The sequence below is a fragment of the Carassius auratus genome, unplaced genomic scaffold (genome assembly GCF_003368295.1).
Source record: "Carassius auratus strain Wakin unplaced genomic scaffold, ASM336829v1 scaf_tig00216571, whole genome shotgun sequence".
Taxonomy (NCBI): Eukaryota; Metazoa; Chordata; class Actinopteri; order Cypriniformes; family Cyprinidae; genus Carassius; species Carassius auratus.
Window position 1 is genome coordinate 225,310 of NW_020528639.1, and position 144,179 is coordinate 369,488.

The 144,179-nt window shown below is 37.3% G+C and overlaps 7 protein-coding genes and 1 non-coding gene across 11 annotated transcripts in view; 3 read left to right on the plus strand and 5 right to left on the minus strand.

Moving 5' to 3' along the window:
• The window catches only part of LOC113098514 (E3 ubiquitin-protein ligase HECW2-like), a 14,987-nt gene extending 3,689 nt beyond the window's left edge, over positions 1-11,298 (plus strand). The window contains exons 8-29 of the mRNA XM_026263638.1: positions 1-491; positions 1,336-1,654; positions 1,766-1,864; positions 2,052-2,202; positions 2,729-2,832; positions 2,986-3,110; positions 3,761-3,946; positions 4,254-4,388; positions 5,193-5,277; positions 5,356-5,452; positions 5,587-5,670; positions 6,333-6,421; positions 6,714-6,834; positions 7,209-7,322; positions 7,550-7,702; positions 7,778-7,876; positions 8,109-8,238; positions 9,445-9,591; positions 9,671-9,785; positions 9,888-9,973; positions 10,396-10,508; positions 10,645-11,298. The exon at positions 1-491 is cut by the window's left edge and continues 258 nt beyond it. Of these exons, the coding sequence (XP_026119423.1) occupies positions 1-491; positions 1,336-1,654; positions 1,766-1,864; positions 2,052-2,202; positions 2,729-2,832; positions 2,986-3,110; positions 3,761-3,946; positions 4,254-4,388; positions 5,193-5,277; positions 5,356-5,452; positions 5,587-5,670; positions 6,333-6,421; positions 6,714-6,834; positions 7,209-7,322; positions 7,550-7,702; positions 7,778-7,876; positions 8,109-8,238; positions 9,445-9,591; positions 9,671-9,785; positions 9,888-9,973; positions 10,396-10,508; positions 10,645-10,756 (3,155 nt within the window). The 3' untranslated portion in view covers positions 10,757-11,298. The remainder of the gene's footprint in view (positions 492-1,335; positions 1,655-1,765; positions 1,865-2,051; positions 2,203-2,728; positions 2,833-2,985; positions 3,111-3,760; positions 3,947-4,253; positions 4,389-5,192; positions 5,278-5,355; positions 5,453-5,586; positions 5,671-6,332; positions 6,422-6,713; positions 6,835-7,208; positions 7,323-7,549; positions 7,703-7,777; positions 7,877-8,108; positions 8,239-9,444; positions 9,592-9,670; positions 9,786-9,887; positions 9,974-10,395; positions 10,509-10,644) is intronic.
• Positions 11,299-13,997: 2,699 nt separating this feature from the next.
• Positions 13,998-20,364, plus strand: LOC113098499 (serine/threonine-protein kinase 17B-like). The gene is made up of 7 exons (XM_026263622.1): positions 13,998-14,788; positions 17,201-17,413; positions 17,502-17,640; positions 17,745-17,871; positions 17,998-18,046; positions 18,752-18,931; positions 19,507-20,364. Exons 1-7 carry the CDS (start codon positions 14,670-14,672, stop codon positions 19,742-19,744), a joined length of 1,065 nt encoding a protein of 354 aa, XP_026119407.1. The 5' UTR covers positions 13,998-14,669; the 3' UTR covers positions 19,745-20,364.
• Positions 20,365-22,122: 1,758 nt separating this feature from the next.
• LOC113098500 (UPF0565 protein C2orf69 homolog) lies at positions 22,123-25,249 on the minus strand. Its single transcript, XM_026263623.1, has 2 exons — positions 24,747-25,249; positions 22,123-23,736 (listed from the first exon to the last, which is right to left on the minus strand). Exons 1-2 carry the CDS (start codon positions 25,014-25,016, stop codon positions 23,020-23,022), a joined length of 987 nt encoding a protein of 328 aa, XP_026119408.1. The 5' UTR covers positions 25,017-25,249; the 3' UTR covers positions 22,123-23,019.
• Positions 25,250-25,795: 546 nt separating this feature from the next.
• On the plus strand, positions 25,796-29,430 carry LOC113098516 (glutamate formimidoyltransferase-like). 3 transcript variants are annotated; one of them, XM_026263640.1, is made up of 6 exons: positions 25,796-25,934; positions 26,319-26,435; positions 26,602-26,697; positions 26,811-26,966; positions 27,236-27,424; positions 27,898-29,430. In XM_026263640.1, the coding sequence occupies exons 2-6, from the start codon at positions 26,321-26,323 to the stop codon at positions 28,332-28,334; spliced, it is 993 nt and encodes a 330-aa protein (XP_026119425.1). In that variant the 5' UTR covers positions 25,796-25,934; positions 26,319-26,320; the 3' UTR covers positions 28,335-29,430. The 3 variants fall into 3 exon arrangements, with proteins under 3 accessions (XP_026119425.1, XP_026119426.1, XP_026119427.1); XM_026263641.1 differs by having other exon boundaries at positions 25,873-25,909; XM_026263642.1 differs by lacking the exon at positions 25,796-25,934 and adding an exon at positions 26,060-26,107.
• Positions 29,431-31,248: 1,818 nt separating this feature from the next.
• LOC113098502 (SOSS complex subunit B2) lies at positions 31,249-35,671 on the minus strand. Its single transcript, XM_026263625.1, has 6 exons — positions 34,690-35,671; positions 34,317-34,455; positions 34,020-34,091; positions 33,206-33,290; positions 32,825-32,885; positions 31,249-32,556 (listed from the first exon to the last, which is right to left on the minus strand). The coding sequence occupies exons 1-6, from the start codon at positions 34,781-34,783 to the stop codon at positions 32,354-32,356; spliced, it is 654 nt and encodes a 217-aa protein (XP_026119410.1). The 5' UTR covers positions 34,784-35,671; the 3' UTR covers positions 31,249-32,353.
• A 2,027-nt stretch (positions 35,672-37,698) lies between these two features.
• trnas-cga (transfer RNA serine (anticodon CGA)) lies at positions 37,699-37,780 on the minus strand. Its single transcript has one exon. It is a non-coding gene; the product is annotated as a tRNA-Ser (tRNA).
• Positions 37,781-45,392: 7,612 nt separating this feature from the next.
• Positions 45,393-57,121, minus strand: LOC113098503 (caveolae-associated protein 2-like). The gene is made up of 2 exons (XM_026263626.1): positions 56,504-57,121; positions 45,393-46,305 (listed from the first exon to the last, which is right to left on the minus strand). Exons 1-2 carry the CDS (start codon positions 57,038-57,040, stop codon positions 45,436-45,438), a joined length of 1,407 nt encoding a protein of 468 aa, XP_026119411.1. The 5' UTR covers positions 57,041-57,121; the 3' UTR covers positions 45,393-45,435.
• A 4,754-nt stretch (positions 57,122-61,875) lies between these two features.
• Positions 61,876-120,965, minus strand: LOC113098507 (tomoregulin-2). 2 transcript variants are annotated; one of them, XM_026263632.1, is made up of 10 exons: positions 120,583-120,965; positions 111,119-111,228; positions 94,806-94,935; positions 89,273-89,299; positions 74,414-74,510; positions 65,508-65,656; positions 65,134-65,193; positions 64,906-65,029; positions 63,828-63,986; positions 61,876-62,424 (listed from the first exon to the last, which is right to left on the minus strand). In XM_026263632.1, the coding sequence occupies exons 1-10, from the start codon at positions 120,860-120,862 to the stop codon at positions 62,328-62,330; spliced, it is 1,233 nt and encodes a 410-aa protein (XP_026119417.1). In that variant the 5' UTR covers positions 120,863-120,965; the 3' UTR covers positions 61,876-62,327. The 2 variants fall into 2 exon arrangements, with proteins under 2 accessions (XP_026119417.1, XP_026119416.1); XM_026263631.1 differs by having other exon boundaries at positions 61,878-62,424; positions 74,414-74,513.
• Positions 120,966-144,179: the final 23,214 nt, after the last annotated feature.

Sequence of the window (144,179 nt, forward strand, 5' to 3'; positions counted from 1 at the left end):
CCATTGATGCCCCTAAGGGCCCGGGAGATAGGCCTTTTGGGGCAGCTTCTCCCAAACTACGATCTAGCTTTCCCACACATACGCGCCTCAGCGCTATGTTGCATATTGACTCAGATGAAGATGAGGAAAGATCCGCTGCTACAGAGGCTACGCTACCTACATTTAGTAGCGCTTCAAGGACTCAAAACATCCCCACAAAACCACCAATAACAGAACCTGTGGTTGAAAGAACTGTAGAGGAACCTCCAGAAGAGGCAGAGCTGGAGTCTGAAATAGAGACTCTGAATATAGGACCAGAGGTGGCTCCTGAGCCAGAGGTTGTGCCGAGTTCAGTGGCCCCTGAGGTGGAAACCGCCAGTCTGATAGAGAGGCAAGAGGAAGAGGAAGAAGACGAGGAAGAGGGGCTGGCACCCAGTGAGGAGCTGGCAACTGAAGTTGATATCTCTTCAATGGCATCTGACTGCAGCCCAGGCCTTGTGTCTGCTTCTCAGGTCAGATGCAGGTTTACTGAAAGCAGACTTAATTAAAGTCTCTATAGACCTTTCTTAAGAGTGTCCACAATCTTTTAAAAGTGTCCAGTCCTTTCACAAATCTAGTTTAAAACAGCGTTGTAATTGTTAACTAAAACAAATAAAAATCATGAAAAAAACACTATAATCATATGAAAATGTATACTTTAAAAAATTCCACAAAATTAGAAATGTTTTGGAAATAAAAATGTTTAAGTACTTAAATTACTAAAACTAAAATCTTGATCAATTATACATTTAAACTTAGAAATTAAAAACTAAATGAAGTGAAGTGAGTGATATACACACACACACACACACACACACATATATATATATATATATATATATATATATATATATATATATATATATATATATATATATATATATACTACATACATACAGAACATTTAATTTAGATGTTCCACTTGCTTTGTCTTAAAAGGATCGGATTATCTGCATATTGACTTAATAATAATAAAGCATAATGCCAAATTTCTTAATAAAGTTTGCTTTTCAAGAATTTCATTCTTTTAATGCATATTTATTCTTCCATATCATACAATTTAATTTAATAGATTAATCCCCCCTTTTAAACGTATGGCCTAAAATATAAAAATTCTTAAATTAAAAATTAGATTAAAATACTTTTTATACATTTCAGTATGTATTAATAATGTACTTTTGATTGAATTAATAGGTAGAGCAAAATAATAAATGTAGGATCTTCTGACCCATGCACTTGACCTGAAATGTTTGATGCTAACAAACACAAAGAGAGGGGTAGGAATATAATCGTTCTCTATGAACTTGATCTTCATAGGAGGCAGAACAAGGGGCAGAGGCAGCCATTGACCCAGGGGGAGAAGATCTTTCAGATGACCCACCCACAACTTATGAGGTTGTTGAAGAAACCGTTCCAAAAAATGAGTTAGAGAGGCACGCCCCAAAACCAGAACCATCAGCCAACGAGGAAGAGGAATGTGAAGATGTGACTGAGGACACAATGTCCAGAAGATGGAGCCTGGAGGCGACAGCCGGTGTGTCACAGGAGGATGAAGAGGAAGAGGAGTTAATGCCTTCAGTAGATGGAGAATCTGTGGATTCTGAGACCTTCATTACTGAGACCGAATCAGAATTAGGTATTCCCAGAATCATTCAGCTGCCCTTCACTTGACAATTCATTTTAAGATGGAAAAGGAATCAAATATGAGTTTCGAATACATCCTGATTCTGTATGTAAAATATTGCAGGTGTCCCTCAGATCAACGGCGATCAGCGTGTTTGTTCTCTGCCGTCTGTAAGACAAGACATCCACCGATACCAGCGTGTGGACGAGCCCTTACCTCCTAGTGAGTGTGTGTATGTGTTTCTGTATGTCTGCATGTGCTTCCGTGGCTTTATGAGTGTGTAAATACATTGCTTATGTGTTTTTTGTTCATTTGTAAGGACACTTTCACCTAATTACTGAATGTCTGTTCGGCTTGACAGCATTATAAGGTACACTCCATTCTCATTTCCCACCGTTCTTTTCTTTAGACTGGGAGGCTCGTATTGACAGTCATGGCCGTATCTTCTTTGTGGATCATGTGAACCGCACCACCACATGGCAGAGACCCACTGGCCCACCTGCTCCCCAGGGTCTGACCCGCTCCAGCTCCATACTGCAGATGGAGCAACTCAACCGCAGGTTAGATAATTAACTTATATTTTTCACATGCCATATTACAAAGCTATTGAGAGGTCACCCAGCAAACAGAATATTCTTCTTAAGTTTTTGTGAATCATTTTAAAACATTCTAAGATCATTCTTCACAGGCTTACCATACATTCATCTTCTTATGAAGTTCTTGAAAGCAAAAATTGCTAGCTGTGCAGCAAAGGTGTGGTCACATTCACCACACAAGATCCAGTATTCAGTAGGAATCCTGATATTTCATGTGAAGCGATAGATTTCCCAGCTGTTTGTTGTAAAAAATACTTGCACACTGCAACAAAAAAAATAACTCGTTAAGCTGAAAATGGAAGTTTAATTGTTATAACCAGAAGCAGTAAATTAATTGAACTTTTTGTCCACTTAAAAATTGGTGAAACCCTGAAAATAAATTGTGACAAGATGAATGGAATGAAAAAATAATACTTTGATTTGATTTGATTTGTGCAAAGTAATGTAATACTTTTCTGAAAGTGTGATTTCTGTATTGTCTCTCTGGCAGGTATCAGAGTATTCGTCGAACAATGACCAATGAAAGGTCTGAGGAACAAAGAGTGGATGATCCTCCTTCTGAAGAGACAGAACTGCTGCCCCACTCCATCGGTGGTAAGCTGTCAATCAAAGTGAGATCTACAGATGATGCTGTTTGGGAAAGTAAATGATCACTATGCTGAGATCAATGCAAAATGGCATAGTCTGGGTAGAATAAGTGGATTTTTGGTTCAGTCTGTGCTTGTTGATGTGTCTATTCTCGTGTAGAATACCGAAGGGACGGGTTTATGGGTCAAGCCAGCTCACGTTCTCGTCTGGCTTTGCTGCTTCAGTCTCCTGGTGCAAAGTTCCTCTCCAGTCCAGACTTCTTCTCTGTTCTGCATTCTAATCCTGTGAGCTAAAGCACACGGAGACACAGATATCAGTGCTTTACACACACAGCTTAAACTGAGTCATTGATAATGTATAGACAGCATTATTATGAAGCTACAGAGCACCACACAGAACACTGGAGTGGAAAACAAAAGAACGTGCCACATATTAACAATGTGTGGGAACTAATACTTAATTTGTGGCCGCAATGTTTTTTTTTTTCTGCATGTCAAATACAAATAAATAAATAAAACCATACAAACAGTTTGTACATATATTATATTATATTATATTATATTATATTATATTATATTATATTATATTATATTATATTATATTATATTATAGCTAACATCATTAGCTACACTGTAAAATGTTTTCCTCTATTTTTCTGTGTCATTCAGGTCTTTGTGTCTCTTACATTGTTTTTCTGAGCTCCTCTCAGGTCATTTTTCCTGCATTCGGTAACTAACTGTTGTTGCAAAATGGTGCTAATTTGCTAAATGTAGAATAAATGAGAATTTTAGGAGTGGCATATTGCCACAGAAAACGGTCAACCATCCATGTCAGGCCATTATAACAAAATATTTAATTGCTCAGTGATTCGACTGGCCAGTCAGAATCAAGTATTTAAAGAGCTGTGCAATAATTTTCTGATTTGTTTTTTTAGGGTGCCTATCGCATGTTCACAAGTAATACGTGTCTGAAGCACATGATCAGTAAAGTTCGACGGGACGTCCAACACTTCGAGCGGTACCAGCACAACCGGGACCTTGTCAACTTCCTCAATCTGTTCTCCAACAAGCAGCTGGAGCTGCCACGGGGCTGGGAGATGAAACACGACCACACTGGGAAGGTGTGTGTTTGTGTTTTTTTCTCCTTTGGGAACTGTGCACCTGCTCTTTCTTAGTGGCCTCTAGGCCTGCACATGACTAATCTAATGGGACAAACTGTACAGACAGTAACTGAAAGCTGAGTTTAGGATGTTCATGTAAGCCCATCTGGTGGGCTTCCTAATGCCTTAATTAGGGTCTCTGACAGGAACAATGAACAGATGCTTGTCTCATTTATTCTAGTCAGCCTGTCCGCTCTGTAAACTTCTGCTGGTGTTTCACGGACAGTTCTTTGCTCACACTCTCTGTCTATGTGTTTATGTATCACAGCCCTTCTTTGTGGATCATAACTGTCGTGCCACAACATTTATTGACCCACGGCTGCCTTTACAGAACTCGCGGTCCAGCGGCCTGCTGGCGCACCGACAGCACCTGTCCCGCCAGCGCAGCCACAGTGCAGGAGAGGTGAGAACTCCAGTTCTGTATACAGTACAGATTTCAGTAATACACATTCATTGCCATAAGTTTATGAATGGATTTTTTCCTTTTGTCAGTTGTGGGTATCCCTGCCCAAAGTTAAATCTCATTTCAGCTGGAGTTTTTTTTTTTTTTTTTTTTTTTTGTCTAATTTACTAGTTTTTTTAATACTGAATTAATTGCTTGTATTTAAAAAAAACTTTAATGGGGCTTTGTCATACGCAGTGTTGGAGGTAACACATTTCAAGTAACGCGAGTTACATAATCAGATTACTTTAAGGAACTAGTAAAGTAACGCATTACTTTTTGAAATAACTAATGCTAGTTACTTTGTTTACCATCTTGACTGACCATGGTCCTTGCTACTGACCTTCGATGATCCAATTCAACCATAATACGCAAAAACTACACATTTGTGTTTCATTTTTGTTATTGCTGAATAGTATTTTCTTCATATTCTTTATGACCGCACACTCTACTGTACATACATGAATTTACATTTCCTTCAGCCTGAGGTGTATTTATTTCACTTTTGCTACGAAAAGGGCTTTAACATATGTAAAATAACTTTTTTATATTAAAAACAAGCAAGCAAACCCTGTCCAGATTTAAGAAGCAAGTCAAAAGTAATGTAACACATTACTTTTCGTAAAAAGTAACTAAGTAACATAATGAGTTACTTTTTTAGAGAGTAACTCAGCATTGTAATGCATTGCTTTTAAAAGTAACCTTCCCCAACACTGGTCACTGGGAATATACACTGAAAGCGTGAAGCCTCCTCTCATGTTTCAGGTAGCCGATGACTCTCGCTCTCCGAGTCCTCCTGTCCAGGGCCGGTCGCCAAGAAACCGTCAGTATCAGGACTTGGTGCCTGTAGGTGAGTGTGCAATCACGTTTACAAAGTGTGCACACACACTGACATAACATAACACATTACACATCTGTGTTTTTACAGCTTATAATGAGAAGATTGTCGCTTTTCTGAGACAACCCAACATTTTTGAGATTCTGCAAGAAAGACAGCCGGAGCTTGTGAGAAATCACTCCCTTAGGTACATTTTCCTACAGTTTTGTGTTTTAACAACAGATGTTGATAGAGTGCAGAATTTCGTACTGTAAATTTAAAAGACTGTGCTAAATGCTAAAATTTTCCATGTTGTTTATTTATTTATTTTATTTTTTTTAGAGAGAAGGTTCAGTTCATCCGCAATGAGGGCCCAACTGGGTTGGCCCGTCTGTCCAGTGATGCAGACCTAGTTATGTTGCTCAGGTTAGTGTGCACGACATTTGCATCATATTAATCACAGCTAATCATATGCCTGCCTGTTTCCCTTTGCTTGAGATACGCATGCATTAGTTGACTGTGTATGTTCTGTACACTACCGTTCAAATGTTTGGGGTCAGTAAGATTGTTTTGAAGTAAATACTTTTACTCAACAAGAACACATTAAATTCATCACCAGAAACAGTACATATGATTATAAAAACACAGAGATGAGTTTATAGTAAATATACGTAATTATGATTTCTATTTTAAATAAATGCTGTCTTTAAACATTCTTTTCATCAAAGAATCCTAATGAAATGTAATAAATTAAGTTGTAATAAATTTAATAAATGACATTTTTGAAAAATATTACAATTTTATTTAGTTATTAAAAATTGTAATAATATGGCACAATATTACTGCTGGTATTGTATTTTTGATCAAATAAATAAAGTCTTGATAAACAACAACAACAAAAAAGAAACATTAAAAATATTTTAAACTTAAATCAACCCAAAACTTTTGAATGGTAGTGTATACAGTACGTGAAAAAAAACAAAACAAAAAAAAAACAAGCTGTGTACATATTTTATGATGGCCTGACTTTGTACACCTAGCTCAGTTAAGAATACACACACCTGTTACCTGGCCCTCTCTCCTTGCAGCCTGTTTGAAGAGGAAGTGATGTCTTATGTGCCGCCCAATGCCTTACTGCTCTCCAGCTACTGTCATGCCTCCCCACAGAGCTCCCCTGGTGAGACGTCACATGACCCCGACTCACATTTTAACAAAAATAATTCCATGTTTCCCCCATTTTTCCTGCCTTGTATTCTCCATTACAAGACTAAATAGTGAAACTAAACAATGAAAGTGGAAGACCCTGTGGAATAATCTGTATGTTTACCTTATCATGCATGTGTTTAAAAAAGTTATCGTGATATATTTGCTTTTAATTGTTGGAAAAGCTTTGCATTGTGGATGGATTTCCCAAGGTAGGTTTCAACCCACTTTTCATTCCAGCTCTTCACATCTTCTTTTGCTCACAGGAACTCCACGAGCCAATGCTCGAGCCCCTGCACCCTACAAGCGGGATTTTGAGGCCAAACTAAGAAGCTTTTACCGCAAAATGGAAACCAAGGGCTACGGGCAGGGGCCAGGAAAAGTGAAGTGAGTTCAGTCTTCAAAAACATTTGAGAATTCAAAACATCAACAACAAGTATCTGATGTCCACCAGTTCGGTGGTTTGTTGAAAGAACTGGAATTCTGTCTAACAGTTGAATTAAGTCAGATATATTGATAAATTTCAATTTTGTTCAACTTTAGTTTGCATTTCTACCAAGAAAATAGCATTGCAAACATTAAATGACTTGGTTGTTTCTACAACTATACTTTGCTCTAGATCTTTAGACCTAAGAATATGGTGCATCGTGGTTAACTGTCAGCACCAAATAGGGAGCCACTTTGATATGCTTAAATGAATCTGTCCTTCTCTGGATTCTCTGGTTAATTGTGTCCTAATGAGATTTTACTTACCTTTCTAGGTTAATAATTAGAAGAGACCACCTTCTGGAGGATGCTTTCAACCAGATCATGTGCTATTCTCGCAAAGACCTACAGAGAAGCAGGCTTTACGTCAGCTTTGTTGGAGAAGAAGGGTTGGTATTATTGAGATCATTTAAGTGACGTTTCTACGTTACAACAGGTGTTTATCTCATACAGATGTCAAAGCTGACTCATAATTATAGCTGTAATTTAAATGAAGATGCCCCTTTAGTTAATTTTACATTTTGTAATTTAAACCACATTACAGTATTATTACATATATTTGTGCATTGATTGGAATTTGTCAGTGCATGATATATAGCCGTATGTTTTTCTTCAGGCTAGACTACAGTGGTCCATCCAGAGAGTTCTTCTTCCTGGTTTCCCGTGAGCTTTTTAACCCGTACTATGGACTATTTGAATACTCAGCTAATGACACTTACACTGTGCAGATCAGCCCCATGTCAGCCTTTGTGGACAACCATCATGAATGGTAATCGATCAATGGATGAATTTAATTTAATTTAAAGGGTATTTTTTTATTTTTTAATAATCTTGTTTTCTTTAGGTTCCGGTTCAGTGGACGCATCCTGGGGCTCGCTCTAATTCATCAGTACCTGTTGGATGCATTCTTCACCCGACCATTCTACAAAGGCCTTCTTCGCATGTGAGTCTTCACTTTTAAAGGGATAATCCACCCTAAAATGAAAATTTTGTCATTAATCACTTACCCCTGTGTCGTTCCAAACCCGTAAAAGCTTTGTTCGTCTTTGGAACACAATTTAGGATATTTTGGACATAACTACATGGCGGTAAGAGATTAATGACAAAATTGTCATTTTGGGGTGGAGTAACCCTTTAAGCACTTGAGGATGTAACATCGCTTTATCTTTCTGCAGTCCATGTGATTTGAGTGATCTAGAGTTTTTGGATGAGGAGTTCCATCAGAGTCTCCAGTGGATGAAGGACAATGACATTCAGGATATGCTAGACCTCACCTTTACTGTCAATGAGGAGGTGTTTGGACAGGTACTAATGGCTTATGGATATGTGTGTCTGTTGTGTGTGTTGGCTGATAGCATCAGTATATTTAGAGGACTAATCTGGGATTTAGTTGATCTCTCAATATTTGATGGTAAATATTTGAGCACTATTCTACATTTACATCTAGAAAAGCCCTAAACCCACACAAGAGTAACATATCTGAGAAAGTGTTATTTTAGTTTTATTTATAGACCATTAGTATTTATTATTTGTGAATAGTATGTTTTCATATTTTGAATTATTATTGTGCAATTAATATTAATATGACATTTTTTAAAATATATTTTCGGTTATCTTTTTTAATTCAAAGTAGTATTCAAAGTACTTTTATATGCTTTTCTCATTTTAGTGTCCATTTTGCACTAATTAGTTCAATATTTATATTTCATTTTGTTTCAGCATTATTTCAGTTACCTTAAAACCTTAAAACAAGTTGGTGCCGATATATACTGTAATGCTATTGTGTTATGGGCGTCCCGATTTCGAATCCTAGCTTGAGGATCTTTCCCGAACCCCCCCACCACACTTCACTTCCTATCTTCTCCACACTCATTTACATTTATTCATTTAGCAGACGCTTTTATCCAAAGTGCCTTACAGATGAAGACAGTGGAAGCAATCAAAAACAACAAAAAGAGCAATGATATATAAGTGCTATAACAAGTCTCAGTTAGGTTAACATAGTACACGTAGCATGGGATTTTAAATAATATAATACATTTAAAAAAAGACACTCTCCATCATAGTAAAGGAAAAATGGCAAAAAAATAAAACCATATAAACATACTTTTCATATTTTTTCAGTTTTTCTATATATTACTTTTCTAAATTAAATTATTTGCTTTTTCAGTGATATGATTGCAGTTTTCGCCAGGCATTTATAAAACAAAAAAAACGAAAAAAACAATTCCCGCAAATATGCAAACATCCTTGCCACAACTCAGACGACAGCCGAAAACTTCAATAGCAACACCCTAGTAACCAGCCAGACCACCTTAGCAACACTCTAAAAACCAATCATAACAATTTATCAATGGAATTAGCATGTGAAAAGATACAAACAAGATTATATCTGCAAATTTTGTACTGGCCAGTACAAGTTTCTTTAGAAATGTTAAATCTATTTTAGTTAGCCAAGGTTATTGTGAAGTGATGTAATATGAGAGTGAACTGGAGGTTTCTTTATGTCAGATTACAGAGCGTGAGCTGAAGCCAGGTGGGTCTGGAATCCCTGTGTCAGACAAGAACAAGAAAGAGTACATTGAACGCATGGTGAAGTGGCGGATTGAGAGAGGGGTGGCCCAGCAGACAGAGAGTCTCGTGAGAGGATTCTATGAGGTATGATGTCATCGGAGTCTGTGAATATTAATGACTCGCGATTGAACGCTGGTTGATCTGAGTCCATGTGACTGCACAGGTGGTGGACGTCCGACTCGTCTCCGTGTTTGATGCCCGAGAGCTGGAGCTGGTCATTGCTGGGACAGCGGAGATTGACCTAGCCGATTGGAGAAGCCATACAGAATACAGAGGAGGTATGTTGCTGGAAGAGATTCAGGTGTTGTTTTACACCAGGATATTATAATGTATATATTACAGCAGGATATCATAATGTGACTTTATCTCTGTCTTTAAAGGTTACCATGATAACCACATAGTGATTCGATGGTTCTGGGCTGCAGTGGAGCGTTTCAACAACGAACAAAGACTACGACTCCTTCAGGTACACCCAGATCCCACGAACAGAATGGATTTGATATACTACCATTCAAAAATAAAAAACATTATTTTGATTAGCAAAGATGCATTCAATTTACCAAAAGTGACAGTGGTGACATTTATAATGTTTTTAAAAGATAAATGCTGTTCTTTTGAAACTTCTACTAAGCAAACAATCCAGCAAAAAATTGTCACAGTTTCCTCAAAAATATGAAGCAGAAATTGTTTTCAGAATTGCTCATCATAAGATTAATTTTTTTCTCTCTCGACCCCAATACTTTCCTGTCATCTCTCCACTGTCCTCAAGCACAAAATGCCCATAAATATGACTTAAAAATAAATAAATAAATGCAGCCTTGGTGAGCATAAGAGACTAAGATCAGTGAAATTAGCCAAGTCGACATGTACTGTATTTTTTTCCCCCAGTTTGTTACAGGCACTTCTAGCATTCCCTATGAGGGGTTTGCCTCTCTGCGGGGCAGTAACGGTCCACGTCGATTCTGTGTGGAGAAATGGGGCAAAGTGACCTCCCTCCCACGGTATTTCTGAGCATTTTTTATGTCTCGTGTCTCACACAGTGATATTACAATAACTCACTGTAATTATCATTGTGTTAACCCACTGTGATTATCATTCAGCAAAAATGCCACATTGTCTCTTTATATGTTTGTGTAGGGCTCACACCTGCTTTAACCGCCTGGATCTCCCTCCCTACCCCTCCTTCTCCATGCTCTACGAGAAGATGCTCACTGCTGTGGAGGAGACCAGCACCTTTGGTCTGGAGTGAGCTCCCTTCACAGGAAAAGTGCCATTTGATTTTTTTTTTTTTTTTTTTTTAGTTCTCCACAACCTGGCTTACCATGCAGGCTTCATTCTCAACCCTCACTCTTGGCTATGACCTTGGTAACTGGACACTTAGGTGTTTTGTCAAATCTACGGAACTGGAATATATCATCAAATGACTCACTGGGCATGTGCCAACTCCTGCTCTATACTGTATGGAATCAAACTCCTGTGGTAACTGCATTTAATTCCTCACACAAAAAGAGACTTACACATCCACAGAAATCAGAGCTGGAGTCTTGATCACCTGGTTTTGGTTCTCCTGTCTGGACCAGTACATTTTGATCTACGCTGTAGGGTTTTGCCTTTTGTTCTTGAATGAGCTACTTTTTCCAAAGATGTTTCATTACAGTAATGTAGTCACTTTATTTAATATTTGTAGGGTCTGAAGGAATAAACCTGTGATAGTTTTTTTGCTGCAGGGCTTTGTCATGAGCCCCTTTCACACTGCGATTCCGGCAAATACACGGGTAAAGTGTTCCGGCATTTGTTCCCGGGTCGCTAGATTTAGCACTTTCACACTGCCAGTGATGACCCTGTATATGTGCGTGCTTTCACACACAACCAGTAAAGATCCCGTAACGACATGTGACATCGGCGCGTGACGTGTAATGCACAAGTCGAAAACGTTAGGCACATTATACTTTCACTGAAGCAAGCGAATGATCTCGACGTAAGCGCGGAAAGTGAGGAACGTTGATCTTTCTTCAAAACACCCGTCAAAAGAGTCGCGCCATAACGCGCATCATCACTTCGACACGGCATTAGATCTGGCTTTTGTTCACACAGCGCTCGTCCCGGGTCGAACCCGGCAATGTTACTAGGTCCCCGTCCCGGGTTCATTTCCGGAATCAATCCCGGGACGTGGTTGCTTTCACACAGAAGGCGACCTGGCAATGTTCCGGCAATATGCCGGGTCGGACGTGCAGTGTGAAAGGGGCTATGGAGATACAGTGTGATGTCAGTTAAGACCAACTTTTTTGGTTTCAGAGGTTTCACTTCAGCGGTCTTGGTTTTGAGAGGTCTGATTGTGGACCTAAATGATATTGATCTTGGCTGCAGCTCTGAAAACACAACTCATTATTTTTTTCCATCTTTTAAGAGAATGAAAACACACAAAACAGCATGCACACTCTCTTATAGAGATTCTTGCACCAAATGTAGTGGTTGTAGAATAGCAACCTGGCAAACTGAACATCCTAGGTTCAAACCGTGAGCTAGAAATTTCCACTATCACCTCTTGTGCACTTGAGCAAGGCATTTATCAGCGGACTGTTCCAGGGGACTGTAAATGTAGTCATCCACTTTGGTTGGTCGACACTGATTAACTAACAAACACCAACACTTAGTACTTTGTTACATGCACACATTTTTTAATTCACTTCAACCTTTTATGCAACCCACAAATGCTACTAAAAACTATGAATGTATAAACACTGATCACCATGTGCAATATGTGCAGCAGATTTTTGTGTATCAGGAAAGGTGGATTTTCTCTTAGAGACCATCATAAGGAGACCTATTGCTCTAAACTGTGGAGACAGACACAAACAGTGGCCTTGAAATAATCTTTATTAAAATGTATTGTTGGGTATAGTTAGTAACATGGTGATGTGTGCAGTCCACTGGAGTAACTTAAAACCAGTGCTGCAGTAGTTAAAACCAGTAAAAAAGGTGAACAAGCTTATTCAGGAAAATGAAAGAAAAAAACAAAACAAAGAAAAAAGTTATATTTATTGTGTAGGGAGCAGCAATCCAAACTGAAGCACCCTTGCTAGGTGGTATGAAGTGTTTTCGAAATAGAACATAATAATGGAATAATCTCTGAGCAGGATTTTCAATTTAATGAATCACAGATAGAAGTTCAACACAAAAATAAAGGATGAAAAGGTCCTCATTTTTTGGGTGACAAGTTGTTTACAGACATGTAATTTTTTTCTGTGGTCCCTTTCCTAAGCCCACACACACAAACACACACACACATTCAGCAATACAAGGAAATCACTTATTCACATCATACAAATGCTGATCTGGCCAAAGCACGATTCCTAGGATATGGATTTGTCTTAAAACAGCTCCTTTCTCTATGTAATTGATATTTGGATAAAATACTGCATGCAGGGTCAAAGAAGCAGTACCTGAGTTTGACCCTTAGATGGCGTTGTGTCATAGCTTGATATATTGCATGCTGGAATTAGTGAAACAACACGAGTCCAGATTAGTTTAATTTGCATGAGAAGTTGCTGTTAATCAGGGGTGGGATGGGATTGGGGACATAAGTAAATAAATAAATAAATAAATAAATAATCCATTCTTTTCATACTTCATCTGCACTGCTATTTATGGGTTACAGATTGTGTAAAATGATGCTGATGAAAGAGCCATCACTTGAAAACTGTTGGTGAAAATGTGAACCTGCATGCTTTCCATGATGTGTCCATATTTGTATATAGCTGTAATATATGTATGTCAGTCTTGTCCTGTGTTTAAATTATATTTTGCACTGAATGTACCAGAGATTTGAGTCCTAGTCTGGTCTCTTTTGGTGTTTGTCTTTATGATTTGTGACTCTGCTTTCATTTGTTTGGCTAATACTGGTAATCTTCCCCCTGACACAGTGCTGGCAGATTTAAAAAGTGTTGTTAGAGCCATGACTTACATTGTATCTTTCTGCTAGGCCAATCAAACTGCACATGTCAGCTTACTCAGTTTGTCTTTACATGTTCCAAAGTCCAGCACTTCAGCTGACAACTGAATGGACAAGAAATCCCAAAGATTCAGACCTACAAAGTTCCAGTTCCTCAGCATCTGACAGTATTGCAACGTGCAAAACAGATAAGCAGGAGCTGAACACTCAAACTCAAACCTAAATAATTACTGTTCACCAAATGCATGAGTAGTAAGCCTTTGTTTATTATGAATCATGAGTGACCCTGAACCACAAAACCAGTTGCACGGGTATATTTGTAGCAATATCCAAAAATACATTGCATGAAAATTACAAATCAAAATGACTGATTTTTCTTTTATTAAGTAAAAACCATATTCCATGAAGATATTTTGTACATTTCCTTCCTACCTATATGCATTGCTAAGAAGTTCATTTGGACTATCTATCTATCTATCTATCTATCTATCTATCTATCTATCTATCGTACAATGGGAGAACTTCTAACGATCCTCAGATGACGACGGTGGTGACGTAGCGCTGGCATCAGAGCAGAATTTGAAACGGTGGAGCCGGTGGACAAGAGACGAATCTACGAATCGAAACATGTTTACCTCGGCATGGACTAGTTAGCAAGACAAGTATTTACTCTGCGTTCAGCTTTTTTCAGAGTTTATAAGACAGTTTGTCCGCTGTTGTCCCCGTGAGAAGAGGAAGAGAGGGTCCGTTCTAAACTTTAGTAACTTAGAGTGATTTTGTCTTGCGTTAAACACAGTGCTGTCTGTCGGTCGGTGTGTATTTTTAACAAAATGAGGCGTATCTCTTTGTACGTTCGTCTAATTAAAGGACAGAGTTTAATTTGAGAGTTTTAATGGTATTTTTTTAAGCGCTAACTTAAATGAGCTAATCTGCGCTAGCTGGAAGCTCTTAGCATCGGTTATCGTGTCCAAACTCAACTAAACTCACTCCACTAAAGCGACTTCATTTATTGTCAGCTCTTTCTGAGAAACCTCGAACTAAACTCTTTTACTAAAGCATTTTCGCAGTTGACTGCGAGAACAACCGTGAAGAGGCCGGAGACAGTGGGTGTTTTTTTTTTTTTTCCCTGGTAGCGAGTCTTAACATGAGCAGAGTGCTGGTTAAGTTCGAGTAAGCGGTCTGCAGATTGACTGGACACTCGCTGGAGGTGATGGCTCGGAGGAGACTGGACAGTCGCAGTGGATCCTCGGCTCTGCTGTCAGAGATCCACACTCACATCCACACGGATCCTCTGGACACCGTGTTTGACATGAGCCACGTACTGGGCAGGTGTGTAAAATACTCCTCATGACCGAAAAGATGTCTTCTTTTAAGTGTTTCCATGTTTTCTTTAATGTTGTCATAAAGTGTTTATGTATGTTGATGAAGATTGGCTTGACTGCTCACATGATGTTAATGTGTGTCTGTAAATATGTATATGAATGGGATTCTGTTCGGTCGTATCTTGACATTCTTATACTAAAGTACTGTCATGTTTAATGAAATAAAGTATCCGTCATTAGTAGTTTTAGGGAACTATAGCATGTTTTTGCAGTCTCAATTTATTGCTCTACACATCATTTAATGTCTTTGAGTAACTTGTGTTTATAGTTTGAATATGTATTATTCCAGTTTAGTATCAAATGATTCTTAAGATATCATTCTGCAGTAGTCAACATATGAAGTTAATTTAAAAAAGTTTATCAAAGTTGTCCTAAGACAAGAACACATTTTGTTTTTTTAGGACAACGTTGATGAAAGGTTTTGATCCACTTAAAATGTTGACTAGTGGAATATGTCAGGTGCCCAAGAAACGTTTCCTATTATTATCAATGTTGAGCACTGTTGTGCTGCCTAATGTTTTTGTGGAAACTGTAATTTAATTTTTTTTTCAAGACTTACTAATGAATGGAATATTTAATATACACATCTTAATTGTCACTTTTAATCAACTTAATACATCATTGCTTTATAAAATGTAGTTATTTCGTCTCATTGGGTATGTGCAATGCATGCAGTTGTAATATTTACAGCATCATTACCAATAAGGGAAGATTTGTGGTCCCAAATCATAAGGCAACATATGAACGGTAGGAAAGATGTGTTCCTGGTTTATTTTGATTATTTTTTCACAGAGTGAGTAGGACTGAAGGTTGTCTGGAGTATGGAGTCTGTCCTGCTCCGCTATTCAGGATGGGAAAGGCCTTGCTCACTGAACTGTGACTAATATGTGTGTGTGTGTGTGTGTGTTTCTGCTAAACCACTACAGCATGGCTTTGGATTTTGCAGGAAGGAAACCCATGTGGGAACCAGACCCAGTTTTGTACTGTGCTGTAGATTGTACTGTGAATACTGAGAAAGAGGAAGTGACATTGGTCTCTTCCTCTTTCTCTCACACCATTTGCATACAACCATATTCAGATTGTTTTTATGCTGCTGGCTGTGTTTTTTAACAGGAAACTATTGCACAGTTCACTTACAGTTTTTATTCAGTTCGGTGTGAAGATGTTGTGTTGTTTGTTTCTGTGGAAACAAAGTAGTAAATATGAGAGTGAATACGTTAATTGTTAATTGGTTTTTATGAGATGACAACACGCAAAGTTGTTCAAATAGAGCAGTTTCGTTTTGAGACCATAAGAATGGGGTTTGTTGGTGTTTATTTGCATTGGAAAATACCTTGAAATGTCAGGGATTTTTCCCTGGTCTGGGAGAGTCACAGAAATTATTAAATGCAAAGAAGTAATGGAAAATCAGTATTGATTCTATTCATATGCAGGGTTTTCATTATCATATTGATATACGTAATTCAAAAAATTTGTGGTCTTGGTTTTTTTAATGAAATACATAGCTACTTCTAGCAAAAGTGACGGTAAATACATTTAAATGTTACAAAGGATTTCAAATAAATGCAGTTTTTCTGATCTTTCTAATCATAAAAGAATCCTGAAAAAAGTGTCATGGTTTCCACAAAACATTAATAATTAGAAGAAATGTTGCTCAAATCAGCATATTAAAATTATTTTGAAAGGATATGATACTAAAGATTGGGGTAATGGTTGTAATATATATTACAATTGACTGAAATAGAAAACAGTTGTGATATTAATACAATATTACAGTTTTTAGAGGTATTTTTTTTTATAGCTTGGTTAGTACATAAGTCGCCCAAACCTTTGATAGGTAGAATATACTTTTGTTACAGTTTTGATTTTGACTTTGATTCGGATCCAATATCTACATGGACACAGGTTGTGTGGTATATAGCACAGTATGATACATAATGTATTATAACAAAATCTGTTTACAGTCTGGTCCAAAGAATTGTGGCATTGATTTGATTATATGCTTTATATCCTGATGTCTCACCTGTTCATGTTGTGACAGTAATTGCAGTTTTTAGAGTAAAGACTGGACCACATCAGTCATCTAACCTGATATTAAGCTGTGAGAACATCTAATAGAGGGTTTGAATCATTTAATAACTATCTGTGTCAGTAAGAGCTTTAGTGTGAATGAGAGAACTGCTTTAGGTGTGACTGATTGGATGCAAACGGTGACATCTTTAAAGTGCATCATAAAAAATAAAGAGTAGAAAAAAAAGTAGAACTTGAGGTACTTTATTTGTAACTTAAAAAATGTCCTCCATTATACTAATTTTATTCTATCTCTATATTTTTTTCTGTTTCTGTTTGTCTCCCTCAGGGGGAAGTTTGCAGTGGTGAAGAGGTGTGAGGAAAAGGCCACGGGGAAAGTCTTCGCTGCAAAGTTCATCAAGAAGCGGCGACGAGGTCGCGACTGCAGAGCGGAGGTGATTCACGAGATCGCTGTTTTAGAGGCGGCAAAGAACAACCCTCGTGTGGTGAACCTGCACTCGGTGTATGAGACCGATCATGACCTGGTTCTAATGCTGGAATAGTGAGTGCCACATAATCTGTACGCCCAGTATACAGAACAATTGTTGAGCTCAGTACTAAGAATAACTGTGATTGTGTTTGTGCACCAGTGCGGCGGGTGGCGAGATATTTGACCACTGTGTGTCAGAGGAGCTGCTGCCCGAAGATCAGATCATCCGTCTGATCCGACAGATGCTTGAGGGAGTTCACCTGCTGCACCATAGCAGCGTGGTCCACCTGGACTTAAAGGTCAGATGCACGGCTGCCTTCAACACCTAACACCAACAATCTATATTTCTTCTAAAATACATTAGTTTTATTTATTATTGAGTCAATGTTTTTCTTTCATTCAGCCCCAGAATATTCTCCTGACGAGTCTGAGCCCATTGGGGGATATAAAGATAGTGGATTTTGGCTTGGCCCGCAGGCTGGGCTCTTCTGGGGAGCTCAGAGAGATTCTGGGAACCCCTGAGTATGTAGGTAAGGTTTATTCAGTGCCATTCATCTTCAGATTCACACACATCTCTGTATTCATGGGCTCATCACAACAGAAGAGTTCATGCTCGGTGAACATTTTTGTTTATTTTGTTTTAATGCTATATCCAGCCCCTGAGATCTTGAACTATGAACCGATCACCACAGCAACAGACCTCTGGTGAGTCTTAATCTTTTTCATCAGGTGTTTCAATAGACAGGGTTCCCACAGGGTCATATCCAGACCTGGAAAAGTCATGGGACATTAATACAGTTGTAGAAGGTCATGGAAATTCCACTGGTCATAAGACAGTTTTCTGTTCATAATGATAGTTCATGGAAAACTCTGGATGTAGTGAAAAGTCTGGCCATCACATGCTCTGTTCTGCAAAGTAAAGGAACAATATATACTACTGTTCAAAAGTTTGTGTCAGTAAAATATTTATAAATGCAGGAAGGATCCATGGCTGTATTTAAAAATAAAGTAAAACCATTATTATTGTGAAATATTATTGCAATTTTTAAAAGATTTTTTAAAATGTAATTTATTCCTGTGATGGTAAATCTGAATTGTCAGCATCATTACTCCAGTCTTCAGTGTCACAAAATCCTTCAGAAGTCATTCTACATGCTGCTTTGGTGCTCAAAAACATTTCTTATTAACATCAATGTTGCTTAATTTTATTAATATGAGCTAGAATGCGGTAAGCTAAAATGTGCTTTGAAACCATCTAAGACCAGCATGATCAAAAGCAGCTGAGGCAGCAGCAAGATGGTCTGATACTAGAGGCAAAACACTTTGTGCTAACAAGAGATATTTCATGCTTGGTGTCATATGTTGTTGTTTAAGCTGGTTTTTAACTGATTGTGTGTCTGTTGAAATCAGGAGTGTGGGCGTGATCGCCTATATGCTGGTGACAGGAGAGTCTCCATTCGCTGGCGAGGATAAACAGGAGACCTTCCTCAATGTATCCCAGGTGAACGTGGACTACAGCAGAGAGGCTTTCTCAAGAGTTTCTGAACTGGCTGTCGACTTCATCCGGAATCTGCTGGTCAAAGCACCAGAGTGAGTCTGATTTTAGACAGTTAGAGGAAGTGAAGCTTGTTTGCCAAGCACAGTGCTGCGCAATATAATGTACGCTACTGCTTCTAGATGAAGAGTCATATGATAAGTGCTATTGGAAACTCCTTCAGAGCGGTTATTATTCAGTGCCATTCCATTTTATTATGCATAACACAGTTTCAGAAATGAAGTCATTTCAATAGGCTTACAAATTAACTCTTATATGGCTCAAAGTACTTCCTGGATATTGACTTTCCCCATTGCCTTAGATTGTATAGCTATTGGTTATCACAAAGTATAAAGTCCAGGTTTCATTTTCTTTTCATTTGTCTTCAGACATTCACACATTTGCAGAAAACATTTAAGCCTGTAAGCAACTGAGATTAAATGAGGTCAGACTGTTAAGCAAAATTGGCAGGAAAAAGTTTGGTATAATAGATTTCCACTTGCTGTTATCAACTAATTAATGTACTTTGATGTTATTATTACTCTTTACTGTTTCAGCATAATAGTATCAGAATGTTTTCCATTCAGCCACATCTCAAAGTCCTTTTGTGAATTCTCCTCTGCTTTATCAGGGATCGTCCCAGTGCAGCCGATTGTATGACCCATCCCTGGCTGTGGCTCCATTATCCAGGTTCTGATCCGATCCCCGTGACCCCACGCACTCCCCGGGAAAGGAGTTACGGTGGGAAGTGGTCCGCGCCACCCGAGGATCCCGAAGACAAAGAGAACATTCTGGACTCGCCGCACACCAAGAGGTTTCGTTTTGAGGAGGACATGTCAGCCACCGGCGACGGTGACCACTTGTGCTGATCCAAAAGGGAAACACACTTACACTCAATAGCATTTTGTTCCTTGTTGTTGGCCCCCACACAGCACCAGCAAACACGCTTCTGTCCTAATGCTGTTTTCAACATCCTCTGGCCAACCAAAAGGGCCAAATCTAGTGTAACGTTAAAGAGTGAGAATCTAAATATCTATGTTGCTGTCCTGTCTCAAGATGCCTTTTCCTGCCATCTTCGGGTTTTAAATGATTCATTTAAATATTTTAATTGCCATTCAGTATCGATTGAATTTTCTGCTGATCTCAGCCCATGTTAATCTCAACACTATTTCCATTACTGCACTTAAGGGATTTTCAACAATAAGGGATTTGAAAAAGACCGTTTTCTGCTTTGCGTCTCAACATCAGAAAGAGTTTGTATGATTAGACTCTGTTAATTGCGATGGTCTCTGTTAAAAAGGTTCAGTGCAGGAATGCTCTCGGTGTATTGGTGCGTGTTTTGTCTTGCATCCTCAACTTCTCGTGGCATTGACACATTCGTGGGCTCCATAAAAATGTGACTCAACTCAAACACGCACAACACACCCTCTGGATTACACAAATATGTGTTTGTATTGGTCACAGAACTTCCTCCCTGATAATGACTAAAGAAATGCAGGAAAGCACTTAAACCCGCTATTGTATGCGTTTGTGTCACTAAAATAAGAGAAAATATTTGTAACCGCTTTAAATTGAGTAAATCATCTGTATCTGTTTTAAAATGATTTTTGTTTTAAATATTTCCTTTTTTATTGCCAATTTATTGTATAATAAACTATTATTAAGCAAGATTCTAGCATTTCCCCATGGCAGGCGCCTAATATCTCAGTGCCTGTGATGGTTTATGGTTTATACATGATCTTGAAATGACAGTTTTCTATGCACCGATTTGAGGTAACTCAGGGTTTTTGTTGCCTTGTTTTGTACAGGAGTTTCTAAACTAATGCTATTAACTGATGGAGGGTTCAGCCTTGTTCTCAGGGTTAGCTGTAACTGCACAGTTTACCAGTGTATATTTCTCCAGTGCCTTTGTGTGCATTTTTTTTCTATGCTTGAACCGAGCAACCCGACTTGATCTTCTGTAATACTGGCGCAGCACATTAATGTGGATGTATTCTTGTTAATGTTTATCCTGTTTTAATTGACATACTGGGACACCCTTTAGACTGATGGCCTGTTGTGTTTTAAAGTAAATTATTTCTATGTGCTTTTGGTTATGGAGATGTATATGTATTCAGTGGGATTTAGGCTATATTTATGGTCTTGGATTAGGTAGGGCATGAAAGGATGGGTTATCAAAGTTGGCTGTTATTGTCGAAATGATATGCTTATGTTCGGATAGTGAAGCATGTTTGGTTGTGATGAAAGTACATGGTGTGAATTCTGGAAGGAAGGCAATGAATGTTAGAATATTGTGGTGGAAAGGCTTCTGCACATCAGAAAGTGTGTAGTAATGAAACAAATACAACTAGATCAGCTTAAGGTGTATTGGTGTAATATTTAGTTGAGTGGCTGTTAGAACTGGAAATGTAAGTATTGCAGAATTCTTAAGGTCGAGCCCTTTGGTTATTGTTCTCCGTTTAAAGAGGTGTGAAGAGCTCATGTGTGTTTGCGTGCTCAGGGCCTTACGCTTTCCCAGAGATGTCACCAGTCTGCAATCATAATAGAGCTATTGTCTCCTAAGATGAGAGGCTCTTGTCACGGTCGTGTGCTTGCTGTGTGACATCATCTTAAAGAAAAACTTGAATCTATTCCTTGCCTGGGAAACAGCCTCAATAATGTTTAAGGGCCATGAGGTATTTGATGCTGGAACTCAATAGAGAATAGACCGGGCTTTGGAGAGCATTTCTGAGCAGTCACTGTGGTATTTGCAGAAAGCTTGTGACGAACTTTCTCGATTTTCTTTCTATCTGAGGCAGGATTAGTTAAAACTGATAGATATTTCATTTCATCATGAAAACTGTGTATTTTGAGTTCTGTGTACCAGAATAAATGATGCTCAAATGATTTACACAAATTATAATAAAGCCATTGACAGTCGAGTGTTGTAAAGGATGTACCCTTAAAATAGACTTTGTATGTTGTTGATTAATGACTCATAACATTTTCAATTTTTTTTGTAAAATGAGACATCCCTCATACAACACCATTGATTTATTTAAAATTTCCTAGCTCTGGCATGCGTCATCTGGCCATTTTTCCCCTCATATTTTCCATGAGAATAATACAAATGTATATGTATGTACTGTATGTGCATTTGATGTTGTAACTTTTCCTCAAACTCATTTTATGTCAACTTGAGACGCAATATTTAAATTAGTACTTAAAAATATATATAATTATTATTTCTAAATAAACAGATCACTCAAACATTTCAACATTTTTATTGAGTCACATCAGCCTGGAATGACTATGAAGCAGGAAGTACATTCATCGCATTACATTGAGGATATTGCAAAAAACCACGTTCATACAAGAGAACGAGCCAAATAAAGTGCGCCACCTACAGTCTTCTGAGATTCAATACTGGAATCGTTTAAAATGCTAACCATCAAGCAGTCTATTAAACATTTCACTAACGTCAGTAAATAAAATATTTTAAATTATTTTTTTTTAATTTTTTTTACATCTAACCAAAAATATATTCTGTACATTTGATTCTAATGGAAGATCCTTGGATTTTTGTATTTGATAAATAAAATTTAACACCAAATATTAAACATGAACGTGTGATAAATCCACTGATGTAAGACTATAAGCATAAGCAGGCTGCTTAAGGAAATACTTTTTTTTCTTTTCATTCAAAAGTATCCATACTTAATAATGGATACATACTTGAATAAAAATCCATGCTTTTTAATTTAACAACATAAATGTATTAATAAGCATTTTCAGATTTCTCTTGAGGTTTTTTTTCTATGCTGTGGGAAATGAGAGCCCTTTGAATATAAGGGAGGTGAGGATTTTACAAGCATATCTACATTCCAAACAAACTATGTAAAGAAATATCATACTATATCAGACAGAGCTAAAGTAGTTAGATGCAACAGGCAATGAATAAGGCTTAATGTCAGGCAGTTAAAAGTTTTTCAAGGTTGGTCATTAAGCTTCAGTCTTCTCTTGTATTTTATGAGTGTTTTGTTGGCAGCATACAGTTATTCTTTCAAAGCCTAGAAACTCAAAGCTCTTGACTAACTGATATATCATCTACTCTGATAAGAATACATTCCATGTTAAGACTTGTGAAAGCACACACAGAGAAGAGTCAGAATTCCTGAATCACCCGGAAGTGATTCTCGATGGATGCTGGCTCATCCTCAAAATGTAGTTTCTTGCTAAGACAAGCGCCCAGATCCTCCAGAGTCTTTATAAAGCTGCGGTGCTCTCGCCCAACCCATGCCCTCATTGGGTCACATACCTCATATGGAGTGACATGGGCATGGATAGCCACCCCGCTGGAGGCCAGCTCACCCAGAGCACACTTATCGGTCACCCATGTCTCACTGCCCCCAGGGTGTCCTCCGTCCAGCCAGTACATATCTGAAACGCTATCCAAAAACAGCCTCAGTTCTGGATTTGCTCGAGCTCCAGCCAGCTCATACACCATCTGATTGAGAACAACACATCCTTTACTGAAGCCCACTATGGTGAGGGTGAAACCTGCAGGCAGGGGAACAGGGGTGGATGTACCACTAAGAGGGGGTAAGGGGTTTGAGAGGCCAGCCCGCTGCATGCTGTGACCCAGGAGTGCCCTCAGGTGGCGAATGGCTCCGTAGTCTGGAGAGTGTTCTGGTGCCCCAAATAGGTTGCTCTCTACAAAGTTCTGATAGCAGCTGAACTTATGTAGGTACATTTGGCATGCGCGGATGACCCAGATATGGCAGCCAGGGAAACGTTTACCCAGGATGAGGGCGACACGCTCCAGACTCCAGGACATCCATGGGGTAGCATCAGGCTGGTGGGCCATTTCCTGCTGAAAGTTCTGCATGGTGGATGAGAATGAGAAAGTTGCATATGAAAAGGAGATGAATAGTCAGTTTAACAAACTGAGTCCTAGCAGTCCTATATATATATATATAAATAAACACTTTGAAGCAAAATCACTGTACCAAAGTATTTATGACTTTTCTGGTCATTCATAATTTCTGTTTTATTTTTAGATTGCTTTTTTCTGAAAATTTAGAGAGCCATTTCTCACCGATTAAAATTGTACAGCTGCACCTGAACATAATGAGAATTTTTATTTAATATAGCAATTTCCATGACTTCTGAAAATCGACCAATTTCTAAACATTTTAAATTTCTGTTTACACAATTCAGGTATAATTAAGTTTCTACTAACATTCTTCTAGAAGAAAATAGCAGGACTTAATGTACATGTCTTTTCATTTATCTGAAAAAGAAAAAAAAAAGTTCCACCATAGCAATAACTTACATTTTAAAATATATTAAAATAGAAAACAATTATTTTAAGTTGTTATGTTTCGCAGTGTTACTTTATTACTTTATTTATTTATATACATTTTTTTGTAAATACAGTCTTGGTGGGCATAAAATTTATTTTATTTTTTTTCCCTCCGAAACATTACCAATCATTTTTTACGTTCTCTTTTTTCTCAAAATAAAGGCTTAACCAGAATATAAACTTGGAAAATACTGTGCTTAAAGAAACAATGAAATATGAGCATCACTCCAAGTCTAAAGGATTTCAGAAATCCCCAGTAACCTGTCTTAAAGTGGTGTGCATATGTGCGATAACTAAGCAGACTTCTGCAGTATGTGTCCTGGGCCTGTTTCAATGTCTCTAATGAAAAACTAAATATAGATCCAACCCGAAGATAAACTGCTATAGGCATATTTTGGATCAAATCAAAAACGGTGTAAACAGTATCTAATTCCTGACAGTGTTGAGGTCTTTCCTAAGGCATTGTTGATTACAAAGGCCATCTAAAGCAGGGCATGCAGTCAGTGGTACTGATGACATGCACCAACCTGAATGTCTCCAGGAAAGAAGACTACGTGATTGTTGCCTTTCTGAAGGTCCTCTGTTTCGTTGTCGCATGGTCCCTGTGTTTCCGTGGCAGGTCTTAGGAGCAGAACGTCATTTACGCGGTTCTGATCGTAACCGGGGACTGAAGTCAGGCGGCGGAGCGCGGGCGCAGCAGCGGAGGTCCCGGGCCCGCACAGCCCCGCCGCGGCGCTCATCTTCCTCGCTATAGCAGCTAGCGATAAACAAGCCACAACTGATCGGATACTTCCCATAAGCTAAAGGATTATGTAGCGGCGACTGCGCGACCTGCAGCAGCATTAAGACTGGAACCATCACTGCAAAACCAGAGCAAAGAATAACGCCGCATGATCCGAACTAATCCAATGGGCATTCAGACGCCAAACTTGAAGCTTAAAATAAACCAAAAGTTTCAGGATAGTGAAATATGTTTGGTGTATAATTTGCTCATATTAAACGCCGCCGAGTTCGGGAGCGTCAAACTGTGACGCCGGTGCGCATGCGCGGAGTCCGGGCGCGTTGAACAGCAGAAGCGCTGATACATAGCGCATTTGGATTGACTGCTTGAATAGAACACTGTAGTGTTCTAATTCGGCACAGTTATGTTTAATCTACTGTCCAAAAAGACATTATTTTTAAACTTCAGGAGGCGGAATCTTGCCAGGAGTCCTGACTCTTGTCGGTTCGATCGGTTCTTTTGAACAATTCGCGTCAAACAAACGGTTTCAGCGATTTACAATATGCGTCATATTGTCTCTTATATGGCAAGAAACATTACAGGCTCTAATGTTGTACAGGCACTGTTTTATTAGTTTTTTATGCTGTATGTGTCAATTTGTTGCAACCATTGTTCAGCTAATACAACCCTAATAAAAGGTAAATTTGAACCCAAAAATTTTACTTAAATTAATTGTATTATATCTTTGTTAAAATCGTTTAAATATAGTTATATTCATAAACGACTTGTTTGAGTGCGTTTTATTTATTTATTTATATTTTTCCGTTCAGACAGTTTTTTTTAAACGGTTCAACTGATTTTTTGAACAGTTTCGACTCAATAGAACGATTCGTTCATGATTCGGACGTTAGCGGAAACCGCTGCTGGGAGCAAGAGCATGTGAGCTGTTCTGGAGTTTCACGCCTTCAAGTAACATATTGTCCGTGAAAAACAAGTACGAAGTGTGTTTGTCAGTCAGTTAAGAAAAAAATATCTGTAAATTATCTACTCTGCCTCATTGTAGTAGCTACGGGCATGCTAAACTTTGGACTATTACTGTTGGACAGAAACTGATAGTCACAGTGTTGTCCAGCGTTTATCAACTTAGAAGACACTTCAAACGTCAAAGTAAATTTCGTCGTGAAGATTAAAAAAAAACAAATAGAACTCAAATGCTCATGACATTTCTGTCAACTAATTAAACATATCCCAACTTTATCCGTTAAACATTAATGAGTGTTGTTAAGGAAGGTTATGAAGTGTTACGTCCCTGAGTTGACTGAGAACCTGGTTTGGTCTGTGGGCCAGTAAAGGTTTAAAGTATTTCTGCTTTCTTGAGGGATGTCCTGTTCTGCTGTGGGGCGACGGCTGGTTGCATGTCTCCTAAACATCTCAGAAGCTCGGAGAAGAGACCTGGTGGAGACGGTGGCTAGATCAGCCATCACTGACACACTTGGTGAGACCTTGCATGCATGGTTTATATTGAAGAAAATTAGCCATTAATTTCTTTAAGATTGATTCAAAATTGTAATTAAACTATGTTTAAAGTCATTGGGAATATTTTTGTTCCATGCCATTGCACTGAGTTGTTGACAAAACTGTCTGGATCTGTCCTTCAAAAGGAACAAAGCGTGAAGGCATCACAGTGCTTAACATCTTCAATGATGTCGACTACAACCGCTCTGTCATTACTATTGTTGCAAGCATTGACCTAATAAGTGAGTTGCCTGCTCTTCCTTCCTAGATTTTTTTATAAATGTCCAGTTGCGAGAACAATTGCTTTGTTACTAATTGTATCAAAGAGGCTATTCTTTATTGTCATCCATTTTAGGGGAGGCTGTATTGTCAGCTTGTGAGCGTGCATGCTCTCTGATTGACATGAATGTCCATGAGGGCATCCACCCGTGTATGGGTGCAGTGGATCTGGTGCCTCTCTATCCTCTGGGGGAGGAGGTGGGCCTTGAGGAATGTGGAAAAGAGGCCCAGGGTATGTGGCCATGCATGCAAATAAGACATTTAAATGCGTTTTCTGAATCTCCAGGTTGCAATGTATAAAAACAGTTACAATGTAGTCTTAAAGTATACATAAAATACAGCACAAACATCATTAATTATTTTGGGGTTAACATTGCATTATTGATAGGGACCTATTATTATTATTTGAAGAATTTAGATTTGTGTCAGTGTCAATATGTCAAGTGATTTTTATTATATGTACCATAAAGTGTTACACTGCTGTTTTCTTTCTTTGTGTAGCTTTAGCCACGGCTCTAACGGAACGAGTCACGGGCACCAGTGTCTTTTTGTTTGGCTGGGCTGATTCTCCTCAGCGTCGAGGTCTGGCTAAGAGGAGGAAGGAGATTGGCTGGTTCAAAAAGGTCTTGGATATGTCAACCATCCAGCCAGATTTAGGTCCACAGCCCACAAGGAAATTTGGTGTTACAGGTTACTTTTTTTTTTTTAAAAACCTACAATTACAAAATATAGAACATAAATGAAACATTAAAGTAGATTTTGCATCAAAATAAATGAACAGACCACAAAAGTAGGGTTCCAGAAGTAAAAATCTAAAGTTTTCCAAGAATAGGACAAGTTTGTAATATATAGTATATGCTTTTGTTGCAACTATCAGCATAATTTCATAAAAATTAATATAAAAAAACTTTGAAAAATTCTACATAACAAAATAATACTATTAAATAGTTTAATTCCAAGTGATTGGACTATTGTTTATATTTGGGTGTACATGAATAGTTTGCAATATGTGTTTTGTAAAAAGATATGATTGCTTTTTGTTTAACAGGTTTAATTCAGGCCTTTTTGACCATATTGACCGAACGATCCATTTAAGAGTGTTTCGGTTATCTAAATTACTATTCAAACCCTTACTAAAAAAATAACATTTATCTAATCTGCAGGTATTGGAGCCAGCCCCTATGTCATGAACTGTAACGTGACCATCGATACCCAAGATCTGGCCGTGGGCCGAATTGTGGCTTCAGCAATCCGTGAATCCAGTCCTGGCGGTATCCCTGGAGTTCAGGTCATGGCTCTACCACATGAAGGTGCTGTGGAGATCGCTTGTAATGTAGAGAGTGTTCAAGGTGGTCCTTCGTCTTCATCTTATGCTGAGGAAAAATGGCCAAGTTTTACCATTGGAGGGCAAAACTTCTGTCATGCTCCAGCCTCACTAATCACGTCACGAGTAGCAGAACTGGCTAGACAGCATGGAGTGGCCATCAAGGGTACGGCCCTGGTGGGGTTTACCCCATGTGAGTGCCAGAGACTGGCAGAGGGAGCACTCTCAAATGGCATTGGAGAGTTCTGGAAAGAGCTGCAGCGTGTGCACATGTGAACAAGCCAAAAGCTTTCACCTCTGTGCTAAATTGCAGACTAATCAATGGTTAATTAGAGGGCATTAATTGAGTCATCAACAACTTACCTATTTGTTTACAAGAACAGTGCTTAAAGGTATATTTCAGCCAAAAATTACAAATCTTTCATTATTTACACACGCTCATGTCACTCCAACGCCTATGTGTCTTATTGTCCTTCTGTGAAACACAAAAAAGAATTGTAGGAATAGTGGTAGCCATAAACTTACATTGTGTAGACAAAAACACTGGGACATTTTTTTTTCAAATATCTCCTTTAGAGTTCTACAGAAGAAAGTAATGCAGGTATGGAATGGCATGAGGATAAGTGAGTGATGACTGGATTTTCATTTAGTAGTCTTCATTAATAGTATTAATTTGGTTACAATGTGAATTTCAGCTGTCAATTAACTCTCATCTTATAAAAGCCTGAATAATGATTTATCAAATGCTTCGGGTCAGTTTATGTTGATGAAAAAAGCCCACATTCTGGGTGTAATTTAGTTTTGATCAAGTAGGACAAGCATAGTCATACTTAGGGTGCCTTATATGTTAATGCGTAACGTAATTATTACTTGTTTGGAATATATTTTTAATTCCTAAATTTGCAGCAGTTCTGTGTGTGAATGTAAAAGTTTTAATGCCATCATTTGGGATCATTAACCGTACTTATTCATCACATGATGTTCTGCTCATAGGTGCATATAATTATACAAAGGGTAATTAGGCCAGGGCAGTTTGAGGAATCCTCTCCTATTGCTCACATACTAAATTACACATACTGTTACAAAAATGCATTGGAAGAATATCAAGGCTGGCAAGTACAGACAGCAACAGGAACTCTTATTTCACAAGCTGCTAAAGATTGACTTCAGTGATATTTTTCAGAGGAACAAGAATTCCGCTAACATGTTTTGAAAACATTCACACAAGTTTGTGCTTGACTGAGCTGATTATAAAACCTAAGCATGGGATTCCTGACATTATATTATTGCTTCCATCTGGAAGAGAAATATACTGTCAAAGATGGTCTTATGCAAAAAGACAGTCAAATTAAATGTAATGTGGTGCTTTAAACACAAGATTCCATCTGTTTTTTTTTCTCACCTGTAAACATTTCACTTGCTGCACCAGTGTTGTCAAAGATCAAAAACTGTCTAGATGGCACAGAAAATAGTAATGGGGACAGAAATCACTAACTACATTAGTGATGAGGCAGTCCACATTTGGAACATATTAAAATAAAAATGGCACACTCCAAGCAGCTGCAAAACTATTACTGAAGCCACAGTTTTGATTTTATGGAGTTAGATTGGCGTGACCAGGGGCCTGTACCATGATGGTAGCTGAACAAATTCAGAGTTACAGGATTAGTTATGAGTTGACAAAACCAAACCTCTCCAATCCACCTTTGTTGGTACCATGATGCTGTTCATCAACTTTCTTTGTCAACTCAGGCTTTGATCCTGAGTTTGTGGAGCGTGTGCACATGAATGTGTGACATCACTGGCAAACGGCCAATCACGAGCTTTGCAACACAAAGCAAGTTTGATTTACCTGATGGGAGAGACCCAGCGAGATTCTAAACTGAAGGTTAAAGGTTTTGCTAAAGGTTAAGAGATTGAAGAATATGGCAAATTTAAACCTCATATGAAATATGAAGGAGGACAAATAAAATAAATAATCTTGCTCTATCGGTCCAGTGACGTGAAACTTGTTAACTTAGTTTATACATTCGAAAATATATAGTGATAGAGCCTCGAACATATAAGGTCAGATTTTTTTTTTTTTAAAAGTGCAATCTATTGATACTACAGTTTATTTATATTACATGATCTTTATACATTAATATTTATTTTAAATAAATGACTTATAATAACTGTTAACCTAAAATTGATTGTATGTAAAATATAATTATAATATGAATCACAATAATTATATAAATCATAAAATTACTCAGTAATTATTAAAGCCAGACTTCTATTTTTTTATTTTTGAGTAATAATGACCTTTAATTTGGAGCAAGATAAACTGGAGTGACTTTGTGTAAGACGTGTCACTTCTCTAACATCTAATTGGTCCAACTTCAGTTTGCTTCAGCAGGTTAGTGTAAGTTACTTTGGCAATGAATGCCGCTAAAAGCCAAGCCACTTACGTGGTACCTAAAACCCAGGATTGGTGCAAACTAACCTGAAACTTACATGGCTAGGCAGCTAATCTAGCTTCATGGTACAGGCCCCTGGTTTATATAATGATATAAATTCCCATATGTGACCCTGGACCACAAAACCAGTCTTAAGTTGCTGGGGTAGATTTCTAGCAATAGCCAAAAAATACATTGTATGGGTCAAGATTATAATTTTTTGTTTTATGCCAAAAATCATTAAGACATTGAGTAAAGATCATGTTCCATGAAGATTATTTTTGAATTTCCTACTGTAAATAAAACCGTAATTTTTGATTACTAATATGCATTGCTAATAACTTCACTTGGACATCTTTTAAAGCTGATTTTCTCAGTATTTAGATTTTTTGCACCCTCAGATTCCAGATATTCAAATAGTTGTATCTCGTCCAAACAAACCATACATCTATTTAAAAAAAAAATACACTTAAGACTGCTTTTGTGGTCCAGGGTCACGTATAAGATACATACATCAACAACACCATACATCATAATTGTACAACCTGTAATCAGGTATCAGTGCTGTAATGCACTGATGTTAATCCTATTTAAAGTTCAGTAGATTTCAAACACACACATGCATGCGCAATGTAGTACATGCTTAAATCGCAAGCATGAATCACAAAGTAAATTAACACAATCATAAAGAAACTCACCAAGCCACCAACACAAAAATGGAGTGCATTTTACACTTAATCCAGCTGTTTTTCCTTGACAGTAAACCCCTGACTCATATTTTAATAGTGCTGATAAACTAACCACAATCACATGATCTGGCAAAAAATTATCAATGAAAAGCAATGCTATTAAATTTCGTATTAGACCAGATCTTAATACAGTCATATCGCACAATCCATATTTAAGGAAATCAATGGATCTGGGTCCTACATTGGCACTGGAAATATAAAAACACCCAGTAACATACTTTACCTGGCAGCTTGATTATATATAGTTCTGCCATCATTCTCTCAGCAGAAAAAGTTGGGTGCTAGACCGCAAAATGGGGAAAAATGAAGTCCTATCAGGGTCTAACTTTTAAGACAGAAATGTTAAACATTCTACCCCGTGCACAAGCAACACTACTGAGTTTACTGAAATAAAACATATGTAGCTGCAGATGTAACATTAAATGTCTGTATAACAAAACATACACAAGTGTTACAGTATAAGAATATTTCAGTGTAGTCACATTGCACTCTATAAAAGGCAACGGTCTTATTCAATGTACATGCCACTCAAATGATCAAGTAGAACAATTGCATCCACAGGGATTAATTTCAGAATATTTTGTTCTTGATTTATTCCTAATTAAATAATCCTAAGTGTTCAATCAAACATCACCTTTCCTTACACATGGTCACTTCTGGTAATTTTTTTGGCCAAAGGTATGGGTAGAATCCATATAATCATCAGTCACTTTGAAGTTCACTAACCAATTTGCAACAGCAGTTAATAATTCCTGAATCACATGACAATGCATTCACTATAAATTAAAAGAAGAAAGTGCATTGAGTGTTCAAGTAGGGTGTATAGTTCAACACATTTAGGGAAAGGAAATAAACGGTGGGCCACTGAACCAGCACTCAATGGGCAAAGAGAAGAGTGTGCCAACTGTAACAAGTTGAATTCTTACCTTTCATTATAAACAATCATACTATGCAAATATTGCCAAATGACAAAGCAAAAAGCACATGTGGTAAAACAATAGCATTGAACCTCGTATCTCTTGCTTGGCAGTATTGGTTTGCGTATTGAATAGATAGTTTTTGGAGGGATTTTACGAAGGAGTGGGAAGATGGAAGTGGTTTTGCAGTCTCATCTCTTTGAAACCCTTCTTGGGTCCCTGCCATTGCTAATGGTAACTGTGGGTTTGGGTGGAGCAGGGGGTCCTCCTGCAGTTACTGGGGGTGGTCCATTGCCTGGAACACGCCCATTTGGTCTTCCTGGAGCCCCAAAATTGGGTTCTCGAGGCACAGGTGCAGCACTGTTATTGGGAAATACTAGCACAGTACCATTTCCTGTTGGACAAAGAGTTCAAGAACGTGACAGACTTAACATAAGAGACACCATGATAAGAGTTACAGCTGTTAGTCTAGTTGCATAATTAAGTAGACATTTATCAAAAGCAACTTACAGTACGCCAACGGTAGGTACAAAAAGGAGTGGGATCTAATTTCTAACATTCGTTAGCAGATCAGATTCCAAACATAAAGCTACGACTAATAAAATCAGCATTGGTTACCTTAGTAGGACTGACTGCAAGAAGCACTAGCCATATTTGCTTACCTGTCTGCGCAGGAGTACCTGCATTTTGATTTGGTGGAGAATTTCCCCGCTGTTCTTTGCCCTATTGAGAGGATGAGAGATAAGACACCATTGTGTTGACTTTAGTCATAAACCAACACCTCCTGTTATGCAGTTTAATGGCTCAATATTTGACTGTGCAGCAGAAGTCAAACCAAATATGTTTGCTTCTGCATAAATTACTTCTACATTCCAATTTATTTGTTCCAAACAAAGACTTTGAAATGAGGTAGAATAAAAAACAAGCAATGTTTTTCCATAATAACTGAAGCAAATTTATGCTTGCAAATAACTAAAAGGAAGTACTCATTGAGGCATTACACTGGGGGTGCCATTTTGCATAAACAGGAAGACTGCACTCACCGTCTTGTTCTGCTGGTTAGCTTGTGCTAGCAGCTCTGGATTTGGTTCACTGAAATTAGGAACCTCAGAATACACCATACAGAACCTGTGAAAAACAATAAAATATGTATATAAAATATATAATCAAGCATGACCTTGGCATTGCTGGTGCCATGCTCTCCTGTTTGAGCTACAGAAACACTTACAAAAAGTGATTCAAGGCTAGGTTTCCATATAACAAATGTTTGTGTGTGTGTAGAGAGAGAGAATTTCATGTGATGATCAAGGAGACAACGGCTGAAATGACCAGTGCTCTCACCTTTTGCCTAGTACATCTGCAATGTTTATGATCATAACTACCATTAAATTTGAGTAAAAGTATAAAATCCAAACTTCTCTCACTACCGTCCAGGGGTCTCGAATAATGCTCCTGGAGGGCCACTTAATTGGCTTTAAATTGGGTTGAAACTAAAAACTGAAAGTCACTCTCCAAGAACAAGACAGGACACACATGCTATTGACATTTCCATTAATTTCCCAGGCTTGGAAAGCAAGAATATTAAAACTGAGAATTAAGGATTCCCATGACCATGGAAAACCCCAGATTTTGACCATTTACTGATCACTCCAAACAATTGCTTAAAGAAATCATGCAATTTATTGATTCATCATCGGTCACTAGATTTTGGAACCAACACAAGGGTTAATCACCATTTCAATGAATCTGTCAAGTGGACATGGTTATTGCCCAATGCTGATAAATCATAAAATGATGAACGTGGCAAGTGATTAGATTGCACTTTATATATTGTGAGAGGCAATATTTAATACTCACTCTCCTATTTTCTGTAAGTCTCCTCCCCTTCCAGTGTACAGTGTGAGGCACCCCTTCCACATTGAAGCATACCTAGCCAGAAACACAGACACATTGAAGTTAAAACAAACATATCTGAATGCACTAGGTCCATAAGACTTAATTCATATTTATTTATCCCCTGTACACGGTTACCACTTGCATCACTGTTATTGATGCGGAGCATTCTAGAGCACTTTGAGTATGACAACCCCACAAGGGGTTTAAAGCAGCTAAGGTCTAAAAGAACTACACAGACAGACAGGAGGTGGTTCGTACCCTCTCGTGAGGCGGATGATGTCCCCGGGCTGGATGAGGCTGCCCAGCTCATCCCACACGGAGATGGCGATGCTGCCGCTCTTATCCGCCACCCTGCACGAGCGCACCTCGTGCCCGTCCTTTGTCTTCGTCACCCGACCTGCGCGTGCACAGGAAAGTTCAGTCAAATCTCAGCTTTAACAAAACTACTAAAAACACACAAATTATTGCGTTACACGACGGCAGACGCATGAAAACCCAAAGATACAAGAACAGAGCAACAGTGAGGTCGAGCGCAACGTTAGACATGTTAATCATGAACGTTAGCACGGAGGAATTAGCTACTCTCGTGCTAATAAACGGTCGCGAGGGGCACAGCTGTGAATCCACTTACCGATTTCCAAAACTATAAAGACGATATTAAGGTTTTTCGATCCGGCCTTTACATCTTTAATCAAGATCACAGCTTCGTTGGAGATATTCGACATTTCTGATGGCTGAGGTGGAGGCTAGCACACCGGCTAGCGAAAACACAGCACTGTGAGATGATTTCTTGATCTAAAGCTAAATCTGTGCTATGAGTGGGTTCTAATATTTGCCAAATAAACTTCACTTGGCAAATAAACTTGGTTTACAAGACCGTTTTGTAAAGGCTGGTGTGTTTCTAGCGTAACATTTGAGGCAGTTGGTTTTCACACTTCAACATCGAGCTAAAGGAAAGAAAGTAAAAGGGGAAATAATTTCCTCCTCCACTATTAAAACTACTCGTATGAAACACTCAATTCGTTTTCCAGACAGATATTTTAGACTTCATCCTTTCCTAAACCTAAAGAAAAAAAACGACTCCAAAACTTCACTTCCAAGTCCGTCTTTGCTCAAAATGTCTAACAGCATCTGAGTCACGGTCTTTCTGTTAACCTACACTATCAGTACACGACGTCAAGTTAACAAATAGCTGTTAAAGTGGACGTTTCTTTACATAAACGTGCCGGTTATGTTGCGGGTTACGTTCAAAAGCGTGTCAGTGAGTTTAGTCACACACACTGCCAGTCAAACTGAACACTTAACGCCTCTTCATTTCACCCTCCACACGAAAACCATTAATCTGGTGTCTAAACGACATTTAAAGGCAAAAGCGACGAGAGTCGATCTAAATCGGATGTCGGCCGAGATAACTTTAGCTGCCTAACTTTAATGTGCGTTATGAGCACTTCGAAACTTCCTCATGGCCTTTAAAGTCTATATAATTATTGAATGTTTTCTACATGTGTAGCACAGCGAGCTTACTAGGAAAAATAATATATATTCATATATTAAAAAAATAAAAATCTCTATTTTCACAGCGCTATCTGTATCTCCCTCACTAACAAAGCGTCTGGTCTGCTCCAAACTAGTGATGTGTCGTTCGTGAACGAATCGTTCTTTTTGAACGAATCTTTTAGGTGAACGAATCGTTCTCGTTCACGCTATCCACTGACTCATATTTCTCGTTCAGTGAAGTTCCTCCCTCCACAGCAGCGCGGCGCTTATAAGCAGCGCATGCGCAGCTCGGTGAACCGGGTAACAAGCATTTCATCCTGTCAAAGAATTACTCAACCTCGAGCCAATAGCCTTCGAGTATGAGATGTGACAGAGTATGTGATTTGTTCAATGTAGTGAACGAATACGCCCTTCAATGAACGAGTTTCATATGAGTCTGAACGAGATCTAGAGATCTTATCGTTCGTGAACGAAATGACTGAACTGGTACCCATGTCGTTCGTGAATGAGTTGAATGAGCTGATACATCTCGTTCGTGAATGAAATGACTGAACTGATACACACATCTCGTTCGTGAATGAAATGACTGAACTGATCCACATGTCGTTCGTGAATGAAATGACTGAACTGGTACCCATGTCGTTCGTGAATGAGTTGAATGATTTAGTACATCTCGTTCGTGAACGAAATGACTGAACTGGTACCCATGTCGTTCGTAAATGAGTTGAATGATTTAGTACATCTCGTTCGTGAACGAAATGACTGAACTGGTACCCATGTCGTTCGTGAATGAGTTGAATGATTTAGTACATCTCGTTCGTGAATGAAATGACTGAACTGGCACACATGTCGTTCGTGCACGAGTTGAATGATACATCTCGTTCGTGAATGAAATGACTGAACTGATACACACGTCGTTCGTGAACGAAATGAATGAGAGTAAACCGGGTTAGTCTGCCATTTAGCATGTCAATCTCGCAAAAAATGCAAAGCGCAGTTATAGTTACTGTACTGTGCACATACGCTTGTTTTGATATTTAGCAATTCCAGGTTTAATCCCCGATTTATGAATGTGAATATATAATATACAAACTGTCGGACCAAACAATTAAAATGCTAATAAGGCAAGAAAACCTTGTGCTTTGTTCATCTGAACAACTTAATTAGACTTTATATATTGAATGCGATTATACACACATTAATAAAGCCAGATCAGTTTTTGTAACAAGTGAATACGTTCGTTGATTTAAGACATAACACATAATACACTCTATTTTGCCACCTGCTGGCTTATTTTGTGTATTACGAAGAAATGGTCACTGAACGAATCAGTGAACGATTCTGAACGAATCATTTTGGTGAACGAACTGAAAATGAACGAATCTCTAGAAAGAATCATAATTTCCACCACTACTCCAAACAGCGTGTGTTCGGTTCTTTAAATTCTACCGGATGTACCATCTTACTGTTCCGCGGGGGTGTTCAAAGATGTGTAAGTCTCGTTAAATACACAAATGCGATTTTAATATACGCACATTTGAGTGAACATACATGACAAAGTTTCACTCAATATTATCCAGTATCATCAACATTGTACAGGAACGAAAGCTTTAGGTTAAAGTTTTGGCTTGTACCGTGTTCTTGTTACATTGAGCTCAATCTGATTGGATACTGTGAAGAATGTGTCCACATGGATAGGAAATAACCACACACCATTTCCTTGTACGATTGTCGACGTTGTGTAATATGATTTGATTACACGTTCCAAAATATTTCCAGATGTATTTGGGTTGCATCACCACCTCAGTGATCCAATAAACTATTCGCGGTTACAAGGCGTTGTTTTGACAGTTATGCTGTATTCTAACGGCTGGGACCCCTGTATATCTGCGAAGTGCAGTTGGTGTTAACATCAAGGAAATCTAAACAAGTTTTTAAAGGCCACTGTAGTCATGTGTAAGACTTCCTTCTTCACATTTAGTGTTGTGCTTTTCGAATTCAAGTGTGAAAACTTGACTGCTTTACTAGCTAGATAAAGATTGTCATGAATTTTCACACACACAGCTGAGATGTATAAATTCGATTTTAAGGGGTTCAGCAGCAATTCTCTCAGTTTCGCGTTCACACACTCGAAAATAAAGTTCGTCACGAACAGGATTCGAACCTGTGCGGGGAAACCCCATTGGATTTCGAGTCCAACGCCTTAACCTCTCGGCCACCGTGACGCCATTTTTAAATCCCCGAAAATATATAATACCCAACTATATATATTATTGACTTAAATAGCTCTCTTAAAATACTACTCTATGTACACATAATTCCCGTCTCGACTTGAAACGTTAGTAACGTTTAACGTTTCTATCTAAAAGCAAGCACCAACATATGGTCTTCAAATAAACTTTCCTAAGGCGATAATATTAAAGTAAAAGTAATTATTACGTAAATGTAATGAAATGCCGACGTACACATGTTTTAAGCAAAGCATTAACGTTAGAATCTGATTATTATTATTAATAATATATACTAGTATTTCAAATCACAGTCTGATAAGTTTTTTTTAATAATGTTTATACTTCGTTAAGAAACAACTACATTTAATGTCATATTTGTCAACAAGCAGATGGAAACTGGCGACGTTTGGCCACACGATGGAGACAACATCCATTCAATTTTAAAGCTTCAGTTACAGAAACTAGTTACAGTGGCCAAAGAGATACTACTACTACTACTACTACTACTACTACAACTAATAATAATAACAGTAATAGCAATAAATATGGGTGTGGATCCCTTGTTTTTTCCATTCTAAGCATTTGAAAATGTATTCTCTTTATGGCACCTCAGCTACAATATCATCTATACCTCCTTACATAGACTATTTAACACAGTCAGTGGAAGTTGTCAGTACTTCAAAAATCTCCTTCCTGGGAGCCAAAAAGATTTTAGACTGCTTGCCAAACACACATACGGTTGAGGTAGAAAATGAAACCGTGACGTTTTCTGTCAAGACCGACAATTCATCTTACCTCACATACTCCACATTTACAAAAGAACAACAGGACTTGAGACACTCAAAACCTACCTTGCACACTTTTAAATTGCATTAATAAATGCACAAATGTTGTCTAGATAATTGTTTGTCGTTTTAAACAAAACCCACTAAACCCAAGTTGAAGTGACACCAGCATGCAGTACGGTGAAGAGGCCTGCAGGCAGCACAACTGTAGAGAACGCAGGTATTCCATACTTCAGCTAACCTGTGCAAACTATAGCCATCAATACACTCTCACCTTATCTTTTTCCAGACAGTGGGAAATGAACTGCTGAGAAGCCATCCATCAGAACCAGGAATGCACCTTCTTCACCTGGTATGTGTGTGTGTCTCAAATAAAGTGTGTACTGAATAGTAATGATTATAGGGGCCGGCAATTTCAACCTATTGGCTGACGCCAGCCTAAAAAGACGCTCAGGACAGTTGACGGTGCTGCGCATTGTCACAAAAGCTTATAAATTTCACATGTTTTTAAGCCTTGCCAATTTACATATTCAAACTATTTTAAAGCATTCAAGCACAAAAGGCGAAGAACTCAACTGGGGTTGAGTGCCTTGTTCGTGTTATGTCTTAACACAATAACTAACTCTTGTCTTAAAGGTACAGTTTGTAAGATATTTGCAGTAAATCTTGGTGCATGACAAAGATCTGTAAAGTTGCAAAGACTAAAGTCACAAACCTGATTGCCTTTAAAATTTATATGATTATTGCATGCTTTCTACATGTGTAGCACTGCAAGCTTACTAAGAAAGATAATATATATATATATATAAACCTCACAAAAGAGGGGAAATCTCTATTTCACAGTGCTATCTGCCTTTCTCTGCCTTTCCCATCAGTTCACTACAGGAGGCCTTTGCTCACCCCCCGGCGTCATGTGAGATAGTGTTGGGCGATATGGTCATTTTTCAAATCATCATATCGTCAGCCCATGAGATCGACGATACACGATATTGTGCATGTGTGTAGCAAGAGAGAGACTCTTTGTTCTGATAAACTAACGTTAAATATAAAAGTACTGTAATTAAAACAGCTTGTTCATATATAGTCGGACGCAACTTTCATATCGCGCGTCCTGTGACAAATTTGCCGCATCTGCACACGGAAGTTATCAGTCTAAATGTTTTTTAAACTCAGTAAACGGTGAAAATCAATAGTAGATTTCATTTAAAGTCCAGCAGTTTAACACTAATATTGGGCATAAAATAAATAAGTATTCAAAGCAGGTAAGTTGATATATTTGGAGTAAAGTTGAATTGAACTGATACATCAGTCATACAGCGCTCCAGATGGTGCGCCTCATGACAAGCTCGACGCATCGCCAGAGAAACAAGAATGAGATGCATTCAAACATAACTGTGGCATTAAACTCAGTTAGTGAGGGCTCGTTTAAAATATTGCACATATATAGGTCATTCAGTTAACTTGTTAAAGTGCAATGAAATACCTTCTATCTGCAGACGATGTACGTCTGTTTGTGGATTTTGCATGCATCACATTGTAGTGCGAAGTGCATGAAAATAATAACAAGGCGGCAGAGCGAACTTATCATCCATATTGATTCTCATGTAGTCAGGGGCGTAGCAGCCATTTTAAAAGTGGGGGGGACAGCTGTATGGTGATTTGACGCAAAGCTGATGTTCATAATAAATTCTAAATAGAATACCAATTGGCATTTTACTTTTTCAAATTTGGGAACATGACATGATAGCTTACAGGAACCTATTTTTGTTAAATCATACTCAAAATTTAAAAATACTGCAGGACTTTGAGACCAATGGGAGACCATCTATAATTTTTTTATTTTTTATGAAATAAAGATATTTTATGATATTTACAATATTTCAGTTGCACTACATTTGAACAATAACTTTTCTTTTTAACAGTTGGACAAAAACAGGTGTTAAATGAGTATACAGATTACATCTACAGTAATTTTATACAACATACATTTTTATGAAAAATATGAGACAGATAATCTGTGAAAAAATCAAGCTCCTCCGGCTCCTCCCAGTGGTCCTATTGCCATTTGCAGAAATACATCACTCCCGGTAAAAAATAACCAATCAGAGCTGCGGTCCGTAACTTTGTTTGTGTTCAAAATGTAGAAAAATTTATATAATAAGCGAGTACACCATGAATCCATTTTCCAAACCGTGTTTTTGGCTTGTCCTGAATCACTAGGGTGCACCTATAATAAGTGTTTATATTCGGACTATTTTAGATTGCTTCGGGGATACCGCGGCGGAGTAACCCAGTACCTTTGTGATTCTTCATAGACATAAACAGAGAGAAGTAGTTCCGGCTACGATGTTCTTCCGCAAGACGCAAGCAGTTCTGTTTATTAACCGCTAGAGCGTCAAAAGTTCCCTACCGCAGCTTTAAGATAGTCAATCTGCTTTTTTTTTTATACAAGTCTCACCTGTACACATTCTGGAGAGGTTGAGCAACTGCCCCCTCTCTCTGCCAGTGACGTCACAGCCTGCCTTTCCTACAGACCAGTTAGGACATAAAGTAACAGTTATGAATTAAAAGAATAAAATTTGATAAAGTATTTTAAGATATTCGTTGCAAAACAAATATGATTTATTGTGAAATGATAATTTTACTCCGCGAGCAGCACGTAGACAAACAAAAGACAGCAGAAACCAATAACATTGTTATGTCTTATTTAGCAGACGCTTTTATCCAAAGCGACAATTAGGAGAGCATTTAACACACTGAATCCGGCGCGACGTGACGAGGTCCATACGGGTTCAATAGGTTAAATCATAACATGAAAACTTTATCGCGCGATTCATGTCATCGCGACATACTGTAACATACTTACAGTGTGTGTTTGAAAAAAGGATGTAATGGTCCTTTGCTTTTTTCTGGGGTGCATTTTATCCCAGACGGCCTGATAGCAAAGTGAACAAACGAACGAACGAAAATTCAGAAGAGCAACAAGAGATTTGAAGCTCATAGCAGACGCGCCCAGGAGATGATTCGCTCTGTGATTGGCTGAATGTTACTTCACTCAAATCTAAGTAACAAATCAGAGAACACTACAGGAAATATTCACGCTGGATCCAAAAAAAAAAAAAAAAAATTAGCAGGGGTCAGAATCACCTGTTTCTAAAAGTGCGGGGGACGTGTCCCCCCCGTCCCCCCCGGTTGCTACGCCCCTGCATGTAGTCCTTCTACGTCATCACCACACAGTAGCCGCGTTTCCACTATCGAGCTTAAACCAGGTGTGCTAATGCGTGCCAGGGCCAGTCGCGTTTCCACTGTCACTTCCGGTGCTTGATCGTGCCTAGTTGGGGCTTCCTCGGGGCCAACGGCTAGGGTTTTTTGGCCTGACGAAAACCTTGGGCCAAAGCGGGCCAGTTGGGGCTAGAGGAGGGGTTATGAACAAAGGCGGAGTTTCTCCGCGTCTGGAGAGCGTCAGCGCTGTGGATCATTTCAGAAAGCTAACAGCTATAACACCAACATTAAAAACGTTTTTAAATAAGTTGCTCAAAACTCACTTTCAGTCAGCAGCGAGTGTTTGAAATAACACGATCCGATCTGATGTGGTTTATAATCACCATACAAGGCAGAAATATTTTAAATGATGAAAAAAACTATGCACGCCTAAACATTAACGTTACCATAGTAAACATGATAATATGACCGCTTGAAGAAATCAGACGTCAGTTTCTTATTCTCTATCACAATCGTGTATTTATTTAGTAACTTATATTATCTGTCATAAATCTCGTCTCGAGAGTTATAGCTCCACGTTGCCTATCATAAAAAATATAATAATGTTTTTGTTCGGGAGCTTTTATAAAAATAAAGATATTGTCATTCTACTTTGACTACAAATAAACAGAAACGGACTTGACTGAATAAGCAGGCTATATTCATAAGTGTTAAAAATAAATAAAATACAAATAAATGTATTTCTGTGTGATTTAATTTTGAGTCCTGATAAATTAATTAATTATGATCAATGTATCACCTATTCTATAGTAAAACATCGATACTTTTGAATTTGAATATTTAACAAAGCATGCAAACAAACGGCCGCTTTTATCATGTTCGTGTGTTATCGCATGTTCCAGTTACTTATTTCTTAGTTTTCTGATAACTTCTCTTTTGTGACATTGTTCCTGAAAGGCGTGTAAAGGGCGTGTTTTAGTGATGCACAGCGGAGCTTCAGGCTCGACTGTGGAAGCCCTGCGCTATTCTGACCTCAGTGCTTCTGGCTATTACAGGGGCTATTAGCCCCGCCTGGCCCGCTTTAAGCCCTGGCTCGCACTGGCCCGACAGTGGAAATGCGGCTAGTGAGTGTTATTAGTTAAGTGATCAGTCTTTAAGAGAAGGGCTACGTGAGATCCACTATGGATGATAAGTTCCCTCTCCCTCCTTGTTATTATTTTGTCTTTACTTTATTTGTAACGCCAAGAAAGAGTTAATCTCTTTCTTGAAGAGCGTGTTGCCATGTACCAGCCATTTAATGTGTGGGACACCTGCTCCTCGTTTTCTATCTCTTTCATTTCATGGATTTAATGAGTTATCCGAGTCAAAGCGGACAACTTCAGTGAATACAGGCTCTAATCTTCCTGCGCTCGCGCGCGCAGTATGTGTATGTGTGAAATGCGGTGCTGAAGTGAAATAGCTGGGCAGTTTGATAGCCGAATTATAATAAGCCACCTAATAAAAATTAAGATAATAGTTATTATTATTATTATTATTATTATTATTATTATTATCTAATACATTAATAGTAAAATGAGCCTAATATCATCTTGATTATCAACAGAGAAATCTGCTTATGTTGATATCTCTGACTATCGTCAATACACGATACTATCGTCTATCGGCACAACCCTAATGTGAAAAACTTTTTTATTAAGGATGGAAACATTTTATTTCACTTCTTCTGGACTGATACACTGTAACACCCGCTGAATACCATTAAACAGCTTAAAAAAGATCAAAGACAATTTTTTATATGAGTCCGACTAGATTCGTCTGAAAGAAGAAAGTCATATACACCTAGGATGACTTGAGGGTGAGTAATTTATGGGCTAATTAAAATTTTTGGGTGAACTAACCCTTTAACTTATCTGAGCTAGTAATGAGGGCTGGTTTAGTTAGCTTACATTTGGTACAGTTACTGCACAAATAACACATATTTAGGTTCTGTACCTTTAAAGATTATGTCGTTATCTTTCGCAGATGCATTTACATTGTGACTGTGTCTCAGATGCAATCAACTCAAACTGTTTACAAAAGTGTGACTCAAATGGCCCATGTATTTAGCCCATTAGGTCAGCATTAGGTCAATGCATCATGGGCTCTCCATGGGAGAGGTCCTATCAGGTCATCATGAGGTTCCACTATTATTGGCTCTCCATGGGGTGTTGTTGTATTATTTGTAGCACATTTGTTACCAGCTATAAAGGTCTGGTCTCACAGAGAGTATATTGGGTTAAGATTGTTTGAAGGATGACATGCTAACACCACTACAACTTTGGTCAAGCTTACTTATTTTACGTATTATAGAAATCTAGTACATTTGCGAGCCAACCAAACTACTGCTCAGCCAAATACATAAAAATAACAATACATAAAAACAACAACCTGGACACCTATACACTTGAAAAACCTTAAACATATTTATTTGTGCTATTACACAATTTCAAACAGGGCCCACGGGTTCGACCAAACCCCAGCTACAACTCATATTTATGGCAGCAGTTTTTATTTTCACAGGTCTGATGTCTGAGTATAGAGTTTTTACCACTGTATCATCTAAATAATGTTAGTGTTTAGCAGAATATGAAGTTATTACATCAGTAGTATGGAATGTTTGACTACAGAAATACTTCTGCTTCACTGTACGTTTGTATTCATCACGCTGTGTGTGAGTGCCCTTGCCTTGCTCTATAGCAGTAATTGGAGAGTTGTTGGCAGCGGGCAAGGTTGCCATGGAGATGGCAGTCAATTGTGCTGGCTTTTCCCCAGACATTTTGTAAACACGCTTCCTTCCCACCGTGCCAAGCACTGCTGTCAGTCCTCATAGACAACTACTTATTCAAGCCTTGAGACGGAGTGCTGCTAAATATTTAAATAAAAGTTAACTTTTAAAAAAACATAACTTTGTCAACACCTCTTGTCTTTTGTAGTTGTCTGTTTCGTAACATACAAAACGTACTGTGGTGGTACAATGGTGCAGTAATTATGTTCCATGTTGTAACCATATATTTTATGATTACCATGTTAATATTTGCATCAAAATACTGTATGCAAAAACTAAGTACTGTTTCCAAAAACCATAATAATAATAATAGTACTTTTTTGTATGCAATTTAATACTACATTTTATGTACATTGACAGAAGGGAGTGTGGACTCCAGCATAACAAAGGACAGATTGGTACACATTGCCTCTCCTACACACAAAGAAAAAAGATGTGAGTGAGAGTTCCGGCATTTCAGTTCAGTCAATTTCATGCTATTCACAGGCTCCCACAGAAAAATATAGCTATTTTGGTGTATCATTGTGGTCACAGTGGTCTGAACTGCTGTAGCATTCTCAGGGCTTTTATATGGAATCTATTTGAAATGAAATCTAAATGGAATTTCCTCCTACAAGAATGTGCTTAATTTCTGAATTTAACACAATAGGTTATAGTTACATTATATTAGGGATTAATTCAGGGCAATATGTTATTTTAGCAGACATGCTAACATTAAACAAGCTTGGGAACAATATACCGGTGGCACAAGGGAGTAACTACGCTTCCCAAAGTCTCAGAATTGGATTGAAGTCAGAGGAGTAGAAACGCAGCTATATCTAAGAAGGTAGCTCAACAGTAGCTGCAGTCGACGGCAGAGACACGGACGCTTCTTCTGCAGGTCTCGCATCTTTCTCCTCAGACTTTTCCTCCTTCCTGTTTTCTTCATTGCCATCAGTGTCATCATCTTCTTTATCCACTTCTTCTTCAGCCAGGGTTGCAGATGGACCGTTGTCGAGATCTCCACCCTCATCTGTGATGAACACCTCTCCATCCCCGCTGCCCGGGGTGGAAGGGCTGCGAAGATCATCTCCATTTGTTTTCTCGCCTGAGGAATGTAACTCAGCCAGGGGCAGCTCACCATCAGGTCCCCCAATGTTGGGAACTTCCACCAGGCTGAGGTTCCTCGGTGAGCTCCCAGGCTGCTGGGAGGAGTCAGCATCTCCATTTCGTACCTTCTTGACATTGAAGGTCATTGGAGAGACATGGAAGGATGAGCTCTTGGAAGAGGGGCTCTTTGGATGGTTGGGGATGAAGCTTTTCTTGATCTTCTCGCGCTGTTCTGGAGGCACGATCTTGTTGATCTTCTTCTCGATGCTGCTTCGTGAGAAGGCCTTTTTTAAACTATCCACCTTCTTCAGACTGGAGCGCTTGAACTTGTCAGCACGAGAACGCTCCAGACGTTCGCTTCCCAAGCCTGGGAAGCTCTCTTCATGCAGATCTAATGAATCGTCACCACCCTCTGCCAGAGGACTTGTTGCACCTTTTTCCTCGTCGTCATCAGAGGTGAGGCTGATGGTCTGCAGGCCTTCTTCTTGAGAGCGGTTTAAATCAGTGAGCGGAGTTGGTGCAGATGGACTGATCTCATCTTGGGAGGTGGAGGTCAGGCCATCTTTAGTAAGCACAGTGGAGGGGATTTCACTGTCCTCCTGAAATTGGAGAAAAAGAAAATGCATTTAAGAATGACTGAACGGTTCATTGTGTAAAGATCTGCCTTAAAGGTTACAGTGCAGATAATTGTTACAGTACAATTCTGATATAACCTGTATTTAAATGTGTTATAAACGTGATTATTTTAGCCGATAACATTGCATTGCAGTTTATCAGTTTATGCATTTTGTGGGAATCGAACCCACAACCTTGTAAACCCACAACTGTAAAGATTAGTTACAGGTCCACACACTACTTTTGTATTAATAAACAAAACAAATAGATGAGTCAGTTTGTCTTTTTTTTTTTTTTTTAATTGTGCAATCTACTGAAAAACCTGTTTGTTGCAGAGCAAGCTATACCCAAGGCATGTGGAGGCATTGTGTTGGAGTTACTCCAAAAAAAAAAAAAAGAAAAAAAAGGATTGATGGCAAGAGGTTGAGCTATACTGTTCCCGCCAAATTCCTTTTAAAAAGCTATGATTTATAACTTACATGTATTTCACTGAGCAATCTAAGTCAAGATTTTTGTGTATACTGCATAGCTCAATATATGTTGAATGCAATCATTTTTTTTTCCTTTCTTCTTTGTCTGTTTCTTTACTTTGATTAGGCATGGACAGGGAATATAAATTATGTTTAACTTATGCATGATTAAATATGTACTCGATCATTTAATCACTGAAATAAAAAACATCAGATATGCCACACCCTTTCAAATCTCTCTTTCTCACACACACACAGCGGAATATTCTCTTTCACAAACAAATCAAATCAAGTCAAATTCCTTTTAAAAATATTTTATTTAAAAATGACATGCATATGCAAAACAAGGCAAACTTAAATCATATTTCACAAACAAAAATGTATTTTGTAAAGTCAAGATTTTTGGGTGTACTGCATGGTGTGAATGAAATAATCTTTATCCATTTATTGCTTATATTTGTTTGATTATGTGTGTATATAAATAAATATATACAAATGCTATCTTTTGCATAATCAAATAACTATTAAATCACTGAAATAATTCAACAACAAAAAGATCACTAAACATGCCACACCCTTTCAAATGTCTCTCTGACACACAGACAGAAGAATGTTCTCTTGTTGCTGCTCTTCCCTCACACACGCAGACCCCTGACACACACCTCAGACACGGCTGCTGAGGTTTACAGGGGTTATGCTTCACGCTTAAGGAGTAAATTGAAGATCTGACCCTCAGGGAAAGGCGGATTAGCAGCATGAGTGCAGCTTTTGCACGCTCACCTGCTCCCTCTATAAGGGCACTAAGCACACAAATCAGAGCATGTACCATTTTCTCCAAGCTCTAAACATCTAAATGACAGATTTGTTACTGTATGCCAGTATTTCAACATGAAACTGCAAGCAGAAGTATATGCTGAAAATTGTGGAGTATTAGATGTTCAGATGCTCCTGTCTCTGGAAAATGTAATTTTTTCAAGTCAAGACATTTTCTACTTTATAAATCACTAATTTCAGTTTTTTTTAGATTTGCTTAGAATTAAGCTCACTCACTTATATATATAATCTGTAAAGATAGTCATTGAGAGCTCTCAGTTTTTGGACATTCGCTTTATTATATTATATATATGCACTATAAAATGGACAAAGACAAAGACAACCTTATCCCCATCCCCTTGGTCACAAAACTATGTGCCATTAACAAGCTGCTTTACAAATTCCAAATGAAGGAATGCAACTCCTATTTAGTTTTTTTCCCATTCAAGAAATAATCCCAATGCCTTGCTGGCTAATATGAGAAGGACCTTTTCCAAACATGCATTTCTCAAAATGTGTTAATTGTTATTTTCAAAAAGTGGTCCAAATGGATGGTACTCATCTTAAACATTTCACCTTTGAATAGCAAGTATCGCCCTGAGGGTGGAGATCCAGTCCAAACCAGTGTTGACTCTGGGCTAACCAGTTTCTTCATGAGCAAATGTTCAGAGTATCACCCCTCAAGTTCACGAGCTACATGGAAACCAAAGCTGGGAGTTGGCTGTGTTCAGTTACTTCTATAAAAGCATCAGCTTTTAATTTGTTATAACCTGGTAACGGCTATATTTGTATTCCATTTCATAATTAATAATAGAGTGAAACTCAGGCAACACATTTATATTCTGTTATCAGTGTTATATTTTAAATAACTTCAATTCACTAAGAACCTACACAGATTGGATTTAAGGAGATGTTAAATAAATTTTTTTTAAATTATTCCCTGTTGAAATATGTTTATACAGCTCAAATCTAATTAGTTTGTGCCTTGAGGTCCTTGTCAGATATAAAGTGCACATATGAAATTCATCTCCAAAAGCCTGGGAAATTTCACACAGTAGTAGGCTGACCCCAATCTGAATGCTTTATTAAAAGTGTCTCAACAGTACAAATTTAATTAAAAGTAAAACTTATATCAATATAATGATGCATATTTTACATGGAAATGACATCATTCAAGTTGACATTTTTTTTCTCTATTCACATTTTGAACCAAAGAAGGGAGTCTCCGTTTTGTTAGTTTCACTCTTCATTTGTCATTTGCATGCTTAGTTAAAGTTGCTCCAGTTTTTCTGATCCTGCTCTGTATCCACCTTTCTTAAACATTAGTTTCTCAGCCCTGTCTCTTGTAACACAGTGATAAATCAAGACATTTGCCATTCAGATTTTGACCTTTATCTAAATACACAATGGACAGAGGAAGAGAAAGAGGAGGGGACTGAAGGATAGAGAGAGGGAGAACTTTTGAAAACATTGTGTCACATGCCGATACCTCTGGTGCAGTGTGTAATGGGAGCCTGGATAATTAATGCGCCCCGCTGGAGGCCTCCAGACCTTTTGGAGTGGAAACATCGAAAGAGATGAGAAATGGTGTGTGTGTGTGTGTGTATGTGTGTCTCTCTCTCAATCAGGCTCGTAGGATCTGAACAGACAACACGAGCAGCAGAAAGCACAGGAAAGAAGCAGAGAATAGACAAATATTTGAACAATAGAGGACAAGACTATTAAAAAGAAAAGACACAAAAGGAGGATGTGTCACTGCTGAATGTTAGCAGTAGTGAATTTGTTCTCACTAAGGGAAAGTGTTGTTTTGAGACAGACGTGAATATGCCAGAAGCTGCTCTCAAAGTCTGTCACTACAGAATAATCAAAAAGGAGAACCATAATCGGATAATATAAAAATATAAACACTAAAATAACATGCAGTTGTATTTAAGAATTATTTACATACTGTTATAGGTTTGATCATTTTAAACAACCTTTTTTTAAGGTTTATTTTTATTTCAGTTTTAATTTTTCAAATTTGCAATTCAAATTTTACTTAATTTGTTTTCATCTAATAATTACATTTTATGTTTCAGTTTTATTTCAATTACTGAAATACTAAAAATATTAAATACAAACAATCCCTCAATATTACAATACTGTTCTGCCATGTAAAAAAAAAAAAAAAAAAAAAAAACCAACAACAAAACAACACAAGCACAGTAAACTGTCTTTGAATTTTTTTTTCTCATCCAGGGAAAATGATTCTGCAACTGTTCATTCCAATGCAAATCTGACTCAGAAAAAGTCTACACCATCTGCATGTGTTTTGTTTGTCAGTAAATGGATGTCTAACTAAAATAAGGACTACATTTGATGTCTAAAGCCATTTTCTCTGTCAGATTAGTTATGTAACACATTTTTGAGACATAAAACACATGACATACAGCTCACATGTGACGCCCCATCAGCCTTTGCAGGCTTTTGCATTAAAAATAATAAAAAAAGGCAGACAAATATGTGTTCGCTCATCCGTTACCTGTTTGATGTGTGGAAGAAGTTCAGGGAATCTTTGGCCTTGCTCCAGATGGAGAGAATAAGTGGAAATCAACAGCCAACTGGCTTGAACACACAGTTCAGTGAGATGCCGGGCAAAGCAATGTGCTATCAAAGCCTCCGATCTGCAGCGCTGTGGTGAAAACTAAGGGAAAGGGATATTTAAAGGGCCATCTGTTGGCTCTCAACTAACTGAATTCGGCTTAGCATTTTTTTTTTTGATGAGAGGTGCACCTGTCTAAAGGAGGGCTCTGATTCCATCTCCTTCGCTCTCAGGTTTATATTAAAAAAGCTTCATTGCCTCTGTCTGACTGCTTGAATTAATCACATGATTAGTCATGCTCCCTGAAGTATCCTTTTTCTAATTAGACTGTATTTATTTGAGTGAGTCCAATAATACCTGCAGAATGAGTGTGTCTGGATCATTTCAGCTTCACAGGGCTTGACTTTTCAGATCTCCACCTTGACGTATTTCTCTTTTAAATGGTAGGTTTGGGTGGGGCGTATCAAATGGCTTGTCGGTTTGAACAAATAGCCAATAGCCTTTAATTATAATAAGCAGGGAACCATTGCTTGGACAAACATCTATGCTGTTCAAAATGAATCATATACCGCTCTTAACCTTGATCTTTCGCAAACGTTACTGAGCCGTGTGCTGGAGGTATCGTGTCTATAGGAGGCAGGAAAGTGTGTTTAGCAGGATTAAACAAGCACATTTCTTCTGAAATTACAAATCAGCTCTGTCAGACATTAGGGCTTTTTATTTATCCTTGAAAATATGAGTATAAACAAGGAATAAAAGTTGGCTATAGTCATCTTCAGTTAGAGTTTGTAGGCCGTACGTATATTGTCAGTGGAGTGATATGAGAGATATGAAGCTACTACAGAGTTGGAGGTTGCTAGAGCAACAGTCAAATATACAGTTTGGATGTCATTATACAAAAATATTTGACTGCAGAATGCTGCGTTTGGCCAATAAGAATCAAGTATTCCAAAGCATTGTATAAAACAAACAGCTGTATGTTAGCACAATGGTAAAGGGAGGAGTCGAGTTGTCAAACCAGAAATCCAGCACATTGAGCTGAAACATGCCCGAGCAGAGAAGATCTCTCTCTCTCTCTCTCATATTTCAGTTTGTTTTCCATTGTTCTCATCCAGTTCATTCTATCTCTTCTGTTCCTCTGCTATTTCCTCCACCATCACAATCTATCCCCTGGCCTTGAAGTAGTCATGATTTCTTTCTTTCTTTCTTTCTTGAATCTTTGTTGGTTGAGGGTGGAGCTCAGGGAACAGCATAGGAAACATAATGAAAGGACTTCAACGGAGCTTAAAAATATGCAGGAATTCATAAAATATTGTAATTGCGATCTGAATCAGGACACAATAAGCAAACATATTTCTCTCACTGTCAGAATCAGTGATGAGATCAGAACAACACAATCAAATTCACATGAATGCTCTTTGTTTCTGAGCAAACTGAACTATGAACATGCACTGCATGAAATGGATACAAATCTTTAAGGAAGTCATGCTTTTGAACGATGAAAGAATGTGTTTTGTTATATAATAACCCGGTGCAATTGTGCAGAATTATCAGACTGACTTTGTTTTAATAATCAGAATCTGTGTCGCCGTTATAAAAAACTTTTCCTCGTAACGGGAAGGCCTGTAAACAATGGATATCGGCTTGTTGTGTTTTACTTCTCCTACCCCGAAAGATTGTCACTTTCCCACAATTCACATTTGCATGTGAATATATTTGTTTTTACCTTTCATTGAAGATCCTGATCTTGAGGATTAAACATTTACCTCATGCGAAAATGCACAATTAAACACATGCTGATGGACTGACTGACCAATCATACGTGGCATTATTTGGATCTCAGCACAATTACATCATCTTAATGAAGGCGTTCCATGGCATCTCTGGGCCAAAATAAACCTTGGCCATATTCAACAGGATTAGAAATAATAGGTGGAATCGGAGCGACTACAAAGGTGTAAAAAATGACAGTTATCAGATGTTTTTGTGAACGCCCACTGCAGAAACATCTCAGCCAAAACGTTCCTTCCTTCAAAAACATAAAAGCAATAAAATATGTTTTATGACTATCCGTAAAAGCCTCATGTTTGCCATCAGTCATACAGCTTGCCAAATTTTGCAAGTCATGGTGAAGACGTTTAAGATGCATGTTAGAAGTATAGAAAGCACCGTCTGCAAGGCTTCATGGAAAACATGCATTCATAACCAATCTAGATTAGAAAAAACGGCATAAACTATGAGCAGTTGTCTAGATTATTGTTGTGAACATAATTAATGATCTTTGCACAAGCACTGGCAACCACAAACACAGGCCAGAGTTACTGCACTGAAGAGCCTCAGCACGTAGAACCCATTTTTCAAGAATCAACACTGATGTATTTTTGAGAACACAAAAAGAGCAGTGATGCATTAAACATAAACAAATAGAGGCCTAAATGGGCAGTAATTACTGCAGATCATTAGTGCTTGTTAAGGGAAACAAGGCAGTTGACCAGGCTGTCTCTCTCCCACACACATGCATTTTCAGTGCCAAACTCAGTGTGTTTACTGCATTTTTTTCTTTCTTTTGGAGGACTCTTGTGTGTTCAAACCACACCTTCCTTCTCCAAATGCCTTTGCACAGTGCACAGAAAGTTTATAATTACCACACAGGCGGGTGAGCATCGTCAGATGCCAAAAAATGAAACAAAACAAGCAAATGCGCAACCAAAGAGCAATAGCACTCTTCCAAAACAAACTCCTGTGAGCGAATAGATTTGCGATGGCTCTCCCTTGTGTTTGCGTTCTGTGTTTACTTTCAATAGGCTCTTGTTCCATAGAATAATTCACCATTGTTTTAATGGCCTATATCATATAAGGACATGCACATCACTTTCCAGGAACAAAAAGAGAAAATATAAAGAAGAGAAAAGAAACGTGTTTTGAATCAAAAGAGACAGTGAATTAAAGTAACATTCCACTATTTTTGAAAATAGGCTCATTTTCCAACCCCCCTAGAGTTGGGTTTTACCATTTTCGAATCCAGATCATTGAATCTGATTAGACTGTGAGCATCTCGCAAAAAAATGACCAAAGAGTTTCGATATTTCTCCCATTTAAAACTCGACTCTTCTGTAGTTACATCGTGTACTACAACCGATGGAAAATGAAAAGTAGCGATTTTCTAGTCGCTGCATAATATCATTGCCTTCGGCACTGTTGTATGGCAGCACACTTCCTTGATTATTACGCCAGAATCAAAGTATAGTTCCTACCAATATTTTCCTAGAAAATCACTACTTTTCATTTTCCGTGCCCACTGTAACTACAGAAGAGTCGAGTTTTAAATGGGAGAAATATAAAAACCTTTTGGTCATTTTTAGCAAGATGCTGACAGTCTAATCAGATTCAATGATCGATGCTAAGCTACAGCTAAAGATCTCACACTAGACCCGGAGATCCGCTGAATGGATTCCAAAATGGTAAAACACAACTCTAGGTTTGGAAAATGAGCCTATTTTCAAATTAAATAGTGGAGTTTTCCTTTACATTTTATTGGCATGTCAATATAGCACTGACATGCAATTGTTTTTTAAAGATCACCTGCAGCTACAATGCCAAAGATGTCAATGTCCCAACACAAGAAGGGAAAGTACATACCTGTGCTGTTCTGTCACTCTTTGAGGCACTTGGGAAAGTGCATTTCAACCAAAATATTGTATAAGAACTAAAGCAACAATAATAAATAATAAAAGATTAACTGTGAAATAAAGTTGAAAAAAAAATTCACAATTAGAGGAAACAAAGTTGCATTACATGAAACAAAAAAGCAATTGCAATTATGAGAAAAAGAAAAAGAAGTCACATTTACATTTTTTTATATTTATTTTTACTCTGAGGTGAAAACTTGGTTCCATTCCTGACAATATGTATTAGCACACACACACACACACCTTCCTGAGACTTACTAATTGTGTGTGTGCGTACTCTATTGCAAACATATGCGTATAAACACTGTTCAGTGGTTTGGGGTCAGTTAGATTTTGAATGTTTTTTCAAAGTAGTCTACACTCACACAGCTGTATTTATTTGATTAAAATACAGTAAATATAGTGAAACATTTGTCTTTTATGTTATTATTATTATTATTGTACATTTTGAATGTAACGTTGTAATGCTAAATATTTTATTCAAACTGTGATACATTTTAGGATCTTTAGAAGTTTAAAAGAAATCTTTTGTTATATTTTTAATGTCTTAACTGCAATTTTCCATCAATTTAATGTGTCCCTGCTAAAAAATGTATTCATTATTCATTAATTTCTTAAAAAGAGTGGATTTCAGTAAATTCACAATACACAGCAGGAGTGCTAGCGTGTGTATAGCAAAGCTTTTCTTTTCATCTTGCGGCACACATTCCCAAATTAAATATTACTATCTACTGCATCAAACATTCTGCAAGCCTGCACTCATGCCAAAGGGTTTTAACAGACTGCATATGGGCTGATTATCACTTTAGAAAATCACCTGCTGCTAGATCTCAAAGGGAACGGTTAAGACTTGGGATCAGCCATTAGCTGCGCTGTTCAGCCCCATGGCCTTCCTCTCTGACAGCTGGATTAGTCAAGAGTCATCGCCCCGATAATCAACTCTCTCTGCTATGATGGAGTGCTTTTTATAAAACACTTTATTAAACACAATTTCCTGAAGAAGTATATAAAGTAAATCATTTTGAATTAGCATGCTTAAGTTGAGTCATAGAAACTGTTAACCTCAGCCTGTTACCTTGATGAAGAAACAAGAAAATAAAGTTATCTTCTTATGGGAAATTAATCCACTTGAGACATGCCTTCATGAATGATCAGGCATTGACATGAGGTATTAGGATATGAGTCTCAAAGGAGCTAGATAAAAGTCTGTGTTTTCATATCTATTGATGCTCTCTTTGACATTTAGCTCTTAACATTTGCCTCAGGAAAACTGATTCCCAGCAATCATTTTGAAAAGCAGAACTAACACCCCAAAGAAATGCCTCTACCTGCTTCTACAAGTCAAAGATCACTGTCCCAGCGTGTAAAGCTGCATGTGGCTTACTCCAGGGCAATCAGATAAGAATACACTTCTAAAAGCATGAGACCGACGCAGCTGCTTAAATCAACACGACACACCCTTCACCTTAACCAACTGGCATAAAGTATAATAGCATTTCCCGAGTGTGTAAAATGACATCGCCTAAACATACAAAACACCTCACCTAAGATTAGTGCAAACTAAAGCACAGGTCACAAAGCTGGTTTAGCCAGAAGACCTGACTTTACAATCTCAGTTGGTTTTATGTTTATTTGTGAGGAGGGGCTTTTAATCAAATGAGCCTATTGTAAACATAGTAATCTTGGAGCTATATGGTAAGGAATTATGAAAAATGTGAGAGCCATAGAAACTCTCGTTTACATGCATACTGCTTGAACACACGTTCTTAGACACACACACATATTGACATTCGACTGCAATCTGCCCAAACCTTTCATCCCAGCTGCTGTCAAATGAAGAATTCCCACGCACTTTAGTTTTATTCAAGATACATGTCCTGTCAAACATCAATTAAATTCCTTAAAAACACAATAAATCGAACTTTTCCTGCTGTTATTTTGTGCATAATTATGCAAATATTTAAGGAAAAAAAAGATTAATATGCAAAATTGTTGCATTAAAGACAGAATTACAGACCACTGAAACTATTTGTTCGTTATAGTTAAGTTTTAAGTATTTCTAAGCATTTCAGTTGTCTCAGGTCTATTGAAAAACCTAATTCAGACATATTTCTATGTATATCTTTCTGTAATTCCTTTCTATTTGAATATATTATAAAATGTAAATAAATAACATTTATCCCTGGGTTGGCAAAAAATTTTCAGCAGCCATTACTCCAGTCATCAGTGTCACATGATCCTTCTGAAATCATTATAATATACTGATTTGCTGCTTAAGAAACATTTCTTATTATTATCATTGTTGAAGACAGTTGTGCTGCTTCATATTTTTGTGGAAACCCTGTTACACCACCATTCAAATGTTTTATAGTTCTTTATGGTCTATTCTTTAGAACGACCAAGTTTAGAATAGAGAGAGAGAGAGAGAGAGAGAGAGAATACCATTCTCAATATTCATATTGAATTACCATTTTTAAGTCCAAGAATCTCCACATATTTACATAATTTTTGACACTTTTGTTACGAGGTTTGTCAGGTGTTAAGAACTTCATTCAGACACATATTTAGATTTGTTCATCTTCGAAGCATTAAAGGCTCCTCAAGAGTAGAAAGATCTCATTCTTCTCACCTGAAAGATGAGCACTTTAAAGTGGTTCCTCTTGAGCAGATGGGCATGGTTGGCCTCCAGACGCTTCACCTGGCTGCTCTGTCTATCCAGCCGCTCCCTCACCTCCTTCACATTGATGCCAGTTTTGCGCGAGCGCTCCAGCAGCTTGCCCACGCTGTTGGCAGTGGACATGTGGTTCTTGGTGAGCCGGGTCACATCACCCTGCACCATCCTCACCGCCCCCTCAAGCTCGGCCTGCTTCTTCTCCATCTTCTGCTGGTTCTCCTGCACCGACTCGATCATCACCACCAGTTTGTCGAGCAGAGCCATCACCGTGATGGCGCTGACCTGGCCGCCAGGGGACGTGGGGCTGGTCGGGGACTTGGAGCCCATTCGGGAAAGGGTGTGGACGGGGGAAGAGGACATCGGGCCGGGACTGAAGCTGGGAATGAGGAGATCCTGAGCATCCTGAGCATCTGGAGCTGGTGGTGTCGGGGTGCTTTCCTCCCTGGGTAAGTTCGCTGTGCTTCGCTCGGCGTGAGAGGAGTCTTCACCCATTGTGGAGTCAACGCTGGTGGTTTTGAATGACAGGGTCAGATTGAAGATTGACTCTCACAGACACTCTCCTGCCTTCTGCTCCTCTCTAAAAACAACATACCCAACACTCCACTTAAAACTCCCCACACACCCAGGGGAGGGGCTTGGTTGCCGAGGTATTTAGCCCAGCCCATCAGAGTAATGTGAGTAAAGAGTGTCAGTGTGAAAGTGTGCCACCGCATTTTCCCCTGAATGCAGTTTTAGTATTGTCTGATCAGTTTGCAATCAGTGATGGGTTTGATAATGTTTATTTGTCATATGTATGAGCTGTCCCAAAAAGACATATTTTGACAACACCAGCAACAGTTTGTGTGAAGGATTAGGGGGTGTATCAGTGTCAGTGTGAATGCACCTGAATGTCTCTTCATGAATCTCTGCTGGTGTTTCTCTTCTCAGCAGTCTGGCAGACTAGGACATAGGGAAATTAGTGTTTGAAAAGCCAGTTCATCTGTTCCAGTGGCACCATTCGAGACTCAAATACCACACACACACACACACACACACACACAGAGACTGCACACTGAATGCTAGGTTTAAAGGATATCTCTACCAAAAATGAAATTTCAGTCATCATTTGCTCTCATGAACTCATATTCTTTCAAAACTATATGACACAAAACGAGATGTTTAGAAGGATGTTTATGCTGCAATTTTACATACACTGAAACTGGATGGAGACCAGAGGCTGTCAAGCTTCATTTGCTTTTATCATATGGAAAAGAGCAGCTTAGTCATTACTGTTAACTAAAACTAAAACCATAAACTTTACAAATAATAATAGTAAAATAAAATGTAACTGAAATAACATACAATTCAGCAACATTACTTATTTTCATTCAGTTTAACTTGATGTATGGGAAAATTACTAAAACTATAACTGAAATTAAAATGATCTTAAACTAATATTATATATTATAATAAAAAAATTCTATATCTATGATAAAATAACGCTGCCTTTTATAATACCTTTAATGCTAACTGTACAGGATGGAAGTACTATAAATAAAGGACATCCAGCAGACAGCTCACAGTAATCAGAATCAGAAATTGTGCATTAGGGTAAATTACTAGATGCGTGTCTTATGATGTATTCTAGGTTTTAAACCCATGTCAGACTTTGAATGTTTACAGTGTATTGAATCTTGCTCTATAGTCCGAATGAACAAAGAGAAGGAGAAGGAAAGACACTAACTCACTCATAGATCTGTGACCAAGAAAGTAAACACTCTGCAATAAACGCCTCACCTGGAAATCTGGTGTGGCGCTCTTATCAAAGATAAACATGCCACATTATTCTGTTTCGACCAGAGGTCATTTTCTGAATAATGACAATCAATGGGGACAGAATAACATACATAACTTAGATATCTTTTTGGGCTGTAAGTATCTAACATAAAATAAATGTTATCTTCCACATCCGTTCATTTCCTGAGACTGATGCGAATGCCTACCTGCACGTACAAAGAACCCCCCCCCCCCCCCACACACACACACACATTTTAACTATCCCATAAAAAAAGCTTTCTTATTTAAGCTTAATTAAGCTCAAAACTGAAGTTGAGCCACTTAGATCACATGGGCTGTTTTACTGATGTCCTTACTATGTTTCTGGACCTGGGAACATTACAGTTACATTGGTGTCTATGGAGGCTCAGAGAGCGCTCACATTTCATCAAAAATATCTTAATTTATGTTGTGAAGATGAACAAAGGTCTTACATGTTTGGAACGATATGAGGGTGAGTAATTAATGATATCATTTTTATTTGGGGGTGAACTAACCCTTTAAGCTATTCCAGAATCAGCCATTACATAGTGCAGTGAGGCCTGACCTCTGCAGGTAGAAGGTACTCACTGCACTTATAGAACTTGTATTAGAAAGAATAAATTAAATTAAATTAATTAAATTAAACTAATCAACAGATTCACTAACTTGGAGTTTAGGACTGGTATTTTAAAAACCCTATCATCACCACAAAAGCTTTTACGTGCAAAACATGAAAGCAGACAAGCAAGTTATGATAGGTACAAATTGTTACATTTTTGGACCATATGTGACAATGTTTCAGTAGCCTATGAATGCACTTCAGCAGTTGGATAATAATACTGTAAAGCATCTCAGTAATGTGTAGTTTCCTCTCAGCTGTGTTAAAACGTCCTGTTGTTGATTCTATTTAACGAGAGTCTGTAGATCTGTAGATCGTCATCTTATTAGTTTAATATTATTGGTGACTGTAATTGAGATGTCACGTTGCATGATTTGTGTTTCAGCTTCATGGGAAAATTCCTGAGTATGCAAAGACATCTCACTGCAAAACACACTAAAGTTATGCATGTGTATAATTGCTACCTTTGTTTGAAACTTGGATGGCTTTGCTGGTAACAGGTTCTTCAGTATGGCTGCTGGGTGAATTTAAATTGTTTGGTGCCTGGTGAGAGATTTATGACGCTGCATCACAGTAATAAGTACGAGAAAGACTTCAGCCTTCATTAGCCGAATGATAGCAGACAGATTTATTTTTCTTGCCTCTGGGACATTTTGACCAGTGATGAAAAAAGCAATAGACGGTAAAGACATTTGAGAGATAATTTGACAATTTTCCCATGCACAGATCTAGACGGCCCTGAAGAACAGAATTTTTCAAAGCCCTCCCAATCACCCACATTAAATGCCATTCCCTTGCTTTATTTATTCATTTTTGTAAGGATCTTCAAGAATGCAACGAGAGTCAAAAAAAAATATCTTATTTTTTTATATGAAGCCTATATTTTACAGTTTTTCTCAGTCACTTTGGTGCATTTCTCAAATCAGAAACTTGTACAACCTCCACATCATCTATTCATTTATACACATCATAAAACCAGTTTCTCATTCTTTTGAACAAGTTGTGATTGCTTTTGTACATTCATGCAATTGATTATGTATATTTATCTGCGGTTTCCTATAATCATTTGCTAATGTCATGTCGCTCAAAATGTATTATATAGTTTTCTGTGCAACAGTCTCACCCCTCAAAACATCTAATCTTTAGTTCATCGTATAAGTCATTAAATGCAAAATGGTTAATCTAGTTTACCATAAACTGCCAAGCACACTTTTTATTTTTTATTTTACAAATTATTAGACCTTTTGTCAATTTGGCATGAATTATGCAAGTAAATCTTGACTTATGAAGAGAATGTAGATGATAAACCTTATGGCATACATAAGCATATGGCATACTGTTCAATACAGTAGTTTACATCATCCCTCCAGAGTACACTGTTATATTGACAACATGACTAAACAATTTTACTGTCTTATCCATAAACTATGACACAAGGACTTGTCATTCTGATGGCACTGACATGTTCATCGACAGATATTTATTTTTGAGAGATGAACTAAGGATTTTGAGCAAGAGTCTGGCTTTTGCAGGTAATCCATGGTGCTTTGCTATTTGTACGAGTTGTTTTGAGAAATGCACTTACTGTTTTGCAAATCTCAAGGATGATTCGAGAAATGTACCAAAGCAACTGAGAAAAACTGTAAAGCAGTGCTTACCAAACAGGGCTACAGTTTAAAAATGAATCACCGTTAAATGTCCACTGCCTGCTAAATGACATCCAGTCTTAAGTTAAAAGGAACACATTTCTGGTTTAGTACAAAACCTTGCAATAGTTCTCACTGAGACTGAGATACAATAAAACAGATCAGATAAGTGATGTCTTCACGCGGCTTGGCAATCAGCTGAGAATGCAAAGTATGTCTACTATGTACCTCTTGCACTTAGTTGTTTGCCTGGAGCTCTTTTAGTCTACGGGGGAAGCTAAGAGACAATCAAATACCAAATTTATAGTCACCAGGGCTACAATTCCATCCTGCATTGTTAAAAACACGTAACCCTGAGAATAAAGGGTCTGTTTAGTGGAAGGAAAATGTATGCTCATTTTCATTAAGGCTCTCTCTTACCCCTGTGGCACACAGACTGTCAGACAGGACAGGAAGTGAAGGGACTCCACTGGACTGGTCTGGGGATGAAGTAGGAAGAATTTCTGCAGACAAGGAATGTCTCGTCCTCCACATGACCTTTAGAGGTCAGAATATTCTCTGTATCTCTCTTAAAAAAAAAAAAAATAATAATAATAACTGTGCTACTTTAACTCACTTCCCAGAATCCAGGACTGAGTATCATCTGTTGTTACTAGTTTGTTTGAAGCTACACTATTACCATGCATTTGTCTTTTTTTCTTCAGCTTTTTCCAGGGGCGCTGCACAAGATCCCGGGCCCTATGCATAGGCAGTCCTAATACACCCCCCCTTGAAAATATATATTCCAGACTTTTCAAGGGCCCTCTCTTCCTTTGGGGCCCTGGTAATCAGTACTGGTTTTACCCCCAGTCCGATGCCCCTGGCCTTTTCTGTTGTTACAGGGTAAAACTGACCAAATACAACAAATATGTACTGATATATAATAACAATTATATTGGATAAAAGTCTTATTTGAAAGGAAAATACGTGGTTAATTTTGAAAGTTTATTTTTTTTATTTTTATTTATTTATATTTTTATGTTTTTGAAAGAAACCTTGTCTTATGCTCATCAATGCTACATTTATTTGATAAAAAATACAGCAAAAAGTGTTATATTGTGTAATATTATTATAGGATAAAATAACTGTTCTCAATTTTAAAATGTTATTTATTCCATTTATTCCACATATGACAATCTATTATTATTTATCATAAATGTTGCTTAGCTCAAACATTTACAAATATTTTTTTTTTTACATGACTGAGATCTAAAACATTAAAAACAGCTAAATAAACGGTTGAATTCCCTCGCTAGAAACACCTGAAACTGACCATTTACCTTCAAGTCAGACCTTTTAAAAGTCACGGCATCCTCAAAAGAAAAAGGAAAAAGAAAAGACACTGTGCTTTGTGATATAAATTATTTATTTACATTACAGAAAAAGGACCCCATCAAGACAAACAAATTAACTATTGGAAATATTACCCATACATAACCAAATAACAGGACTTGTCCTATCACGGCGTCCTAAAATTCTCTGTTTTTTGTGTCCTGTGCCACAGGTGCAAGGCATCGTGTGTAGAACCCATCATCCTCCATTATATCTGCACCGTCGTCCTCCGTCCCTCTGTCCCATCATCCAGCAGAATGCAGTGTCTTTATGGGGACGGAGAGCCAGTTTCTTCTTTTCTGTCCTCTGTCCAAACTACATTTCCCATGATTCTCTGCTCACGGGCTCAAATGAGGCGGGTGGAGGCGCGCAGGGTGTTTTCAGAGTTGTAGTGCATTGTGGTCTGCTTCTGTCGGTTGATTCTGTTGGTCCGTGGGCACTTCCTGCAGAGGAAGGAAGCGAAAAGGACATCCTTATCATACATGTAACTTACCTCCACCAGGCAGCTCTACGTTATTTATAGTCAAAACAATGCCTGGAAGGAAAAAACTCATATTTCAGAGCTTAAAAAAAGCCTTTGTTATAAAAATAGCTTCTTATGTAGAGTTTGGAGAGTGGAAGTTTTTAAAGGAATGTTCCATGCATTCTTCTGCATCAGTATTCATCACAGTTTTCCACTGATATGACTTGAAACCGCACAACAGCTCACAGACTCTAAAGGGCTGTTTCCTTTACTGAGAAGAGAATAAATAAACAAATACTGACAATGAAGCTTGCTTAACAATGATTCCTTATGTATATATTTCTTGGCCCATACAAATTTATTCTGACAAATACTTTTTGACTGGAGTCTTCAAGTAATGTTATTATGATTTTATTCATAACATCTTGTAACAAAAGCACTATCCATTAGTTTGGGTGTAATATATTTGAGTGCCACTAGCGACACCAAATGGAAAAGCAATCTGTGAAAACAATATTTGCTCAACCAATGGCATGAGTTTAGAAATGAGTACTCATTTGTCCAAACAATGGAAGATGGGCTAAGAGTTAGATGTAGTTTTTTTTTTTTTTTTTTTTTAAGAAACAATCGTTATTTTTGGAAATTTCAGGTCAGGTTTTTGGGACTACTGTTTTGTAAGAAGTCTCTTGTGCTCACAAAGGCTGCAATTATTTAAACAAAAATACTGTAAAAACAGCAATACTGCGAAATATTATCACAATTTAAAACAACTTATTTTCTATCTGAACACATTTTTAAAATGTCATGTATTCTTGCATTTAATTACTTCAGAAATTATTCTAATATGTTGATATGGTGCTTAATAAATATTTGTTATTATTATCAATGTTGAAAACAGTGAAATACAACTCTTTTGTAACATCATAAAGGTCTTTACTGTCACTTTTGATCAGTTTAATGTGTCCTTGCTGAAGTATTTCTTTCAAAAACAAAATATTACTGATCCCAAAATGTTGAAAAGGTTGTATATCTAGACTGAAGACTATCTGAGGTCTAATAATACATCAGTCACTTCTACAATCTCTCATGAAATGTCTACATAACAAACTTTTTTGATGTGAAAAGTAAATATTAAATAGACGGATGAGTTATTTAGTGCTGCCAGTGATTTAGATTTCACTACCCCCACACACACACACCCTTCGACAATGACCTTTCACGGAGTATAAAGTGTGTTATTCTGCAGACTCCTGCTGGCAGGAACTCTCACTCTATAAAGAGCTGTGAGTGTGTGCGATCTACACGGGAGGTAGCGGTCCTCTGCTTTGCTTCGCAGTAGCACAACGTGTGTGATATGATGCTGTGGTGTGTGTTTATACTCACCGGGTGATACACAGCACCACTACACATATGATGGCCACCTGCAGAGTCCCAATAACAGATGCGATGAGGACATAGCGGAGCTTTCCAGAGCCAGGCACCACATACAGCACATTATACTCTTTAGTGTCACACTGTGGACCGCTGAATCCTGAGTGACAGCTGAAGAAAAGAGGAAGAAACACAGCGTTATGTCCTTGTTAGATTTAGGTTGTTTTAGAGAGTCTGCTCTCTCTGTAATATCTCTGTTCACACACACATACAGTGCTCCTCGCTCTCAAAGTCTTTCCTCAGAAACACCTGCTGTTTTACTGCAGCACCTGCCAGAGAGACTCTCCTGTTCTGTCTATTCAGTTCTCTCTAGTATCCTTTAATTTGTTTTTCGGTGACTTCAATATGAGTTTCGCAACCTGAGCAGCCAATTATTTTTTACTAAGCTGATGTGTGCAGTTTTCCTGTTTAATACCATCTTCTGTCCCAGTTTGATCTGTAGAAATGACTTGTAGATTGACAATCAACCTTTGGACAACGTTTGTTTTGGGGCAGCACTGGGGTCTGTTTGTGTTTTATGGTCTTAGCTTTAGTTAACTATCTGTATATCTATCTATATATAGTTAACTAAAGCTAAGACCATAAAACGTAAACATATTTTATTTCAGCTAGTTGCCAAGAAAACATGTCTTGTTTGCATTTAGTTTAACTAAATAAAGCACTACATTAAGGCCACAATAAACCAAATAAAAACTATACAGGCATCACCTAATAAAAAAATCTAAAAAACACAACAAAATTACTAAATCTTCAAAATGAAATTAAAATGGAAAGCATACAGACAAATTCAAATATAATATTATTTCGATGGTACTAAAACAACTGAAAAAAGGGGAGTGTTTTTTATTTATTTATTTATTTAAATGTGGCAGATCTAGGTTTGAACACTAGGGGGAGACAAAGATCTGCGATATTGTGTTACATACACCATCACAAAAGGTGTGTGCGCAAACACACACTGATTCACAATGTATTTTTGTAGACAGGATACGCTGGTGTGATCAGACACATCATGAGTTTGTGTGTGTACCTGCAGGACGGTGTTGAGAGCATGTTGGGATATTCACAGTCTCCGTGAACACAATAGTTCTTATAGTGCTCAGGGCAGGGGATGTACAGCCCTCTCGCCACCTCTGAAACCTCAGGCTTCTCCTCTAGAATTCAAACACAGTGGGTCAGAACAGCTAAAAGTCAAGGGCACTTCAGAACCACAGGACAAATATATCAAAAACAGCTTTTTATAATTAAACACACCCACCTGTGTAGTCTGTCCTGGCATACTGTCCATCCCCTGCTTTGGTGCCTGTAATCATGTCGCCTACAGGATAAAAAAACAAATTCAGATGATAAAATGAACAGATCTGCTGGTTACATAATACAACATTGTTTTTTTCCCTCTTCATTTGTACATTGTCATTTTGAAGATATCATCTGGGAAATTGCTATATTCTAGCGACTAATGATCCTATGTACTCGAACGAACTTGATTATGTAACATTGATTTATAATGTTCATCTTTACATGTGTTCTTTGTTGTCTTATATAAATGCAAATTGAATGGAAGAAGACATCATGCCACAATGTAAGGAATTAATACATTATATAAAGTAATCATAAGCCTGCTCTTCTTACCCTGACAGTGACCGAGGAATTTGACCTCGATTCGTTCCTGCCGCTGACATGACGCCTCTTTTACCTGGCAGGGGTTGTCATAGGAACGGCCGTCTGACGCGCACACGGGGTTAAAACTGATGTGAGAGCAGTCGATGTTACAGACGCACCTGTGTCGTGAGAAACAGCATAGTAAATGCCAATTACTGAAAAAATCAAAGACCGTGAAAAAGATCATTAAACAAGTGTCACACCTTGTTTGATCAAGCTGTCAGCCAAGAAAAACACTTCAAACATGCAAACCAGGGACTCAAAATAATTGCTGGAGGGGATTCGGTGTTGCAACCCTGATATTGATACAAAAACTTGAATATTCAATTAAAATTTTCAGGCCTTCTTTGGAAGTAATGCACTTTTTGGCATTCTACCAGTTTTTATTAATATTTTAGGAGAAGGAGGAGGAAACAGTGCAGAACTGTCACAAGCAGATTAGAAGGCTGGTCGCTCATCGAAGGTTGGGAAACAATAAACATTTCCTGATTCAATTTGGATTCACAAGCTCTGAGTTTGGTTGAAAACAGATTCATTTGGGTATATATTTGGGTTATGATGTTAATTTTGTGTATATATGATTATGAAGGACAGTGTTTTAGATTGAAACAATAACTCTTTTTTTTTTTTTTACAATTTATAAAAAAAAAAAAATCCTGTCAGGACATCATTCATCAAAGATGGCTGACAATTAGCAAACAGTTTTGATTGGCTGTATGGTTTTATTCTGGGCAAGAACTCCCTGTGCATCTATGTAGCCTATCATGGATAAGAGCGGGGAGATCAGCAATAACCCCCTCTAGGGTAAACAGAACAGAACCAACATAAATGTATTGCAGCTATCATTGCTGTTCAATAATTAAAAGTGCACATTTTAGAAATTAGTCTGGTTCAAAGGAGAATCAGAAGACCGAATTCAGACTGGATGAGAGGAGGAGCTGGGGATGGAGGAGGGTAATTAGCTATTGAGAAACTAAAAACTGCTGACAATATTAAAAGGACTTGTATATGAATGTTGAGATGGGCGTTGTATGTCTACAGGTAGACATGGATCAGCTGAGAGTCAATTGATGCGAGCTTGACTAACGTGACCTGCCAGAACTTACACTATGCTTGATTATTGTGAAATATTATAAATATGAGCTTTCTGCTTAACATTTAAATACTTGGCTAGTGCTTGCTGTAGCAGTTGCAGCACGCTTCAGAAACCCTCCACCTTCCCCAGCTCCACCTGCATATTTGTATTGGCAGTAGCAAGTCTCAAGAGAAAACAAATCAACACTTGCATGTATATAAGCCTCCTAAATTCTCAGAGAATTGTCATAACAGTAATATATTAATATAAATATTGATGGGAAAGCTGAATTTTCAGCATCATTACTCCAGTCTTCTGTTTCACATGATCCTTCAAAAATCATTCTAATATGCTGGTTTATTGGTGATGAAACGGTTCTTGTTGTCAAATGTTGAAAACAGTTGTGTTGCTTTATTCATTTATTTATTTGAAGAAAAGGTATACATTATAACAAATAAAAATATAAATCTACAGCAAAAGTTTGTCCCACAAACAACATACTTGCCAGGAATTGACGGTTTTAAGTATTTCATGTATGCTGTTGCTGGAAGATTCAATCAATCAAACGAACACTTGTTTTTATGCCTACAAGAAAATTGCTTTTGTAAAAGCCAGTTCTGCAAAAGGTGAACATTACGGTTTTAATGTACACCTCTCCATCATGTATGAGTGTGTTAAGCTCAGCATTTTCACAGGCGTCCTGCGAGACCATAGCCCTGCAACATACACAGATTACAATGGTAAAAAATACAGGCCTCTTTACAAAAGGTCTGCATCAGCGGGAACGGCAACCTTGCATAAACATTAACTGACATTCATAATTGCCCATTTGGCTTGAGGCTGGATGAATTACCATTAGAAACAGATTAACACCAACATCAGCAATGTTTTTTTATGATGTGTCTACTCTATAAATGTTGATAAGGGTGTCAAGATTGCAAATGTAATGAGTAAAGTCTGTTTTCCATCTTCTTGTCTCAGCGTGAAGCTGGAAGGGAAAGCTCAGGAATGAATGTGGACGGGATCGAACTGGATGCTGCAGTGATTTTCAATCTATAGCACATTCTTGAGTCTATCATCTCAGGGGCTTAATGACTAGCACAGAAGACAGGCTTAGCAACTGCGAACACATCAGTGGAGAATAATACAACGCTCCGTTTCAAACGATAAGAAATGATGAGTTCCGACACTTTGATGTTCTGTCGCTCGTTTTCATGGCTGCTTCTCTTCACATACCTTCATTAACGACGGTAATGAGCACTTATGTGCGTATGGATGAAAGACGATGCTCTTCTGAGGAAATGAAGACATACAGAATCCCAGACAAAGTTTCTTACATTTATGACCTTTGCTTTTGTGTGTGAACCAATCATTCATTCATGCCTGAGAGAATCGAAAACCTGTCATCTAGTCTTCATTTGTGTATGTTCTGTGAGTTTATTGGGTATATAAGTAATTCCCAAAAGAGTTGACATTAATTTATGGTCTGAATCTTCAACGTTCAGGTGTTTCTCCTGTAGTTTCTCTCCAAAGTAAGTATGTGTTGTCTGTGTGCCACAGCAGGAACATGTTGAGCGGAAATGACAATTAAACTGCCGTTCCCAGTCACTTCTCACTGCAGCAAACAGACGACAGTATAATTATAAATCTGTCATTATTTTTGTGTATGTGTGCTTTTTTCTTCCACTTTCTTTTTTAATATATCCACCCTGCCAGTGGGCTTTAGTGATGTATGGAGCTGTTTTCTATTCTGGCACTACTGGAATAATGCAAACAGACTACAAATGTAAGATAAAAATATCTGTTTTAAATAGAGACGTTGACTGAACTGAACTGTGGCGTGGAGTCAACTCAAGGGCAGCTTTGATTGTTTGCCATTGCTAATTGAGATCTGTAATGCATAGTAATTTAGATACATCTCCAGGAACATTGAATGCGAGATAAAAACAAACGGGCACAATGATATTGAGATGTATTTATTGCGAAGCACTGGTAATGCACACACACACATTTGCTCTCTAGTATGACCGTCTGTAGTGGTCATAAAGGGTAATGTGTCTTGAGAGCATGAATATTTAATGTCAGCTCTCACATTCTCTAGGCACACACACACTGCAAATGCATTGCGCTAACAACACACACAATCACACATTCACCCAGATGCACACACACTCACACATCAAAGATTTCCTATAGCAAATCAAGTAATAATGGCTGTATGTCAGTCAAACTGAATGGTTGAGATTTCCTAAAAAATTCAGGTTGTTTGTATGATAGCCTCTGTATGTGTGTGAGTGTGTTTATCTTGTTGAGTGAGGGGATATGTCTTATTGATTTGTAAAAGCCATGTGGTTTCTCTGTTATCTAAACTTTTCCAGCATGGCCTGTGGGCTTCCTGTCTGTACAGCTGCACTTTAGTCTCCCCCTCTCTCTCAACAGCAGAATTATGATGACTGAGTCTGTACTTGGTGAGGATAAGTCTCTGTTTTGTATCTTTGATAGTTTGAAGAGTTTTGGCGTTTCGATGCCAGTGTTTCAAATGATTGATTTAGATTAATAGTGTTAACTTGGTTGCAATTGCATCCATCCATTCAGCCCTCCATCTGTCCATCCAAAAAAGGGACTTGGTGTATTTCGAGCAGATTATAATTAAAAGTTCTGTATATGTATTTTTATTTATTTATTATTATTTTTTTTTAATGTAAGGTATATTCAATATAAACTCTCATAGTCCATGCAAGTCATAAAGGGGGGGTTACAATGGTGTTTCGTGTATTCAGAGTTGTTCACAGTGTTAAAAAGATGGATTGTCGTGCTAAACCAGTGTTAATTTTGACAGGCATTTTTATGTAGTCTTAGTCTTAGTCTAGAAAATGCTTAATAGTCACATTTTATTTATTTAAAGAAGCACAATAAGACAAATACGATAGAGATACAAATTAAACTAACTTTTCAGATACTGTAGGTTTTACTTAACATGTATACACTTATTTAATGTCTTTTGTTGGTTAAAATTAATGACAGATAGATATTTAATTTGGAATGCTGTCCTTTTAAGACGGAAGGCATGCATTAAATACTGACATAAGTTCAGTTTTCTCACACCTGTTCACGTTCACTTAATCCGTAACTTACTGTATTTATGTGAGATACTCTACACGATAAACATTTGGATTGTTGTGTGTTTATCTGAGTGCTGATAACTGCTCGCGCGCTGTATATGAGAATTGAGGAAGTGGAGCGTGCGTGCGCGAGAGAGAGCACTTCTATCAGCATGATTCCGCCTATCCCGCCTTCACTAACTTTAAGTTAATCGACAACGAATTGTGACTCCAGGGAAAAACCTGACGTCTGGTCACCTCATATACAAATGGCCCTTATCCGATCGCAATCCAATGACAGGGACGCACATTTTGAAAGACAATAGCCTATAGGATGCATTTTGATTGTCCAATAGTCCTCAAATAACATTATAGTCCAGTCTTGTCTAGTTAACGAAAACACTGCATAAATTTTGTCATAATTTTATCATCAGATATTATTTTTGGCTGGTCAACGTCTCGTCTTAGTCACATAAACAAATTTGTTGTTGTCTCCGTTAATGAAATTAACACTGTGCTAAACAAGGCCAAAGTTTAAAAAAATAATTTAGAAGAATGACTGAGAATTTCTGTGCTGAAAATCTTACTTCTGGGTTGGTACAAGTTTCGGATGTTTTTTTTTGATCGTGGAACTAATGACGTAGATGAGAACGACAGTCCTTATATGAGCATTTCTCCCGGAAAAGCGCACCTCGCACACACACATTGACCAGAGGAGAGCGAGACCACGCACATCAACGCGCTTCAAAATCGTCGACAGCGCTGCATAGAATTTGTTCGAGAATGCATCCAAATAAGAGGATTTTTGGATGTGAGGGAAAGTTTACCATGTTCAGCTTCCCCAAGTGGATGCAGTTTGTTTTTCCGGGGCAGCAACGGAGAGAATCAAGTGCCTTTGTGTGTTCTGGTCATTTCAGTGACGAATGTTTTATAAACAAGGCCAAAGTCGACGCTGGATTTTCACATCTTTTGCTATTAAAACATGGAGCCGTCCCTGTGATAAAAGAGCCCATTCATGTAAGTACAATTGCATCAGATTTCTGTATTTTGTTGGAAATCAGCACATAAGTGAGGTTATGTTAATGGAAACAACATTTTTTTCCGGAAAAAATCAGAAAGCTGTATTTTTCTTTTATAAATATGATAAAACTAAAGACTTTTTGGATCTATGAAGGATGCAGTACTACTCTATAGGTACTCAAGTTTAACATGAGATTAGGTGAAACTGTGTATGTTATGTACCCTTTAACATATAATGAAAAATAACTAGTTTATTGCCTTTCTTTAACCATAGAATTACAGTATTGGCAAAATCCAATATCTGTCTGTCTACGGAGTTTTTAAAATCAAATTTATGACTTTAAGACTTTTTACCTGCACAAATAAAACTAAATACTGTATGTACACACAGGCCAAACTACGGAAGTTCTAAGCGGCCATGCATTATATTTTTTTTTCCTTTTTGTTTTCTCGTTATAACGACTTAATTTTCTCGTTATCTCGACATAACGAAAGTCGTTTTCTCGTTATAACGACTTATTTTTCTCGTTATCTCGACATAACGAATGTTTGTTTTCTCGTTTATAACGACATGACAGTTTTACTGTTGCTATAGTAACGCACTCAACTTTGACAGGCATCTGATGGACAACCATGCAGGCGCTCTTACTGTAGCCTATATTTCAGCAAATTTAGCTTCGCCTAGGTAATAACGTCTACAATACTGTATATAAATAAAGGCTGATCAATCACTGTTGATTTTTCCAGAGACAGTGCAACGAACGTTTTGTTTTTGTAATTAACATGTTTAAATGGCAACACTGCTAAATTAGAGCTGCTTGGATTAAACTCACTTTTCATTTTCCCTTTATTTGAAATAAAATTATATATAATTTGTAATTTGTTGTAGTCATTATATGATGTAGCAGATATCATGTGTGTTACAAGCTTCTGTTTGAAAAGAGCGTCCATGTGTACGTAGTGTGTGTGTGTGTGTGTGTGTGTGTGTAAAAACGATTACAACATTATAGAACAAAACTGAATTAAATTAGCCTATGGATTTTACATATGTTTAACCATAAAGATTAGTAATAAGGAAAAGAAGCACATCAGCCTACATTGTTAAATCCCGTCCTACTGTAGATAAACAGAATACAGTGACGTCAACCTTGGTTTTGATAAGCAGTTATTTTATGACACAGAAAGCATTGGTGAAACTCATGCATCTAGCAGGAACTTAATACACAAAATATTCATATTGATTCAAGCATTTAACATTTATGAATTAATTAAATGTCAGTAATGAAGACTGCACAAATTATAGCGATCACGAGGAAGGTCCGCGTACAGTAAAGTGGACAGTGTACAACACCCATCAGTTATATTCAGGTCTATAGTGCCACCTGCTGGCGCAGTTGTGTAACTTCTTAGAGAAAATTAAGTCGTTATAACGAGAAAACGAACTTCGTTATGTCGAGAAAACGAACTTCGTTATGTCGAGAAAACGAGAAAATGAAGTCGTTATAACGAGAAAACGAACTTCGTTATGTCGAGATAACGAGAAAATTAAGTCGTTATAACGAGAAAACAAGAAGAAAAAATATTATAATGCATGGCCGCTTAGAACTTCCGTACCAAACCTATAAAATCTTGATTATTTATTTGATATTTTGCTGTTACCAGTCAAATGTATATGCTGAATGTGTTAAATATTTGTATTCTTTTCTTCCTGTGAGAGGGCAGACCAGAGAAAAGCAACAAAAGTTTATATTGAATTAAAAGCCGGATATAGTTTATGATTATGAAGATTAATTCATTCCATATTAAAAACATAATTGAAAATAGTTCAGTATAATTGAAACAGATTATTCTACACAACATTTGTGTGTGCAAGGTATTGTATGCGTCCTATTTTAATGAATTTCCTGAAATCAATATTACTTCTATCTTCTTTTCTCTCTCTATTTCACACAATCAATGACTAGGGCCCTAAACAACAGCCAAACAAATCCGGTGCTTGTCACTACACACAATCAGTGCACAAACACACGCAGACATGTTATTAATGCAGCTTATAGCATTGATTTTATTTATAATCGCTCATCTCATTTTTTATTTTTTTTGTAATCCTTTCAAGTGACGCAGGAAGCTGGGAAAATGGAGCGAGACTAAAATAAGAAGGGCTGCTGAGAGAGGTAGAGTGTTTTTGGTAGAGGAACAGTGAGGTGAGTGAGTCATCTGCAGTCAAGTGTATCAGAGCAAGGGGCCTGTCATGGGACCATCCCTACAACTCAGGCATAAATGCCTCAAATCGTGCTGATATCTCCGAGGAGGGAGAGGCTGGGCTGTTTCATTCTGATGCCTCCAAACACTCTGGCTCTCCAGCCAGTGCTTGCTGAATCTTTAGTGAATCTACGGGCTGTCTTTGCCAAGGCCGACATGTTATTCCCTTCAGACACCCTGAGAGAGATAGGCAGGAGGGAGGAAGAGAGGCCTTCTTCTATTAAGATTAAAGGGTAGTCTCCTTCACTCTTGCTGGCAGTTTGAGCTGTTCACTGAAACCCAGGGCAACGAAAACCTCCTTTCCAAATCCACGGGTGGATTTTATGAGTCATGATTTTTTTTCATGTTTACAACTCAAACAGATTCTCTAGAAATGATAACTGTTTCTCTTTGAATACAACATGGAGATGTTGTTAGAAAGACAAAGTGGATGTTGAGGTTTTCTGCTTATTTTGTATCGGATATTAATGAGTTCTCATTGCTGGAGCGCTGAGGCTAAGCGGCCATTTATCAGCAATGATGAAACTGTCATAATTGGCCTTGTTTCTTGCTCATTTATTTTGGGCAAGTTCTTAAAGTTCATATTAAAAGAACTGAGATTAAAGTTAAAGTATGTGAAACACCCCGTATTGACCCCTTGTCCCATATTCCATATCCTGCTACTGACAGCACCAATCAATCTAAAACAATCTGTCTGTTACTGACCAGGGGAAGCTTTCACATCAAAGATTAAACAGTTAACTGGAAAAAAAATACTATTATTGCAAAAATGCTATTAGAAATGTTCCTTGAGCACCAAGTGATTTCTGAAGGATCAAGTGACACTAAAAACTGAAGTAATGGCTGCTGAAAATGCAGCTTTACCATCACAGAAATATATTTTAAGACACATTCAAGTAGAAAACAGTTATTTTAAATTGTAATGACATTTAACAATTGTACTGTTTTTTTTTTTTTTTTATAACTTTAAATAATGTATTTATTTACCAAATAAATGCAGCCTTAGTGAACATAAGAGACTTGCCGACATTAATGAGAAATAAAGACCATGACTATCAAGGAAGCTTTTCAAGGCAAGAATTTTATAAATAAAATTTCAGTCTGTTCCAAATTGAATACGGCTCCAGAGCAGTGTTTTTATCATGCATTTTTGTCCCCATCCACTTTCATTGTATGAAATAAAGCAGTGTGACCTCTCTTAAACATAACTACTTTAGTCATTTGCAAAGAAATAAAGTCATTCAGGTCTGGAACAACATGTGGATAAAAAATAATGACAATATTCATTTTTGAGTGAACTGTCCCTTTAAAATAACAATAAAGTTGTATTTAAATTAATTAACAAAAATTATGGCATCTTTCTTTTTTTATTCCGTTCTCGTGGTATTAGCTCTCATACAGGCTGTTTTTGTACTTACCAGACATCTTCAGCATCCACATCACACTCGGCCCCAAACTGGCAAATGTCACATGTGGACGTCTCCTTCTGTCCATTCTCCGCCGAACCCTCGTTCCCTGCTTGGATACATTAAGACAAGACAAGACCGCATAAGCTACCAAAGGTCTGATAAAGATTACTTAGGCCAAGATGAGCAGGCAGTCACAGTCTGTCTCTTTCTTCCCCACAAACATTCATAAATAGATGGAGAGACAGAGGACAGTCATAATTCTCATTCAGTCTTTGTCTCTTGCTCTCACGAGAAGTTCAAATCCCCCACTGATCTTTCCTCAGCCTCGCCCCTCATTTCATCATGATGATTTCTGATTTGCCGCTCCTGCTCCCCGGTGATAGAGGCTTCCCAGGAGCCGGAGCTTAAAGCCCCTCGCTATCGCATATCTGCCCTCATCAGTGGACGGGGAAAAGCAATCCCGTACGCCACCGAATTTAAATTACGTCTCCTTCTCAGAGGATCATCGTTCCCCTTTAGATCCTGACCCTCCATCATGAGGTGCTATTTTTAAAACTTAGACTGCAAAGACAGAGAGATGAGAAAAGAAAGGCAGGCAGATATAAGTAAGAAAAGATACAAGAACGAGAACAAATAAAATATACTGCACTTAAGTGTAAAGAACAGTATTTAAGTCACTGTTCTGCTCTATTGATTTATTTTACTTTTTTTGGTGCAGATAAAACAGTGTCAATCAACCAGTTTTCTGACAACTTTTGAGTGAATAATTCACCTATAGTTATGTGTTTTGTTTTGGAGTTATTATTTAAAATTAATCGAAATTTAGAAAATTTCAGTGAATGATTCAATGCCTCACTCTTAAAGGCAACTCCTTGTTTTGTTCAAGAACTTTCGTAACAATGTAACATGCAGAATGAGCCACTACAAAAATACCCACCACTAATACACAGACTGTCTGGAAGATGCAAAAAACACAACTGGCGAGACAAAAAAAAAAGTACAAATCAAATCAATGGGGAAAATAAATGCATGTTCTACTAAAACTATGAGTTTAAGATCATTTTTTTATTTTATTTCGTTAACGTGAACACAATTGCTAACATTAATTTTACAAGCATGAAATGATAGATCAAGCTTTGCTCTAAACACATCTCGTGTCCAGCATCATGACCGGATCTGATTACCCAGCTTCTCCCTGAGGTGTGTCTGCATGGACCCAAGGGTGTGGAAATGAGAAACGTGTCGGAGAGAAGGGGCGGAGATAGTTATCTCCATCCCCCGGTTAGACGGATCCTCTGAATCGATTTTCCCTGATCAGAAACACAGTCGATCACCAACTCCAACTCCTTCTTTTTTCATTCTGCAAACCGCTGCCAAAAGGATCCTAAATCTGACCCTGTTTGTGAATATCTAGGTCAATGATTGATTTAATATAGCAGTTTTTTTTTTGTGGATAATGTCTAAAGTCTTTTGTTGTTGTTGTTAGTGTAGAATCTTTAAAGTGCTTTTCATGTATAACGCAAAGACATTTAAGGTTATGAAACTTTCGAATGAAGCGATCTGAGCACACACTGAGCAGAGGAATAGGTTTTGCTGTAAATGGCGGAAGGAAAGGAGATACTCAAATGAACACAAGACAGATGGTGAGTGTCCAAGAAAATGGCTCTTAATGGGACAAACCTATTTGTGCAGAAACTAAGGAGAAAGGTGGGGGTGAATTTAGGGCACAACATGGGCTGTCAGACAAATGATGAATGAAGCCACCCATCTCCTGCACAGTGTATGGAAACTGACCTTCACAACAGCATAGCATTCCAGTCTGGGTCAGAGACGCTGTATATGAACTGAGATCACATGTGAAGTGAAAATGGCACCATATATATATATATATATATATATATATATATATATATATATATATATATATATATATATATATATGTTAATGTATTCAACTACAAAAATATGAGTTGTCAAGTCCTCAGAAAATAAAATATTTAGTTACCAACAATGGTATTAAAAGAAGATGCCTTTTGATTGATCTCTAGTTGATTGCTAAAGCACATCCCTAATGTTGTGGCACAAACACTTTGTGACAAACAGTGCACAATATTAAAAGTCATAAGCAATGTTTTGAAACAAAACACCCATAGCATCATTCCATACATTTTTAAATCATTGGGAGAAAAAAAGTCTCTTGAGAAAGTAAGATGATTTTGTGGCTCATGCGTAAAACGTACATGTCCCATTCACCATGCAGAAGCAGTATCATTAGCTCGTGGAGATCAGTGGAAATCCAAAGATCCTCTTTCAGGCTATCATCTTTCTGCTGTAAGCATAATGCTTCCTACATTCACTATTGATTCAAAGATGTAATGTGTCCTCTCTATATGTGGATTCACTTGACCTTTGTGTCCCTTGAGAGCTCAGCGTGTTCTTGTGTAGTGTCATCTCTTCTGGGAGTAATGGATGCAGGGTTTTCTTTCATTACATGTTTTTATTATTATTATATATATTTTTTTATTTATTGTAACATTGTATCTTCAAAATGCTAAATAATATACATGATATAATTTGACCTTTTGGAGTCTAGGGAGAGCTTTCTCATTATTCTCTTTGTTTACGCAACTGTTTAACTGTGATGTTCAAAACCCCTTCCATTTCACAGTTGGTGTGTGTGTGTGTGAGAGTTAATCTGAGCTGCTTTTCACTAGATGACCCTGGAGTTACAGTATCATCCATCCATCCATCCATCCATTCAGTCATTGTGTGCATTGCGATAAATACCACTCAAAATAATCAAGTGAAATTCATTTCCATCTCATGCTTATATATGATTTATTTTGTGCAAATGGGTTCAAAGCAAATGTACTCTGTAGAACAATCATATTTATGAGAATAGCTAAGTTAGATAATATCTGTTAGATAATAGGGCTCTTGAGGTTTTCATAGAATATTAATACTCAATTATGCACTAAAATAAACAAAATAAGAATTTATAATGGGGTTAGAAAGCATTTATTTATCTGTTTATGATTTTGATATTTTTATGTTTTTTGTTGATGTTTTTGATTTGTTTTTAATTTTTAATTTTTACTTTTTTGTAATCTTATGCTTTTCTTGTGCTTTTACACACACTACATGAGGAAAACTATATATATATATATATATATATATATATAATAAGTCCTTAAACATTTGTAATAAATGTCTAATCTAAACATCTTGTCAGGATGTATATTTTGACATATGGCCTGCAAACTTGTCCCATAAATGGTTCCAGGCTCTCAATGCTCTAATCATGTGGTCATCAACTAAACCTTCACACTGGGTCCATTAAAGCCTACTTCGCACAAATAGGGCAGTTTTGAGTGTCCCAGTACCATTGGGAAAAGCATGTCGTAAAACCCCTTTGGCACTTTGCCTCTTCAATCCACACCTGACATCATAGAAGACCTTGCCAATGACCCATTTGCGCATGTAATTACAGCAATCCGCTGACGACGGTGGCGCAGAGCGAAGGTGTCTAATTTTGTGGAGTGCTCCCCAGGCCCTTTTCTTCCACAGGTTGACAGCTTTTGGAGAGTGCTTTGGAAGCCAGATGAGGGTTTGAATTGGCAAGAGACGTAGGAGCCAATGTGTGAAATCCAGGAAAAGGAGGCCTGAAACGGGCTGCCCTTCTTCGAGGGATTAGGGAAGAAGAATTAGGAAAGGAATTAGGGCTTAAAACTTCATTTTTTCCAGCTTTGACCAGATTAAATGCTGCTCACTGAAAGTCTTCCATTGAGCGCTAAAAGACCCAGCAGAAGATCTACGAATCGGTTTCACTCTGCGTCATTACACTGCAACCGTAGGTCAACCGTGTAAAATAAACACACATAAGTTTAACATTCCACTCAGAAAGAATCACATATACTGTCCATTAGACCCAATACATAAGCACCATTTCTCTAGCATTTGATACAGCTGTACCATTTCTAAAGCTCTCCATTATTCTCCCACGAGAAGTGCTGCGAGGTTCAGAGCCTCTTACATTCACACACAAACTAGAACACGTGAGCTGATCTCTGGCTCTGACTATGATGTGCTCCTGATGGCACCCATAATAACACTCGTGATGGAGCCACTCTCAGATATGTAATGGAAATAGAGTGCAGGGGAAGGAAAAGAGATGAAGAGTTGAGGATGAGGAGAAATGAGAGGAAAACATCAAATGGCGTTTGTGGTAAGTAGCACAGAGAAAGAATGAAAGAAACAAAACAACAAAGTAAAAACGACAATGATGGAGGCGTTCAAAAACAGATGAATGATGAGAGACATAAACAGAGACCGAGAGAGACAAAAACACAAAGGGACTGAGAGAAAGAGACATCTGGTCGATGGGCAGTCAATAAAGTGTCACTTTCTGCAAGCTAAGAATACGGCCTTGATGAGGGGATCTGACCAGGATCGAGGCTGAAATGAACATTTACATTAGCGGCCACAGCCCACCGAGTGACCTTCCCTAAACCACAGTCTCATATTAGACTCTACGATGCCCCAGATTAAAAATAAAAGTGTTTTGTAAGGATTTCATACATGCCTAGCAGTGGAAAAAGACTAGATTTAACTTCTTCATAATACTGTTGTGTTAAAAAAATAACAAACTTGAACTAAAATCAATTGTCTTAAATGATAGTGAATTCAGGCAGCGATATGCTAATTCTTAGTATTAAAAATAAATGTTCTGTATTTCAATCGAAGGTTCCATGAAGAACGTTTAGCATTAACGGAATATTTCCTTTGAGCAAAAGTTCTTGACCGTGTAAAAAGGTTTTACATTTTACATTGACATTACATTCTTCTTTCTTCTAGCACAACCCCTGCTGCAGTGGATTATGACTGTCCGAGCACCAAGCTCCTGGCACCTTGTCTTTTCATCTAAACTCCCAGACATCGAGGGGTGGCACAGAGAGCAGCTGAAATGATCCAGCACTGTGGGTGCCAGTCTTTGCCATCGAGTCCCACTAATCCCACTGGCACCACAGTGCCAAACTTTCACTCCAGTTTGATCTTTAGAAAAGATCCAAATCAGTAGAGCGAAGACAACTGCTGGTAAACAAGAGCTAGCTGCTAAAGGCTATTCCAGAGAGGACTGCATCAAATATGACAGAACTAGTTTAATATAAAAATGCTACATTTTATTCACTTTTTTTTGATTGTCTATTTCTAAAAGAGCAGTGTTATTGTCCCTTAAGCGGATCTTATGAACTCATTTGACGATGAATGATTTAGTAAGGACGACGTGAGATTTTCCACCTCAGTAGAACAACAACTAGTTTTTCTGTTTTTCTTTTTCAAGTTAAAGGTCATTTCTCAACTCAAAGGAATATGGATTCATTGCTCAGAGACCTATACCAAATTTAGATATTGGCCTTTAACAACATGTGCCCACCAGGGACCTTGTAACACCCAACAGCCAATGCACAAACGAAAAGCAAATGAAAACAAATGAAAGCATTTTCACAAGAGATTTTCCTACTTAGCAATCTCACGTCAGTGAGGAGAACCTTTACACATTAGTATTGAGTAAATCGACTTGAAGATACCTTAACTAAAATGTACATTAAATACAATTTAAAAAGATACATTTGAAAAATATAACAAAGCTAAAAAGTAAAAAAAATGGCCTTAAAAGTCACTAATTAAAATACGGTATACATAAAAAGTTAAATAAATATAAAAAAGATACTGATAAAGATACTTACAAAGAAATGATTTAAAACTATACATTCACCAAAAAGCCTTAAAATAAACAGTTTTATAAATATATTTACTAAAAAGTACTAAAACTATTTTAAAAGGAAAACATAAAAAAGAAACTAAAAAGAGCCATAACTGTTTAAAATATATATTTGCATAAAAAAAGAAGCTATTCTTTTAAGCTAAGCTAGAAGAAGATAAAAAAGAAACATCAACTAAAATGTACCTAAATCAATTATTTAAAAATATATTTTATCATATGCATGTATATATACAATATATGTATAAGCATTTCTCTAAAATTCTTTAAAAGGACCTTTATTTTCTATAAAGCATGACATTTTCAAGAAATGGCTAAAAACACATCTCTTCCATCTACATTTGACCCTCTAAGACTCTATTCTATTTCTATGTTTTCTGCTTGTTTGCTTTTCATTTAAAATAGACCCTCTAACACTAGCGTTCTCTATTCTATTCTATCTACTTGTTTTCTTACATATTGTTGCTCTTTTGTTAGATTTGATTGCTTCTGTTGTCCTTATTCGTGAGCTACTTTGGATGAAAGCATCTGCTAAATGATTATGTAAGTGTAAATGACATAAGCAAGGTCTAACACGTGTTTTAATTTACTGATTGACTGATGCGAGTGGGAAGTTTTTCACTATCCAGGTGCATTAGCATTACACTATAAATATGAATGTACTCAGATATTTCTTACGCAGATGCAGTTTGAGTTCTCTGATCACTTTAGACCCCAGTGGCACCTGTATTTAGAGCTAACCACTTGTGACCAGAAAACACAAAACTCAAAAACACCAACATTTTAAACAAGATCAAAGTCAGAAAATCCCTAGTAGTCTCCTAAACCAGCTGCAAATGTCATAAGAAACTGGACAACAAATGCATATTATGTACTCAACACTTCTGCTTCTAGCCAAAAATAAACCCTACCATGTTACGGGCGTCAACAAAGAAACATGAACATCTTTTCCATTCCAAAACACCTCCAGCTCCAGCACAAACTCTAGATTCAAGCCCAGCGGAGCTCCTCTTTGCTCCTTTACACTTTCTATTCAAAGACAGTCAAACAAACCAACAACCTCAGCGGATTTTGCAGATGCATCCCAGGATAAATGAGCCTTTAAGAATTGAAAGCTCTATAAACAACCAAGCCCTTAGATGTTTACATTTCAAACACTGAAGTTTGTCTCCAAGGAGTTCAGGCTTAGCTAGTTCCAGTATTGGGGAGCTGGAGACTGCTGTTATGATGGGTATTTCGGCACCACTGAGGGTTGATGCTTTACTGATTTTAACCAGAACAGATTGCAGTCAGTTCGTTTTTAGTGGCACTCAAGAAATGAAGCTCACTATTGTCAGAAAATAGCATCCTCATAAGATCCACAACCGGAAAGGGATTAAACTCCTCATAGATGCAGCCACTTAAAAAATGAGTCTATTTTCCCAAGTTACTGTATACATGCCTCTAGTGTTCCCTTTTGTCTCTGTCTTATCTTTCTCTCCATACATTACATTTTCTTTCTCATCTCTTGGAATGTAAATCTCCATATGCTACAGTATGTTGGTATGATTTATTCTGTCTATTGGCAGAAGAAATTCAAACATTTCTTTGTGTGTGACTTCTGTCTGGCTCTACAGCGTGGATATAAGCCAAAATGAACTCTGCTCTTTTCTTTCACTTTCTCTTGTGACCTTGAGGCCATTTTGCCACTTCCTGCCACGGCTCATCAATCACAATGTCTCCTGACCCGTCTAGTGCGCTAATCTCCATATAATCCCACCATTACCGTGAACGGCTCATCTTTTTGTGTCTAGTGTGATTCCTGTTCATCCCCTTTTCCATTCTCCCCAGCCTGCCCGTATCATTATATTGTATTTCCCAAAATAAATTTTAATAGAAATCCCCTTCTGCCCCAAGGATGACCCATATTAAAACAGAACATTTATTTCTCAGCGACAGAAGGTTCACGTAGCCCCCAGTACACCTTTGTCTCATTTGATTCAGCGCCTTCCACGTTTGCCTGAGATTTACATTTCATCTGCAAAGACCCTGACTATATTAATAACTCCGAAGGTATTTGTCAGAGCTCGGAACGAATCGCGAATGAGTAGATGTTGCCACAAAATGATTGCATTTTCCCTCTTGTTGGGGCTGGAAATAGCTTAGTCTCTGAAATGGTTTGCTACAAAGACAACAAGAGTGAATATATGTCTTGTTTGTGAGAAGAACAAAAGTCATTTACATTTTCAATGTTATTTTCAATTTTCATACATTAAGGAAGCCCTAAATCCTTTTTTTAATCTGCTTTTCTCTCAGCTGTAGAGAATAAGGATACAGAAAAAAAAGTGGTTTGAATTTACTTGATTTAATCATGCATCAACATCAACTGTTTTTTTTCCTTCTTTGTTTAATTCAACACTTCTTTGTAAGAAAACATAATTTGTTCATTAAACATAATGGAATAAAATGATTTTCAGTGACCATTAGCAGTACCAACATGACTTTATGTCTCCCCATGGAATGATCCATTTTCATGTTGCATTACTAGGTACCACCAGCTAACCATTTACCAACTAGAAAGAGCATTTTATCATGTTAGACAGTAGAATAAAGAAACATGCAAGACCCCATCTTTCTTAGAAATGGTTATAAATAAAATTGTAACTGGACATTAAAGTCTTTACATTTGCCCCTTCAAAACCAAGTTCCAAGTAAAGCATGCTGGGCATTATAACTGTCCTGCCCAGATTCAATTAAAAGCAAATATGATTCATGTAGCCAAAGAAGGCATTCTGATCCCCTTTTCCTCTTTACACTTTGTTTGCCAATTTATGGTCTGGCTTTCATGTTTAAAATAAGCCTTTCAACAATAAAAGTAATTCATATGTTAATATTAATTTAACAGATAAACAATGTGCCATCCTTTAATTATAGACTCAAAATAGGTTTCAGCCTAGAAGTAGAGGAGGAAAGTAACTAATTACAAATATTTTCGTTACAGCACTTGAGTACATTTAAAAAAGAAGTAGTAGAAAAAACTTGAGTAAACTTCTACTTGAGTAGAATAAAACTAAAGTATTAAACTTTGTTATTAATACTATGCTACATTTAGTTTTAACCAAAAGTACAAAGAACAAAAAAAAGTACAAAAAACAACAACAACAACAACAAATAAAAAAAGTTACAAAGAAGGCACTGATGGAGAAACAGAGCAAGCTGGCATTTGAAGGGCACTTTTCAAACTGCTGGAGTGGAGCCCTGCGCTTCAGCCAATAACAGACAGGCCTGACTCGGGTGCAAAACCAATCAAAACTTTCACACTTAGCTCTGACTGTCAATCACCTACGTTGTCATTTTGAATCAGCATCCTTAGCATTTCAGTATTTTAGTGAATGTGAGCTATATGCTCTGATTTTTATTAATAATTTTGTCAGTTCCTGAAATGGGTCATACCGTCGAAATTACACTGATAGAAAGACAGTTATTATGTGGATGGAGCAAGAACAATGTTAAGTGTCTAATATACAGTACATGCACATAGTTCAGCTGAATGGTAAAAATCGCCCTCTTTAACAGTGCAGTTAAACTAAATGTACGAAGCCAAAATAACCTCAACATTAACAGCAACACTGAAATAAGAGCGCATGCATTTTACATGCATCTGGCTTGATAGATCAACCATGATTTATCCATCAATAGGATGCATTTGAAATCACTTTTTCTGTGTGCTTGCTTTGGATGTGTGAGCACATGGCGATATGGACACTACGGAGTGCTAAACATTCATACTCGTAGTCGGGGGGTGCTGTCGTGCAGAAAGTCCAAAACAGCCTAGTAGAAGAAATAACTTATGACATGCAGGAAATATAGACAAACACATCCCACTTTTGCTGTAGCTAAAGAATGTAATTTCAGGTCATTTCGGGGTAATAAATATAATATAGGAAGAATCCAGTGCTAATTGATATAACATTTAAAACAGTATAGAAACTATTCTGCCTTATTATGTGTTTGTATAAACCAATCCTAAAATTTTCATTAGAAAAATGCAGAAAAAAATATTATAGAATACAAATTATCTTCCAGAAGTATATATGATTTCTTATCCAATTAAAATATATAAGAAAAAAATGATGGCTATGCCGCTATGTTTGTAGGGCAGAAAACAGTACATGAGTCATGGTTTAAAATCATATTAAAATGCACACAAAGGAATCAATAAGAGGAATCAGCTAATAAGGAAATATTTTGTAATGTGAGTTACAATAAATGTGAATGAGCTCTAAGATTTTTCATTTTTTATTTATTTATTATTTACCTTATTGGAATCGAAATTAGGAATTGACAAGAATCGGAATAATTAAAAATTCAAGCGATGCGCAACCTTACCCATACCCCACATTATATTTTTTAATTCACACGTTTTAAATTCTTTCTTTTCTTTTAAACCCTTACGTACTCTTCTTTGCTTTTACCCTTCTTAAAAAAAAAAAAAAATAAAAAAACATGTACTTTTAAAATTGGTATTAAAAATTGGTATTTATAGTGATAGGTAGTATGTTTGCATAACATAGCATCATACTTGACAGTTTATGAGACTAATATCATGTTTAGTTCCAAATTCACTATTTAACATCTGTCGTGTTTGAAACAGTTAGCTTCTTTGGTTCCATGTTGCTTCTTATCACAGTGAAACAAAAGCTATTCTTTATTATAATCTTTACTGTGATACAAATTATGTCAGTTAGTGTTGTGTTGCAAATGGGTGTTTATTGTCTTCCACGTTTCATCAGTCAAAGCATCTCTTTTTGCGTGTTATTCAGCTGTAGATATATCTGAAGCATTTGTCCATATAAGGGACTTCCTGGCTCTCACTTATGAAACCGAAATGACCGTATATGAGTATTAGGGTTAGGGTTAACCCTACTCCATAATGCTCCATAATCGTCTCATTTTGGGTAAAAACAGAAAAATAATACTAAAGTAATTTGTAATGCAGTAACTTGACTAGTTTTTCAGCAAACTGCTTTTTTACTCTTACTTGTCATATTATTTTTCAGTAATTTTACTTGTACTCTTGTAAATTATTCCTTGAGTAGCAATACTTTTTACTTAAGTACAATCTCTTAGTATTCTTTCCACCACTACCTAGAACTAATATACATAAACTTAATAATCCAAGATAAAACACCACCCTTGCATTGAAGCTAGGTATCCGAGAGCTTTTCAAAAGGGCTATTTTATCAGATCAACTTATGAATTATATCCGTTGCGATGGTTTAAAAGCCTTTTCCAGCCGCAGTGACACATGCTGATAAACAGTGCATCTGACTCAGTAAGGACTGCAGTACAGAAACAGTGCACATGTTCACACTCAGCTTGAATGTTAAGCACACAAACTCTGAGCACAGCCAGACACTTTTCCTTAGTCTTCACCTCCCATTCCAGACGCCACTGCGACCATCTTTATCGCAGCAGCTGAAACGGGGAGATTAGATTATTCTCTTTCTCATTCCTCTAAGCTTGTTACCATGGTGATACCACGGTGACTGGGGAAGGTCCTCACCCGCAGACGGCTGTGCAGCTGACTGTCGTCACCTCAGGAACGTGAGGTCATTAATTTCCCTCCGGTAAAAGCTGCGGTGTATTTTAGAACAGTTTAAGGCATGACTTAACAACCATCTTTATGTGAAAGATCAAACGCGGTCGACCGCAGCTGCAAAGACCAAATAAACACACAACGAAAGCCCAAAGCACGCCATCCAACTCCCTTCCTGTGTCTGTGTTGTCTGTATTGATTATAGAAAATCTACCAAAATTAAATACATAATGGATCCTTGATGCAGAGCCCTGGATACACAGTAAATGGATTACATTTGGAAGTAATTAGAAATAATGAAGTGCTGCTGGAGCCGTACTGCTGCAGTTTTGACAGCTGAAGTGATACAGCGATTAATCATTGAATAAAGTTGGGCGTTTCTTGCTCCACAGTGATGGAACGAAGATATTTGCTTCTTGAATTAAAAGCAAAGAGTAATAAATAAATAAATAAATACAATAAAATCACACAAAAATAGAAATAAAAAAGGTAGTTTCATCATCATCTACCCTCATGCCATATATTTTTCTCATGAAACCCAAAAGAAGAAAACTAGCACTAAGTAAATTAACTTAATTAGATCCAATGAGACAGTTCTCAGGTAGTTTCTCTAGAACTTTTCCAAGACTGTCTTTAAACATTAGGACCGCGATTAAACTAAATTAAACAACAACAAAAACAGCATATAATGTTAACAAGGGGTAAATGTTGGGCTGGTTAGCATGACCTCATTAGTCCCTGCTACTATACCTACCATAACAACACCAGCTTCAAACAGCATCTTTCTCTATGCGTCAAAATGGTGCCATATTTGACAGGAATGAAAACAAGGCTGTGCAGTGCATTCGATGGATTTTAACGTTGTTTAACAACATACCGACTGTTCGATAAAAAAACTCCATAAAACAGTTTTGAATGTTGTGAATTGTGAAAATGACTGGGCCATGAGCTCCAGTGAAATAAAATTCTACTGATAAAGTCATGTGTGGTTTATTGAACTGCTATAATAACAGGATATTTTGTAAAAAAAAAAAAGAAAAAAAAAAAAGAATGCTGGGTAAGGAAAATATATACCAACAATCCATTGTAGGAAACAAAACTTTTGAATGTCTTCTATAGTTTGTCAACGACGAAGCAGCTTTATTGCAAGGGCAGGTTGGGAAAGACTCTGTGCTGCTGGTAAACATGATTTATTTTCATTTATAGTCAAATCAATGTTTCAGTTACATTGCTGTCTATGGAGGGTCAGAAAGCTCTCGGATTTTATCAAGAATATCTTAATTTGTGTTTCAAAGACTAACAAATGTAATTAATGAAATAATTTTAATTTTTGGTTGAACTTACCCTTTAAAGTCTACTAATGACTATTCTGTGTATCAATTATATTTGCCTTTTTTTACATCAAGATATTTTTGACTATACTATAATGCATATTTTATTAGTGCTTGATGTGTGTTTGAAGATACATCCATACAATACTAAACAGAGTCATTAAAATCCAATGTTATGCACTGTTGATGGGAATCATTATACAAGATAACTTGGTAACTAAACTTGATTAGAATTAGAAGTAATGTCAGCTGCTGTGAAATATCTGATAATCAGAAAAAGCCAAATCTCTTAGCATCAGCCATCCTAATCACTGGTTTCTCTATATTGTTTTACTCTAAAGTGTGTTATTCTGCATGTAGCCTCTCATACAGATGATGTCACATGGCCCTCAGGGCGGCTTCTCTTGGTGCTTTGCTGTAAGTGTCCAGCAGCCTGCATGCCCAGGAGGCAACCCATATAATTTATCTGCAGCCATTGAAATACATTTGATTTTTATCACAGTGATAGTGCTGTGCTTACCTAAATGCCCTTCTTTCTCACTCTCTTTCTGTTCCATCTATAAACTGCAATCATTTCTCCCTTCCCTCACCCAGCCTTTATCGCCCTCATCTTTCTCTTCCTCCTCTTTACGTATCGTTCTCTTTATCTGCCTTCCATTTCTCTTTCCCTCTCCTTTCCTTTCTCCACTCATTTTATCGATGTGCACGTTCTCCAGTCTCTTATCACTCTTCTTTTGTCTCTCTATACATATTTTCTCCTCTCCCCTCATCATCTTGTCTTCTCCACTCTCTCTATCTCTATTGTTCTAGTCTGCAGAGAGCCATTTGCTTTCATCAACTAACACAAAACCATTTTCCTAACAAAACATCTCGATATTCTTAATTGACATACTTGTTAAATGAGACGTTCATGATCAGTTAAGTCCTTCACAAGCACTATTTGGACAGGAGTAGTTTTCTAAACCAGGGTTTTCAAACTTTTGCAAAGCCCTGGTTTAGAAAACTACTGCTGTAAAATGTTAAGTGCAACATTATAAAGACAACATGTTGCTTGCAAAGTAATGATCTTTTATATTGTTATTATACTGAAGCCAAAGTAAGTATTATTGTATATAGGTGGAAAATATTATAAAAAAATTCTACCCACTATTAGAGCGCTGTATACAACCTGAAGAGAGACATTTATGATTCAAATTTGTATGTATAGTACTTTTACAGTCAATTACAGCCTCAAACATACATACGTACTACTATTTTTCATTGAAAAAAAAATCCTTGTTCTAAACAATATTTGTGATTTTAAGGTAAAATTATTAACACATGACCAGTTAATATGACTTGCATTAAAAAAAAAAAAGTTCGGTGTCAGTAGTGTAGTTTTAAAGAGACTGATACATTATTAAACTGTAATAATATTTTACAATATTAAAATATTCATATTATCTTTATGTAAAACCAAAAGACAGCATGACAAGAAATTTAACTTTAGGTGCTGTATTTACTGGAAGTTAAATAATAATAATATTAATAATATATCTGGGAAATAAATAATACACCCCAATTGCAGACATTCTTATATGGTTGGGATTCAATTTCTCTGTTAAAAGTATGTGAAGTATAAATTTCCCAAACCTCCTCAGGGAAAAATAGCCCCGTGCCAATGACACATATACCAACCAAGCTGCTGCTATTTGCAAAAAGCAGAGCCCATATCTAGCAAACAGGAAATGGCTAGCAAAACAAGACCACAATAAGCGTGCAGGGGGATGTTACAGTACTCAATTAGCGGATGTGGCCTGTTTGGTTCAGAGAAGAATAAAAGGTTTGACTGGAAGAGTGAGAGATTAAAATCAAAGAAGAGTGACACATTTTAAGAGGTGCAAATATACGGTTCAAGCCGCAGACTGTTCTACTGTCAGTCAGACATTGCACTTTGGGGGGAAGAGTGTAATAATTCTGTTTCTCTGAACAATACGTGAGTGGGTGTAATTGAATCTCAGTTTCAGTGGGCGGCTTGTGGAGGAGAGCAGATGACTGCTGACAGGCTGAGAGGAAGTGAGTGTGTGTTTATGAGCATCATCGGTGGGGAAGTGTAAACAAGTGCACAGTGATTTAATGAGCAGTATGCACACAAATTCAGGTGTCAAAATTGAATATTCTGAGTTGGTCTGCCTTACCTTCATCTCCCGATCCTGAACCAGCATCTGTAAAAAACAAAAAACAAAACTTTACATCAATGTCTTTCTTCGAAGTTTTCATTTCTGTCATTTTGTTCAATCCAATATGGGTCAAACAATTCACACAGGTTTTACCGCATCTAAAGTTCATGTCCATGTTGTTTATTTGTCAACTTCCCAGACAATAATAAAAAAGTAAATAAACTGAATTAAATTTTTAAGAATGTACAAATAAGCAACTGGCCATACATCCAATATGTTTTTCTGTCTACGTCTAGAGATGCTGGAATGGGCTCCAGCAACCTACAGTATAGGACAAGCGATTTAGAAAATGGATGGATGTATAAACCATGTACATTATTGCTCATCTGTGTCTCTGGAGTCTCTGCACACTTTTCCCAGTATGCATTACAAACGTGGTCCTATGTACTTGAACTGTGGGAGGATCAAAGGTGAATATGTGACCCATTTGACTCATGTAGGCATAAGTGGGCTGCACGAATGATGCAAGAGGCAGATATTATAAATGCACACATACTCTGATTCATCACAGTCTGATTTAGAATCGGTGTTTCAACTTAAACCAAAGAAACTATAACCCTTCTGCACACCCTTTGCACATAACAACAGAAAAGTCCAGGGCTTCATGGTTTTACTGCCACAATATTTGTTTAAACATGACTTTAAAGTCAAGTATAGTCAAGTATCATAATGTAAATGATGCACTGGATATGATGGTATAAAAAGACACTCAAGTGAAAATGAGGAAAGCATAGCAAGATATAACTATGCATAATATGTATCTTTAAACAAATACACACTCTAATTTACATGTGTGGCTCTATGTGTTAGATACAAAGCAATTGCATTGAAAGCTATTTTTTCTTTTTAGATTTTAAGATTCCTAAATTAATCTGTATAGTTTACATACATTTTTATCTCAAGAAGCTAAAAACGCCATGTGTCCACACTCACACACAGAAGTTCAGACTGGTTTATTTGCTGTCAGTTTTTCTAATTGCCTGACAGTTACATTCTTTATTCAGAGGCATGCCGCACACAATCTGTCTTTGACCATCTGAGCGATGCTCTCTGGCCATCTGGACAAGAAAAGCTCAGCTATGGCTTTAATGCAAAGAATATGTCTAAACCTGTCAAAATAATTTCTACCTGTTTATTTGATATGCTTTCACCTGCATATGTGTATAAAATGAGTATAAAATTAACTCTATAAAGCCCGACATAAATAACAGCCAGACAAAAAAATTTGTACATTTATTATCACGAACAAAAATCTGGTAGAAAGAACATTATTGGAACTGAATTGGTTTTCCCTAGAAAAATTCAATGACAGAACATAATAATATAGAGTCATCAGTAAGCTACATTTTAAATATGATATATACAACTTTATAGGGTTAAACAGATTAATAGTCTACATTCAGCAACCATCCTTGTATTCAATTCAACATTCCTTATAAAAACTGAAGACCTTAAAAGGCAAAAACTAAACAGAACCAAAGAACCTGTCCTAAAGCACTGGGTCAAAAAAGTGGAAAACCTTCCACTGCCTCAAAAATTCATGAAGTTCCAAAGTACATCAAAAAGTCTATTTCACAGTACGGCTGAAAAAGTAAAGCGAGACGAACAATCTGTTTCTCGGCACACTTCTTCCTGTGAGACTGGACTCTGCTGAGTTTGCTGGCACGAAACAATGACAGGAGTCTTATTAAGTGTAAGAGACCTTTGTTCCTCATTCAGAGGTATCAGCAGGTTATGCATCTCCTCTGCCTTTGTCATTTATCAGGAAGAATATGTTATCAGGTGACTTTGCACTTTTTTTTATCTGGGCTCCCATGATGCAATGGGATGAGTGAACTTGAGCTTGAGGCTCAGAGGCAGATGGTCTTTGTCAGCAGAGACAAACGCAGCTGTGATTTAACATGCCACGGCCGCTGTACAACACACAATTAACTATTTCCAGAACAGCATGCTTGACCGACATGTGTGTCAGGTAACATATCAGTACTTAATGATAAAACAGGCCTGTTGAGCTGTTTATGTGAGAGCTTTGTGAATGTAATAGTCATTTCGTGGAATGTGATGCATGCTCCCTGCATGGAGAAAGCTACTTTAGCACTACATGGAGTGCGATTATGGAGAAAGGCTATCTTAACCTCGATTTCCAATGTTGAAAATGAACTGCCTTCTCCACTCTACAGTTATGCATCACTAAGCTAATGGCTAGCTGCCCTGTGCCACACTGAAAACTCAATATAAGCGCATGACCCGTCTCCTTAATCAGTGCATTATTCACGCTGATCTTACAGCAGCACTACGGTGAACTTGTCACAGTTTGCGAGGTAAATAGCCCACTTATCAATGCCAGAAAAAAAGAGAGAAGCATATACTCCCCTCTTCCATTCTTCTTAATATTTGGCACATAAGACCTTTCTGAAAGTTTCAACGAAGCGCAGCAAGAAACTAAGCTACAGTCAAATTTCAGTAGCCAAGTGTGATAGAGTTTGTGATAGGTTTGAAGCAGGATGGTGGAATTACTTAGTGGGACAAGGGAATAACACAATTTTACCAAACAGTATTGGAAGTGACTGTTGGTGAATGATATTACAGCTGAATTAAGTGACTATGCCAGTAAATCATGGACTTTAAACAGTACCATAACTTTTAATACTGAGTGTAGACTAGAAGTGAAGGATCATTATTGACAAGAGCAATGGCACTTTTGAATCCATTTAGCATCATTTAACATGCAGAATGGGATTCAGCACCATGGAGAGCAACAAGCACAGGCCCGAATCGGAAACCTTGCAAAAATAAATCAATAAATTAAACTGTCCAACAGAATTTAGTGCAGAGAGTAAATAAATTTACAATCTTACAAAAATATGAGTAAACATATTGCTGAAAATCAGCTTTGCCATCAGAGCAATAAATTATGTTTTAAAATATATTAAAATTGAATTCCGTTATAGTAAACTGAAATAATATTTCACAATATTATTTATGTTTACTGTTTGGACATACAAATGCAGCCTTGGTAAGCATAAGAGATTTATTTAAAAAACATTACAAAATCTTTCTGACCTCAACTTTCAATGTTTGCTGCATACACCTCCACATTATACTGTAATCGATAAGAAATTGCAGGATTACTTGTAAACATCAGTTTTCACAGTGTAAACGTTGTCACATATGTTTAAATAGCAAAGGTGTTTCTTAAAGGCACATGAGTTTTTAATTCCAAAATCAAGATGAAGGCTCAGAAATATGAAGGAGAGCTAGACAAAGAGTGGGACATCTATGAAAACCTAAAATATGACAAACTATACAAATGTAATATGATGTGATATGATGCCTTTAATACTTCTCCGGTTATTACAATCAATGTTCTATTTCCTGATGCATGAAGGTGCTCACTTTCAGTTATGATACTGATGCATGAACAAAGACTGAGGAGCTGCAACCAGCCTTGGAGAAATAAAGAAAATAGCAGAGTGTGATACACTTCACTTATCTCTGTAGGTCATCTGTCAGCTGCTGGATCATTTGCTTGGGAATTAGTGGAGAGGAAATCAGTGTCAAAGAGTTAGATGAGCTGGTACAAGCATCAGAACTGTGAGGCAGTCCATTTCTCTGTCTCTTTCCTCAAAGTCCTCAGGGCTGAAAGTGTGAAAATCTCATTGGGCTGTGGATATATTCTTTTGGTCTTACTTAAAGCTATTTTAGACAGAGCTTTAAGAATTCAGCAGGGTTTTCAGGTAAATTACAATTTTTGTTCAACAACATTATTTAATCCTTGGCATAATGATTTGTGTAAAATTAACTATTAAATCTGAATTGAACATAGTCATAATCGAATTGGTAAGGAATTTAATATATCTGTTCATAATGTCTGTTAAGCTTCAGGTTTGAATTATGGGTTCTACTACAATTTCTCTAACTGTAATATGATGAAAAACTATATTGACATGTCTTTATATTTTTTTTAGTTGATCCACCATGCTTTAAAGTCAAGATTAGTGAGGATGTTGTATATATTTAGTAACAGAAAAGATTAATATTCTTTTTTTTTTTAACTTTCTGTTCATCAAAGAATCCTTAAAAAATATCACTGTTTCCACAAAATTATTAAGCAGCACAAATGCATTCAACATGAATAATAAGAAATGTTTCTGATTTGTAGAGCATCATGTGACAGCAAAGACCAGAGGTTTTGATGCTGAATATTTGCCATCACAGGATTAAATCAAATTTTAAAGCATGTTCAAATAGAAAAGTTGTGTTAAATTGTTATTAAATTCTACTATATTAATTTCTGAATTCAAACAAATGTAGCCTTACTGAACATAAGATAACAGTAGTAGTATATAAATTATTTAATTACTTATTTATTTTGCAAATCCACAGTCACAATATTGTAATGTCTTTTAATTATTTTCATTTGGGGGCTTTTCACTGCAATTTTAGATATGTGTAGCTAATTTGATTACTTAATTGGGAAGGAAACAAACCATGATAGATATTCAAAAACTGTGATTTTTTTTGCAGCACTTAGCATGTAAACAAGACATCCTTGATCACAACTATAATTTTAGCTTTTGTTTTCAGAGTATTACCAGTGAACCAGACTGGTCTGACGTGCATTCAATGCATGAACGTAAAAAGAGAAATAGAAGCAAAAGATGACAGGAAAGCATTCAGACAGACAGAGCCAAACAGAGAGATGATGAGAGATGGTTCAGTGGTGCCATTCAACCTTCATGGAGACAAAGACAAACACTCTTCTTGTTTTCTGCAGCTTGTTTCAGTAAATTAGCTTTTACCTCCCAGAACACCTACAGACAAGTACATGCTCGTACACATTCAGGCATAGATGAGAACCAACATCCTGCTGGGACTGAATTATGACTTTACCTGCATACACACACGGCGTGAGGAGAACATGTCATTCTCTGGATGCTCCATAAGCACAAATACCTTCCTCCCACACTCTCTCTCTCCCTAGAGATCATTTTTAGAGGTTTCAGTGTGTTTAGGCCCTGTTTAATGGAGTCTGACTCAGCAACTCCCAGAGCACCAAACATCTGCTTTAGCCTCTGCAATACACTTCTTACTGACCACAAAACACACTTTCGCTTGTATCATTTGGTCTTTGATTTACCATAAACATGCAATGCTTACTCCTTTTATATTAGAGGAAAATGGGGGATGTTTTTCTAAAATCATAAACAACAGCAATCCAGTCTTGTGAAATAGCCTTTGTGCCTTTAAAAGCTCTGAATGCAGGTTTTAAAACACAGCAAGAGCTTTACACAAAGCAGTAATATACGGTTCAAGCCTGTAAAGGGTATTATGGGTATAGTAGAGTATAACATGTTTAACACAACACAGATATGAGTCTCTGTCTGATACAGTTCTGCTCAATTTGATAACCTCACACTCACTTTTTATGGGCAAATGATTAGGCTGTGGTTTAACCTTCAAGAGACAGCAAACACATGAGTGAACGTACCGGCTGGGCAGGATCCTTCAGAGACCACCAGGATCTCGCTCTGCTGTTTGCAGGCGTCTCTCCGCAGAAAACACTCGTTTTCATAGTTTTCGTTGTTGGAGCCGCACACAGGAACATAATCATTGTTGCACTGAAAGAAAAAGAGGGATTTTAGGCATTAGAAAGTTTGAGAAAAATGAGACGTGGAAAACATGGGACCAATATTAACATTATAGTACTGCAGCTTTTTGCAGAATTGAAATATAAGGGCAATAAATATGTATAATACTTTGAAATAAACTGTATATTAATATTCCTGCAGTAGTTTTCAGGAAAAAACTACAATGAATTTTTTTTTTTCTCCTAAGCATTGCATGAGATGGGAACAAAGGGGTCTTTCTTTAAGAAAATGTTGTAACGTATTACGCAAGAATAAGAAATGTGCATGAAACTGACCTATATATCTCTCACAGCCTAATTGCGATGTTTTAGCAGCGTTTTATTTCGGGGGTTTTAGATGAGCTCACAGCAGAGAATAAGAATTGCTTGATCTGAATGTGAATAAAGCTACTGTGAGCTCCGAGGGCCGAAATACAGCCTGCCAACTGCACTGCCCACGTTCCCAAACCAGCCGCAAAATGATGATTACAGTGTAAGAAAATGCCAGGAAGGACTACATCACAAAATACTGTGAAACATTTGCAAGTTGCGAGTCGGTTTCAGGTTCTTTAGTCATAACTTTAACATACTTTTTTTAAATGTAATTGAAAAAGGTTTGAAGATTTGATCACAATGTTTAGTAAAAATGTCTTGTAAAAAAAAGGAAATATAAAAAGAAAATTTGACTTTAAAATTTTTCTAATACAGCAAATGTAAAAAAAAAAAAAAAATCTGCCTCACACATAATTTTAATATGAGTGCATTCCCAGATTTATGAAAAATAAAACTTTTCAAAAGAGAAAGACAAAGATCTACTTCAGTGCATCTCAAACATTCCAGTCAATCTCTTGAAAACCAACTAAAGTTCGAGTTCACGAGAAGCAGGTATTTTAAACTCACTAGGTGGTCTGGTGGAAAATGAAGCCGTTCCAAAGCTCACGCAGGTATTTTGGAAGAGTCTGACCACAGCGCACACACATATGCACCTGAACACACAGAGACACATAGTGTCTGGTCCAGCCGGGGAGGCTGCAGTGGTCTGTCAGCTCACATGTTGGCTGAGGGACTGTGTGGATGGTGGCCAGCTGGTTGGCAGGGGTCACAGGAATAACTGTGCCCATCGATTCTGGAGCGGGATTTGTACTTGCTGTTTTATCGGCTGAGAAGCAATATTATGCAGGATGAGAGAGCTCTGAGCCAACACTGGCAAGAGATCCAGAGAGAGGGGGGTGAAATATGAAGAAAAAAGAAAAACTAGGTCCACGGGAGATGAATATACTGAAAGGATAGAATACAACAAAAAGGAAAAAGATAGATATGGATGGATTTTCTTTTAATAATAATTTAACATAACTTTAGGGTGATATACTGTATACAAAAATAAAACTATACAAATTAAATATTAATAAGATCGTCTGGTAAGAAAAGAGTAAATCCAGTTTGCAGTAAGTACAACTTCAAGATGATATTACATACATTCAAAAGCAAGACTGAGAGTGTAATATACCCAATGTATTCCAACAGACAAGTTAATACAGGGTAACTTAATATTGAGTAACAATGTATCTGCATTCGGCATGGCCATTGCTGAATTGCGTTGTAATAGCTTGAGGGGCTACAGAATGTGTTTTTGCATTTAAAACGAGAGAGGCATGATAGTGGAATGAAAACAACGTAAAGTGCGTAGATGCATTTTTTTAAAATATTAAACAGGAAGCGTTTTTGAACTTGAATGTTGCATTTTCAGAATGCTATGAAATGCATGAGATGCCGCAAAAGTCACAAAATGAATGCAATGATAAATGAATGCATTGTGTATAGTGCATGTTTACATAGCAAAATAATGGAAAAGCAGCAAAGTGGATTGCAAAAGGCTTTCTACACGTTCCGTTAAACACCTTCAAACTCAAAAGCCAACAGAAGCCATTATAATCAGTAATAGTGTCTTGTATAATCAGTAACACTGGCGTGTTGCGACAGTTCACTGACAATAAATGGATGACCCATTATACTTCTCCTACTCTGCATGCTCTATTTGTATGGAGACAAAATGTCTAATGAATGATTAAATAACTTGTTTAAAGACCTGTCACAATCTACTGGCTTGCTGTTGTAACCTGCAGAAAGAGAAATATACCCGCCACTAATACACAGACTGACAGCTTGTCTGTCTAGAAGAAAACACAGATAAGAGAAGAGATGCAAACAGTGCTGTTGGATTCAAGGACATTTAAGAACTGTAATTAATTACTATATAATGTTAACTGAAGTGGTATAGGTTTGAACACTGGGACAGTCTGTGAGCTAATGCTTTTGAGCATTGGGTTTGTATTTTTTCCCTCCCAAAAAATCTCTCATTCAACCAAGGTCGAATGCGATTTCAGTTTTCTTTGATAAAAATATCCCACTATCAGCGCACCTGAGATGGAGAGTGAAAGAAAAGACTGAGTGACAGTAAAACGCAACCGAGGAGTCACCAGAATAGAAAAACAGAGTGAAATCTCAGAAGAGCTAAGCATGGAGATGATCTCAAAATGAACACAGAAAGAAAGAGAACAGGAGGAGAGAGTGAAATGGATATTAACAGTTTTTAAACCTTTTCATTCTTTTGACATTTCTACAGCTTCAAGTGTTCAGTCAATCTTTTTGGCCTGGCATGATGCAATAGTAAGAAAGGCTGCCCAGCCCCAGGCAGCCCCCAGCATGCCCTGAGAAATGCCTGTTTTGCCGAGCCCCTGCAGTTTGGTCCTTTTAACTTTACCCCTTGAGAGGAAGGAGTGCATTAGCACTTCATCTTTGCAGAAAAATAACTGGTGATTACGAAGAAAATGTAATTGAAATAAATTCATGACAAGTAATAACAGTTAAAAAAGCAGACAAGGCACTTTAGCTATAAAAGAAGTGTAGGATTGAAGTGGTATTATGATAAATGAAAAAACCTTGAAAAAGCTGAAAAGCATGCTAATATATGTTACACCTATCTGTTCCACTGCAAAAAAAGTTTGATCTTTTCACAGTTAGCCGTGATAAAAAAGCATTAAACAAGCCCCTTTTTCCTGTTCACAGGCAACTGAATTACCCAAACTACATCTTGGATAGCATGAGAGTGAGTACATTTTCAGCAAATTTTCATTCTTGGGTGAAACAATTTCCTGACACCATACACTCAAGTAAAACATGGCCATGACTGCTCATACAAGGTGAAGAGTACAACAAATTCTCAACTAAAGTAATACATTTTTTTGATCATAACAAATCAAGACACAATAAGACAATGTGATGGGGCTAAGGAAGACAGGAGAGACAATGACACAGAGACAGGCACAGGGAGGAGAGATAAAGAAACTTGTAAGAGACGGCCATAAGGCTGGACAGCATGTGTTCGAAAGCAATCTAATACAATGAGCCTTCCAACAGAGGCCAGACACACACACACTCAGGGCGGAGGTCGACAAAATGTTTTCAACCCAGTACACAAAATGGCACACTACACATTATGGCTCTTAAGTACCTTTAAGTCGAGTCAGTTCACTCAGCGGGCATCTCACAAACACATGTATTTTGTTATTCTCTATGTAGAAAACAGGCCAGTACAGGCCAGTACCCAGACAGCAACATAGTGTTGGCCCAGATCCGGCTCACATCTGGCCTGGGCCGAAACTGCTTGCTGTCTGGGTATCTAATTCTATAAGAGAGTGGTCTGAAATCTTATTGTCAACTTTAGAAAGTTTAAAAAGTCATCTTTTTAAACTTGTTCTTAAGGATTAATCCATTTTGTTTCTGTTGATCTGGATTTATACTTCTTTTATCTATTGTTGTACTCTTATTATTTATCTTATACTGTACACTCTCAGAAAAAAAGTACAAACACTGGTGTGGTACCTTTTGAAAAGACACAACTTTGTACCTAAGGAGTCCATATTGGTAGCTTAAAGGTACATATTAGTACCTAAAAGGTACAAAAGTGCACTTTTTGAAAAGGTATCACCTCAGTGACAGCTTTTGTATCTTTTTTTCTGAGAGTGTGCTGTAGCGCTGCAAGTGTGAGAAAAATGTTTGTCATGTTTGTTACGATATCGTATTTCAAATCAGCAATAGAAAATGACAATAATGATACAGTATATAAAGTGTGCTTCTTAAACTCAAATCACACAAAAATACTTATATTCAGTTCCAGCTAATATGCATACATGGCTCTAGTCTAAACAAACAGGTGATTGGCTCTCTTAACTGAAAGGCGGTGCTTCCACTCCTACAGGTCGATATACTGGGGGTCATGATTTGACTCATTAATTTACTGACAAATGATCCGTCTACTAACCTTATTTTACTCCCTGTGCCTGTTGTCTCTAGAACCAAAAGTTAACAGTGCTTCAAAGCCATATGTATACGAGTAATCAGGTTCTTTTGTAGAAAAATCTTTATAGATTCTAGACTTAACCTTATTAGCCTTTATATAGCCTTAGCCTCTGCAGCTGAGAGGAACTAAAACCCACCCTTCTAATTCATCGTGTTTTGGGACTTTCAACGCTATCGGAGGTGCTGCAATTCTTGTTTCGTCCTGCAGGGGCTGCTGTGGTGCTGTGTTCCGACTAACAGTGAAGTCTTGCTTTAGTTCCAATTTCCCTCATTATCTTTTACTTAGCTATTTTAAAGCCTCTTTATCCTCACAACATCGAAAAAGTTCTTGCAAACATCACTCAGAGACACCTGTGTTACCACATTTTAACATTTCGTTCACACCATTAGTCACACTTAATCACAGGCAGGAAGCCAACGGGAAAGTGTTGCAGTATTATTAGAGTGAGTATTAGAACAAGCACGTGGCAGTCCATTAAATCCTTGTTTTTTACCCATCCGTCAGTTTTTTTTCATGATCCAGCCATTCATTCCCGAATCAGTCAGTCCATCTATTAACTGATCTATTCATCTATTCAAAGGCACAAACCAGCCATTCTCGTTCTGACAAGTCAATCTATCTCTGCTAGGCACTGCTTGTACTGCCATAGCCTACACAAAGAAACTTCTCAAGCAGTAGGGCTAGACTGAACCAAGACAGGCAATTAAAGTCAGACACAGTGAGCAGCAGAAGCGATCGGTGCGGTGATAAGACTGACTGCGTACTGTGTTCTGTAAGAGGAAGAGCTAACTGCACTGAAAACGACCAAAACACTTGCTGACCAGTTTTTTTATGCAATAAAAGAACAAGAAAATACAATAACAAATTAAGAACAAAAGGGTTACAACAAGGGTTAGATACAATAATCCAAAGCATACTATATTAGCTTATAAGACTTAAACCATGAAAGAGTCTTATATGCAATATAATTATTAGACTTTCTTAAAGAGTTTACAGTTCAGTTATTGACAATAAGACAACACACTCCCATAAGAAAACACCACTCTAGAGACTTGTATCCTACACCACCTAAATATCACCTTGTGCTGTATTCAGGTCCTGTATTTAGCTACTTCTGGAGGACTTAGTTAGTTTAAAATATTAGTAAAAATGAAAACTGCTGTTGAAATGCTGTTTGGAATTTGAAATGATAAAAGCGACATAGTCTTTTTCTTTTTTCAATGTGATACTAGCTTCAATGGCTATTTTTGATGTAAAAAAAATACTTGAATTATTAAAATTACATTTTTTAAATTTTTAAATAAAACAAAGATTAAGTAGTAATGTTCTAGAGTAAATACTACTTAAGTCTCGCTTCTTCAAAATTCACTTTAAATTCAATTATTCGCAAAATTTACTAGCAATTTTGGATTGAAATCGTTTTAATGTAAATCATACACTAAATTGCTGCATAAATAAGGTATTTGTGAACTAAATTTGGATTAATTTGACTAAAATCTTTTTTAAGAGTGTCTGAATGAAGTATTTTTCTCAAAAGCGGAAGTATTACAAACCAATAAAATATGTTTGACAGATAATGGGCTTTGACATATGGGTGGGTTATCTCTTAATAGTAATCATGTGTACAGTAAGTCTCCTACCTTGTACTGTGTGAGAACTGTATAGCAACATCTCCCTTAAGAGCAAACAGCAGAAAGCACAGCTGGTGTGTATGGCCACACTAAACCTTGTACTTAAGTGAATTTATCATTTGTGTTTATCGTACACCGTGAGGGAGTGAAACTCCAAATGTAAGGATATCTGCTAGGAAGTGTGAAATCGGAGTGTCTTATTTAAAACAGCGGAGTATCTTGAGTGCAGATGCAAAACTCCCATATGGTCCAGCATACTGAGAAGTGCTAAAGGAGTCTTGAGCCGATGGAATAAGAAAAGCAAATGTGTGTACTTGTCTACTTCCCAGTGGGTACACAACAGCTTGAGATGAAACAGGCATAGCGAGTTAATTATGCATCGTGGAACATGATATAACCCATTTGATTCATTAGGCATTATGTAGCATTTCTTTTCACCCTTGGGCACATTATGAGGGCTGAAACAGCACGACTCGAGAAACATGAGAGGCCAGAACGATGCTCAGAGTGCACGGTGAGTGAGTGGCTGTGACTGCAAACAGACTTCGCGTGCACACGCACGCACAGCTCAATCTGACATGTACAGAGACAGTCACAGACAAGAAGTCTGCCGGCCTGTTTTTTCTCTTCCATTAAGATAACGTAAAGCCTATCGGCTGTGTATCAGTAACATCAGCTGATCCTTATCAGGAGAACAAACCTGTCAAAGATTTCGAAGAGTCGAAGCCCCGAGGAGTGGAGAAACAAGTCAGGACATCCTCTGTTCGAATTCCAGTGACATCCTTGGTACTACAACCATCGTTTCCTTGGAAAACACAAAGCTGCCCATAACTTGAAATCGAAAAATCTCATATGTCACGAGTGGCACTTCCACTAAAAAGACTTAATGTTCCAGGCACTTGGAACACCTGTGGTTCGTGACAAAAGACAGAGATAGTGTCTTTGAGTGGCCCTGTCAGCTGGCCCTGCGGAGTGATGGATGTCTGGCACAGCGTATGTGACAGAGTAAAAGCTCCAGGGAACGACGACGGAAAACTGGGCCTTTCTGTCAGATCGTTAGTTCTGTACCAAAGGGATGAGTTGACCTTAAACCAGTGGAGAAATGTGAATGGGACAGTCTCGCACAAGGACAAAAGGGTGCGAGTTCATTCACATGCGATTTGTGATGTCATCATTTCAAAATATTGCTTGCTTCAGTTGATAGACTGGAGAAATGCATCATGGGGTTAGGTTTGAGACAGCTGTTCGAAATGATGAATTTAAAATAATATTTTGAATTCAGTAAAAGATGAGGTCAACAGCACTTGTGGATTAGAATTCACACACACACACACACACACACACACACACATTCTGGTTACAATGGAAGTGATCAATATGGATTATATGTTGGCCAATGTCAATGCATATTTCAAGAGCAAGGTGGTGGATGGCACATCGCATTATTCATTATAGAGACAAAAAGCAGCATCAACTTAAAACTTAAAAAACATCCTGGCTAATCAATCTGAAGACTGTTGATGTTGCCAACCCAGGCCTAGAGTCCAAACAGCCGACAGCTTTTCACCTGTTGTTGCTTGTTAACATCGACACCTTGGGGAAGTCATGGCCTAATGGTTAGAGAGCCAGACTCATAACCGCATGGATTGTCGGTGTGGGGAGTGCATGTACAGTGCTCTCTCCACCTTGAATACCATGACTGAGGTGCCCTTGAAAAAGGCACTGAACCCCCAACTACTCCACAGGTAGTAAAAAAAATAAAATAGAAATGGCTGGCCACTGCTCTGGGTGTGTGTTCACTGCTGTGTGTGTGCACTTTGGATGGGATAAATTCCGAGTATGGGTCACCACTTGGCCATGTCATGTCACTTTTTCACAAGAGTGTGCAAAATGACCATTATAGAAACTCTAATTACAGTAAACTTGACTGTATTGTCAGTGATTTTGGCCCTTCTATATTGATCAAAACCAAATACTTTTTTTTTTTGGTTGCTGAAATTTGTTCCATCACTACTTCTTCATTTACTATTTAAATTCTTTATATAAATATATTATATAAATAATTATTAGGCGGAGCTGTTAAAGAAAGAAAGAAAGTAAACTAATGAAGATGGCTCAGCTCTAAGCATTCTTATCGTTGTCAAAATAAATGCACTTTTCCACAAGCTTAGGAATAAATCATATTGGTTGATGTAAATTAAACAACACCAAATAACATATAAAGTTGAATTATTATATGTATTGTTGATGTAAATGCTTTAAAGCTTGACATTTCTGCTTTTAAATCCTCTAAAAACAGGCGCCATTCACTTTCACTGTAAGCATCGCTGTTGAATGAGCTAAACTTGTACTGAACCTGCGATACTCATTTAAATACAGTCTCATCTGGAAAAGTAAGAGAGTAACTGCGTCTTAGTGCATTTGGATTCAACGCTTTCTTTCTTAAAGAAGCACATTATCTGTGACAGCTCTCAGGGAGGGTGGCCAATAGGGTCATGGGAGGGAAAAAAATAGAAATAGATCAGACACGATATCCCGGAGAGGCACAAACAAGAAAAAAAGAAAAAAAAGAATCTGGTGCATGTCTCACCAGATGATGTATTTTTTGCGCCCCCTCACACAGAGATGTGCCTGCCATTGTGTGACTGAGTGACATTCCCCATTCCCAGGATGCCTGTGTACATGCCGTTCGCCTCTGATGAGGGTGGGGGGAGGCTGGTGGGGAGGGTGGAAAGGCTCCTGCCTCCCTCCTTAACCGCTTGGCAGTCTGCTCTTGATTAGAGCGACGCTCTTCCCAGCGAGGAGCTCCCAGGCCCTGTCAGGGGAGACGGCTCTTCGGTAATAGCGTCTGACAGGCTGAGGGGAGCCGCGCGGGGACTGATACAGATGCTGCTATCCTGAGTGGCATCAGGCTCAAGCCAACATCACCTACTTCGGTAAAATCCCCACACCACCGACTCTCCAGCTGCCAACCCGTCAGTCGGTCTCATGTCTAGCACATGCCAGCCGAGGGTCTGTGTGTGTACATGGATGTATGACACTTTCTGCATCTAACATAGCCAGGAGGAAAAAAACAGGTGCTGCCGGTACGACTGCATTTTCAATCCCACCAGACTGACTTTTAACAGGAAACTGGACCTAATTCCACCCTGAAATAACTTCCTTCCTGATTTTAATTGCTTCATTTTTGATATATTGGTGGAAGTTATCTCCTGTGGCAGCTCATGGAGAGAAGCTATTAGGGGTGATAGACGTGAAATAAAGAGAGGAAAAGAAAAATGAACCCTATTTTTTTATTTTATAGGCTGAATGTATGGGCGGCCATGAAAAGCTGGTCAAAGACTTCTGCGTCATCCAAAATGATTCAAATGCACTTTTCCTTTAAAAGTCATTTAAAGCAAGGGGTGTAATTTCTACATCACTAGTGGCAGACGCAATTGCCGAAAAAATTATTTTTAAACAGGTTCCAAACACACAAAGAAATTATGCACTTTTTAAACACATTTCTAAAAGGACTCTGAATTGTGACTGGGAGAACCACAAAAATATAAAACAGCCAATAAATCCATACAACTGTGACCACACATAAGCTGAATTCTAAATTAATTCTATATAATTGATATTGCTTTATTGTATGAATTATGAAAGAAATGTTTTATTAATGTTTTTTTTTTCTTGCAAAAATATACCTCATTACTAAAAATAGACAATTGAGAAAAATATAATTTGGTTATTTTTAAGTTTGTTCCTTGATGGAGCATCTAATTTATTTAATTTAATTTTATCATAAAATCAAAAAATGTTTACTGAACAATTTTATTATACCATTATATTATACCATATTATCAACATTAAGGTAGCAGCCTTTAATACTAACATGAGAGAATCGAATAGAATTGCTACTTAAGTGACAAAAAACGGATTAAAAAGCAAGAAAAAAAGTTCGGAAGAGCATGTGTGATCCATGCATGTGATCCAGATGGTGTGCCATGGATGCCAGATTTTAAAAGAAATATGAATAATGAAATATGTGTGATCAAGAAAAAGCTTTTTATTACTTTATTCCAAGTCTTCCCTTGAATATTAATCTTTTTATTACCATCTATTGTGTACTGTGTGCTTGCAAATTGAAATAAATTGTGTTTTTATCAGGTCTTAGGTACTCTGAATTTGCAAAGCAGACTGTTGCTTATTCCTCAACACAAACATGAGGATACACTCAAAACTGCATTTGCAGGCACTCCAAGAACATTTTAGTATTGCACCTGTACAACATGATTCATTGTCGTAGTCTTGTAGGACTCTCTAATGGCACCAGGGAATAAAGCCCCACTTTTAATCTGTCTCCAGCGATGGTGAAATCATGTGACTGGAGGATAAAAGGATCACAAATGCATGGAAATGTATGCAAAGATATCTGGCTGAAAATGGCTCTTATGATGGGCAGCCGAAGGCCCGGAGGGAAGGCGTCCACCTTCTGCCACTGTCTGCGCGCCCTGTGAGTTCATTCCCAGATAACTGAGAACTGAAGGAGATGCTGCTTTTCACTTGAATGCAGCACCTTGGCTAGAACTCAAACATCAGCCGGGCTACATCCATCTTAAAATGGCAACACCTCAGTCATCGGAGAATGGTCAGAGGGATGGTGTATTAACCAGAATCGGAGTGTGTGAGAGACGAATCAAGCAGAGAGAAGAAAATGGCTGCGATAATTGATCAGTCAAGTTAAACTGAATCAAGACCACACATCAACAGTCAAGGGACAATGCCACAAACTAGCTTGCAATCAAGCCAAAAAACTAAAAGCCCAGGCAATCTGTGGCTAAGCAATAACCCCCTATTAGAATGAATCACGCGGGTAAGCAATGAAAGTGCACATGAATGACTGAGCATCAGAGCTTTGGATCAGAGGTGTCATAACACAGTGAGTCATCAGCACAAGCATGACTGAACATGCAGAATCACAAAAACACGATCCGTTATGACATGATGGTACATGTCCAGATGAGGACAATTGAAGATTTGCTAGAAAGAGGGCAAAATCTGACGGGGCAGATGCACATTCCGTTTGCTGTATTTTCAGATATTTCAAGTGAACAACAGCAGGCTTTTTGGAAGTATATCTATAAAACAAAAGTTTCAAATTATATAAAAAAAATCTAAAATCAATCATCCCCATGTCATCTAAACGAGTTTAACTTTCTTTCTTTTGTGAAACATATAAAAAATACATTATACTTGGAGTTTTGTTTTTCCCATATAATGAATGTCAATAGGGTCCAATGTGTTTTTTTTTCTTCATCAGTTGACACTTTCAAAATCATTTGAGACATATTTCAAGTGAGTATATTATGACAATGGTCTTCTTTGGGTGAACAAACAGTTTACTGATCTAGGATTTGCCAAAAAGTGTTTGAGAGACAGAAAGTTCAAAGTTTGGTTGCTTAGCATGACCCTCTAAGCTCCTGCTGGTAGAAAATGTAATTACACCATTCTGGCAGCAAACGTGAATCTTGCCTCTGATTGCACAATAAAAAACAAAAAAACAAAAACAAAAACAAAAACAAAAAAAAAATTGACTTCCTATGAGCTGAGACAAAATATTTGACATCTCAAACTTCCAGTGAGTCATGAGTACTGAAAAAAAAAAGATAAAAGATAAAAATACACTAACTACTACATTTTTTATTAGGTAAGTGGTTGAAATAAATTTGTTTTAGCAACATTTAAATACATTTCAACATGCATTTTTAAAAAAAATTTTTTTAATGTAGCTAAAATAAATTGTCCCCTAAAATAAACCCCTTACCTTAAAAAAAAAAGTATATTTTTTTTCCAGTGTACAAGATGAGAAAGTGGCACTGAAGTCAGGGGAAATGCTTACAGACAGTTTTCTCCAGGTATTATAGAAGACCCTAAAAGTCAAAACACTTGAACCAGTTGATGACTGTGTTCTTATGACTGAGTCTGTAACAGTTTGGATGGGACCTTGATGGAGCAGATGGGGCTTCACCTCACAATCTGAATCAAGTGATGTCCATCAGTTGACTGCGGCCATTTCTGGTGCATTTCAGCTTCATTTTTTAATAGTGTAAGGAAATTGTAAGGACATACATTGTCCATCTTTTTTTTGAGTCTTTGTCCTGAACACAACACAAAATCACTCTGATGATTAAAACTGACCTGTCACCCTGTTCCAGAACTCCTGCTGCTGTGTCAGAGACATGCATCTTTAGTAATCGTATCCATTATAAGCTCTGATGGAGAAGCCTTACCTCATCACATCAAACTTTTTTTTCGGAAAACCATTTACGGGATTCATGTTGTGTCCCCAGGTTTCAAAGTTAACTTGTTCAGTGGTCCAAAGACATACTGTAAATTACATTATATAAACTGAGAGCCATACTGCATACTTCCCAGCAGGTAAAAATCACATAAAAAAAGCTAAATTGATTTTGGGGTTAACCAACCTCTCACAATGCAATAAGGTACTAAAGAAAGTTTTTACAAGTATTACAAGTACTTACGTAAATTAAATGACTTTCATTTCTGCGTTGCTCTCAGTTTCTGCTTTCCACTGGCCACAGGGATACTTTGGTGCATTTGATTAATTATTCTTGGCTAGATTAAATTTCACAATTTTTTTTGAACTTCATCATGCTTATTCAAAAATTCATGGATCATAAAATCTGAAAACATAAAATAAACAAATCAGTAAAAGCAGAGTTGCATCTGCCATGAATAAACAGAATAATAACTAAACATTTACCATGTTTCAAGATTTCAATCAAAACGGATCAAATACCACATACAGCACTTGAAACTCTGCTGTTCAAAAGTTCAGGGTCTGTACTTGAAATAATACTAAAACTAATTATATTTCACAAGGATGTATCAAACTGTTTAAAAGTGACAGTAAAGTGGTTTACATTATTGCAATTTTTTTTTTCAAATTAATGCTGTTTCAAAGTTTCCACAAAATAACTGGGTGAAAAAACAAACAAACAAACAAATAAATAAATGAAGTGGTACAACTGTTTTCAATATTAATAATAATAAATGATTCTTGAGCACCAGCTCGATGATTTCCAAAGGCTCATGTGACACTGAAGACTGATGAAAACAGGATTAAAAAAAAAAAAAAATCAGTTGTATTAATATTTCAAAATATTACTGCTTTTGTTGTATTTGTGATCAAATAATTGCAGGCCTGATGAGCATCTTCTTTTAACATACACATACATCAAAAAACAAACAAAACAAAAAACTTAGACCTCAATCTTTTGATTGTTGCGTAATATATATACAATTCCTATTTTGATAAATCATTTTAATAGAGAAAATTATTACTATACACACAAAGCCAAGCAGCTTCCCTTTGGCCGCCTCCTTTAGTGAATTCTAATTCAGCGTGGTATGATGAAGCAGACTTATACGTGTAAAAGTGGTCCTTCTCTCTTAAAGGTGGGTTCTCTCCCCTGAGTGGCACATAAAGAAGACACACTTAAAAGTGATATCATGTTCAGACTCCTGCGACCTTGTTTTTGTGAGCCATGTAGAAAGTAGTAAAATTCTATCAAACATCCAGATATAACGATTACTTAAAAAACCATTAAAGAACCAATCTTAAATAAACAGCACAGTATGAGTGATGTGGCAGGCGCTTCTGAGAGCTGGTGTGAGGTGAATAAACATCACTAAATGAACATCAGGGGCTGAATGACCTCTATTCATCGGCATTCAAGCCTTCTTCCTCTTTTCAGCAACACTACCTCCCTGACTGTAGACTTCCCTGGGCTTCATACCCGTCACAAGCCTCTCGACGATCCTTCTTTGAATTATTTCACTTAATGGAATAAAGACATTGACCATTATTAGGTTTAAGCGAGCTGACGCCAGAGTTTCACTTGCACACATGTGGCACACAGTCCAGGATGCCTAAATCAAGCCGATCCTATTCTTGCCGATGGCATTAGTGCCTCACTTGAAAACAAATTAAAACAATGTGACCCAGTGAGGCCGGACACAGAATGGGGTTTGTCTTAAAAAACACAGCACCTTCATGAGTCTGAGTCCTATTTGCACAAAAAAATAAAGAAATAAATAAAGGACGAGGGGAGGGGGGCAAACAGGTAATGCTATTTATCTCGCCAAAGAAACTAATGTGCCTTCGCAAGCTGGGATAAAAATAACAGACTCATTGAGTGCCTATGTGCTCAGTGCCTTGGAGGGACTCTAATGCATTTTCATTTAGACCAAACTCAGATGTTATTAGGACCGACTCTCTCCGGCTTCATTTCACTCTGATCTCAAGGCCAAAGAAGACAAAGTGGGCCACTTTCTAGTAGTCTTCTTAAAAATCGTTTAGACTGAAAACAGCGAAAGGCAAATATACTCAAGAATACTTGAAATTACTGTTATCATGGCATCAAAGTCTTGCGTCTACTAGATTTTATACTATATATATTTTTTTTATACCTCCTAAAGGCCATTGGTTTTAAAATTTTAAAAACAACTGTGAAAAGATTTGAACAACATTTTGAATTAAATGAAATTGTACAATTATATCCAGTTGCTGGTTGTAATCAAGGGTTTGGGTTTTGGCAAGCATTGCGGCTGCTCAATGGATGAAACGTAGCATCAGTGCCTGAATATTTAGAAAATATTCCAAATTACATTCAACACATATTCAAAACAATCTAAACACCTAGAATTAATTGGTGAAGGTTGATCAAAAGCTGTTTACCCTTTATAGGACGGTGCAGTATGATTGTGCAGTTTATACTATAAACAGTGCATGAATGCTATGAATGGCAACCGTGTGCTTAGCCACACAATGGTACAGTAAACACATAATCATGTTAATTTGTTTAAAGAGCACCTATCATGCAATTTTGAAATTTACCTTTCATGTAGTGTGTAACATAGATCTAAGTGAACAAAAACATCCTGCAAAGTTTGAAATATGAGAGTGCACCGTATATAAAGTTATTGTCTTTTAAAAGTAAGAGTCGACTCTGAGTCATTTTTATGAATCGTTAGAAGACCGAAGCTTTTTCTCTGACTAGATGACGTCAACTTGTCAAGTTATTTGAATACGACACGCCCACTTATTGCGGTCCAAGACGCCAGTGAAAACTAGAAAACATCATGGCGACGAGACGCTGTGTTCTGAAGTGCGACCATGAGTGCGACTCAAAAGCAAACTTTTCCATCTGCCCAAGGATGGCTACAATTCATATATACACTGTACCACAGAAGTATAGTCCGAGCCTTGTGCTTTGTTCACACCATTTTGAAGACGATTGCTTTACCAACTTAAATGCAATCAAACTTGGATTCGCGAGCCGGCTGATATTGAAGGAAGGTTCAGTTCCAAGTGTATTTGCATCAGCTTCCTCCTCCGTATCACAACCTGTAAGTGTTATTAATAATTGTTGTTTTTATGTTTTATGTAGCATGCTTAATAATTGTTTGGTTTGTTGTGTAAGCACCGTTTAGCTTCTAGGTCTTCAATGACAATTGTATTGTGATATGTGAATTGTTTGTCGTTGTTTTCGGAGTTTTCTTTAAGAATAGAGTCATACCTCATAGTAACGTTACTGCATTTTTTTTTCTTTTTTTGGTAAAAACTAAAGTCTTTTTTGTCATTGCATGCATGCAAAACTGTTGTTGGGGACTTCTAAAACAATATTTGGAACATTTTAAATGCCATATTAGGTGCTCTTTAATTTAAAATGTATGGGGGCATGTATTTAAAAACAACAACAACAAAAAAAAAACAATAAATGATGATTACGGACAAATCACTCATAACAAACACTGCCACACATGTTACGAAAATGAAAAATGTTGAATTTTGATTTCATGGTGACTGAGACTGCTTTACATTATTTTGAATGAGGGCAACAGAGAAACATGGGAGTCCCAAAGAAATCATAAAAGGTTCTGCTTTGTGTGGCTCATCCAGTCAGAACATTATACATTTATTAGTTTTATATTTTAGTTTCTACTTATGTAAAGTGAAATGTTGTTGCAATGAAATATTACGTAAAGCCTCATATTTTGGTCTGCATCCATGTCCCAAATATAAATAAATAAATTAAAAAGTTATTTTATTTCTGTATTTAAGTATTTAATTTACAGTATTGATGTAACCTGGAACCCGATTTAGCGATTCTTACCTTGAAGTTGCATATACATGTTATTATGTCCCCAATTCTGAGACACTCGCCATCAAACTTGCAAGTGTTGGTGTCACAAAGGAAGAGATCTGTGTCCCGGTCATCATCCCCTGCAACAACACGAAGAGCAAAAAACACCATGAATATATGCATAAACACAGAAGTGTCAAGACACTACCAGCACAAGCAGGATAATGTTTTTTTTCAAGCACTTCTGATAAAAATAAGTCAGCAGAACTAACGGTACGAACACGTCATCCAGCAGGCAGGCTGGCAGGGCTTCTGAAGGGTTTATCAAGTTGTGATGAGCACCTCCATTCGCCAAGACCATATTTTACTCTTGAGACATTTTCTTATCTGGAATAAAACAAGTGCTCATGGAGGAATAATGATTCAGCACATGGTGAACTTCTTGGAATCGCCGCATGAGAACCTTATTCAGCTTTTATAATAAGCTGAGTACATGCTCTGCAAAATATTCTTATTTTGCTGAGGAGCCGGACAGACTCCAAAAAAATTGCACTTCATCAAAAATCAAGAGCTCACAGACACAGTTTAAGTCCACGAGGATTCCTTAAGATGATTACAATCAAGATGAGTTGTTTCAAAAACAGGCCACCGCTGAGTCAAAACCTCATTTTACTATTCAGCGTAAAGCTGACTGCTGTTCATTTAACAATTAAGCTCCCCAAGTAATGAGTTTACTCATTAGGCACTACATCATTCAGCCCTTATCTGATACCTTTTATAATTATGCAAGAAATAAACATCTCTATCATTTGCTTAGTATTAAAAAAAACTACACAAACATTAAGCAAAGAATAATATCTCATGATACATTCCACATTACCAGCATATATTTCGACTCAAAGTGCCATATATCATCATAATAAGACTATATGACACAAAACAGTGTGCTCATGTGCCCTGGGATTTTTGCTGTCAAAGCAAATAAGCTTCTTGCAAGTGCTACACTGTATTTTTACCCTGTGTTATCCGGTGAGGCCTGGAAGCTAGAAAGAACCAGAACATTGCTCATTGTAACGACAACACCAGAGGACATGCAGCTACTTTAGGCCCCTGCTAAAGGGCCACATACAGCGTGGAAATATGTCTTACATAAGCTTGTGGCTTATTTGCATTTCAGCTAAAAAAAATTATCAATGCACCTCAAACGGTGCAAGGGGGCAAAAAGAACAGTAGTCTTGCGAGACAGTTGCAATATTCACATTATGTGCCTCAGACTCAGTTCTGGAGATCTTGAGAAATTATGCCAGCTCTTGGTATGAGCATAAATCCCTAAACTTAGTAGCTGTTCACGCTATGCAGCAGGAATATTTCATTAACATTCATCTTGTTCACAATCTGTTCTTAAGGAGCTGTGATAAACTGACATTCAATCAATTCAGCCTACTGAAGCAACAAATACCAGTCAGAGAATTTGACAAAGCTAATTAGTCAAAACCATTGTCAATCCCTTGGCTTACTGATAAAATAAGAATTCATGCCTTAATTTGAATCTAATGTTTCTTACACAAAACATTTTCCTTAAATTCATTCCTCACATTTTTGAGGCGGCATCAGTAGAAGTCCTAGATTCCTTGGTGCCTTAAAAGCATACTTCACCAAAAAAAGCAAAGAAAAACAAACAAACAAACACTTTCTTATGCAGAACACACACACACACACACACACACATGTTTGTTTTTGTGAAAAGTGGGGACATCCCATGGGTGTAATGGTTTTTATACTGTAGAAACTGTATATTCTATCGCCATTCACTAACCCTACACCTAACCCTAACCCTCACAGGAAACTTTGTGCATTTTTACTTTCTCAAAAAAAACCTCATTCTGTATGATTTATAAGTGTTTTGAAAAATGGGGACATGGGTTATGTCCTCATAAGTCACCCTCTCCTTGTAATACCTGTGTCATACCCATGTCATTATACAGAGTTGTGTCCTGATATGTCACGAAAACAAGAGCACACACACACAAGATATTCTGAAGAATGTTTTTGTCCAAACATCATTGTACCACCACTGACTTTCACTTTGTAGACTAAAAAGACTTAGTGTTTAAGAGTTACTGTTTGAGAAAAAAAAAAAGTGTTTTACTAACATCAGTCATACAACTTTATTATCAAACATACAAATAATTGTTCTGGAAGTTGCATTTAAGATCCACTTGGCTCACAAATCTAATGTGGCACGTTGCTCTTTGGTTTGAGCGGGCATTATGCATCTGCTTGCATTATTGATACAAGCACTCCCTCTGCGAAGGCATACAGATGCAAAGCATTTTGTCACACCTCTACTGCTTGGCTGCCTTTCCATAACTGTGTCATAATACAGTTTGACCTTGCAACGCAGGTAGAGATATTTGAGTGCATGTCTGAAACATGCAGGATCCAACAAGGCACCTGGCAACAGGAGCAGGAGGGGGAATTGGTGTTATGGATTGGAGAGGAACATGGAGCTCTGAGTCACAAGAGCTTTTCTCTCACCAGACACAAAATCCTTCTATTCAGACTAATTAATCTGAAGCAGTGGCATCCTGTAGCGACACTGAAAAAACACATTCCATTAAAAAAACAACACATGAGGTGCCACTGTTTCAGAAACTGGATAAGAAACACACCAGATGACCTTGAAAAGATATTCTAACACACACACACACACACACACATAAAACAATACATTAAAGAGCCAGTAAGATGAAAATTCTAAGCTTCCTATCACTGTTTATAAGTCCTGTACAATAGGTTTAAATCCATCCAAGGTTAAAAAACATTGTCATTTTGTCAAAATATCATTTTAAAATTACCTAAATTCTCAGAGATCCCCAAACGGTTCGCGCGAAGCTGTTCAAAAGATTCAGTTTCCTTAAACCCCAGCTTTCGGTAGCATACTGTGTTCTGATTGGTCAACTAACATAATCAGTTTGGATTGGTTGTTCCGCACACACCTCCACGGTAAACAATGCATTAGTATATGTTTGGGGTGAATTATGTCTTATTCCTCTCATCGCAAAGCAAACAGTAAAATAAAAAAACTTGAACAGTCTCACTGCTTTTTCTTCTGTGTGTGCGTATTCAAGCCGCGCGCTTCAGTTTGAATCTGAATAGCGCGTTCAGCGCGGGGGTGTGGTCACATTAGATATAATGAAGGGAGACGTGAAAAACAGATCGCGTTGTTTTCATATGGATTACTTTATCACAGAATATCTGTTAGCAGCACTTGTTACACTTCATTTTAATGACGTGTTTGTAAATGAAGATCAGCGCGGAGAAAGGCTGCAGACAGCACACATACTGATAAGACGCTCGGGAGAAAACAAACACATAACTTCATAATCATACTTCGCGTTGTGATTCGGAGATGCTTGTTGGTCTAAATAAAGTTGGTAATGAACCCTCTTTTATGGCCAAATGCTTTGAAAATCCCGCCTTGTACTCACCGAGATTAGAAAAGCAGTCATCAGTGAAATGTTGTGAACACAACAAAAGGGATTTGTTGTACTGCTCTTGTATGGTGGTAAAAATGAATTTTAGCCATTGGTTCTTCTGATCTTCATTCTTTGGCAGTGAAAATAAAACAAACTTGCCTTTACAATTAAAAACACACTGTCTCCTCGACATGATGCTATCACACCAACCAGAGCGTCTGTGTGTGTGGGTGGGGCAGGTCAGAGTTCCGTTTCTCTCAACACGGTAGGCGGAGATTATTATGCAAAGTGCTCCTAGTGACGTACATAGAGATGGGCAAAAGATTTGAAATCTATTACGACTCGTTTCAGCGATTCAGAGTCGACTCCTTACTTTAGAAGCCAGTAACTTTATAAATCGTGTACTTTTTGGTTTAATTACTTTGCACGTTGTTTACACTGATGGACAGCTACATCATACACTGTAATACAGGTAATTTTTGATTTCCCATCTGTGTGGCTCTTCAAGAATGATTCAACAGTCAGGACCAGTGTTTACCAACTTCTCGTCTTCTGAACTTTCACAGCCACACAAATAAATTTTGATTACCCTTTTATCAACAACAAATCAGAAATGTGTTCTGTTTACAGAATTTTGCATTTTATATTATTTATTATTACAAAAAACTGGTTTCACACAAAATAAGGAGTCAGTGATATCTGTCTATTCAATGAAAGTCAGTGGGATTCAAAATTGTTATGGACCCCACTGAGATTCTACAAAATAAATTTTATGTTCCACAGAAGACATAGTCATAGCAGGAACAATGTTTTCTTTCCTTTTTTATTTTATTTTAAGTGGTGGTGAACTATCCTTTTATGTAACCCTTAAGAAGATTCTTATGTACCCCCTGAGGTCCATGTTCTCCTGGTCTGGACCATCAAAAAGTTCAAAGCCATATAAGGTTAGGACAGGAAAGTGAAAACAGAGACTGAGGAAAGTTATCAGGTCACGCTTGAGGAAATGAGCTCTGTAAACAGGCAGTGGCATCCTGGCAATTTTATTACGGTAATTAGTTCATCAAGGACACTGAAAGGCCTCTAAACGCTTAACCAGATTTTAAACTTAACCAAGACATCAGTCAGATAATTTGTTTAAATGTAAATACGCTTTTGGAAGTCTGTTAAAAATGCTTTTTTTTTTGAGCAGGGGTGGGTTACCATGAGCGGAAAGGAATTTTGTTCTGCTCTCTTTAAAGTCTTTCTGGCAGGACAATCTTTCAGTAGCTGTCTACACGGAGAGATAAGATCTGTTTTCCTTTTCTTTGTGAAGAAAGCGCTGTGTGTGTACGGACAACAAGAGAGTAAAAAAAAAAACATCCTGAAAATTTCAATAAAAATTCCTCAAAGTCATTCCTTGAAGTCACAAAGCAATGATTAGAGCAGCCAAACAGGAAATTACATCTTTCATCCTAAGATGCTCTACTATCTGACGGCCCACAAAAACAAGTTAAAGCAACTTTTCCTGAATCCAAAATAGACTTTATCTAAGTATGAAAACAGTTTGGTTTAAACACAGGATTCTTATGAACTTCAATGTATGTGTATATGAAAATGTGACATGCAAACAGTCTGCATGACACACGGCCGTAAATAAGATAACAGTTGATGCATGACTATCCACAACAATGGTTTGCAGAGTTGGTTCTTTTGGAGCAGTCACTAGCAAGGCAAACACTATATTTAACCTCCCAACAAACAGTCTTATACTGATATTAGAAACATTCTGGAACACATTACATTTAGAACAAGAGTACATATTACAGACTTAAAGGAAGGTTATAGAATTTATACTATTCCTGTGGCATTAAACTAATATATCCGTTAGATCATATCAATAAATATATATATTTTTTAAGTACAACATGAATGAAATATTTAAATACTATTTAAAAGATATGTGTAATATTTATGCCACTAACATTACAAAAAAAAAAAAAAAAAAAAAATTCGTTTCAATGGCAATGGTCACAAAAACAGACAGTCCTCATGCCATTGTTTTCAAAATTTGAACAATGATAGGCAAAAATCTTTTAATAAACAAACAAGTTTTCTTTAAAGTTGCCATAAAATGAACATTTACATTCTTTTGTAAATGCATGTTATGGATTTTGTTTTTGTTTTTAGGGAAAAAATGGTTTAATTCTTATATTAATATGCTGGATAACATACTACTAGTCAAGTCACCTTTATTTATAATATTAATTTAATATAATGTACCTCACAATGTTTAATAAAAACATCAATCCAATCTTCCAGTGAAATCTGTTCTCTCTGGTGATGTTCATAAGATTTCTCCAATCATTTAGGCTGATTAAACTCTTCTTCAGAATCCACTCATCAACTGATGGGTAGAACCAAGTCCCACACTTATTTATTTATTATATATATATTTTCCTTTTATAATTAGTTGCATACAGATGTAAGGTACAATCTGGAAGAAAACCTCTGTTGCTATTTCTGTTTTTATTGACACTTTAAGACATTCTATATAAGGCCACATATTTGCATAGTGCCTCATAGGTAGGGATTCATAGGTAGCAACAAATTCTTAAAAAAAAAACCTTCATAATCAGTATAACCTTGGTAACAGCTTTTGAATGGGAATTTGGAGCAGCATAATTTGTCCTATGGCTTGGCCACTTTTGCATAATAGCTATTTAGTAGCTAATGGAAGGCAATTTAAAACAAATAGGTTGTAAGTTATGGCTGTAACTTTACAGTGACAAGTTGAAGGACATATTTAGTATTGAGAATGTGTTGCAGAACTTTGCATCTTACAAATACACACGAAGAACACAAGATTGTACTAATTAAAAATTCCACCTCCAATATCATAATTAGCCAACAACATCCACTTCATCAGTAACAGAGCTCTAACAGTCCTAATTAAGGGTGTTGCCAGTGCTACCTCCAGCTGCTTGTTTCTTCAGTCTGCAGTGAAATAGGAAACTTTGTTTGGCTCAAACACCTGGTATTGCAGGTCTCCTCGCTCTCCTCAAGAGTGTCGTAATTTTATCAAAACAAATGAGAAGTGTGAGCCAAAGTTAAAGTCTCACAATGTGCCAAACGGGAGAGTATCGGGGGAGATGCAGATTGTTATTTCTGCCTTCACAGCGAGATGATTAATTGAGAGAAGCAAGCTGCTAGAGACACACATATTCTAAAGGTGAAGTCTACAGCTCCACACGTCGGACCAGTTGTCTGGCCATTAAAGAGCTGGATTTCAAACCTCAGGGCATTGTTATCAGTTGAAAATGTTTTTGGCTTTTGTTTGAGGTGAATCTGTTCAGAATGTTCTGCTCTTTAGAGATAGAGAAGTAGAAGAAGTGTGTTTTAAAAAATCTGGATACTTGTAACTAATATGAAACAACTCTAACAAACATCTAATACACAGCAAATGTTTAAAGAGGTAGTTCACCCAAAAATGAATATTCTGTTATCATTTACTCATCCTCATGTTGTTCCAAAAAAGTATAACTTTATTTTGTGAAACACACAAAAAAAGAGCTTTTCAAGAACGGCATGGTCTAAAAACAACATTGAAAAAGAATAAATAATTATTATGTGCTCCACAGAAGAAAAAAAAAGACAGTGGCTACATTAATTTTTTTTTTATTTTATGAAGAGTTGACACATAATTTTGCTCATAAACAGAAAAGATACTTCAGTAATAAGGCATGTAATTTGCAAAAGTATTCACACTACCTGTATCCACTGACAATGGCCTTAGGTTAGGACTGTTGGCTAAACAGCTGGCTTGCATTTGTTTTGCTGGACATTGCTGCTGTGTTCAGCGCATAATTCAGCGCTGGGATTTTAAACTATATTCAGTCAGTTGGAAATTCAGGTTTTATGCCATAACGCTGCAGGTTCCTCTCTTACGTTGTTATAAATGCAATGCAATGTCCAAATATGTAGTCATTCTGTTTGCTGTGTGAACTAATTCAACAATAATGTAAAGGGACAGCTAACCTAAAATATATTAAAATGCTGGGACCCACTTTATATTAAGTGGCCTTAACTACTATGTACTTACATTTTAATTAATAATGTAGTACAATGTACTTATTCTGTACATACATGTTTTTACATTGTACTTATATTTAAAAAAACTACATATATTTACATCTGTATTTAATTTCTGTGATTACATTTATAATTACACTGTTGACCCATACTTTACACCTTAACCCACCCTTAAACTTACCCATACCTCCAACCCTCTCCCTAACCTTACCCCTATCCCACCTCAATAGCAGCAAAAAGTGTTTTACAATACAATAAGAACACAATAAGTACATTGTACTTATTTTTTTATGTAAGTACATAGTAGTTAAGGCCACCTAATATAAAGTGGGACCAAATGCTGTAAATTTGTTCCAAAACAACATTGGACACACTGATTTTCATTGAAACAGACACAAACACTTTTTCAAAAAGCTTGACAAATGTGCTGACAACTGTTTGAATAACTGGCACTAAATGCTTTTAAATGGCACCCCTGACAATCAGATCTGCTATTAAAAAAACTCAATTTATAATACCAAATACTGGCCATACCTGTTTGAATAGAATATTATCTGTAAACCTGTTTGATTATGGCAATAAGTGTTAAGGTTTTTTTAATCTACACTGATTGTATAACTGCATTTGAAGTCAGGATTTACTAGGAAAATTAATTATATATTATCAACACCTTTTTGTAAACCATGGAAACACTAAAGTGGCCTTCAGGCATGTCTGCGGTGGAGTTTCCCACGTCTCATGCATGCCATTGCCATGAGTTGTATTGCCAAAGTGCAAGCAAGAGGCAAGGACAGACGTTTTGGAACGACACCTAATTGCCCACGGTAACCTGCCGACTGATAGTCAAACTGAGCAGAAATATGCGGCGAGCTCCGAGCGTCCCTCGCGCGTCAGGGCGCGCATGATGATTATTTCACGTGCATCCGCAATCATCTGAACGGCGCTCACAGTGAGGGTGAAAGGTCGGCCGCAATCCAAATCAAAACACATTTAATATTGCAGTCGACAACGGTCTGATGATACAGATTATTATGCCATCTTGATGGAATTGTTATCAAGAAATGCCTGGTTTCTAAAAGGATTCTTATACGTGCATTCTTCAAGACGGCAAGCTTTTAAACTTGACAAAAATATCTCAACTTGTTCACTCGCTGTATAACTTTATGTAAGAGAAGCGTAAAACTGTCCAGTACCAAGGTAAAACTTTTGTTGTTGTTGTTGTTTCTATACAAATTATAGATTTGTATATACCCCCCCCCCCCCCAAAAAAAAAGCCTACATGAAAATAAAGAATTCTGAGTAAAAGTAAATTCCTTATAATATAGAATGACGACAAGTGCCGCTTTTCTGGCCACTTAATCTCATATTTGATATGCTAATCTGCCTGTTTGGGGGTAATCAAGGTTTTTAATGCAGAAGCATCCGTTTTTCCTTTGAACGCACTGAACTTGAAAAACAGGTCAATTAATGTAGGAAATGTGGTATCAGCGACTGTAGACTAATCATGGTTTGATCCGTGCGAACAAGAACTAGCCATTTAAACCGCAGGCAAAACAATATCTAAAAACAGTTGACAGTTTATTGAGCGGAGAATAATAACGATTATAGGTCGACTGGGTTACACGCTGCACTGATTTGAGGCGAGTAGCCTATAATTGTGGCGGAGAAAACTATTCATTTTTGTTCCAATGAAGGTAGCATTATTTACATATCTCATAATAGAAATAATGGGAAATTAATAATAAACTGTTTATAATGTCAGTAAACTAACAGTAAACAGGTCTTCAGCATCTGTTTAGCAGCAGTGAACTGCATAAGCTTGCCCCACCATACATTAGGATCAATTTAGGTCAATAACTTATGCTACTTGTATGATAAACAACCGTCTTCCGTTGCCAAGGGAACGTCAAACCGTATTCCCTTCAGCGGACTTCTTGAACATCTTACCCGAGCAATTCCATCCAGTCGGAGTCTGACAGTCGCTGAGAGAGGACGGGAAAGCGCCAAGTTGTTGCACCGGGAAGGTGGCGAGAAAGGACAAGACTGCAATCCATACCCAGTGTCCCACTATCCGGCTCCACTGATGCGGACTTCGGGGCTCGTGTAGGGCCGCCGCCACCGTGACACCCATCTCAGTTCCCCGACGCTGCTCGCAGACGCACAACGACAGCCCTGGTCCTAGTGTTGTCAACTTTGCCAATGCGCTTAGAAACCAAGGGAGGGACATTTTCCGACGGACGGAGTGTGCCCCATGAAGCAGCTGTTTCTGGATGACCGGAGCGAGGATCCGTCCGAAGCGAGAGGGTGCAGATATGAATGAGAGAGGTCTGGGTGCGATGACAGGGGAGGGATGAGATCGGGAGGGAAGTAGGTAAGCGAGATGTTCAAAAAGCAAGGCAAGAATAAAACGACGCAAGGGGTGTTTTCAAGAAACAGAAGTGGGGCAAAAATTCATATATCCCATTCGAGTGACATGCCGAAGTTACAACATCCACTGAGGCGCGGCTTAGAGAGACTGTCCTTGGTCCTCACTCCGTGCGCTCGCGGAGAGCCGTGAGTTTGTCAGAGTCTCGCGGAGGGACATTCCTCTGTACCTGTGAACCACAATAACGCACTGAACGCGAGCGGCAGGTTTCCAGAGCGTTTCGGATCACGTGTTCTTAAGAAACCGGGAGGGGCGGGACGATCGCGCGATTTGATTGGTCGAGAGGGATGCAGGAGTGTCGGGAGCGAAGAGATGGTCCAGCTTCAAGCATATCGACGGCCAGTGCAGACTAGTGTACCCCGTAGTCTACTTTAACAGAGCTTTGGTTTGCAAACGCGTGGGAGAAAGTATGCCGAGAAAGTATTCTCAGTAATTGAGCACTGCTGCTCTGAGCACGATGGCAGCAGAAATCGATCGGAAACTTGCAGTGTTGTGAAATGATCCCCGTGTCCTAAACAAAAGACTTACAGCATTAGAGGAGAAAACCAAGGGGCCAGGCGGAGTTCACGACTGTCTGCGACGCTCGCGGATGAACTGCGGTGGAAATGTAAATGCAGAGACGCTAATGGATACGGGTCGCCAGAAGAGCGACAGAAATTGCATTTTTAATGACGCAAAATTTCGTCTAAGAAAATCGATGTATCGACGATGCAAAAAAAAAAAAAAAAAAAAAAAAAAAAACGTTCACATTCTATAGCAAGCAAATGGCATATATTATATATGTTAGACTACGTTTTCTCACCTTTCAATCTCTATCACCTTTAAAAAAATTAATAATAATAATTACAGTATATGCCTCTTTTTACAGCAATTGCAGTCTTTCTGATTGGTCTCCATTAGCTATCAGCTCACTGTTATTTTTCCTAATTGGAGATTGTGAGTGGACAGCCTTTTTCATGTCCACCCATAAATCTGGCGATTAGTCTGATGGCTAAAATTCTACATTTTGTCCTTATTGTACCATAAAACCTTCTTCCAGCCGAATTAATAATTATCCCCATGGCATCTGGTTAACTGTAGCCAAGATGTCATATGTGTTTTTTAACACTGGCTGTCTTTGCCACTTAACAAAACTGTAAGTGGTGAAGCACCTGGACAACAGTTGTTGAATGCAGAGTTTCTCCAAACTCTTGCCTGTAATTCCTTCAGATCTGTCACTGGTCTTTTGATGACTTTCCTCACCAATCTCCTTCTTACTCACTGATTTTTTAAGGATAATTTACATACCTTCACTGTTACAAACTGTGTAACACAAAAATACAATAAATGTTTCTACAACTCATTCCTAAAAAGAAAGAAAGTTAAGTTACAAGACAAGTTACAAGACAAAGGAGAACCAGAGGTATCTGTTGATACTTATGTCAAACCTATGAAGGCAATTTCATGTACTTAGTCAGAATGTATTGTTTGTTGTTTTAGTTTGGAACTACATTTTTTGGTTGAATTCTTATTTTCCCAGAGCATTTTAAACTCACTGTTCTTTATGAAAATGAATACCCTCAGTTGATCACTAATGTAAGTCATTTTGAAGGCTGTTTGAGTGCAGAACTAATAAATGATGACAACATGCTGACATGCCTCATCTATCAAATTCATGTCAGCAAATAAAAAAGATGAATGAACTCGAATCGTTTTATTTTCTTAGGAATGTTGTCATACAAGTATGTGTTTCCCAATAAGATGTCTTTAGTTACTTGCATGTTTTCTCTTTAAGCAAAGAGAACATTTGGAAAATAGGTTTGGGACCTGTTGCTTTAACGGTTTAAAGCTGGACTTCTGGGCATGTCCTCAAGAAAAATTACGATATACTCTCCACTGTTCTTTTCTCTCCTACCTGATCATTCCCACATTTCTCCTGGAGTCTGGCTCCATACCAGCTCGGTATTATTAGCACGACTCAGAGCTCCTCTGGAGAGCAGCTGGCTCTGGGCTATCACCGACAGACACTCTTGACAGATAAAACAGCACGCCCTTGCCCTAGGATTTCTGTAGTTTTCTCAATGCAGTATCATGTATCACATGATGGATCTGACCTTGTAATTAAGACTATGGAACATTAATTAATCATTCGTTTAGCAGGAGACATGGAAAGGTTCATGTCCTTTATAGAACCTGTTCAGAAATGGGAAGAAAACTGTTAAAAGATATTCAAACCAACTGCAATGTTAAAAAGTGGACTTTTGAATGGCTAAATTGCATTTTTCTGATATTTATTTTATTGGAATTGAGTCCTGACATCTTTATTCCTATCAGAGCCATTTGAAATTAACCACCTTTAAAAAGGAATCTTGGCAAGTCTCCCTCAGCTGCTCTTAGTTATTTGATATGGCAAAAATATTAAGGATCAATGAACCCCAAGAATTCAACATTTTCAGAGGAATATATATGGTATAATGTGGGTTTAATTAAGCGTATGACCTAGTAATGGTGTCAAAGATAAAATGATAAATTAGGTTTATAAAAGCTTGCCTTTGTTCTCTCTGGACTCTTTAACCTGGACTTATTTCACAGTGCCATCCTCAGTATATTTTTTCCTTTCCTTCAAGGGCCACTCTTCAGTCCCAGCATTGGTTTCTGCATTACAACAACTGTCCCGATTCCACCCAGTTAGATGGAATGGGGACAGTTTATACATTTTTATAAGTCACCTTTTATAATTCATTTACATCTCATCTAACATGTTATCTTTTACCCGGACTGGAAAAATCCCCTGTGGAACATACTTGGAGAGTTGACATGGCAACTAGAGTCTCATGGTTTCATTATATGTAAGTCTTCTCTGGAAGAGTATGGTGTGCAGGGTAATGAGGAAGGCTGCCTGGGGACCGGTGAGAAGGTCACATCTCTGGAGGGAGTGTGTGGTGTTGGAGTCTTCTAGCAGCATGGGATCCGTTAATGATGCAGGAGTTTTAAAACGCTCCCTTAAGTTCTATTGGTGGTTTGCTATAACCTGCTGAGAAGCTCATCTCTTTATCTGTGAATGTAAAAAAAACTTGCCAAGCATATCGCATGAATAAATCATGGATATTGATCTTCTTTGCATGGCATCATTTAAGAATATTCTGAAATGATTCTATAAAAAGTTAAACTCTTGAACTGATAGTTTCATACCCAAGATGCCTGTAGTTTGGTATTATTAATCATTTCCCATTAGAACAATTGCTCAGTAAAGAAAATTGTAAATCACTTATTGCATAACAACTGTACCACAGGCATGCAATCAATAATACATATAGACTCTAAATGAATAATGTAGTCATTTGCAGAATTTTATGAATTAATTGATTTGTTTTCACAGTTGAACTCCTGCTTACCCATAGAACATTAAAAAAAAAAAAAAAACACGAATTCCCTCACAATACAGAGTCAACCAGATGTTTTTGTTCCCTGCTGCTGCTGCTGGATACTGCACACAGATTTCAGTACAGCTGTGTATTGTCTCAGCAGTAACAAATTGATTGCTATCCTCCTTCTTGGACATCCTAGACAAATGCTAAGGAAATTATATGGCTTGTTATTTATGAATACACTAATTTGCCTTCACTTTTGAACTGTTCAGTGCAACAAGCAAACCCAACTGTTGCCAAAATACGCTAGGACAAATTTCACAGGACTGCTGAATTGTTTGTTTTCAACTCTTATTAGTGATGTAAATAATATATTAGCTCAAAACGAACATTGAGTTTAGAGAAAATTTGTCTTGACCACCAAAAATGATCGTCCCTTTCTGAGAAACCCTTTTCTTAAAATATAAAGGCAGCAAGCTATATACATTTTCATGTATAATGACCCATGTGCTATCATCTCATGTCATGTGCATGTGGGCTAAAATGATGTGGTTGAAAACACCGCAAAACCAATGGCCAACTAAATGTACAGTTTTCGACATTACTGTAACAGCCTGTGGGCCAGATTTACTAACATTTACTTCTTTTGGCATTAAAACAATTCTGTCAGAAATAAATTAATAGGAATTAACGTTAAAATGGGGTGGACACAGTTAGGCTATTTTTGCACCTGACCTTATTGAACATGCATTTGTAGGCATTTCCTTTCAGAGGCAAAATCTACGTGAGGAGAGTATTTAAATGAATCACGCCAACGACTGTTATTAGTGACATTATTTAATGCCCAAAAAATGTATGGCTTAAACTATTTTGTGCCTGTGTTGTAAGTACAGGTACATCTAAAAAAAAAATATCAATAAAAAGGTCTTTATTTTATTAAATTTAAAAAAAGCTAACTTTCTTGTATTCTAGACTCATTGCACACAAGCTGAAATATTTCACGTTTTTTTGTTTTAATTCTGACAGGATTGCTGAGGTGGTATGGAAGCCCAGGTTTCTTTGACAGTAGCCTTCAGCTCATCTGCATTTTTGGTCTTTTAGTTTGCTGGCCAGTAAAGCACACCAACACCATGGTCATTTAACCAACTTTTGGTGCTTTTGGCAGTATGGGCAAGTTTGAAAACTTTTGAATTCGAAACATATTGATCACTTATCAGTCATGAAAATAATAATGTACATAATCATGAAAATATTTGCATATTAAAATGCTTAAGATTATGTAAAATTAGAACAACCTTTTATGTTAATCATTTGCTTTATCACTTTATTACATTTTATTTATTCATTTATTATTATTACTTTTGCACTGGTTTGCTAAACTGCAGCCAATCAGAGTGAGCTGACAGGGGCTCAGGGATGGCCCAATGTTCGCCGACGACTGACCGCTGACTTGGTGTTTTATGACCTTTAGTGTGGCATGATTCTGTCTGGCACAATATCAGAATGATGCATGCCTTTACACAGCTTTGCAAAATGATCACATCAAATCATCAATTAGCACACCACCATGCAACTTCACACCTCTAAACTGATGGACCACATTATCTCAACACAAGCTTTAACATGGCCAGTTTCATGAGCTCTTTAATCATAGCCCTGTCACTCCATAACTTGGGCATGGGCGAGTCTCGCCAATCAGCTATAGTCATGGGTTACTGCCAGTTCAGAGTCTTATCGACAGCAGTAAAACATAACAGCACCTCTGGCAAACTGCCACTTCCAGCTGTTGGCCAGGGGCCCCGAAGGCCTGCTGTGGCACAGACTGACAGAGAAGGTGCTTGTTTCACACAGGATATGAGATGACGGTGTGAAATATGAGCATAGAGGCAGAGGAACACTACAGTAGAGCTTGGATTAAAATAAGTATTAAGCACAATGCAAGTGCATGGTGACAAGTGGCTGTCAAGCTACAAAAAGGATGCAGACAAAAAGTATCATCCATTGCAGTTTATTGTGCATGAATGCAACTGAAGATGAGAGATATTGACTGGCAAGCTGTTATCTGAATGACTGCTATTTGTGGACTAGCAACATGTAAACAATTACTTGATATCAGCTTATTAAAGCCACACTGCATCTATTTTTGCTTGTAATCTATTGATCAGAAAGTCCCTCAGCAAGACGTCATGACCTCATGTGGCTTTTAAAGTACGATGATCAATAATCACATTACAAATGCTTCAATTTCCAGCCATGATACTGAGTTAAACACAATCACAACTTTAAATACAGCTATTCATATCTGAAGCAGAGAAGCAAATAATATTTTGCTGTTAAATTTTCAATCGCTGATTACAATTAAGCAAATTTCTGTTATACAAGTGACATAATCACTGCAGTTATGGACTCTGCCTGTAGCAGTGTTATTTAAAGCAAAGATGACTCAGATTTTGAACCTGAAGATGAGCACTCCAGCATAAAAAAAAAAAAAAAAACACTTGGATGAAAGCCACTAATTCCTGAGCTTCTCAATGCACTCGATAACACATCTATACTGAAATAAAAGCAAAGGTGTACAGGACAAAAGTCTATTAACCTTCGAATGTCTATATGGGTCAGTCAACGACCATGAAGAATGCATTATTATCAAGAACTGAATTAAAAATGGAATTTATATTCATTCATACATAGTTTAAACTGATATGTGCTATAAATTTAACCACTATTTTGATCTCTCCCTGAACCTAACATTCATATTAACAGTAATTTAGTAAATGGTCTTCAGAGTCAGCTTCTAGACAGAGATCTACAGATTACATATTAGATTTATGCCTAAACAAATATCACATTTTAGAAATGCTTATTTAAAAAGCTTAGCATAACTTTATTTTAAGTTAGTATAAGGTTATTAATTGAAATGAGGTGGATGTATTTAGTATTATAAAGAAAAACCAACCTGCCCATTTTAATTTATGGAAATAAAAGGTAAGACTAGTTCCACAGAGGAACGAAAGGAAAAAGCTGACGACTCTTTCAAGCTCGTTAATTTCAAAGTGGTGTCAGAACGATTTCTTTAGACATTTTTAATAACATTACCATTTCTTCTTTAATAACTCAGTACTGCATATAGAGTTAGAGATCAGTGATTGGTACACATGATTAAATAGATCAGATGTTCTCTGAGGTAAATTACTTCAATTTCAGGGTTTGAATTGACATTAAAACTGTAATTTGAAGTTCCCATCATTGAAAGGACTGGTTTAAAAAGTTTTTACTTTTTACACTTTTTTTAAAATATATAATTCACTTCACTTTTTTACTGTGAAATTTATGAGGAGAAAAAAATCTACAGGCACTTTTAGATTTGTAAACCTGTAAATTTGCACTTGCCAAAACTTTTTCTTTCACAGTTTTTTTTTCTTTATTTACCATGCACTGAGTGTAATTTACAGCAAGTGTAACTCATCCACAGTAGAAAAAAAAGTGTTTGTTTGGAAATCTGAGCGACATAGCGCTTCCTGATACTTTGTGAGGCTGAGCGAGCTGCCTGCAGAAATGTCACGCTCTCTGGCTGTGAAATCCAACTCCTCCTTCTCCTTTTTCTGGCTAAGCTGCTACGAAGAAAAATATTGATTCACCATGGGGACACACAACAGCCTTATCTGCCCGAACCTTTGTACTCCACAGGCACAACCCCTGCACAGCCTCATGGGTTTATTGCAGAAGTCTTTAAGCACCACATGCTGCCTCTTGTGGACATTACAGCAACTGCAGCAGAATTTGTGAACACTATAGGCTACTATACACTATAAAACAAAACAGTTCTGTATGTCAAATCTATCTATCTATCTATCTATCTATCTATCTATCTATCTATCTATCTATCTATCTGTCTGTCTGTCTGTCTGTCTGTCTGTCTGTCTGTCTGTCTGTCGGTCTTGCATTAAGAAGTTTTAGTTATTTTATAATAGGATCATATAATAAATTACATTGATTAGTAAGTTTTAAGTTATTTTTAGTGGAAAAAATAGCCTGTTATACACATATATGACTGTTTTTTTAATATCCATATTTTTTTATATTTCCTTGTATTATCGAGCTGAACATGCCCCGACATACATTATGTAAACTGACTGCATCACTCTGCCCCTGAATGAATCTCTCTCTGAAGCTAAACTTCTAAATTATGAACTTTTCAACTCTCCCTTTTGCTCCTGGATCCTCCCACTCGTTAACATCTAAGGCATTTAGAGTGCATTTTCTTATTCAGAGGAACTTAAAAAACGTAAACTTCACATGTGAATCAAATATACTTCTGCTCTGTTTATCAGAAAAAAATTTAGATGCACTTTATAGTGTGCATCTAAATTTGGACTTATCTCAGAGTAATCATGGAGCATTTAAATAGCTTAATGTGAACAAAAGAATTCAGCCTCTGCCTGCATTCAGTACAGCTCTGTTATTAAGGCCCTGGTGTAAAAGCAGCAGTTAAAATGTCATACTACAAATAGGTGTTGTGGATTGTGCAATAAACGGCGAGCATTTCATGAGAACAATCAAAGACTGCCAATCACGAACAACACAGCAATATGAGGGCCGCTAAACTGCCTTTAACAGGGCTGTTTAGTAACACTTTATTGCTCCTTCACAGTATCCAGCAGAGCCATGAAAACCACAGAATGTAGACTTTATCAACAGGATTTATGCTTTAAGATACCAAATGTCCTATTACCAAAATATATTATTATAATATATTAGTGTCAGAAACATCATATGAAAAATGTAGGGGAAAAATGACACCCACATTTTTGCCCCATATAGTCTAAGGGATTTCAATGAGGTTCTTTCAAGCTGAGATTTTTTTGTTATATAAATAAAATAAAATAAGAAATGAGTCCATTCAGGCATGAATAAAATCTTTAATGCTAGGTGATCTCTAAAGTCCCAACTCTCTACAGACTACCTCCTTTTTTCATTCATTCATTCTTTTTTTTTTTTTTTTTTTTGCTACCAAGCTCCTTCAGTTCCTCATTCAAATTAGCCTTGCGTCAAATACTAAACCCCTGGTGTGAAAAAGGTCTTCTAAAGCTCTTTGTGTGGATTCAGTCAAATGTTGGACACAGACCTACAGTATATAGGCACGTTTCTTCGTGTTTCTCCACTACGGCCGTCTTGAAATGCAGCGGTGCACTCTATCTCGTACTCACACACTCACTAGTAATTAAACACCTCAATGAACAGATTAAGAGTTTCCCCATTTGGAAATTTCATTACTATTGCTGTAATTGGATTCCAAATTTAATTAGCACTCCTCTGCGAAACAGCAGGTGATGTTGTGGCAGCAGTCAAGAGCTGTCCAAGTACAGAGAGGTCACTGAAAGAGTTTGGCCGCTGCCATGCTATGGCACAGAATGAGGGATGTTACACCAGAGCTGATCATTTCTGACCTGTTGCTCCACATAGAGGTATATAAGCAAACCAATATTTATAAAAGAGACTATTTTTTATTTATTTTTTTGTAATGGAAATAAACTTCTACACAAACACTGAATATATTTCTTACAAAGAAAAATAATTTAAATTCTTGCTAATATATTATATTATATTATATTATATATTCAGATCTATAGTTAGAATAAGGCTATGAAAGAAGCAGCTTGGAGAATAATGTAATTACTTCATCTACCAGTAGGGGCTAACTGGACCTTCCTAAGCTTGGTCTGGCACAGTCAACCATTATTTGATGATATGACCTTTGCCCAAGAAACATTCTAAGGATTACCCAAGAAACACACTTCTCAAAATAGCAATGACTTTTCTGTAAAAATTCTTATTATTACTAGTAAGCTCCAGGAGTAATTTACAAAGCCCCTCTGGAAAACCATGTATTGGTGATGGCTCTCTGTGATTAGGGTAATAAATGAAATCTAAAACCTATTGGGAAATGTTGTCAAAGTAAATCCAGAGCAGACTGAGGCAGGATGACAGAGATAAAAGAACTATCATGAGGAGGCAACCGGTATAAACCTTAATGGCAGACATCGTGGGATCTGTAATTCATTTAAAAGGAAAACAGAAAACCTCCTGAAGACGTCTCATGGGCGCCTTGTGTTAGAGGTCAAGATCCTCAAAGCAATAATTAATCATCATTTATTAGCCGGGAAACGCTATGGTGACTTTCAGTGTTATGTCTGCTCTTTGTGAGTCTGTTGTATGAAGGCAATGAAGGCAACAGTTAGATCACACACACACACACACACACACACACACACACACACACACACACACACACACACACACACACATGCACACACACACACACGCACACGCACACACACACACGCACACACACACACACACACACACACACGTTTGTGAAAAGTGGGGACATCCCATAGGCATAATGGTTTTTATACTGTAGAAACTGTATATTCTATGACCCTACACCTAACCCTAACCCTCACAGGAAACTTTATGCATTTTTACTTTCTCCAAAAAAAAAAAAAAAAAAACACTCAAGCGTTTTGAAAAATGGGGACATGGGTTATGTCCTCATAAGTCACCCTCTCCTTGTAATACCTGTGTCATACCCATGTCATTATACAGAGTTGTGTCCTGATATGTCGCAAATACAAGAGCACATATTATGTACACGCTAAGTTAAAAATGTTAAGTTATGACTTATTTTACCATATTTGAATTTGATGTAGAAATTGAAGAAATGTAGAATAAACTGCTTAAACTAATGATAACATTGCATGTACACCTTTCGCATAACCACTCTTAACACGATAAACATTTAAAGTCTTGGCTCTCTAAACTCAGACCACAACACATGGTAGATGAAATAAGAGGACAAGGATGACAATCTTAAGTAAATGAACAAACTCACTGACACACACTTTGACATCACAAGAAAAGAAGTTGATGAACAGGACATCAACAATAACAGCTACACTGTTAATAAACCTGACAAACGAGGCATCCATTTTATTTATTCATTCCATTTAAAGTGATTACAATTTAATTAAAACATTAGAAAGTGATAATATGACGTTTCCTTCCCACGGTTATTCAAACGGGGAATAAATTATGTACACAAATGACATTATCACTAATTATCACCTTGATCGCACTCAAAAAAAAAAAAAAAAAAAAAAAAATATATATATATATATAGAGAGAGTATATCGTTTTAATCACTGAAACTGTATACACTGCAAAATGAATCTTTTATTACATTGTATGTACATCTGCGCTTTGTTGTTTATGATGAGAGAATTTGCAGAATCCAGTCAACAAACATGCTTGCATTCAACAAAGCTGAAAAGTTTCAGCGATGATTCATCCGAATGTAATGATGAGACAGAGAGGTTCGGATCCATGTGCAGAACTTTTAATGAGAATGGTCAGACAGGCAATGATCAGCAACCGCGTCAGGTATATAGGGATAACCAGAATCGAAAACAGGAACAAGCAGATGTCAGGGACAGGCAGCAGAGAATCAGAGTCGGTATAAACAATCCAAAGGTCAGGTACAGAGAGATCAAACACAAGGAAAACGCTCGGAAATGACAGACACAGCAAATCAAGACTTCGCAGAGAGTGAGAGTGAGTGTGCTGCTTATATGTGTGTGTAAATGAGGTGCAGGTGTGGCAAGGAGATTGACTGAGGAATGATGTGCAGGTGTGGCAGGGTGATTGTGATGCAGAGACTCATGGGAAATGTAGTTAAGGGTGTGGTGCAACAGATAAGAGGTGCTAGAGTCCGAGTGACATCTGGTGGTTAATATGGAATTGTCCTGATTGGAGTGCCCTCTACAAAAGTTCATGGGGACTCCATGTAATGATCGTGACATAGCCCCCCCAAAGGAGCGGCTTCCAGATGCTCAAAACAATCTAGGAGGGCGGTGGAGCGGAGGCGGAACAGGGGGAGGGACGGAGGGCCAGGTCCATGAGGAAGTGGAGTGGTCGAGGACCGGGGCAGAGCAGGCAGAACTGGGCCTAACATGGAGATCAGGAGTCTCTCCTGGACCTGACATGGGAAACTTGTGCTGTGGCGCTGGGCTGGTGGCCATCTTGTGCTGTGGCGCTGGGCTGGCGGCCATCTTGTGCTGTGGCGCTGGTACAGGGACCGTCGAACAGATAGGAGCTGGATACATTGGAGAAGTAACCTCCTCAACTGTAAAGGGAGAGCCACAAAACTCCAACACAAAGTTAATAAACTGTCCCAGGGCCCAGCTAGGGTCTTCCTCCAGTAAACTCAAGCTTATCCTAGTATCAAGACCACTCAAGAAACAGTCCTTTACCAGATCTTCATCCCCAGGCAAAAGGTGACTATACTGAATGCATTCCTCCACAAAGAGCTCAATTGGTCTACCCTCCTGAAAAATGGAGCATAGCACCTTTACAGGGTTGCATGAACTGTTAGCGGACTCCATACCTGGTCTGGGGTTCAAGAAAGCTGCTGGATCCTGGTTTGGCGAAGTCTTCTGTAATGATGAGACAGAGAGGTTCGGATCCATGTGCAGAACTTTTAATGAGAATGGTCAGACAGGCAATGATCAGCAACGGCGTCAGGTATATAGGGATAACCAGAATCGAAAACAGGAACAAGCAGATGTCGGGGGCAGGCAGCAGAGAATCAGAGTCGGTATACACAATCCAAAGGTCAGGTACAGAGAGATCAAACACAAGGAAAACGCTCGGAAATGACAGACACAGCAAATCAAGACTTCGCAGAGAGTGAGAGTGAGTGTGAACATCTCTGATTGGCCATTGCATCTCTAAGCTCAACAGAATCGTGTGTGATTGGTTATAATGCACAACACTCTAACAACGCCTAAAATGAAATACGGTGCAACATGAGCAAATCTTAATTTAATGCCGCAGCGAACACTTTCTATTCATTACACTTTGTTAGCAACAGACATAATAGTTTTAATTTGTTTGTGCAGGGGCATTTTGTCCAAATTAGTGGCATTTTTGCCCCAAAAGCCTGTGGCCAGGGGAAGGCTAAGCCTATGTTTCAGGTTACTTTTACTGCCATTATCTCCTTAAACCTGTGTGAATTTCACACAAGCTGCAAGGAAAAAAGAGCACTATTGATCAGACAGGCTCATTTCACAGGCCCTGGAGGTGTGTGCTGAAGACCACCAGGGACATCAATGAAAACCCCTGCAAATGACATGGAGATAAAAACATGTCAATGAAAGCCATCTGAACACACATATGGAGGATCAGTGTGTGATAACATACGAAACAGTCATTCCAATCTATTCAGATCTGGGGGGAATTCACTATGAATATGTGCAAGTAGAGCAGTTCTGTTTGCAGCCGAAATCTTGAAAAAGAATAAGGACTGTAATTTGCTAAAGAATATGAGTTTACATGCTTGACAAAATAGACTAGGTTCAAAGACATTATTTTACACTGTAATAGAAAAGTTATTTTTTAAAAACCTGTTAGAAATTCCCAAAAGAGCCTTGCAGCTCAAACAGGTCCATCACTTACTGATACAGTAGCTCTCTTATTTCGCATGTGCTTTGTGTTGTTTTAACGTGCAATTCGCTAAAAATCATACAATCATGATCTCTGCTATCCACATTATTTTTCATTGCAGAAGTAAGCTATTTCTTGTGAATGTGCAGACTTCTGATTCATCATCGGCTATAGGTGAATAACTAGAATAACAAAGTGCAGTAAATGATGATATTGAAAATAATTTGTGCTAAAAAAAACTATATAATAATATGTTAAAATAATTTGATCAACAATCAGCATAATGAACTGCTTTGTACTGCTAAATGATGATGGAATGTTACGATTCCCTCAACTCATGATGCGATATGATTTTCTACAAACAAATTATTAGTGAAAAGGCATTCTTATTTCTCAGACAAAATGCTGCACATTTCTTTGTGAATTTTAAGTATGTCTAATAGCAAAGCAAATCCCAAATCAAATAAATAAATAATACAAATAAAATAAATTACTTTATATAAACAAAACATACATAAAGAGGCATATACAAAGGCAAGATGAAAATAAACTACTGTTGAAACTCTTCTGAAGAAGTCAATTCCACTCAGAGCTACATTCATATAAACCCCCGCCCCAGCTGTGTTGTGTTTCGTTTAACACTAGAAACATATATTTACTGATTTTTAACTGACTTGAGAGGCATCGTTACATCCCTAAATCTCTAAAAGTTGAACAAATGAAAATGTGTTTTCAGTACAATATACTTTTTGCTTCACATGATCTGTTTTGTAAATTCTGCATTTGCATGCTAATGGGATCAGAGCCAAATACCAAGTCAGAGTTTTAGCTAGCGTTTAGCTACAAATCCAGTTTGGCACTTCAATCTCGAACCATTCAAAACAATTCCAGCGCTAACAAATTAAAAGAGGAAGTGACCTGTGCTCCTGCATTCAACTGAGAATGTCAAGTCAAGCCCCGCTAGCTTATCACCGTAGACAGACGAAAGGGAAGTGGACAACAGCTGACATTTATGAAAGATGTGCTTCATAAATCAAAGCTAATACAAACGACCAAGCAGCATATTGTTGGCTGGCATTCGGTTAAAAAGAAGTGGATTGAGTGAAATTGAATGCCTCTTGTTGATCATTTCCAATTTAACTGCTAGTAGAAGTGTTTTGGGTAGTTTGTAGGCTATAAATAACATTATTACAGTAAATCAGTAATCTAAGGGACTGGAGAATGACACACTCAAACACTCAATACTATGTGTTTGCAAGTGCTGCATTGTTTACTGTTTGCCATGCTCCTTTTCAGGAAACTGTAGTCACAATTTCTGCAAGCCTATCATGATACGGAGCTTCATGTTTTGTCTTTGAAGCATAATTAATAAGAGGAGGCCACGCTGTGGTTAATTACATTTTCAATCCATTTCATGTAACAGACACATTGTTTGTATGCCCAGCAGTTGCACATCACTCAAAGTGGTACTCAGTCAAAGAGGGGCTCACTTTGAGCAAAGTGACAGATGAGTTTCAGTAAGTACCAGCAGGAGGGTTTAAAGTATATATATATATATATATATATATATATATATATATATATATATATATATATATATATATATATATATATATATATAAAATACAGCAATAGCCAGTCAGCCATTATCATTAAGGTCATCTTTGCATAACTCACTTGCTACTAGTTGCATAATATATCACCTCTTGGTTGACCAATTCCCAAATAATCTTCTTAATTTGAAATATACACTATTACAGATGCCGACAATAGGACAAACAAAATGACTTCTGCATTTAGTACATATTGTATGTATTGTGCAAAATCTTATTATGTTGTCAACATTATAAGATATCAGACAGCTGTGGCAACTTAATACATGGAGCAGAAAATCAGCTTGAACTCATTATTCATTAAAAACTAGGTTCAATTGTGATTTTTTTTTTAAATAAAAGATATATGATTGCTTTTTTTATTTTGAAAATACAGCAGAGAGAAACAATAGCGCAGTGGGACTGCGAATGTGCCTCGACCTTGGGTCTAAAGCACTGTTGCACGTTGGAACACCATCCACAGTCATGGCTCTGACTACAGCACACTACTAAGTAAAGAAATTTAATGAGTAAGTAAAGGCAGAAAACCGTACATGAATGCCATAAACATTGATTCAGAACAATTCATTGCTACTAAAACTTTCATTTTATCAGCCTGTTCTGTCTCAAGAATCAGTAAGCCATGTTATGCGAGCTGATCCACTTAAAAAAGCAATATTTGTCAAAGTGTCAAAGAGAGCCCCTAATAAATTGTGCTAAAGATTATGTAAGTTATCTTCTCATATGCAATTCTATCAATTCTCATTAGCACTACTGTTTTGGGAAAAATTCCCACTATTGGGAAAAAATGGCTTTGCTTTCACAACTTCATATCAGTCTGACAGGCTCAGCGAGGGTCTTAATTTTGCACTGAACGTGAGTGCGACAGCTTCACTATAGGGGAGCATGACACATTAGTGCACATTAGCCAGCATGCTAATCGCTGTTCTGGTAGGTAGGAGGTCGAGACTCTGGGAGATGAACCGGAGGCTTAGCTCCCCTGCTAATGCACGCTAATGCTGGCTAATGTGCTGGGGAGATGTAATTGGGCTCCAGCAGAGAGAGCTCTGTGGGCGTGTGTCCTCTCTCCAAGGGTTGTGATTTAAAAGACATGTCCACCCAACTAAATATGTGTCCGTTTATGTGATTATGTAATACGGAACGACTAGCAAGAGACATAAGCAGAAATTAGATGTGTACATATCCTGAACTTCTGTGCATTAGCTGGTATTAAAACTAAAGCATCCTAGGAGAGAGGTGTTTAAAGCTCTGATTCATGAATAGAAAAAACCCACATTTACAAGCAGGCACCTGCACCCTCTCTATTTTTCAATCCATCCATTCCACAAAGCACAGAAATCTACACAATACTGTTCAGAAAAACCGGTAGAAATTAGAAAAATCTATGCACAGTTCTTGCTTCAAAGAGACACTCTTTTACTTTGACTTACACTATGATTATTCAGTAGAGCTACAGGGCATAAGTCAAGCAGCAAATTAGCATTTCATTACTTTCTTAACGACAGTACTAACCTGCGATTCAACCTACTGACTCTCAGGTCTTAATCTTTAAGCTGCTGCACGAGTGAAGCGGCTGAAATGCACAGCTATCCATTTTTCTGTGTAACTTATTATTATTATTTTTTTTTTACCAAGATAGGGCACAGATCTTTGGTCATTCTAGTTGAACAGACTCTGCAGTTAAAGCTTTAGAGGAGGCAGATTTATATGCTTCTAAAACGTAGGAGCTGTAGTTTCCTCCCAAAATGCCCCTCAGCTGTACTGTGGATAGTTCAGAGGCACAGGCATTCTCAAATGAGCTGTTGAGATATTTATTTACTTAGTTGCACACTGAAGTGACTAAACTGTATAGCTTGCAAAGGGGTCATTCACACAGAATATGTTTTTCTGTAAAATAAGATTTCAGTAGGATTCCTCGTAAGGACTCATTTTTTTCCATGCATAACCTTGATATACAGAACTGATGACTGTATGCAGCCATAGCCAGGTGAAGTTCTGAAGAGAAGTGCCAGGGCATGTTCATTTAATCCAACCAACCATAAGGCTTGAGTAAAGCATAGGCTATACCTAATGCTGCTTTCTAATGAATTTAATTTAACACTAACATCCTAATTAATTTAGGAACTAAACAGTACTATGGCTGTGGCTTTTGAAAATATTTTCACAGGTGGAGTGAAAATGCATAAAAGTAATTTCCAGTATTGTGTCTAAAATATAAATTACTTGAATTCTTGTTTCTTGATGTTATAAAACAATATTACACAAGCAACTTCTGTGGTTAACTATTTGGACCAACAGCAATTTTGCCTGTGACATTGTTTTCAGATAGATACAGAACACGCATTTACAAATAAAATTAACTAAATATGTTCAAATTTATTCCATTCATTTTGCTAGAACCCCAAATGCATTGAAATTTTAATTAGAGTTACCATCCACATTTCTTTAGGCAATATGTTTAATTTTTTTATATATATAATTGAATCATATAATGAATTACAAATATGCAAATCTTTAAAAAAAGATGAAAAAAAAATCATGCTATGCAATGGTATTTTATTTTTGCTCTATAAATACAGTATGTGCTGCAAAACAATCAAATTAACACATTATTTGTCATATGCAAGTTCATTTGTGCATTAAAATGATATGCCACCAATCTCTCATTCACAGTAATTCCAGGACTATCTGTGAAAGTATTACCTGTTGTTCCATATATAGCCTGTTCAGGTTCCATTATCTTTAATGCCCCTTTGTAAGAGTAACTGTACTCAAGGTTTGCCAGTCCCTGTAAATTCACACAGACAGCCATATTTAGTTTGTTGAGGTATCAGTTGCTTGGCTAATGAGACCATATATAAGCATGGATTCTCTGGCTCCTGCTGGCTGCTTTGAGATAGATGATGTACATTAGCTTTCCTGTGGTAAGAATAGAGAAATTTTCAGGGGGCCTGATGAAAAATTGTCCATTTGAAAGTGGGGCAGACAGTCTCTGCTCGAGAGACGGTGGGTTTGTCTGAGAGAGAGATAGTATGTTTGTGTGTGTGTGTGTGTGTGTGTGTGTGTGTGAGAGAGAGAGAGAGGGAGAGAATGGGACTTTTCTTCTTGAGCTGGTTAATAAATTGCACAGCTATAATCAACATATTTATATTTAGAATATGTGAGCAGATATGCAAGTGCGTCACTGCATGTGTGCAAGGCCTCAGTAGTTTTGTTTTTCTTTTAATTGCAGAAGTTTATATATATATATATATATATATATATATATATATATATATATATATATATATATGTGTGTTTGGTTCTAATCAGGCCACCATTGGCTTGCAGAAACCCAGAGATGAGATGGTGGGAGTTTGTGTGATGGCAGCAGGTGCTTGTGTATATGAAGGTAATCAGACTGGCTGACAGCTCTTACACTGGCCTGTATTAAAGCCTGCACCCTCCAGCAAGCCTTTATATTTCCCAGGTGGACCATGAAGGTCAATTTCAGGATGGTTGTGGTATAGATGATAAGAACAGAGAAGAAACCTCTTTTATCTTTCATTCTAAAGTAAAAGGGAAAACAAAGAAGCACAGATACAACATAAAAAATAAATAAATAAATAAATAAAACGAACTGACTCACACCTGAAAATCTGAGTTACTGCTGTCTTGCCAAATTAAATGACTCATTGTTCTTGAGTCATATACTGTATGTCTGCTTTAGTTTGTGTGAAGTATTCCAAACTTTTGCATATTTCTCTAGGAAATGGGCCAAAAATTGTTTAAATATGCAAGTGGTTCATCATATGTTGCATACACACAAATACACACACAATAATTGTAATTTAAAATTACATACTAAGAAGAATAAAAAAAATAGTATTAGCTGGGCTAATATTTATGCATTTCATTTTGTCTCCAAATCTGGGATTATGTCACATAAAGGCTCGAGTAATCCACAACCTGAAAGCATAGTACCATCATACCATGAAATACATTGAATCGTAAAATACTGAGAAAGACAAATTCCAGACCCCCTTTTAATGTTTTTGAAAGAAGTCTCTTAAGCTCACCAAGGCTGTGGTTATTTGATCAAAAATACAGTAAAACATAATTATTACAGTTTAAAATCCAGTTATGCCAAGGCTGAATTTTCAGCAGAAGTCAAATGTAATAGCATTTCGCAATATTGCTGTTTTTGCTGTATTTTTGATCAAATGCAGCTTTAACAAGAAAGAGACTTTTTTCAAAAACTTAAAAAAAAAACTTTATTATTCCAAACTTTTGGTCTCTTGTGTATATGACTATATGGTTACTATCCTTTATTATTCGCTTTCATCTTTGCTTTTCCCCTCCGGTCTGTAACCCTATCACATTCACTGGCCCACCAGAAGAAAAGCACTCATTTAAAGAGTCTAAACAGGACATGAGGGAAGGCTCTTAGAGATAGAGGAAAGTACAGAAGACATAAAAATCAACTAAAATACCCAGAAGGTTAGAGAATAAAGTTCATCTTATGAAATCTCGCTCACTAGTTTGAAGTGCACTCCTAAATGGTTTTGGCCTGCTGCCTGGATTTCATTTTTCTTAAAACTACAGCTGATTCATCCAACTCACTATGCAGAACTCAACCTTGATTCACTGAATGAGTTATCAAGGACTGAAAGTGAATACCGTCTATGTAAATCAAATGTGTATTTAAACATTAATATGGTTTTAAGTTACGCAAAGTGGAACAATTACATTAAGCGTTAAATATTAAGTTTAAATAGAATGAATTTGTGCTATGTTTTATATGAATGTTCATAGTATTGAATGGTTATAATCTTTAACATAGCAATGAGCACTGATTTCTCCCTGCATGCTTGAGAGAGAGAGAGAAAAAAGATTTGTTAAAGGAATTACTAATGAGTCTTTCCTTTGTCTTTTTTCAGGCTTATCTTCTTATCCAACAACCCATCACCTTCATTTGTACGATTTTATGATTAACAATTTAATTAAAGTTTACATTACACCCATTAATAAGTTAGAAATGTACAAACTATGTTATTTGAGCAGCAATATATAGTGTCAATGGCACAAAGAAAGAAAACTAAATTCATGGATTTAAATTGATATTTATACAGCTTAGTATGAAATACATTTGAAATAATAATAATAATAAAATTTGCAGTAAATTTGAGCTCATAATTGTATTTTACTGGTTCCACTGTTTAACATTTGGATTGTTTGCGATCAGAGGCTCTTAAGCTTGTCTAAATAACTTTAATATTGACCCAATTTGTTCTATTTGAAAAACTCAAACTCAATAATTATAGTTTAATCCAAACATTAAACATCACGTCTTGACTATATCTGCCATACTGCTGTTCATCACTTTTAAATCTAATATAGTTTAGCGATGCTCTCTAATAATAATACAAAATAATAAAAATAAAATAACAAGAACTGTCTTGACTAGTCAAGTTATAAACTTGTCATTAAAATGTACCAGAATTGGCAAGGAATGACTGTAGATTAAAGTAATATTTTGCTCTCTTTAGAAGGTTATAGAAACTCTACGTGTGAACTTTCATTTTCATTTACAGGTGATGATTACATTCTTATACTTATTAAATAAAAGGAACCTACAAGGAAAGCATGAATTTCAATTTGTTAAGCAGCTCAAAAATCAATTAATCTGGAACTATGAGCAGTGAGGTTGAGTGATGAATGCATATATTTTTTTTCCATTATTGTCTGCAAAACAGCTTATACATGATACCGATTTCTGTCCTTTGTGGTTTTTGCTGGTGATATCTTGCCAAGAATGTACGACATCAACAGTCTTCAGTGGTTAACATGTGAAGAGTAATCTGAATCTTTACCCCGAATTACTACTAAATCGTAAAATACTGAGAAAGACAATTTCCAGACCCCATTTTTTATTGCTCCTGTGGTTATTTTTTTGCAATTTCCTGCCATGTCTGAGAATTTCCTTCAAAGCTGCTGTCCATTTTGAAATGACCACAAATGAGAAGATAATCTAAAATAATCTACATTATTAACTCTTCAATGCCAAAATACTAAACACAGTCTGACTTTCACAGCCCTGAGGAACATAAGCCACATCTCTGTCCTCTATATTAGTTCTTGGAGTTCTTCTGTGAACAGTCTCGGCTATTGAAGCAGTAATTACTGCATTCATAAGTCTGAACCTCACTCACTCTAAAGCCTGACAGAATCACAATCAGTGTTAGCCAATTTCATCCAATCTCTTGCATTTGGATACTGCTATAGTTTGCGGCACCAGATTAGTATTAGCTGGCTGGTGTATATTTCGAGTCACAAAGGTCTTCAGCCACAGTCGGAGTCCAAGCCATCTGGATTAACAAAGATGGAAATCTGCATTCAAAGTCAAAAATCTTCAACGGGATGATCCACACTCAGTTTTGGCATCTGTCTACTGGCTTTCTTAAATCTGACAGATTGGCTCGAATGCACCTCTGGAAATCTGCAATGAGATCAAAAGAGGTAGGGGGCTTTGCTAGAGATTTTGTGTTGCCCTGGGCAAGAGGCTGATAATGCCACTCTCTTCTGGCTCCCTGGTGTAATTGCTGTAAAATAGCTTCTTGAGCACATTTGCGGAAATCGTTCAACTCATCAAGTAGTACCTTGAATAATAATGACCTCTTATCTAATAATTCACATTATCACACATGAAGTGTTCATTTATCTAACAGTTTTTCTCCTGACAATTGAGAAAATTAGTAAAATGAAATACTGTACCTGATCTGCTTACACAATCAACACACTCGAAGTACTAGATCTGAGTTTATTTATATAAGCTTTCGATGTGGATTGTCTCCGTGAATTAATACACTTTCTCTGTTGCTTGCTGAGTTCTTCTCTTGTGCACTCGTTTGAGAAGCTCTTTCCCTGACATCCATATTCGCCATGCTAGGTTCCTCAGAAAGGACCCCTTTGATATACTCAGGCGCTTGTAGGGCAACTCTCCAGCTGGCATTTGGGCCGGAAAAGATGAATGCCTCCCCACCTGGGCAGCACGCCTAATCCATCTCTTTCATCCTGAAGAGAAGGAATAAGGGTAGGCAAAAAGAGATGGTAAAGAATGTACTGTAGGATAAGAAAGATATGGAACGAGAAGAGAGAGATAATGATATTTAGTGTAGTTGTTTCAGGCTGGTTTTCCTTAAGAACCCATTTACATTGGACATCAAATGGCAATCAAAATGTATTGTACAGAAGTCAACAAAACATCCTTACAGAGTTATTAATATGACTTTTATGACTTTACATGTCAGTATCTTCAAAACTACAGTCTTTGAAGTCACTCTTAATGTGTTATCAACCTTTTTAAAGCCCATTTATTTTCAAACCGGTGACCAAAAGTTTGGAGTAATTAAGTAAAATTTTGTAAGGTTTTTGAAAGAAGTCTCTTATGCTCACCAAGGCTGTTTATTTGATAAAAACGCATTAAAACACTAATACTGTAAAATATTATTGCATTTTAAAATCTAATTTATTCCTGTGATGGCAAAGCTGAATTTTCAGCATAATTCAAATGTAATAATATTTCACAATAGTGCTGCTTTTTGCTGTATTTTTATATGGAATGAAGCTTTATTGACAAAGAGACTTCTTCATCTTTTTTTATACTATTTTTGACTACTTTGACTAATACTAATTCAAACATTAAACATCACGCCCTGGCTAAATATGCCATACTGCTGTTCATCATTTATTCATCTATAATGTAGTAGTGGCTCTCCTAAGCAAAAAAAAAAAAAAAAAAGAACTTTGAGACATGTCCTCATTCTTGACTATTTATAAACTTGTTATTAATATGAACCAGAATTGGCACAGAATTACTTTAGATAAAATTAAGACTGATAAGGCACAGAAATGACCAACACAGAGCCAATGCAGTCAATCTTTTTTGCTCTCTTTAGAAGGTTATAGAAACTGTACGTGTGAGCTTTAATTTTCATTTACAGGTGATGATTACATTCTTATACTTACTGAATAAAAGGCACCTACAAGGACAGCACAACTTTCAATTTGCTGAGCAGCTCAAAAATCAATTAATCTGGAACTATGAGCAGTGAGGTTGAGTGATGAACACATTTTTTTCCATTATCGTCTGCTGAACAGCTTATATATGATACAGATTTCTGTCCTCAGTGGTTGTTGCATGTCAGATCGTATGATAGGAGCTGGTGATATCTTGCCAAGAATGTACGACACCAACAGTCTTTAATGTCACACTGTATGACATACATCTTAGCCGAGACATTAGTCATTATTGACAGCATTAGCAAGAAGTTTTAAGTCATTAGTGCCTTTTCTGACTGACATCCGCATTTACATTAAAAACGAAAACTAAACTGCACAAACCATTAATTTTTTAGAGCAAATGAAAGGTCATTTTGGTGGTATGAATCGTACATAATGAGATATTTACACTGCATATACTATAGACAAGATGAGAAATGTCTCTCATTTTCACACGCATATGCTCACATCTACATGATAACACTTTGTCAGAGTCTAGGATTTATCACAAAAGGCAATTAAGTTAACATGTCACATAGAAAGCAAATACTTATGTGATTTCTTCCTATGACGAAATAAACTATTTATTTCAGATGGCACACCGGGCTTTAGGTGGGA

Excerpts from the sequence above, each read along its gene's own strand:
- LOC113098499 (XM_026263622.1), top strand. The coding sequence starts at position 14,670 with ATGGCTCGGAGGAGACTGGACAGTCGCAGTGGATCCTCGGCTCTGCTG. Across the intron at positions 17,872-17,997 it reads GGGAACCCCTGAGTATGTAG|CCCCTGAGATCTTGAACTAT; the intron begins GTAAGGTTTATT and ends TGCTATATCCAG. Across the intron at positions 18,047-18,751 it reads ACCACAGCAACAGACCTCTG|GAGTGTGGGCGTGATCGCCT; the intron begins GTGAGTCTTAAT and ends TGTTGAAATCAG.
- LOC113098500 (XM_026263623.1), bottom strand. The coding sequence starts at position 25,016 with ATGGGAAGTATCCGATCAGTTGTGGCTTGTTTATCGCTAGCTGCTATA. Across the intron at positions 23,737-24,746 it reads TCTTTCCTGGAGACATTCAG|AACTTTCAGCAGGAAATGGC; the intron begins GTTGGTGCATGT and ends TCCACCATGCAG.
- LOC113098516 (XM_026263640.1), top strand. The coding sequence starts at position 26,321 with ATGTCCTGTTCTGCTGTGGGGCGACGGCTGGTTGCATGTCTCCTAAAC. Across the intron at positions 26,436-26,601 it reads AGCCATCACTGACACACTTG|GAACAAAGCGTGAAGGCATC; the intron begins GTGAGACCTTGC and ends GTCCTTCAAAAG. Across the intron at positions 26,967-27,235 it reads ATGTGGAAAAGAGGCCCAGG|CTTTAGCCACGGCTCTAACG; the intron begins GTATGTGGCCAT and ends TTCTTTGTGTAG.
- LOC113098502 (XM_026263625.1), bottom strand. The coding sequence starts at position 34,783 with ATGTCGAATATCTCCAACGAAGCTGTGATCTTGATTAAAGATGTAAAG. Across the intron at positions 34,092-34,316 it reads ATCATCCGCCTCACGAGAGG|GTATGCTTCAATGTGGAAGG; the intron begins GTACGAACCACC and ends GTTTCTGGCTAG. Across the intron at positions 32,886-33,205 it reads CTAACCAGCAGAACAAGACG|GGCAAAGAACAGCGGGGAAA; the intron begins GTGAGTGCAGTC and ends TCCTCTCAATAG.
- LOC113098503 (XM_026263626.1), bottom strand. The coding sequence starts at position 57,040 with ATGGGTGAAGACTCCTCTCACGCCGAGCGAAGCACAGCGAACTTACCC. Across the intron at positions 46,306-56,503 it reads TTAAAGTGCTCATCTTTCAG|GAGGACAGTGAAATCCCCTC; the intron begins GTGAGAAGAATG and ends CTCCAATTTCAG.
- LOC113098507 (XM_026263631.1), bottom strand. The coding sequence starts at position 120,862 with ATGTCCCTCCCTTGGTTTCTAAGCGCATTGGCAAAGTTGACAACACTA. Across the intron at positions 94,936-111,118 it reads CATGTATATGCAACTTCAAG|TGCAACAATGATTATGTTCC; the intron begins GTAAGAATCGCT and ends TTTTTCTTTCAG. Across the intron at positions 74,514-89,272 it reads TTCAGGATCGGGAGATGAAG|CAGGGAACGAGGGTTCGGCG; the intron begins GTAAGGCAGACC and ends AATGTATCCAAG.